The 139,109-nt window shown below is 47.6% G+C and overlaps 5 protein-coding genes and 1 long non-coding RNA gene across 13 annotated transcripts in view; 3 read left to right on the forward strand and 3 right to left on the reverse strand.

Annotated features, from left to right (window-relative positions):
• Window positions 1–6,099, reverse strand: part of ppp1r21 (protein phosphatase 1, regulatory subunit 21) — a 21,789-nt gene extending 15,690 nt beyond the window's left edge. Inside the window, exons 1-7 of one of the 2 annotated variants that reach the window (XM_035401167.1) lie at window positions 5,146–6,099; window positions 3,223–3,291; window positions 2,280–2,426; window positions 1,059–1,160; window positions 807–971; window positions 378–436; window positions 9–103 (exon numbers count right to left, since the gene is read on the reverse strand). In XM_035401167.1, the coding sequence (XP_035257058.1) occupies window positions 9–103; window positions 378–436; window positions 807–971; window positions 1,059–1,160; window positions 2,280–2,426; window positions 3,223–3,291; window positions 5,146–5,199 (691 nt within the window). In that variant the 5' untranslated portion in view covers window positions 5,200–6,099. The remainder of the gene's footprint in view (window positions 1–8; window positions 104–377; window positions 437–806; window positions 972–1,058; window positions 1,161–2,279; window positions 2,427–3,222; window positions 3,292–5,145) is intronic. The other variant, XM_035401166.1, reaches the window with a different exon arrangement.
• A 2,500-nt stretch (window positions 6,100–8,599) lies between these two features.
• foxn2a (forkhead box N2a) lies at window positions 8,600–38,661 on the reverse strand. Of its 6 annotated transcripts, none has more exons than XM_035400313.1 (6): window positions 38,470–38,661; window positions 19,393–20,006; window positions 16,983–17,107; window positions 16,620–16,675; window positions 15,527–15,595; window positions 8,600–13,580 (listed from the first exon to the last, which is right to left on the reverse strand). In XM_035400313.1, the coding sequence occupies exons 2-6, from the start codon at window positions 19,990–19,992 to the stop codon at window positions 13,147–13,149; spliced, it is 1,284 nt and encodes a 427-aa protein (XP_035256204.1). In that variant the 5' UTR covers window positions 19,993–20,006; window positions 38,470–38,661; the 3' UTR covers window positions 8,600–13,146. The 6 variants fall into 6 exon arrangements, with proteins under 6 accessions (XP_035256204.1, XP_035256205.1, XP_035256202.1 ...); XM_035400314.1 differs by lacking the exon at window positions 38,470–38,661 and adding an exon at window positions 38,030–38,178; XM_035400311.1 differs by lacking the exon at window positions 38,470–38,661 and adding an exon at window positions 21,000–21,186.
• A 24,648-nt stretch (window positions 38,662–63,309) lies between these two features.
• LOC118217899 (F-box only protein 11-like) lies at window positions 63,310–90,330 on the forward strand. Of its 2 annotated transcripts, none has more exons than XM_035400082.1 (22): window positions 63,310–63,615; window positions 78,895–79,022; window positions 79,805–79,886; window positions 80,241–80,385; window positions 80,579–80,708; window positions 81,092–81,175; window positions 81,392–81,524; window positions 81,772–81,878; window positions 82,071–82,182; window positions 82,369–82,475; window positions 83,205–83,342; window positions 84,277–84,494; window positions 84,876–85,056; window positions 85,242–85,364; window positions 85,535–85,620; window positions 86,107–86,183; window positions 86,429–86,572; window positions 86,913–87,023; window positions 87,443–87,550; window positions 87,819–87,927; window positions 88,055–88,153; window positions 88,616–90,330. In XM_035400082.1, exons 1-22 carry the CDS (start codon window positions 63,528–63,530, stop codon window positions 88,743–88,745), a joined length of 2,640 nt encoding a protein of 879 aa, XP_035255973.1. In that variant the 5' UTR covers window positions 63,310–63,527; the 3' UTR covers window positions 88,746–90,330. The 2 variants fall into 2 exon arrangements, with proteins under 2 accessions (XP_035255973.1, XP_035255974.1); XM_035400083.1 differs by lacking the exon at window positions 63,310–63,615 and adding an exon at window positions 73,239–73,260.
• On the reverse strand, window positions 90,296–101,373 carry msh6 (mutS homolog 6 (E. coli)). Its single transcript, XM_035400081.1, has 10 exons — window positions 100,990–101,373; window positions 99,630–99,835; window positions 98,619–98,794; window positions 95,790–98,337; window positions 93,453–93,742; window positions 92,367–92,484; window positions 92,073–92,162; window positions 91,584–91,738; window positions 90,906–91,105; window positions 90,296–90,501 (listed from the first exon to the last, which is right to left on the reverse strand). Exons 1-10 carry the CDS (start codon window positions 101,241–101,243, stop codon window positions 90,420–90,422), a joined length of 4,119 nt encoding a protein of 1,372 aa, XP_035255972.1. The 5' UTR covers window positions 101,244–101,373; the 3' UTR covers window positions 90,296–90,419.
• A 159-nt stretch (window positions 101,374–101,532) lies between these two features.
• LOC118218473 lies at window positions 101,533–107,245 on the forward strand. Its single transcript, XR_004763417.1, has 3 exons — window positions 101,533–101,606; window positions 104,977–105,044; window positions 107,129–107,245. It is a non-coding gene; the product is annotated as an uncharacterized LOC118218473 (long non-coding RNA).
• Window positions 107,246–136,698: 29,453 nt separating this feature from the next.
• The window catches only part of kcnk12 (potassium channel, subfamily K, member 12), a 25,940-nt gene continuing 23,529 nt past the window's right edge, over window positions 136,699–139,109 (forward strand). The window contains exon 1 of the mRNA XM_035399672.1: window positions 136,699–137,712. Coding sequence (XP_035255563.1) covers window positions 137,373–137,712 — 340 coding nt within the window. The 5' untranslated portion in view covers window positions 136,699–137,372. The remainder of the gene's footprint in view (window positions 137,713–139,109) is intronic.

Here is a 139,109-nt window from a genome sequence, read left to right on the forward strand (position 1 = left end):
CCACTCACTGGTGTCGTTGAAGGGCACTTTCTCCAGGATGACGCTGCTGCTCTTCTCCAGCTGTCTGCTCAGTTCCGTCTGATACTTCTTCAGCTGCTGCTGACTGCAAAGAGAGAAAACGCTTTCACACGGACTGACCAATCAGGGCCCAGCTCTCATAACCACTGACCATTCAGTGACCGTTTTAACAGGCAGGCCATTCAGGGCCCACCTCCCACATGCTGATCATTCAGGGACAGTTAAACTGGCGGACTGCTTGGCGCCCGCTTGACAAAGGGCGACTGTTTCAGGGGCCGCTGCACGCGCAGTGACCTTTCAGGGACCCTGTCGCGCAGCTGCCCGCTGAACCAGCAGGTCACACGCTGCCAGTGACTCACCATTCCTCGGTCCGAAGCCGACATTCTTTGGCCTCCCTCTCTAGGGTCTGTGATTTGACCTGCACGGGGAAGATCGCCAAGCCGCCGTCAAAAAGAATCAGCATCGGCCACAAAATGGCACTCAGCAATGAGTAACCAACACTTCCCCCTCCCTCCACCAAACTTCCTCTTTTACTCACAACTGGGCCACCCGTCTCACTCACCAACTCTGCCACCTCCACCAATCTCCTTTACTCACTCGCTTTCTCTCTAGTACACATTATGAGCTTCCTTTGCTCGTGTCTAGGCGGCTCTCATTGGTCCACAGCCACCACCCCTTTCCCTATCTTTTATCATCTATTATGACATAATCAGACTGTAGTCACCGCCCCTTTCCCTCACTTCAATTGTGACACATTCAGTTTGTAGTCTCCGCCCCTTCTCCCTCACCTCCAGACGGGCCTTGTCGCTCTGCAGCTTCTCGATGGTCTCCATGTACTTCTGCGTGAGGCCGTCCACCACGGCCTGGTGCTGCTCCGAGTCTCGCTCCAGCTCCTCCAGACGGGCCCGGAGCTGGGCCTCCTGCCGCCGGTGCTGCTCGTCCGCCTCGAAGAACTGCGGGAGGGGGGAAAGGAGAGCGTTCACTGCGCTGTCGCACGCGGTCACACGCGCCGGCGCTTACGCGCACACGCCTGCACGCACCTGTATGTGCAGCCTCTCGTTCTCCTGGATCTTCTTCTGCAGGTCTTCGTCAAACACTATCTGGGCCTGCAGGCCCTGCTGGGAGGGCGAGTCTCCTCTGTGCTGTGGGAACACGCCACAGCAGGCGGTTAGGAAAGACACCCCGAGGCTGAGCATGTGAGCAGGCACGCCTGATAAAGGCCTGCTGGTTCCTGGGCTCCTGAGTAATGGACCTGGCTAATGCGATTACGGGAAGTGCACAGGAGCGTCCTGCGGCCTGGATCAAATCAGGAGCGTCCTGTGGCCTGGATCAAATTAGGAGCGTAGCAGCACAGACTGTGGCCAGCAGAGCCGCGTGGTAATGCACTACTGGCCATCGCGTCACCAACGGAGGGAGGGAATCAGTTGGCGAGGCAACTCCCGGCAACACCGCTCACTAGCGACCTCTCTGGCTGATTGGGAGGTTGCGACCACCCACGCCAGTCGCTTCAGCTGCGCAGGCTGCAGTAGGACCATCTACAGCAGCGTGCTGCAGTCCTGCGCAGTGGATTGCAGCAAGAGAAATGAGCGGTAAAACTGCAGAGTTTCAGATGCTGCACGTCCTGTTCTGCATGAATTACCGGAGGACGTTGCAGCCGGGGGGAGGGGCCCACAAGCGTGCACGAGTACAGTCGCATAGCGAAATCACACCTGTCACTCAGAGCATATGCCAGCTGTCAGAGTTATTACAGGCAATTAAAACACAAAATGTGGTTACAATGTGTTGAAGAGGAAAAATCCTCAGTCAGCCTGTTGCATAAAAGCTTCTTATTCCTATGGTTATATTTCAGTAAAGCAGGAACGTGAAACAGGAAGATCATCAAGATGGATCCAGTCATGAAATGTCAGGGGTTGGCAATTCCTGCAGCGCTGTTGTTTATGCAGGTTTTTTGTTGTCACCAATTACACTGACCAAATTAGCCAATTAGCTGAATATACTTATACTGGCCAAATTAGCTAAACAGTTGAATAGACTCCTCTGTCCTCCATTCCAGTCCAGTCCACTATCCTCTCCTCTCCTCCTCTCCTCCTCTCCATCCCCTCCCTTCCCCTCTCCTTTCCTCTCCTCCACTCCTCGCCTCTCTGTCCCCTCCCTTTCCTTTGTATCCCTTCCCTTCCCCTCCTCCCCTCTCCTCTCCTGTCCTGTCCTCTCCTCCTCTCCTCTCCCCTCCACTCCTCCTCTCACACTCCCTTCCTCTCTACCTTGCTCTTCTTGCCCTTGGCCTCGCTGGCTGCCAGCTCCTCCTGCAGAAGCTCCACCCTCTTGGCCAGCTGCTGGTTGCGGAAGCTCAGACTGTCCATCTCCTGCTCCACCTTGCGCAGGCTCTGATCCCTCTGCTTCAGCTGGTCCTGCGGGACGGACACACGGACAGACATACAGACAGACGCACAGGGTCAGGCTCAAACTGAACACCACCACCCTGCAGGCTGGCATGGTGTTCAGGGGGTTCTGCTGTAGAACCCACAGCAAAATGGACAATGGAACAGTTCCAACTTTTCAGCACACATTCCACATTTCATAGACTACACATTTAATTTCAGACATAACTTACTTCATCTAAATCCCCTTGGTAATATTTTGATCATTCAAATTTACAACATTTACGTTGTACTAGCAAAGTTCCTAATATATGACGGCCCACTTAGATGTGCTTTATTGTGCTAATGTCCACATAGCCTTTACTCTGCTGCCTGTACAGCGTGCTGGACAAAGGGCCCCAATGTCCTCCACAGGCAGAGGGTGGCCATTTTAGAGGGGGCTTGTGGTATTGGGAATCCATTTTCTAGGGAACAGGGATGGATGAAAAAAAACACTCCAATTGATAAGGATAATGTAATGAATAAGGATGAGCCTTGCTCATCCCAGCTCGGGAAAGCTATTACAACTCTGCCAAAGAATGAAATATGTATGCTGTGCATATGGGCTGCGGTAGGAAATGCAGATGATGTCAGAGCCTTCCCACCAGTTACCATGACCACGCCTTTTTACTCAACTCCTTTTTAAACAGAGCTGAGCTTATGAGAGTGCTTCCTGCATCTGAGCTTCAATTTTCATTGGACAAAAAAAAAAAACTGCCAACACAAGGCAATGAAGACACATGTGAGCCATTCGAGGATCGTGGGAAGTTTGGCAGTGATGTCATACCTTCAGAGAAGTGGAGCTGCCCTGCTCGTCAACCACGGCCTTCTTCAGAACCTGGTTTTGGGCCCGCAGCTGAGGGCAAGAGTGCACAGAAAACATTACTCTACATAGTCATACGCACGCACAAGCACACACACTTAGCATCCATGCATCAAAGCTGTTGAGAGAGGTAGGTGACAAGCAGAACTTTATAATTCCCGAAATAGGAATTTCTATATCTGCACATGAGCAGGCTCAGTCCTCTGCCACAAAACCTTCTGAAAAAAGAAAAAAAAAAGCAGACAGGAAATGAGCTGGATCACCATCCTGAACAAACAGGAAACCCAAAGATCTGCAGTCAGCTGACCCATCAGCTTTCTGCACACTAAGCATCTCCCGCAGCTAACAGAAGCTCATCTGTTCACGTGCCACTCAGTAACTGAACAGAAGAAGGATGGTGTGCCTTAGATTGCTTTGCCATCGTAAATGAATGACTTGCTGGCAGTTAACCTTGACAGGTGTGTGGGAGGTTTAACTTTCTTTGTATAGCGCCTTTAATTCATACAAAAGCAGCTCAAACTACGTTACAGGAGATCGAGATACATGCAACAATTTACGCAAGTCTGAACTGGATAAGAACAGCAGCATGAACTGGCCTTCGCAAATGACAGAACTTCAGAAGACACAATGTTTACTCTCCCAAGGGCAGCTTCAAAGACCTGATCCTGTCAGGACAGATGCATTTTTTATTTATTTTACTTGGAATATTTATTTTATATGGAAATACCTTAATGGGTAATGACAAATTGGCCACATCTGGGGCAAACAATCAATCGCTCAAGCAATCACTCAATGTATGGAATTATTGATTCATGAGCTACTTCTGGTAGTTCCTGTGCATAGATAGATAGTGATAGCATGAGAGTAAAAGGTGTAAAAGATCACCAGGAGATCTTTTACACCTTTATTAAGTCCAAAAATTACTGCATCTTATGTGTCCTTACATGTGCAAGATGTTTATGGGTGTCGTTGCATTGGCCAGATGTCTATTAATCTCTTTGGAATTCCTAGCATGTCCTGACTGTTCTCCCTCGTTTGCTCTTCTTGATGATTGTCCTAGACACCGCCATTCGATTAACCAGTTCATATTAGGTAATTACACAAAATCCTAAAAATGTATTGATCATTTGCCAAAAAATGTATTTAAAATACGAAAGGCAGTTCAGAACAATATCACACAGGGATTCACACACATAATGTGGTCAACTTGATATAGCTATGTAAATTTAATTAAACACATTAGGTAAAATGGCTTATTACTGCTTATAGTGGTGCATAATGGAGTATGGTTCCTAGATAGATTGTTGCATAATTCTGCATGCACCACATGGGCAAAAATTAAAATAAAAAATGTGCAAACAGACTAACTGTGAAGCTACGACAATAACAATTACGAGTGACAGGAAACCAATAGAATACCCATGTATTTTTACATTAAATGCTAAGTCACGTTGACGTATCTACTGCATCTAACTAAGTTACAAAGTCTTTTCTGAAAAGTACCGACATCTAAAAAGTACAATTCGATTAAAACGCACAGGCCACAGTACAAAACCATATTCGATGTAGCTAGCCAGTTAGCTCACCATTAGTAAGTAGTGAATCTTCATGAGGGTGACTTCATGTACCCCCACTATAATCTTGAACCCATCTTACAGTATTTTGTAAGGCAAGAACTACATTATCAAATACTTAGGCTTTTATTTAAATCAGCACCATTCAGACACTGTACTAACATGATTAATGAGCAGCCATCATCTCCAATACAGTAAATAGCTATAGCTGGTTAACAGGCTTCAAACGTACAAGTGCGATTAGTTCATTTGAACTAGGCATTGAGAAAAGTTTGCTAGTACGCAATCAAAAATAAAACGTATTGACGCTTACCTTCGAGTATTCCTGGGCCAGCTTGCTGTACTTCGATTGCAAATCTGCAGCCATTGCTTCGACTTGGTATAAATTAATTAATGTTGATGCTCTTTATTTTGCTGGTGCTAGCTAGCTATGAAAACAGCAAAAAAATTGCGGAGGACAACAACCAACTGCCTAGTAAACACTGTCCCTTGCACAACGGACGACTATTACCAACGACTAGCTAGATAGCCAAGAACAGCCGTGTCTGTTGTTTGGAGAGGCAGGATGTCAGCTCATTCATGCACAATTCATTTTGCGAAAACACGCAACGTTAAAGAATTAATTTTAGCTAACATTACTCTGCCGGAAACCGTTTATATTTTCTATAAACAGCTAACTATTTTTCTAGCATTACAGCTAACACTATTTAGATATACTATGATGAATATTCTGCCAGAGTTGTAATAACATTAGCTATCACAGTGGGCTAAATCGGGTGGCACCTTTTAGCTAACCAAGTTAGCTAACTTAATTAGAAATGCGTCAAACCGGCTAGGGTTAATTTAGTATATCCGTAACTTTATCCTTTACAACACTTAACGCATAACGTTAGCTAGCTATCTAGGATGCGTTATCTCGTAGCAGATATCGCAAAACACAGTAAATTAATTTTATTCAACAGTTGTTCATTGTAACTAATTGTGTCTATATAATACACTTCGACGGCGTATGCCAACATTTAATTTATATCCCACTGACAAATACACCTTTTCAAAAACAAAGAGAATAATTTCCATTTTTAAGAACAAGAGTGAAGCGGCATTCTCTAAAAAAAAATCATCCGATCAAACAATCCAAGGCCGCAGCTTCCGGCTTTGGGGTCAAAGTTCATAAAACAGATAGGGTTGGTAGCAAAGATCGTAAATACAACAAAGATGCTGCAAATGTTCAGATTCATAATGTTGTCCCTGATTCAGAACGTTTAATTGTATCACAGAACTCTATAATAATTAAACAATTACTTGCAACAAACGTAGTCTGGACTTCTTAATTAAAATAAAAAAGCGGACTTTCTTGTCTCCATGGAGAGTAACGACTTCGTTCTGTGATTAACAACACGCTCTAATGTGGAATAAATTAGTTTGCCTTTACGGGACAACAATGACCTCTAGTGTTTGGATGAGTAAATTGTATTACAATTACATTGTTTTTGTTTTTGCGTCTCTGGTCAGCACCTCTCATTAAAACTTGCTGAACTCGGTTTAGATCCAGAGTACAAGACCTGCTGCAACCTTGAATTTCCCTACGTAAACGAAATGTAGCTTGCGTGTCTGCTCAAAGGGCAATTACTCTGGGTGATCTGGGTTATGTCAAATAATAGACATTGAATTTTCCAGGTAGACTGAGGACCAGTACTGCATTTTAAACTGTTGTTCCTTCGTGGACTTTATATTAGAAATGCTCTGTGGTTGCAAACCATTGTGAACCAAGGAAAGTATTCAATCTGAAAAAAGTAGATTTCAGCTATAGAAGTGATGTTCAATTCAAGACCAGATATTTAAACCAGAGTACAGTCCTTATTTTCCCCTGAAGTTGACTCAATTGCTTGACTCCAACGTAAAAAGCATATCATTTTACCACAGGATCCCAGTGAAACATCCCCAGGGAAAAGATTATCAGAATGGTATTTGGGCACTGAAAGGTATATCTCAAAGTGAAACTGTCCATACTGCAAAACCAAAAATAAGTTTGAAAAAAAAATTTAAGTCTCAGTACATGTCTAAGACCCTGGAGACACATTTTTGCAGTGTGGAATAGTGCTAGCTACCTTGCTACTCAGGCACGAAACTTCAAAGGCAGTGTATCTGTAGAACTGTAGATCTTCTGTCATTTCAGCATTGGTCTCAGCCGTCTTGGTGATGTCACACTATAACATTGTTCTTGCATGAAACAAACTCTTTGGACTAGCTCAGGCATCTCTCAATCAAACAAACATACTTATCTTGTTCTTTCCCAGTCAAAACAAACACACACTTCCCTTGTTCTCATTTACACCCAAATTCAAGAAAAAAAAATCTCACGTGCTTCTTTTCCTCACACACACGCTGCTTGGCGTAGTGTCCTCACACAGACACACTGTGTCATTTCTCCCCCCCCCCCCCCCCCCCCCCCCCCCCCCCCCCCATACACATCAGCACACTGCTAGAGGCTTCAGCTCTGTCTGGTTGCCTGGTAACTGTTGATGTGGTGCAGTTGCTAGGGTGGCAGGGGCTGGTGGGTTGGGAGGGGGGGCATTCTGATTTTCTGCAGAATTGAGGAATGAAGGAGGGGGGAGGGGGCAGGAGGGGCAGGCTACGACAGGAATGAGAGGAGACCCCTGGTATTGAGCTAACAATCAGGGTGAGGCGGATAGCTTCAGGGGCGTGTCCAAGCAACCCATGATCCGGTCCCGCTTTGTGCGAGCACCATCCCCATGATAGATGAACTAATGAGGAGGCGTTGTCAGAAGGGTGTTCAATGGAGCTGCCACTAGAGACACACTGAAACACTGTGTAAACAGGAAATGCACGTTTGAGATTTGTTCAAATGTGACTGCTGTATCACTTATCAGCTTCTGTATACGTGTTCAATGGCTAAATTCCAGCTCAATGTTGGGGAAGCCAATACTTCAGTTCTAGATTAAAGCCTGATTAAAAGCAACATCCCACCATTTCTGATGAGAAGGTCCAGCATTCAACACAGCAAGCTAGTGTACCACTATCCCTTCTCATCACAGTAACAATGTTTACTGTATCATTCATTAAAATGATTACATTTTGAAAAGCCTTCCCATCAAATGTCCCAAAGTACCTCAAAGAACATTGCTTTATACTTCTCAGATAAGTAGTATTTACCTGGGTGATATTTCAGGCAGATTGTACTACAGTGTAAAAATATACTGTATGAAATATGGAGATGACAGTTAAAAATGGCTTGTGGCAAGCAAAGAATGGAAAGGAATATGTGTGTGTGTTCTGTTGCAGTAGGTGAATAAACAGGTACGGACAGGTACCATCTGCCTGTGCCTTCAAGCAAACCAACGTTCACCGCTTTAAAAAATACACACACGTACACGCACACACACACACACACGTGCGCGCGCACAGTCACAATACAGGTTCAACAGTCTGAGGTGTCATCAAGGTGCTGGGATAACAAATGAAAAACACAAGTTTTGCCAAACACATTCCTGACAGCAGGTGGCGGCGTTGCTCAACAACATAACCAGAGAAAAAGTAGGACAGAGGGTTAAATTCCGTGGCTCACCCTTTTCCTCGGCTTGGTCGTTGCTATTATTGGACAGCTTTTGACAAGATTTTGCCTGGCTACTAATAACCAAACACATGCACAACAATTTAATAGAACTGTATCAAATAATGTGCCATGCAAAGTATACATTTTAAGGACAATAGCACACAGTTAAAAACAATAGCACAAGAAGAAGAGGTAAAACAAGAGCATCTTTAATTCAGTAATACCATATATAATGCAATTGCATATCTTTGGCGAAAATAAACTTTATAAACATTTTATTAACAGAGGTTAGCATACAAAAAAACCAAAAGGTGTGTCTGTCTAACAGACATGGCAGACAACTCACGCAAACTGATACTGGATTGGCAGCTTTTAGTTAAATTGTTGACAAAAATAGTCATAATAATAATCATCATCATAATAATAATAATAATGGCATTTAAAAAAATCTGTCTGCAATGTTTAATCACTCATATAATAAACCAACTGTATTATCACTAAACCAGCCCGGACATGTTTCCGTGTGAATACTGTCTCTGACACAGGATCTCTGGTTAGTCGAACACTCGCGAGAGATTCCTTGTTGTGGACATCCCATTAATACCCCTCTCACACACTTACGAAAAATCTGCTTTCCAAATTTTCTCACCGGATTCTCACATAATTTTATTTAATAAAAAAAAAAACCTATAATACAAAAAAAAAAAAAAATTCTACAGAACACCCTTCTACCACCTAAAATTTTGCTACATCTTAGCTTAAACAGGTAGAGTGTTGGCATTCTGAATTTTCGCCCAGGCCTTCTGCGGCCCAGCGTGTAATAAATACCGAAATTGGGGAGAAGCAGACGCGATGAACTGCTCGCGGTCTATGGCGGGAGCCGCGGAAACTGTGCATCACGGCGCATCCGTTGTGGTGGCGGGTGGGGGGTGGGGGGGGGATTACTGCACTAATGCACTATTATTAAGCTCTCTGCGCTTCACAGCCCCAGAAAAACGCACACGTTACCCAGCCGCAGTCTTAAGCCGCAGACGCGGGCTGCGATGGGATGTCCGTGCTGAAGACATGCGCCGTGCATGCTCCAGTGCCCGCAGCAGCAGCACCACGCACAGCTGGGTTACTAAAACGGGGTCGAGACGGTTTGTGGCACGTCCGCTGATTGGTGGCAAACTGGAGGAAGCGATGGAAAAACAGCTGAACACCGAGTAAAGTTATATCACAGTCTATCCTGGCTCTATTGTAATCACCCAGAGTAACGCGGGGGTATCTATGATAGGTGCGTTATTGTAGGGGGCGGGGGCGCTCTGTGGGAGACTTGGCGCATTGTAAAGGGCAGAATCTCCAGACGCAGCCTAGCCCCGCGCTATCAGCGCCCCCGTGACGGGCGCGGTGGGCTAATCGGTCTTCAGCAGCCAACGGCCCTCGCTGCCGAGAGCGCCGCCTCCAGGCCACGCCTCCGGGCTCTGAGGGGAGGCGCTCAGACGGCCTGTTCCCTGCGCTCGCCTCTCCCGACGGGCCGCCACCGCTTCGCGGATCCAGCGCCGTTTTCCAGAATGCGCCCGCTCCCGTCCGCAGGCGTGACAACCAAGGCAGTGATCGGTGGCTGCTTCATATAAATAGACCTAATATAAATAACCAAAAAAACAAACCGCTGTCTAATGCATAAATTAATCACTGATGCAATCCAGACAATTTCATGTTCTAATTTTTTTGACCTTTCACTAGAATGGGAAACGGCAGTCCATCAACATAAATCGTTCGGAAAGTATACTCTGGTCAACTGTCCTTACAGCATGCTTGGGACCAGGGTGACTAAAAGACAAGACTATGGTGCATCCACACACTGGAGCCAAACAGGAAGTGGCTCTGTGTAAATAAATGAAGATCTTTTTTTCAGTTTGGCACTGATTTGTGGATGAGTCACATGCTGCCTAAACCTTAAAATAACGCTGCTGGGAACTCGCTCCTCATGAACCACTTAAAAAGGCAGGGACGGGCCCTATGACCGTAAATAACCCGCAAAGCATTATGACATCATCACTGACATCATCACCGACACACATCAGAGGAAATGCCGGTCTCTGGCAGTGAACGGATCTGTGGTCGAAGGGAAACGTCTCACACACACACACTTCCTGCTTCAGTGCTCTGTTCAGTGGGCCGGAGGAAGGAGGGACTGAGAATGAAAGAGAGAGAAATAAAGGAGACAGAGGCATAGAGGCAGAGGCCAGCCCACGCTGGGCACACCGTGGCCCTGACCAAACTGCGCCGTGACCCAAAACCGGCGGTCCTCTCGCAGGTGGACTCTCTCAGACACGGACACGTCAATAAATCAACAGCACAGGCTGTGCGCCAGTTTCTGCATTTTGATTGGCAGGTGGGTGTACGGTTTTGATTGGTTCAAGGCTCGAACGTAAACTGCACAGGTCTTACTAAATTTTAGACCTGATCTTCAGTGAAGCGTGGAATCGAACAGGCTCCGACTGGCACGTCACCCCAGGTCCTACCCAAACAGCGAAGAGACGACTGAGGAAGACCGACTTTTCCCCCCTCACCAAATAAATACTGATAACACGGGGTCACTAAGGGCCTGCATACGCACCAGGCCGATGTGTTTCAGTGGCACTGGATATTCACAGTCATGGCACGTGTATGAAATGTTATTTCAGCAGTATGGTTTGTGGCACGCAAGCGGATACTGTTTGAATCACGTTTCACACCTGTGAGAAGCTTGTATGGTTTGCCTTCGCTAGCTTTCAGTTCGTCTTGTGCAAGTGCTGACAGGTCACACCACCAAGAGGGGTGTAAACCGCCACGCACAGGTCTGCGGGCACGGCTGGGGGCCCCCGGCAGATATATACACAATACACAGACACAGGTGTCTCAGAATAAGGCGGAGGAAGAAGGGAGGAAGAGACAGAGACAGGGGAGGCCTCCACTCACAGATTCCTCCCCATTCTCCCACTTGCTGTTATTCACTCCACACTTTTCACGCACGGTCGGCTGTCGCAGGCCCGTCTGGCCAATCAGCACGCAGCTCGTCAAGACCTTTCTGTTCGACTTCGGTTTCCTGCCAAATTTGGGAATCCTCCAGGGGACGCACAACCCCACCCCTCGCTTAGACTGGAGAGGCACCTCCATGCATCCCTCCTCTCTCTCCTTACAAACGTTTCTGCGTTTGAATATTAGCGGAGAACGCGCATGTGAAAGAAGACGGTAAGCCTAGGGCGCTGAAAGGCAGCGGTAAAACAGGCCCGTCAGTAATGTGCCGAGGCCTGCCCTCCTCCTGGTCTCATTTCCCTGGGTAAAGAGCGCCAGCCCAGGAGCCGTTTAGATCATTTGCATACTGCTTCCCTCGGCTAACGTACGCTCCAGTTGTCAGCGCAGACCGCGTTTCTCTCGCCGTGTCTGAGGGTTCGCAGGTCCCCCTCGGCGCTGCTGACGTAACCAGCCCGCCTCGTCACTGACAGCGATGAAGATGACGGTGAAGGTGCGTGAGCTGGGTTACCGCCTGCCTGCCGCTGCAAAAGTCTTTCCTTTCCCACAGCAACGCTTCCTATTGGACCGGTTCCCTCTGCCTTCGATTAGCCAGACTGGCAGTGCCCCCACCTCACCCCCACGAACACTGGCACAGTCCTCGCTCGGGGGGCGTTCAGGCTAAATACTGCCACCCCCCCCCCACACACAACCTACCCCCTCCCCACCACCGCACTGAGCCTTGCATAGGATCTGAACCCAAACCCAAAAAAAACCCCAAACAAAAGTCTGCCGCAAATTCCGGTCTCAGTTTGCACACGGATACAGAAAAACGCAAGATGGAAATAACGCTGACGGTGAAAGACAGGAAGAGAGGGATGAAGCGCATGGAGGGGAGGGGGGGGGGGGATGACAGCCCTGGACTGGAGGGGTCAGTTCTGCAGTCCCGGTTCTGTTCGGATACCCTCAGGTCATCTTAAAACACTCCAAGTAATCGGACATGCAAGGGAGGGGGCTGTTCACCTCTCTACTCCCCTGGCCCCCACCACTCTGTCCAATCCTGCTTCCCAGATCCTTGTGGGGCAATCACAAAAGTCCAAACATCATCACATCCGCACCCCATGGTTCCATCAGGAAAAAAACTGAATTGTACAAAAAAAGGTTTTGGAATAATTATTGCATTTCTCTTTGTATGGTATTTTAAGACCAGGGTCTTCTATTCAAAAACAGTGTTAACTTCTTTTTTTCTTTTTTAAATTTTTTCCCATCATGGTGGAGGAAGGTCAAGTAAGCCTACAGGAGGTTAGGTTTGTACGTTACAGACATGCACTCATTCTCGGTAGAAATATTTCACCTGGAAGTGGACACACGTGTATGAGTAGGAAGCATGCAACTGTTCTATTAATGAAATTCCTACAGGTTTTTTTTGTCTTTTCATCTGACAATAAAAAAATTCTGAATTGCACCAAGATGTATAACCAATTGAAGTTGGCAGTTATTTCTGTGAAGGTGTGGTTATTTCTTGCTTTTCTGTTTCCCCCGGTAGCAAAAGTCTCAATATGGCTTTGTTCTCCTGTGTGAATAATATTGCCATGTGTGAAGGGGAGGGACATTCCCATGTTTGGAGAAGAACTTTTTTTTTTAATCTGAAGAAATCCCAGGAAAAGAAAAAAACAATGATTCACTAAACCGGAGAGCAGGAGGAGGCACCAGGTCACAGGGTCAGGGGTCAGGGGTCAGGGGTCACGGGGCTGTGAGGGTCACTCATTTCCTGCTGAGTTTTCTGCTCTTGGCGCCGTGTTTGGAGAGCTCCAGGCAGGTGCGGATCCCGGCCAGGTGCAGGAGGGAGCCGGCCGCCTCCTTCAGCTCCTCGTCCACCTCCTGCTTGGCCTCGCGCCGCGCCTTCTTCCCCGGGGGACCGCTGGCGGGGGCGGGGTGGCGGGGGGCCGGCGGCCGGCCCCGGCGGGTGCGCTCCTCGCCCGGGTCCGAGTCCTCGTCGCTGTGGAAGCCCTCGCTGCCGGCCCGGCGGGCCTGGGGGGCCGACCGCCCCCCCTCCTCCAGGGAGGACAGGGAGGAGGAGCTGCAGTGGGAGGAGCAGCGCTGCAGGGGGGCGCTGCTGTAGTTGTGGTCCTGTTTCGGGTCGCTGCTCACCAGGACCGAGTCCGGGCGGGACAGGTCCATCGGACTGTCGGGATCACCTGAGAGAGAGAGAGAGAGAGAGAGAGAGAGGGAGAGAGAGATGAGGGAGAGAGTGTGTCAGAAGAGAGTAAATGAGGGGAGTGTGAGAGAAAGAAAGTGAGGAAGAAAAGACAGGGTGGTAGGGAAGAAGGAAAGCAGAAAGAGGTGGAGAGGGGGAGAGACAGTATGGGAGTGAGGGAGGTAAAGAGAGAGGTGAAGGGAGAGAGACATTGAAGGAAAGATGTGTAAAACGAGAAAAAGACCTGTCAGCGCAAAGGACCAATCAGAGTTGCTCACATGATGCAGAAGAACGCAAACAATCGGCGATTAATACATTCTCATAATCCAATCAGCCAAAGGTTATGGGTTTGTTTATGCAAATAATTAAGGATCCATTACAATTAGGACGCGGTTCCAGTGCTGTAATGACAGCAGCTACAACAGAACTAATGTCTACACATCAGATGCTCAAAGTATGTAATTTAATTAGGGTAATTAGAGGGTGCTGAGGGGGGTGAGAGGGGCTCAGTCTCAGCATCGGAGCGGCGGAGGCGGGGGCGGGGGCGCTATCACACGCGGTTAGCGCAGTGAGCGCGCTCAGAAAGGGGAAGCTCAACGCAGGGGAAGGTACGCATGGATACCCGCCTGATATTACCCTCAGCTAAGTTCAGAAAACAGACATTAACCCACCCGCCAGAAGAACTCTGGATCTGTGACTGACTACAGCGTTACCAGGCTAATGAGGACCGGCGACAGGTGACCAAAACCGTCGCTCTCTTGGTCCTGTTGCGGTCATGACCCCCCACCCCACCGTAAGCTTCAATACTAACAACTCTGACCAAACTGCCTGTGCTTCAACTAGGCATGGGATTGCGACTCCCGGTGCAAATCCATTCCAGGTTTTACCATCAGCGCGCGCCTGTACTGAGGGGAACATGTGGCTTCCTATCAGCACAACTAACAGTGCTTCCAGTAAGACCTGGAGCGGCTCACATCTTTACACACTGGCAGTGATTTCAATCCTTTTGTGAAGAACGAGGAAGACCCAGAAGGGCTCAAGCCATTCGTATGTGTGTGTGCATTTTCTGCGATCCATGCCTGCTTGGCAAGAACGTCCAGGCAAGCCGCATCTCTTGGGAGATGCATAACTGTGCTATGAAGGAGTGATGAAGGTACTGGGCTCGCAAGCTGAAGGTTGCAGGTTCCAATCCGTGGCTGTGCTGCTGTTCTGCCCATGCGGTGAGCCGTGTAAATGGACAGTATATGAGCGTTTGGCTGCTAAGCAAATAAACAAATGGGCAGGCCTGGAAGGACGTGGAATGTATCTGATGTGCTAATGTACATGATTAACATACATGTTGGAAAAAAATGTACATGATCAAATTATAGCTGTGGTCATGTGGAAAATTATGGTCACCCCCCGCCCCCCCCTCCCCGCCCCAACCTCACCCACACCACCCTCCCAATTCAATTAAGTGAAAAATGCAGCTATCAGGTAAACGAATTTGAACCGCGGCATTTCTGACAGAGACACACAAGACCAAAGACCAAAAGACCAAGGGGGGGGTGGGGGGGTGGGGGCTGGGGGTGGGGATTAGACGTGCAGGGTGCACCAGGCACTCCTGCCTCTCAGAATCAGGTCAATGTGAGCAGATTGGTTTGGGAAAGAGGGAGGGCGGGACGAGAGAGATGGGCAAGACACAGGAAAGGGGGCAGGACAGGCGATTGGAGGATTGAGGGAGAGAGAGACAGAGAGACAGACAGGCAATTGGAGGAATGAGAGAGAGGGACAGACAGGCGATTGGAGGATTGAGAGAGAGAGACAGACAGACAGAGAGACAGACAGGCAATTGGAGGACTGAGAGAGAGGGACAGACAGGCGATTGGAGGATTGAGAGAGAGAGGGACAGAGGTCCGGAGGGGAGAGCTCAGGGGAACGGAGGAGGGTGAGAATGCGTTCTCTTACATGGGTCCGCCCGCTGCCCGGGGGCGGAGTTTAAGAGCATCATGGCAGCGGCCGCGTCAATGTCAGACTCTGGAAGAGGAGAGAACATGCATGTGCAGTCAGTTAGGACGGGGCGCGGGGGGGCCGGGGACCTCAATTATTCATCCCCAAACGAGGCCGGGACCAGGCGGAGAGCAAGCTCCGCGCGCGACTACCTCTGCGCCACCCACTCCGTAGTCAAGGTTACGGAAGATAGCCAAGCCAAGACGGCGAGAGAGAGAGAGGGGGGGGGGGGGGGGGGGAGATGTAGAGAGAGATACAGATGGAGGGGGAGGGAGGGAGGGAGGCAGGGAGGATAAAGAGGAGAAGGCAGAGTGAAGGTACAAAGAGAATGAGAGAAAACCTTAGACCCTGAATCTTAGCAACTCAATTCTCAAATTTCCTCCTTTTTATTTTCCTTAGAGAAGGAAAGAGAGAACAAAAGAGAAAGAGTATTATACACCGGTATAGAATCACCCCTGCAGAACAAACCCTGAGTAGATGGAACACGGGGCTGATTTTCAGATGGAGATGGCAGTATGGGTGTGTTGAACTCGTAAAAAAAAAGCAATGAAGCAGATGAGGCACTTGGAACCTTTCCCAAACGCAGTAACATGCTGACTGAGGGCGCTGTGCAGGAAATGGAAGCATTAAGCATGGCTTCTGCCTCTTTAGAGACCCAGACCCTTTAAAACCAAAATCGCACCCATTACGCGAAGCGCTCCGGACGCGTTTCCAATAAGAACGCGTCAGTGCTCAGTGAATCAGTGCTCAGAGCGAGTCAGTGCTCAGAGAGCGTCAGTGCTCAGAGAGCGTCTGTGCTCAGAGCGAGTCAGTGCTCAGAGCGAGTCAGTGCTCAGAGCGAGTCTGTGCTCAGAGCGCGTCAGTGCTCAGAGTGAGTCAGTGCTCAGGACGCTCGTTTCTCCCACAGCCGGCGTGTGCTTCACCCGGGTCCCGCTGGCCGACGCGCTCTCCCAACGCCTCCTCAGACGGACTGCTCCTCGGCACCTGAGGAGCGCTGGTCCGATGGAGGGAGGAGGCGCAAAAGGAGGAGAAAGTGCGAAGGTCCACTCACCTTTGAGGGAGCAGCTCTGATCCTGCAGGAAGAGGTGGCGCGGAGGGGAGGAGGCACTGCCAGACAGGAGAGAAAGAAAAAGGAGGGGAGGAGGGAGGGAGAGAGAGAAGAGAGAGAGACACCACAGTGAAAGAGGAAGAGGTCAGACTCAGCCATGGTGCCTTTATTAAGTTACACTGTGTTTTGTTGTTCAGTAAGACAAGTTGCGCAGGTCAACCGTGGGAACCTGAGCAACCCTGCTGGGCGTGAGTGTCCCCACCTCCCAACACGCCTCAACAAACATTCCCCAACACTCTCCTTCACCACGCGCCGCCGTGTTCCGGAGTACGGCCCTGAGTGGGCGGGGAGGGGGCGGGGCCTCACCTGGGCGGGGAGGCGGGCGGTGTGCAGAAGACGTGTGCGGTGGGGAAGTGCTGTTTCTTCAGGGCCTGGATCAGGTTGGGCCGGTACTCGGGGTCCACGCACCACAGGGAGCCTTTCCCGTTGGCCTGGGGAGGGGGAAGGGGGTGGGGGGGACACGGTCAAAAACTCACAGGCTGCTGCTCAATGCTGTCCGCCCGCCCACCCGCGCCATCCTGCTAAGGGCTCCCACTCAACGAACAAACACCCGCGTCAGGGGCCAGCTACCGGCACGTTCTTCACTTTAAGGCTGGGGGGGGAGAAACCACATTTTCAGCTGAGGACAAGGCCCACCAGGCACTGACAGGCCACCAGCTGTTGCTGTTGAGAAATAGACAGCTCTCCTGCGGCTGGCGCTAGCTCTCCTGTGGTACTGCGTGGCCTGCACTGGCGTCAGCAGCAGGGCGAGCGTGGGCGGGACAGGGCCGACTCAGGGGACACGAGCGCTCTTACTAAATCGGGGGAGAAAAGTTTCAGCTGCGCAATTGAGAAACGCAATTTGGGGTGACACGCTGGCGCTAACTCCAACATGGCAGCTATTAATAAAGAGCTGGCGTTCGCCTGAAATTAGTCATCGCCTTGACGCCTGGCCTGTCATTTTCAATTAAAAAGCTCGGGGAATAAGCGCAAGTTTGTTTAAAAAACAAAAAAAGTCTGTTTGAAGAGCTTTCTAGAGAAGGGTCGCAGGTCCTCGGGGAGTCTGGTCACAAGGTCGACGTCTCGTCTCCGATAGGCTGGCCGGTAAAAATAACCGCCGATTTGTCAGCGCGGCGGAGAGAGGGGCATCGTGGGACGCAGCTGTGGAAGGTGCGAGCCGTCGCTCTTCCTAAATTTGGCGCAGTGTGCTGCAGGTAGGACCGCGCGGGACGCCGCGGCGCGTCTCCAGGCGGCTTTTACGCTCAAACAGCACGCCGTCACTTCCTGGGGTCCGCTCCCCACGCGCCTGCAAACACAGACCCGCTAACAGCTGACGCCGTTTGCAAAACTGTAAAGAGAGTGTGACACAGTTCTGCAGTCAGGCAGCGCAGTGAGAAACCAGGGCGCTCGTACGTATGCGCAGTGTGAGCTGTGCGCATGTGTGTACCGGGTGTGTTTGTGTGTCTGTCTGTGTGTGTGTGTGTGTGTGTGTGTGTGTCTGTCTGTCTGTCTGTCTGTGTGTCTGTCTGTCTGTCTGTCTGTCTGTCTGTCTGTCTGTCTGTCTGTCTGTCTGTCTGTCTGTCTGTCTGTCTGTCTGTCTGTCTGTCTGTCTGTCTGTCTGTCTGTCTGTCTGTCTGTGTGTGTGTGTGTGTGTGTGTGTGGACATGTGCATGCACAACTGCATATGTGTGCATGTCCGTATGTGTTTGCGTGTGAGTGCAGTGGGTAATTGGTATGTGTCCATAGGTGGGTGCAGTGTGTATAGGTTATGTGCGTGTGTGTGTGTGCACATGTGCATGTGAGTATGTGTGTGCATATGTACGAGTGCGCGCGTGTGTATGTGTGTCTGAGTGCAAGTGTGTGTACGTGTGAAGGGTGTGTGCACACATGCATGCTTTAGTATGTGAGCGTGTGAGCGTTATGCTAGTGTGTTTGTGTGTGAGTGTGAGTGCAAGTGTGTGCGTGTGCGTGTGCGTGTGACTGAGTGTGTTAGTGTGCAGTAAATATTCTTCTGTTTTCACTCTCAGGGTTCCTCTCTAGCCTCTGTCTAGGAGGAATATAACCTTGACTCAGATTACCAGCCCCACTCATAAACAGGAAGGAGGAAATGTCACCATGGCAACAGAAACCAGGCTGTGTCATTGGAAACCAGTGCTGGTCTCTCTCTCTCTCTCTGACCGAGCGCCTGTGTGGCGCGGTTCTGCACTCATCGGACATGGGCTCGGACATGAAGCCGCCACCCCCTCCGTGATCACGTGACCTCCGCCATGTGACCCCATGTTCTGCTGAGCCTTTATAATGTGCCTGCAGCCCTCCATCCAGCAGCACACCTGCCCCAAATCCAGCTCACGCCTCCAAACAGACAGGATAGACAGGACAGACAGACAGACATCCAGCTGCCCAGAGTGCCAAACTAGACCCCCTCCCCTGACCTGCTAGTGCTGCCATCCCAAAGTGTCCTTGTGTACACGGTGTGTGTGTGTGTGTGTGTGCGTGTGTTTTGCTGTGACCTTGAGTAAGGTCCAGCACTATGCAGAAGGGTCCAGGGGAGATAGAGGTCTGTGTTCATTACCAGCCTGGGGCAGAAACACATGTCAGTGAGAAACTGCACTGCTATCAAAACACACAGAACACACAAGACTACACCCCAACTGCACCTACAAACAGGATCTACTGGCTTTCCGCCAGTTACAACGGCAATAAGACAGATGTGTCCCTCAGGTTTGCGATCACTCACCTTGCCAAGACTCCTCTCCACCTTGCGGAAGCATTTGTTCAGGGACAGGTTGTGGCGCACCGAGTTCTTCCAGCCAGTGGGGGCGCTAGAGAAGTAAGGGAAGTGCTCCAAGATCCAGCCGTAGATGTCCTTGACCGGGAGGGACTTGCTGGGCGACTGCTCGATGGCCATGTAGATGAGCAGGGAGAAGGAGAACGGGGGCTTGGCCTTGAGAGAGTCCTTCTCCCCGCCCCGCCCGCCCAGCAGGGACGAGGAGGAGGGGGAGGTGGAGGAGGAAGAGCCGGAGGACAGGGAGGAGAAGGCGTGGGGGGTGCCGCCGTCGCCCTCGATGTCGAAGAAGGGGCTGCCGCTGGGCTGGGCCTCCGGGCCCCCCAGGGTGAAGTTCTGCAGCAGGTTCTCGTGGAGCCAGTTGAGGTTGGTGAGCTCCTCGTCCTCGGCGGCCCCGCCCGTGCGGTCCAGGCTGGTGGCCCGGGGGCTGGCGGCGCTCTCCGCCTCGGGCAGGGTCCCCGCCCCGCACGCGCCCCTCAGCCCCGCCCGCTCGTCCTGCACACCCGGGGATTCCGCTTTCTTATCCGGCGACATCCCGATTATCGGACCCATCAAACCAGGGGGGTCTGCGGGGGGGGGGGGGGGATAGAAGGGAATAGAATAAATAAATAAATAAATAAATAAATAAGTAAATAAAGACTGAAACCTGTACCATAAAGTATATGGCTAATACGTTTTTTTTTTTTTTTTTAAATACGATAAGTATATTTCACAGCAGAAAAACAACCACTGCAGAACATCACTTCACGTTCTCTTCTGAAAGGACTAGAAAACAGCATAATGACCCCAATTTAATAAGAGAGGAGGAAGAGAGAGCTCCACTCACAGTGGACTCCTCAGCAACGGAAACCCCCCCCCCCCACCCCTCCACCCCCCGCCTCCTCTACTCAGAGTGATTAACGAGACTCTCCTCCCCCCCTCTCCAGATCCACAGACGAGTGGCACTCAGCTGCCCCCGATACGGCTCCCGTCTCCCGTCCCTCCGCGCCCACCGGCCTCGAGACGCGACCGGGCCGCTCGTTAGCCGAGAGCGCCATCGCGGAACCGCTCCGATTCGACACCCCCCCCCCCCCACAGTGCCGCTCTCCCCGCTCTGAATCACGCCGCACTTTTGGAAAGGCCTGTTAGACCTGAGTTATGACTCACCGGCTGACTCACCACTCCAGCTACAGCTTGCTTCACTCAATTATTAATGTGCCCTTAATACACACAAACAGCCATCAACAGAACTGGATAAATACAATTAGGGCTCCTCAGTCTCTCTCCGGCAGCGCGTCTGGTGGCGGAGCTCCATCAGAGAGACAGAAAGCCTCTTCAGACGGACAGACAGACAAACACTTAACACCCTGCCGGCTCCAAAAAACACCACACACCGCCGTTCACTGACTCACCGAGAAGCCCTTCACACCACACAGCACCAGTACAGTCTACCCAACAAACTCAAACCATGTTATTAATGTCTCAGGGACGCTGCAGCGGCCTGTTGTTAGCGTGCCGTAGTGATACTGGCAGGTTGTTACGCGGCGCCTCAGCAGCGGACAGCGCGCCGAGCGACTCACCGAAACGCACCGCTCCCTCCCTGCTCGGAACAGGCTTTACCGCATGTTCCCATGTCACCATGACAACCCCGCTGTCATTTTCATTAAATAAAAAAATCCTCAAAACAAAGAGGAGCGAGGGGAAATTCCTGCCACCGGCCGCCCCCGCGCCGCGGCGAGCGATGGGTGCCCGCGCGCACCAGGCTGCGGTGGGTGGGGGGAGGGGCCCGGGGCGGGGGCAGCTCGTCATCTGTCAACGTCGCTCCGCTGCTGTCGTTCCAGAGAAAAATGGGTCAAACTCGGGCTACAGTGGAGGCGGACTGAGATAAGAGAAGAACATGGAGGAACAGAGAGCATGCAGACTATAGCTGGGGGGGGGGGGGGGGGGGAGGGTGAGGGACAGGAACCCACAACACACATACACACACACACACACACACACACACACACACACACATATAGACACGCACACACAAACACACACGCACACACACACACAAACACACAGGAGGCGATGATGATGATTAGACTTCCAGTGCAATTCCCATCATTCCTGGCTTCCTCAACCAACAGCAGCACTGAGGAGCTCCTATGGAATGCTCGGAGGGAAGAGGAAGTTCTGCAGAGCGGGGGAGGGGGCGAGGAGAGTTCACAGGGGTCTCACCCGAGATAACAGGGGACCCCTAACGGCATCTCTCTTTAATTTACACCCTACAGGCCCCCAGATTAGACGGGGGCTCCCCAGGAGCGAGGAGCCGCAGAATCGCACAGGAAGTCAATTCATAAACAAGCCATCTTCAGCCTGCGATGGTCGCTCTGAGGAAAGTGGACCAATCGGAGATGTCAGCCGGGGAGAGAGCTGCCCTGCTGCGTTAAAGCAGAGCTACCGCTAAAGCCCCAACGCTAATACAAACCCGGCTTCCTGCTCGGGAGAACCCGGGGCCAGAACGGACCGGGGCCTGAACGGACCGGGGCCTGAACGGACCGGGGCCAGAACGGACCGGGGCCAGAACGGACCGGGGCCAGAACAGGGACTTAAAACCACTCTTACCTGTCCCACGGAGACTAATACCTCTCCCAAAACAACACCCAGACTAAGCGTTTGGCCTCAAGTACAATGGCAGTCACAATCCTCCTCAGGATTATGCATGCTTGTATATATTCGCACTGGAGGACATTTCACATAGCCTAGCTGCAAAGCTATGTTTGCTGATATCTGCTGTACCGATTGACTAAAATGTATCAGTCTTTTAAAATGTAGTTTTAGTATTTTAAATAGGTCAAGTAGATGCTGTTATCCGGGACAAAGGATAAAGTCAAAAATGATCAAAACCGAAGTCGTTAAATGTACAAGCATCTGAAAATGTATGGATATCCCATCCCTCAAAGGGAACCTGTACGGACATTTTGGCTTCATGTTGAATGCGGACAGAAACGTGACCATAAAACACAAGGCACACTGCCTGCACTGTGAACAGCTTTATCGTGACTCCTTCACAGTACCACCTGCAAGCAAAGCATCCGCTCACAGCAAGCTTCCAACAGCCAATCTGAGTCAGCCACACCGGTGACACATACCGTTCAGAAAATGACTCAGGGGTTCAAGTCACTGCGTGAACCGAACGGTGTGCTTGGCTATAAATAACTGTAGGAAATGAGTATTGTACCTTATCGAACCTGTGTTTTGCAGTCGTTCCAATGACCACGATATGCACTTTGGATAAAAGCGTCTGCTAAATAAGTGTAATGTAATGCAAAGTAATGCAAGTCAGCAGCACAGAGTGCACTGAAAAGAACACCACTTAACAACTTCACTGCAGTCTGGTTTGCATTAAATGGCCGGACAATAAACATGGTGAAGGACAGGGGGCTAGAAGCAGTACCTCAGCAAGCATTCGATTCCAAGGAAGGAAGGTTATGGGATCCATATACCATCTACTGATTAGGTTCCATATACCATCTGCCCATCAAACCTTCTACTGATAAATTCAACTAATGGGAGTTGAATTAACCAACTACCTACTGTACACACACCTAGCAGCGAGTGGTCACAGCGGTGGAGACGCCTGGGCACATGTACACTGAAAGCTGGTGCATCTGCACAGGTATGACGGTGTGGCTAGGACTAGCTGCCTGTAATTACGGTTAGCGTGGCTAGAAGACCAGACCGCAGTTAATCTGAAAGAAGGGCGATGGTTTGGGCCCGTCCAGCAGGAGCTTCAGCGGTGGAGACGCTCGACCAGCCGAGGCTCCACGCGGAACAGCCACCAAGGTGACGTCAACACGGAACTCATAACCCGAAAAAGGCGAATGAGGCCAGGAGCAGGTACTCCTGGACCGTGACGAGCGTGCGTTAGCGCGAGGTGCAGGGATAAACAGGCGAGCTGCCTAATTAAAACAAATGTCTCCACACGTGCCTCCTGAATGGAAGCCTTATTAGTCCTCATGGGGTGAATGTGCCTTTCAGCAGCACACACAACAAGTGTATAATATATAAACAATGGTGCAAGGCCCTAAACACATTATGTATCCATAAAGCAGAGTACACAAGCATTATGTCTGAGTGCAGTATGATGCTATTCTGGGGTTAAATGTGGCCAATGCATGTGGCCAGTACAGGCATGGCTAATCATGCACATGTATGCTGGTGTGAACATGAGATCTCCTTTAAATGTCAACAGCACTAACATCCCCACAGTCTTGTAGTTCCATTTGTTCTCCAGTGTTCCTGGTCTCGTCCCCCGTCTATGCGGGACACACCCTGACCATTATCGCCGTAAATACCGTTACCATTATCGCCGCCACCATCAAAGGCGTCGCAGCCGGGAGCTGGAGCGGGAGACGGGCCTGAATGGGGCGCGCTCAGGAGGGACCGGAGAGCGGGGGAAAGGGCTGGGGGATGGGGGGGGGGAGGGCGCTGTGGGGGGCAGGGGGGTAATGCTCACGCTGCCTGAGCAGTGCTGCTGCGGCCCCCCCCCCCCCACGCACGGCGGCCCCTCCTCCCCTCCACAGGAGACACAGCGCAGCAGGCTCAGACAGGTGCCAGGATGCCCCCCCCCAGCTGTACAGGTGCACCGCTGAGGAATGTGGGACCGGTACACAGGCAGTGTTTTTAGCGACTTAAGTGTACAGTGTGACTCAACATCAAAGGGCTTCATAGGGTGAGGCTGGAGAGGGAGCCACACCCCTCCCACCCGGAACGAAGCCTCACATGAGCAGAGCTCCGTCCTCAGCGCCCGGTTCCGGCCGCGGCGTTTGGGAAGAGGCGACGCCTCCGCCAGATAAAACCGCGTGACGCCCCTCCGCTCCGCGCGCCGTTGCCACGGCATCCAGCGCCGTGAAGGACGAGACTCCTCCCCTGATCATGAGGAGTGCCTCTAATGCAGGGGATCGATACACACAAACTGCTGAGGCCAGCACTAAGCGCTAAAACCAGACTCTCATTACCACACACACACACACACACCTGCACCCACAGACACACACACACATGCACACACAAACACACACACCTGCACCCACCCACCCACACACACACACACACACACACACACACCTGCACCCACAGACACTCACACGCATGCACGTGCACACACACACACACACCTGCACCCGCACACACACACAAGCACGCATGCGCAAACCCACGCACACAGCCACTCACACACGCACGCACGTGCACACACACACACACACTGACCGACTAAGACACAGACACACACACGTACACACACGCAGACGCTGGACGTTCAAAGGGAAGAGCACAGAGAACGTCTTCTTCAGTAAGACAAGGCTGCACGGGGCTCTGAGCAGATTGGGAAAGCAGGTTTGTGTGTGTCAGGTGTCCATTAAGCGTGTGCATGCACAAGCGCACACAGCTAAACTGACTCTCCCCCTCAGGCCAGCCCGCACCCGTCCCTAATCACACACAGGTGTGTCGCACGCCTCGGTCCTGGTGACTCACCCTGCCGAACAGCGGCAGGTGAACTCCACACCCCCGGCTTCCCGCACTCGCCCCGCCCTCTGCTCTGAAGGGGGCAGCCAGAGCGGGGGAGGCAGGTTTATTTCGGACGCTGTTCTCATTCTCCCACAGAGCAGAGCCAATCGAAAGGCCGTGACGTCGCGGACATGGCCCAGTAACTCAGGAAACCCCCCTCCCCCCCAGCTCGGAGCAGTCTTACACAAGGCGTGTGTTTCCTGTAAACAGCGTCCCGCACACCTGCAGCAGGTGGGCACGGCGGGGGAGCGGGGAGTGAGGACGGCTCTCAGCCCTCCGCTGCACTGACGCCTCTGGCTCGCCCCGCTGTTTTTAACGTACACAAAACAGCACAGACAACAGCGCTGCTTCAGTCAGTGCACCATTACTTCAGCACGGCCATCAGAAAGCCATTCCGCCCTGTGTACACGCCAACTCCGTCCATTTTCCAAGGTTCAATACGCGGCTCCTGCAAAAGATTAATCTTTACAAGACACAAGTGATTGTGCGCAATAAAGTTCAGTCACCGGTCTCCACACACAGCCTGTGTCTGAGGTGAACTGTCCCACAATCCTTTGCAGGACGCCCCCGCTTCTGCTCTTTTCCCAACCTACAGCCCCACGCAGGAAAAGGCAGACGCTGGCGTAGAGGGTGAGGTGGGGGGTAAATTATCCTGAGTTCCAGCAAATGCCGGTGATCAATAATTCAGGACGCAGAAGGAGAGTGGTTCAATATGCAGGGGAAAGCAATGGCAGGAGATGGAGAAGAGCGAGTGAGTGGATTTGGGGGGGGGGGGGGGGGGGTCGGGGCAATGGACTGGGGGGGGGGGGGTTCACAGTTCAAATCCCATGGTCACCAGTTTACAGCTCACCGTGAGAGCCCCCCAGTGCAAGCCAAACCGTACTACATGAAGTACGAGAAGCCAATGTGCCAGGTCCCCAGGTCCACGTGGGGAAGGACCAGAACTACAGGTGAGAGACTGTGACCCTCCAGTGTCTGTCAGTCTGAATGTATGTTCAAATCAACATATTACAATAACCATGACAACAATGCATTTCTGTGCTCTGGGATAATCAGTGGTGTCTGATTAAAAAACAGACTAGCTTCCTGAACCCAAAAATAATTCCTCTTGTGCACCCATTGGGGTTATTATTGTCTCATAAATCATTAAATAAATAATACTGAAGGTCACACAAATGAGATTCACAAACATTTTTTGTACACACTACTAATAATGCACAAAATAATCTGTTTCGAAAAAAGACAAAAATTGTCAATGCAATTACAGATCCACTAGTACACCTTCAACAATACTGCTACAATTAACTATCGGACGGAAGGCTGTTACAGTGCAGAAAAGGACCAATAACGGCATAAACTTCATGTCTGTTATTGCTTATGAGACTGCGCTCTGGCTGTGCGGGTGACTGTGTCAGTGTGTGTGGGGTGCGGAGCGCCAGTCCGGGGGCACCTGCGCTGAGGGGCCCCGGGAGAACGGAGTTCGGCCCTGGCCCTGACCCTGATGCGAGGGGAAGGCCCCGTTCCCCGTCGGCCGCCGTTCACCAGGCAGCAGAGGGCCTGAAGAGATTTCGAGGAGCTCTTATGGAAAGTGGCAGGCCCTGGAGTAATAACAGGGTGCCAACGTGAACTGAAAAAGACCAGGCCACCATGCGCATTACATTCATAAACCCTGTATTTATATATTAAGTCACAAAATAGTACCCTTTTATATCGAAGGGTACTATGACAGAATGATGTACAATTCACTCACCAGGTGTAACACTGAACAGGAGAATTTGTCATTCCTTGTTGCATCACACCAGCACGTGCAAGTAAAAGAGCACAAACAAGCTAAATGAATCAAGCCAATCAAACTACAAACCTGAACTCGAATTCTACCAGGATGTGGTAGAATAAGCTGTACATCACCCACTCCCATATAAGACCGTGCATCACCCACTCCATATAAGGCTATGTTCACACCGCCTGGTAGATGGCCATATGGCTGTGGTAGCATGGTTGTTTACTTTCGTATCGGTAACCAAACCAAACGCATGCGGGTTGTTTCAAGTGTAAACCGAGTTAACACTGGTATCGGATACGGATCACTTTAAAAAGTAGATGTAAACAGGCGGTCAAAAATATATAACCAGAAAATTGAAGCTGGTCATGTAAGACTGGCGATGTGAAGACCGCACATCACCCACTCCATATAGGACAGTACATCACCCACTCCGTATAGGACAGTACATCACCCACTCCATATAGGACAGTACATCACCCACTCCATATAGGACAGTACATCACCCACTCCATATAGGACAGTACATCACCCACTTCGTATAGGACAGAACATCACCCACTCCGTATAGGACAGTACATCACCCACTCCGTATAGGACAGAACATCACCCACTCCAGGCTAAGCTTCAGCTAGGTCGACTACATGCCCAGCTCTAAAGAAACCCATTTTCCTTCCTTCTGATAATCTTGACGAGGTTCGAGTGCAACAGTGACATATAAAATGCGCATGCGCGACGGCGCATGGCTCCGGGTGGCTGCGGCAGGGGCTGCGGCCGCAGCCTGCAGCCAGAAGCGCGGGGCTCTCGGCCCCTGACCGCTGCAGCGGTGACACTGCGGCATCAACCCACTTGTGATTAAAGCGGCCCATTATTTCATTAGGCGATAACGGCGCCATCAGCAAACAAATGACAGAGCGATGGACTTGAGCCGCGCGGCAGAGTCAACGCTAACAGAATCCCAGCCTGGCCAATGCGCTGGACGGGGCTGCATGGAGTACTCTGCCACGTTCTCCCTCCCCAACCCCCACCCGCCATCCGCCACCCGCCACCGTCGGTGCTTTTTCGGTGTTAAGGTGCTCCCGGCTGAAATCCGCCTGGCACCGTACGGAAGACACCGCCGGATCTTATTTAGGTCAGACCGACGCTAACGTCACGGGGACTGTCACGTGCCACTGTTAGGGTGCACGGGGAGATTAACGGTCATCTCACTTACATTGAGGAAACATGAAATCCGTTCTGCAAAATCACGTGCCAAGTGTTCCCCACAGATCCAGTAACTCTGTGACCCAAAACATGGGCGTGACGCGTACGCGACTGATACTGATACACAGAACCGCGTCTGAAACAGGAAGTGGTACACCACGGATCCTGAAAGAAGAACGCAGCCAGGAGGGCCGTGTTAAATGAAGGCCCCGCTGTTGCCCAAACGGCTCCCGCTCAGACAAAGGAGCGGCTGTTCCTGCTCCAGGGGCCTTTCAGAGCCTCCTACCGGGGCCCGGCGGCCCGCGCTCACTTAGCATATCTGGAGGAAGTTTGTCGTACCAGAAAGAAAAAAAAAAGAATTGAGGAAAAGAAGGAAGTTGACACGCAGGCCCTAAGAACGAAGCAGTAGCACGGTGTCTTTGTCCCAAACGGGTGAGGCTGAAGTCTCAGACATGTCCCCATCATCACTGACTCACATTTTAAATTTCATAACACATTTTACATGGACAGATATATAATTAATAGAAATGTATTAAATGACTGTTATTAAAGTTCAGAACCATACACGTATTAGAACTGGAAAATGTAGGAACTGGGGACAGTTCAGTTGTGGCTGATCTGCTGTACCATGGAATTCTACGGGAGTAGAAGTACTACGCTTTAGAATAAGAGTATTTCACTAAGGGCTTGCTGCATGTCTCAAATCTTCCATATGAGCCTGCACTGAACAGGACCCAGAACAGTGTGTGTGTGTGTGTCTGTGTCTGTCTGTCTGTATTTGTGTGTGTGTTTGTTTGTGTCTGTGTTTGTGTGTGTGTGTGTGTGTGTGTGCATGCATGTGTAAGTTCAATATTAAGCGCATGGTCAGTTGCTGACATACTGAAACAGAAGAAACACTTATAACCCAAACTGATGAACGGGGCAGATTTTAGAAAGCAGAAGTGCCCGTGTGCACGTGGGCCCACTGTCTGACAGAGCTGCTCTTCTGTAACCCCTGTGCCATACACACAGGGCCCTGACAGAGCTGCTCTTCTGTAACCCCTGTGCCATACACACAGGGCCCTGACAGAGCTGCTCTTCTGTAACCCCTGTGCCTTACACACAGGGCCCTGACAGAGCTGCTCTTCAGTAACCCCTGTGCCATACACACAGGGTCCTGCACAGCCATTAAACACAGCTAAGACTTATCTGCCCACAGCAGGCTCAGCGGCCACGCTGCAGCCGTGTTTTAAGGTCAGCTGAGGCTTTTTAACGGCAAACCCGCCCCACACACAGGAGCCAGTAACTTCCTTTAACTGCCACGCGTTACCTCCACACCGCTTCTTAAGAACACCGCTTTTACATTTCCACAGAAAAGGGCTAAGGGTGAGGGGACGGCCCCATGAGGCGCGCTCATGATTAAAATGGCCCACTGCGAGCAGAAAAAGAGAAAAATAAAACCAGAAATAAAGCATTAAAACACCCTGCGGAGACTGAAGCCGTGACGGCTCCTGAAAGTGAGCGAGCTCTGCCGTGTGAAAGGGAGGTTTTGAGTGGGCGGAGGTTACGCCAGGACCGGTAAGTGGCAGAGCGGGCACGGCGGGGCTTCCCGCGTGGCCACCCCGCAGCTGACTGGTGCGCTGCTGCCACGGCAACGTGTCGACTTAGAGGGAGAAAAAAAAAAGGGGAAGTAGCGACGAACTGCATCGGAACGGGCTGCCCGCCCGAACACCCGCCCACCTGCCTGAACACCTTCACGCTGTCTGCTCCAGCGCCTCCTCAGGGGAGGGCAGGGAGCCAGCCCTCTGGGAGGAGCCAGCAGCAAACAAAGGCTTCTCCCGCCGTCGCCCCGCCCCTAGCCCCGCCCACAATCACCTGCCAGGTGTGTCTTTCAGCTGGGAGTGCAAGTGACATTGGACACCCGGGCTGGCTGTCACTGAACCAGTAATTTACCCGTGTAAACTGTGCCAGTGTCCTTTCAGCGCATTTCACAAGGGTTACAAACCCTTTGTATCTCTTCTGAGCTTCCCCTGACATCACCATTCAGGGGCTGAGGATCTGCACCTGGGGCGAATGGTTCGGCTCACAGGTCACACCTTTAATCAGCACGCAGAGCAGCCCAGGAGTAAATGCAGCGGCTATTTAACACACTGATACGTGGAGGCATGCCTAAAACAGGAAGTCACATACTGTGGATCCGCAGATGCACGCGTTTGTGTTTTGTGTGTGTGTGTGTGTGTGTGTGTGTGTGTGTGTGTTATATCCAACTAAGCCCCTTCTCCAAGTTTACTTTTCAAAAGTGTAATCCCTTTTTCCAGCTAAATTTTAAAAAGGCAGATGACATATAGCCTACAACTCAAATGTGAACTCTGCGGTGCAGAAATGAGCGTTTAATAAGGAACGTGCCGTTCGAAAGCCGCGTTTCCTTTTCCTTTACGCTCCTCAGAGGGGCGCGTCTGAGAGAGGGGCTGCAGAATGAACGGTCGCTAGCGCTGGACAGCTAGCTCTTAACCTCAAACGCAGCCCAGCTCCGCTTCAGCAGGGCAGTCTCTGATTCTCCCCCCTCCTCTACAGAAAAGTCGTCTTTGGTAATCTCATAAGTTTTAAAAATGATTACAGTGCTTAATTAAGCAGGCGTGCGCCACCAACACCAAAGCAAACTCAACGGACCCAAACGGTGACATAAGTGAGCTCTTTACTGAAGTTAATCCTTAACCTCGAACCTGAGGCCCAAGCCCGTTTGTGATTTCTTGGTCTACAACTACGGACTTCTCGAAGCAAGAAGGGAAAGAACGCGATGCGCATATGGAACCGTTTCATCTGCAGCGGATGCAAACAGCCACGCAAAGCGCAGTTTAAAGGGCTGTAAGACACAAATGACAGTGTTGGTCCAGACGGCTTATTCCCTAATGAGATGTCTGACACTGAACGCGGCCCACCTCCCCCAGCGCTGCTCCGCCAGGGCGAATCAGGTGAAAGCAGGCGCTAACGCGTAGCCTACGCTAAGCCAGCGGTGAGTTACGAATGGGGATCTGATTCTAATCTCTTTTGGCCTGTGTAGGATCCTTACAGACTAACGGCCCCCCTGCCCCCCCCCCCCACCCCACCCCACCCCACCCCAACCCCAAAAAAAACAGGAGGAAAACAAATCCCAGGCCAGAGCGCTTGTGAATAACTCATGAATATTCATGAGCAGGGCGGCGGACGCCCACGCTCTCGGGGGTGAGGGGGGGAAAGGGGAGAGCCGGGGGTCTTGTTGGGGGGGGGGGGGGGGGGGTGAACGCTCTGATTGGGCCAGGGGGGTATGAGGCTGGGCGGGAGAGAGCTCAGTTCCACAGCGCCCCCTGCGGAACCTTCACCGCCCCAGCGGGGGAGAATGGGGTCTTCTGTCCCACACGCTGCACCCCCCCCCGCCCACTCGCCCCCGGCTCCCTCCACCCGCACGATCCGGGTCAGCCCAGCGCAGTCTGCGGCCTGCGTGTCTGTCACACCGCCATCTCAATTAAACAAACCGCGTTTATTCAGGAGGGCCGGCGCGCACAAGGGGCCATTGTTGAGCGTGACACGGGGCGCGGGGCGGCCCTGCTCCCACACCAGCGCTGCACCGCCATCACCGCGGCTTTCACTGGGGAGAGGCTCCAACGGCAGAGCGCCCGCCCAAAACACGGCTCAGACACCCCCCCGCACCCCACACACAGGCCAGGGAGAGGAGCGGGGAGCGAGGAGCGGGGGGGGGGGGGGGTTCAAACTCGCTGCGCAGCGGCCGAGACTGTGACCAATTCTGAGATATGGAGCTCCACACTGAGCCGACTGACAGGCGCCACAATGGGACAACGCGCTCACACTCACAGACACACACACACACACACCCTCTATTACACACACACACACACACACTACGCGCACACACACACACACTGTTACCCCCACACACACACACACACACACCCTCTATTACCCACACACACAAACACACATACACTCACTCACACACACACACACACACACACACCCTCTATTACCCACACACACACACACACCCTCTATTACCCATACACACACACACACATTACGCACACACACCCTCTATTACCCACACACACACTACGCACACACACCCTCTATTACCCATACACACACACAAACACACACCCTCTATTACCTATACACACACACTACGCACACACACCCTATATTACCCACACACACACACGCTACATACACACACACACCCTCGATTACCCATACACACACACACACACACTACACACACACACCCTCTATTACCCATACACACACACACACTGAACACACACACCAACTACACACACGCACACACGCGCACACATGCGCACACACGCAAACACATGCACCAACACACTCACCAGTCACACAGTCTCTCACACACTCAAAACACACACAAACATTAGTCCCAACAGCAGACCCACACGTGTATACATCACCATACAGAAACGGCATGCTTGAATACACATGGGCTTACAGTCAAAATAAAAAACTCAGTCACTCACGCGCACAAAACAAAAACAGTAGTAAAGCATGCATGCACACACGTGCACGCGTACACACACACACGCACACACACACACACACAGGTCACGGTGGTAATATGGGTAACAGTGTGAGCAGGGAGGGGAGAGTTGTGAGCCGTAAAGTTGTGACAGTAAGAGGGGGGGATGCTCCCCAGACGGAGAAGAGAGCACATTTGCAACCCAAATTCAGAGCAGCCTCCTATATTTGATTACCACGCTCTGATGTCACGTAACCAAGACAACTAAAGCATTATGGTCTCCTGGGGACGTCCCGCCTCCTGGTCTATTGCTCAGGGCCAGAGAGGGGAGGGCGGGAGATGAAAAATGAGCGCGGCTGGAATCGTTATGAAGAGAAGTCGACGCGAAGCAAGCTAAACAAAGCCCCGATAATTACACTGGGCGACAACAGGGGCCGGGCCGGGGACCGAGGGAGAGGCCCCAGCGCTGCCCGTTTGGGTCTGGAGCCAAACCGCCGGGCACGTGGTGCGATGCGCCACGCCGGTCCCCCCCCCCCCGGGGTAACCCCCGCAGGGACGCGCAGCCAGATGAATGGATAAGGCGCGGCGTGCTGCTTCTTCTAAACAGCAGGCGAATATGCGCCCCGAATGGCCAATTCTCACAGCCGCGTCCCTCCTGGAAACGCCGCGAGCCCACCTTTCCCACAAAGAGCGCGAAGCCAGTCTTCCCTCAGAGCCCAGCGTGCTCGGACAGCTGCGCCAAAACTCCTCTTTCTTACGAGGCGCGCGCCCGACGGGGCAGGTGGACCCAGAGCGAGCGCCCTTCGGCGCATCGCTCCTCCTCTTCCTCCGCCCGCTAGCACACGCGCGCAGGAAAAACAATCAACCGTCCCGCCGACCGGCAGATGGGCTCAGGCCTGCTCCCGAGGCCATTTTACCGCGAAACCTGTCTTTGGGCAGCAGGAGAGCGAAAGCCTGTTCCAACACAACAGGCTTTGAACTAAAGCGTCCATCGCGAACTTCTAAATTTGAAAGGCAAAATTAGGCCCCTCTTCACACTCATACACTAACAAGAATTCTTGCCTTAGCACTTGCAAATAAAACTTGCAAAACATACACACCCACAAGCACCAAAAAAAAAACTCTTAGAAGAGGGTGATATGCTCTTATCTGCTGTAGAATCAGGCCTGGCTATTGTGAAAATATTTCTACACGACTGAATAAAAGACACTTTCTCAAGTACGGTCGGCTACTAGCAAACCAAACTGAGACCTCACTAACAAACCCTCTATAAATCGATTTTTATCTTGCACTCAACTTCCAGCTCAAACACAAAAAACTGGTTTTCTATCAGGACACCGGGTAAACTTTGACTGGAGGATCGAACTATGATCAGGGCCCATGCTCCGGCTCCAAGCACCATGGCGCACACAGAACGGAAACGAGGCCGTGGCTTTCCGCTCTCCTTAGATCCATACCGTAGTCGACTCTCGTTTCTGCGCCAGTTGTGTTTTTTTTCTGGAAGACTACTTAACTTCCCTTTGCCAAGCGGTGCCTTTCTTAAGGATCTAAAATCAGAGAGATGCCGTGTGTGAGCAGAGGGCCAGCGGATGCTTTCAACCCCAAGCGCTGACTGAACCGGAGAGACGTGCAGCCAGCGCATTAGCACACTGAAGCTGGCTGAAGCTGAGAGACGTGCAGCCAGCGCATTAGCACACTGAAGCTGGCTGAAGCTGAGAGACGTGCAGCCAGCGCATTAGCACACTGAAGCTGACTGAACCGGAGAGACGTGCAGCCAGCGCATTAGCACACTGAAGCTGGCTGAAGCTGAGAGACGTGCAGCCAGCGCATTAGCACACTGAAGCCGGCTGAAGCTGAGAGACGTGCAGCCAGCGCATTAGCACACTGAAGCCGGCTGAAGCTGAGAGACGTGCAGCCAGCGCATTAGCACACTGAAGCCGGCTGAAGCTGAGAGACGTGCAGCCAGCGCATTAGCACACTGAAGCTGAGAGACGTGCAGCCAGCGCATTAGCACACTGAAGCTGGCTGAAGCTGAGAGACGTGCAGCCAGCGCATTAGCACACTGAAGCCGGCTGAAGCTGAGAGACGTGCAGCCAGCGCATTAGCACACTGAAGCTGGCTGAAGAGGCCTCTCCACCGGTACACTATTTCAGATCTGAGCTCTGCAATCAACTCATTCTCTCTCTCTCTTCCATGGAGGAGTACCCCAAGAATGCACTCAAGAGGGGGGAATCCTTCCCACAGTGCAATGGGGCTCTGTGTTCACACGAGTTAGGGGAAGGGAGGGGGGGGGGTGATTCATTACTCAAACAGCCCCCAGCATGGTCTGCACAGGGCTGCTTTGGGGGAACGCTGTAGCATTTTGCTGTGGCACTGCTACCTCGACATGACCCTTAGCTTTAATTGTTCTGCGGAGACTGTGGAAAGACGCGTTCCTTCAGCGGGTCACCCAGGCTTTCCGGCCTCCGCCGCAGCAGCATGGGGAGGGAGGAGATCATGTGTCCCACCACACAACCCCCCCCGCCCCCCTCCCCGAAGCTGACCGGAAAAGCACCCTTCCGCACACGCTCGACGCCTCCCATGCAACCAGGGGACGTCATCCCAGCAGGGTTCCCAGGGCGACGCTAGGTAAGTTTAACGTCAAAGAACAGGAACAGCTGGCTTGGTTTTTTTATTTATTTATTTATTTTTGCTCCTAATGGGCTGCTGCGGATGTTTCCGGATCCGACGAGGGTCGCGGAACGCAAAACAAGGTACGGCGCAATTAGGAGCGATTACCGCCGCGTGTTCCGCCGGCGGGCTAATTAACCTTGTAATGCGCGGCGCGCGTGAAGTGGAACCCCCCCCCCGCCACCCCCCCCGTGCCCACGCAGCGCGCCCCCCGCGCACCAGTGCAGCGGGCGCTGCGGCACAGCGTCTCACGCCAGCACGGGCAGTCAAAAGTGCATAATTTATACGGCCAGTCTTATTTTTAGGGACGATCGCCTGGCAACCTGGTGCACAGAACACATCTGACTTCCTATTTATGGCCACAATTGAAATATTTAGCTTACTCTTTCACCCATGTCCGTGCAAGCACACACACACGCGCACACACCCGTGCACATGCACATACACACACCTGTAAGAGGCCCTCACATGTGCATGTAGTCCGTGTATCCCTTTTGCCCCATGGCATACTTTTCCCAACACGCAAGGCAACCAGCTCACCAGATGGCTTCACTGTACAGCAGCACACACACACGCTCATCCACATCCACACACACACAAACACAAACACACACACACACACACACACACACACACGCACACACACACACACACGCACACACACACAATGCCCAGGCCCAAATGCCTGGCAGTAGAACAGCAGGTTGATCTTTTATGCTTTTTTCTTCAACCTCTTTTGTTTGCTGTTTTATCTCTGTCACAGTTGTCAGCAAACATCTGCTAAACCAAACAGGATAACGATGCCCCCCCCCCCCCCCCCCCGATGTCAGCCTGACGACACCACGGCAGGGCCACAGAGAAAAGGACAAGCAACTCTTTCTGGATCGTGCAAGTCATTTCAAGGGTATTCCACCAAAGGTGACACACCGTGCCTCACGCTTCTGCACAGTAAACACAAACAGCGAGGGAGAGGACGGCTGCAGGCATGTACACACACACGCACGCCTGCAGACAGCGTGTTCATTTACCTGCCGAACGTCACACACACGCCACGGTGGCATAGCGAGCCCCAAACGTGCTCGGCCCCAAACCGGGAGTGAGAGAGAGAGAGATCTGGAGGGGTCACAGACACTGTGTTTGAAATGCACCTTGAATCCGGGGCAAACGTGTGGCAATCTATTACGTCATGTACGTGAAGTGGCTTCCCTGCCGATTGTCAACATCAACCTTTGTACTGCAAAGGCAATGTCCTATCACCAGGGCTAAATTCTGAGAAATGTGTGGAGAATGAATGCAGAATGAATGTTGTTTAACATGACATTCTATCACTCTCACATTTATATTTAGTAATTGCACCAAATAATGCGCTGCTTTAGTGTTTTTGGTCACTCGGTTTTAATTATATCAATTCCGCCGATCATGCCAGCAGTTGGGGGACGCAATAACTGTTTATCCAAATTAGTAACCGGTGCCAAGGGGGTTGATATGGAGATACTGTAATTATCTCAACGAGCTGATTGGTCCCGTTTCATTGTGCACGACAATGTAACAGATTGTGAAACGTCAAAGGCCGTGCTCCTGAATTTCAAAAACCAAACTGGATTAGCGGGGGGGGGGGGGGGGGGGGGTCGTAAAACTAACTGCTACTATTAGAACTAGGCTTTTCACGGTAATCAATTAATTCTGACTCTGTAGAGACAATTAAAAGGCACCCGGCGGTGAGGTGTCTATAAACAGACTTTACACAAAGACATTTCTGTCTTTGTGGATACAGCCATTGACAAACGAATGAATAAGCGTACAGTAGCGATCCATCCACAGCCCAGCTACGCGCCCCATTGTTCGGCTGCGCAGTGTCCCTAGACTGGATCGCGCAGAGTTCTGCCCGCTGCCAGGTTCTAAATTTAACACACACGACACAGAAAATTGCTTCCTGATAGCAAGCTCGGCTGCTTACTTCCAGATCACCGTGCGGAATAGAACTTGACTGTTGTATTTCACATGCGGGTATGGGGCGGCTGTGTGTGTGCGTGCGTGTGTGTTCAGACAGAGTACTGGAGCGAAAACACACATAATCAACCAGAAATATTTGTAGCCGTGACTACTCTCCACTGGCTGCAGTTATCAATGTACCCCAAAAGCCGCTCGCTCGTTCAGCTCTCTGCCGCCTTTACCACGTGTCTGTCAGTCGACGCAATAATCCACAGCAAGAATCACCGGAAACAACTCGCAAAACTGCCATGTAACAACATTTCATAAAGAGTTACTGTTTTTCCTTAAAGACCGTGTCCTGTTCAAAAACAACGCGCCGATCCAAATTAACCAACACAGGCAAATCACATATCCCCCTCCACGACCACAACCAAAACTCGTGTTACAAAGTTGCCCTACATTCTCGTCGCAAACGGACAGCTAGTGAGAGAACTCAGGCCAGCTACCCTTGAAATACACAATGGAATACATTGTTTAGTAAGCGTTTAAATTCAGGACCCATTCACTGAACCAACCCGCCAGTGTTTAAGACGACAAAACGCGGCGATGAGAAAAGTTCACTAACAAAAACAGCTCTCAAAATGTCACACCCTGTATACAACACACATTTCAAATCATTTCAAAGTAAGCGTAGCCTACACACGATATCATTTCCCGTTTCATCGATGTAGCTATAAAACACGAACTAGCTGAATGCAGCTAACGTTATACTCCAACCAAAAAGCCTAAAGCTAAAGACTGTAAACATTATTAATATCAAAGCAATCCAGTCAGTTAGCTAGATAACGTTCTTGAATCGCATACCCCCAATGTACACACGCGATGTTAAAAAGGTAGCTCGGAGAAATCGCGTGTGCTTGAATGTTAATAACTAATGAGCAAAGAATTAGCAAGCAACATACCGTTCGTTCAGACAATACTGGCAAAATGTTTAACTTAATGTCCAGAGAGAAGTTTAGCAAAAACAACGTACTGTTCGCCAGCGTCGACCACAAAAGAAGTTAGCACACAGCTTGCTAGATAGCTGCCTAGCTAAACCACATGGACGAAAAGAAGGGAAACCATGGCTCGTACACAGAAAATGCAATACGCCAAATGACTATTTAAGAAGAGAAGCGAATGCTTAACGAAGCTGCGTAAAAGATTCCGAATGCTAATGTTAATAAAATAGAGTATAAATGCTGCCGCGTCACGTTCCAGCTTCAGATAACTAGTTGACTTGCTCAAATATATAGCTTATTATTTGTTCTTTTCATTGTAAACAGTGGTGTATTCAATGATGTGGCCAAATAAAGCTCAATATATTAATAAAAAGTAGTATACACCCAATTATGATACTTACATTCATGCACGTTGTGCCTGTTAAGCAATATGGCAGAGATTCTGTATACAGTATGTTCATATAGATGCCTGTCTCTCTCGCACTGTGTCAGAGATCAGCAGCTGCTTCCTCCATCCAGGCAGCGCAGAGATCACGCCGCACGGCAACGCTACCAAACCCCCTGCCGTCGCCAAGGCAACAAGGCCAGTTCAGCCAATCATACCCCCTCCCCTCACATATCCCCTGGCAACTGCCGCAGCAGTAGCTCTCTTTTTCATATTAGTTCTGGGTACGCCATTTTGGCTCGAATGTACGTTGTTTCCGAAAGAGTGGTGCAGTTTCTAATTTGGAAACAGTATGGCGTTGACTTGGCCTCAACGACGGAAAAGTATGGCACCGTCTATTTCTTAATTAGACTACTATGATTTTTGACTCGGTGAATAAGTTATGGGTCTAGATTACTGAAAAAATGGACATAACATTGCTGTTATACAGTGCATTTGCATATAGCATACTGTGGCATCTTTTCTTTATATGGAATAAAATAACGAATATTATTAGTCATCAAAACAAAAATTAAATCATTATTACATATAAAATATGCATTTTAATCATACCCATATATGTATATATTTTTAAAGTATATTGTTTTGCTTAATTTTTTATCGATACTACTATAAAGTGAGAGTTCGACAATTGAAACTTCCTCCACGCGTAGTAACCACAGTCTGCAGTTCCGTTACAGAATATCAACCAATCAGGATTGTCTCTGTCCCAATCGTGATTAAAAAACTTGTGCGTCATTTTCGCGGGGGAGTCCTGACTATGGTGCCCATGATGCCCTGTCGGATTTTACGTGCTATGATAGAAGCCTGTTTATCTGACCTTCACTAAAAGCCGTCGCCACTGACTTATATAAACATATCTAACACAGTTGCATAAACTAAGGGAACCTATTTTGAAGTCGGTGGCCTTGAATTTCTAAACAAATTATGTATATCATGTTGTTAATAAGGATGGAAGCATTTTTATTAACATTTCTCAAATCCAACAAATTAAAACTGGCAAGTAACATGTATTCCCTATTTGGTCAAAGAAATTGCCAGAAATAGATATTTTTGGCCAAAATGCATCGGAGAGAAAAAAAAAAAGCATTTTTCTCCCTCATGAATGAATGTTGACTTGACCCTTATCTGTTCAGTGTCCATGTGCTCACACCCATGTGCTGGCTCACACAGAATGCTTTCACAGCATTGTGATATCTGATCTGATTGCCTCACAGTGACACTTCTCTGATTTCTTGTGGGATGCCCTGTCCTGGCTTTGGGAGGGCAATGGGGGTGGGATGAGGCAGAGGGGTTCCCGCCACAACCTTGCCAAACCCCCCTCAAAGGCAGAACCAACTGTTCCATGCTCACAATCCATTTTCAATATGACCCGACCCAAATTCACCCTGCCCTTTATAACCGTTCTACATCACTGAGTATGTTAAAGGCTTGCTCCTCAACTGTTGTTTTTTCCCATGGTGCAGTTGGCCGCCTCAGAACTCTGTCCATATTTCACGCATGGTGCTTGTGATTTTGGTCCCCTGAAATTGTCACCATGTAGTTTAGATTGTCATTTACATCATATTATTCTTTGATATGCGAATGCATGCCTTGCCTCATTTGCCCTATGTAGATTATTTCAGATGATTGAATGTGATTTCCAGTGAGGTGAAAACAATTGCCTGGAAAACACTGTCAGCTAATGCACATGGAACCATCGTGACACATTTATACTGCTTTCCCAAAATAATTTCTGATATGCCGCCGATAGTTCCTCTTAGTCTCGCACACAATTTACATTTGGGCCATTTTCAAAGTGTCTACTTTTAATGGTGGGGTCCAGAACAAAAAGTACAACCTTGTTCTGAAGTGGAAAACATTGTTGTGACATTTGTATGTCATATGAGATTCGTGAAGGCCAGTGTCATCCTGTGTCATCCTGTGTCACGCGGCCTGTTTAAGGTCTAAAGTATGCATTTGTCACGGGGAGTCTGCAAGGATTGTGAACTACAGCGGTCAAAGGCATTTCTGGAATCGACTGTCAAAGGGAACATCCTTTTGTTCAGGCTGTAAGTTCGTACTCTAATATGAAAACCCAGTTGCTGCTTCCTCTTCTTTACAGACCTTTGCATCAACGAGCATCAGCTTCTCTGCAGATGGCACATTTGTTTGGTATCGGCTGACCGAGCAAGAATAGTGCAGTCTGCTTGGTGATGGTCACGGTCACCTCTGGAGACGGTTTTGCATAAGGGGGGCAGTGGAGACGTCCCGACACGGTTGGCCTGCGACCACACCCACTCGCTAGGCCCGATCCCCCCGCTCATTCAGTTTTTTATGAGCTCCATTTGTCGCTGCCCCGCTACCCCTCATCACATGATTGTCTTGTGATTGGTGGAGGGTAGACAGAGAGCTGGCAGCTGTCTGTTTGAGGTTCTCGTGGAACACAGACAGTCTGTGCGGCTGCGAAGCCACAATGGCAACATTACGCAGCAGCAAGTCCCTGAGCTTGTGGGACTGCTCGAATATTCATTACTGCCACATTGCATTTTCCCTTCCCTTAACGCCTTCCTTTGAAATGTTTTGGTTAAACATTTGAGAATTAATCTGCACAGAAACAATATACAAAAAGTTTAAAAGTAGACTGCCGCGCTCATAGGTATCTGATCTACACATTATGTTTTATAAGAATCGTATCCATTAACTCGGTGCATTGCTTCTCAAGTGACAAACTCACAGGTACACATGTTCAAATAGTTCAATTTGCTGTTTAAATGTTGGCCTCTCCCCCTTTACTCTGTCAGCTTGTATATAAATACACACAAAACATTGTCTCTGTCTTCTTCTTTCCGCTTGTATATAAATACACACCAAACACGGTGTCTGTCTTTCTCTCTCAGCTCATAAAGCGATACACACACGAATCACAGCCAGAACCACAAAGGCTGCTCGTGCACACGTGGGCTCCCAGGCCCACGTGCCCGTGCTCCTCACAGCTTGAGGAAGAAGCTGCTTCGGAACAGCTGATAATACAGCCGCGTGGGGGGTCTTCAGAGCCTTCACACTTTATTTTGAGCAATAAAAGTCACGTCAAGAAAATAAATAACAACATTACCAATAATAACTCAAGGACACTGTGCCGCCTCTCGCTGGCGCTAGTCATAGCTACGCACCTATATACCCCGCACCCTGCGCGAGGACTGCTGAATTCTTATTGCCCTAGACCTGTGCGTGGGAGTGCATTATGATTTATGACCGACGTCACAGCATCCTTGAATCGCTCGCAATCACTGGGCTCTGTCGGCTCCTGTTCAGGGTGGGGCAGCGTCATTTCCACACACTCCCAGGCTATTCATAGGGCCAGAACGGCATGAATGGCACTTTATTTTTTTTTTCCCCCTCAGTATCCTCCGCTGGCGCGGCGAAGTTGCTGAGCAGGCAGGGCGCTGTGACTGGAAGATGAGAGATAGCGATCCTGGAAACAGATCTGATTGAGGGCCCTCTTCCCCAGGTGGAGTCATCTGTTCCGTATTCCCGTGACAACATTAATAAGGTCTTTTTAGGAGCGAGTGAGGATTGGAGGGGAGGAATACGTGAAGACCTCGGCACCATGGTGACCATTAACTTGAGAGAGGCAGAGTGTGATGGTCTGAAGAGGGTCATTTCGCTCTGGGGAAACTGAAAGGACCTGGTGATATGTGTCTCTGAGTGCATTAATGTGTGTGTGTGTGTGTGTGTGTGTGAATGTGTGTGTGTGCAGGAACAGAGTTGGGAGGGTGCCAGAGGGTGTGCACTACAGGAAAAACTTGTGGCTTAAAAGGGAAGGTGAGAAAAAAAGAAGAGGGATTTGCGAAGCAAGAGGGACTGGATTGGGAGACAGCGCATGGTGTGTTAGAAAGAGTGTGAGTGTGCAAAAGAAAAGATCAGAGTGTGAGATAGATTAGAGATCTGAGAGGGGTGAGTGGTACAGTAAGTATATGAAAGATAAGTTGAGAGAGGGAGAGAGAGACAGAAAGAGAGAAGAGAGTAAGGGAGAGAAGAGAGTGAGGGAGGGAGAGAAAGAGCTAGAGATAAGGAGATTAATGGAGAGAGAGGAGAATGGGGGAGGGAAATAGAAGGCAAGTGAGGGAGGGAGAGAGCATGGAGGGAGACAGAGGAGAGAAGTGGGAGGGAGAGAGCAGAGAGTGAGGGAGGGAGAGAGAGGACAGTGAGGGAGGGAGTGGAGAGTGAGGGAGGGAAAGAGAAAGAGAGTGAGGAAGGGAGAGAAAGATTAGTGAGGGAGGGAGAGAGCCAGGAGGGAGAGAGCAGAGAGTGAGGGAGGAAGAGAGAGGAGACAGAGGGAGAGAAAGAAAAGGAAAGTGAGGGAGGGAGAGAGGAGAGTGAGGGAGGGAGAGAGCGCAGAGTAAGCGTGGGAGAGAGGAGCGTGAGGGAGGGAGAGAGCGGGGGGGGGGGGGGACTGAGAGCGAGCAGGCGGCCAGCAGTAGTGGTGTGGTTGGGAGCCCTGCTGTTTTAATGGCCCATAAATCTGAGCAGCCCGGCTGGGCTGACGCCGCCCCACTGAGGGCTCCTCGAGCGGAAAATGAATCAGGTCGCTTTTACAGAGCGTGAGTGCCGACACTCGCACCCTCCCTCCCTGCCCACTGACCGATAAGAGCCATGGCACACGCACGGCACTCCATCTCCACCGGCCCCCGGCTAATAAACCACTCCATTAATGACAACCTCTGTTTGTTCATGGGATACTCCGCTTGCCAGCTCTTCCTCCTTTTCCCCCCGCAGCTCGCTCTTCGCCTTTCTCCTTCTCTCCTTTCAGGTCCATTGCCCGCTGCTACGTCACGTTCATTTGAAACGTCTACACGCGTGTGTGCACACGCTCGGCCCCGCGATTGTGACTCCCACCTCTGGCTGTTCTGGAATTATTGAATTAAATCAGCCCTTAATGTAGTCTTGCCTGCAAATGCATCTCTACAGGCCTCCAGATTGCATTATCTTTGATACCACCCTGGTAATTTAATATGCTTGCACACACACACACATACACACACACACACGCATTCTCTTCCTCTTTCTCTCACATCTGTCTATCGCTCTCTTTCTCTCTCATTCTTTTCTCAATCACCATCTATTTTTACTAGCTTGTTGTAATTTTTTTGAGGAATGGTATGATGAAATTGTTAGTGTGGACAGTATTGTTAGGGCCTACAGGGTGGGAGGACAAAGGGGAACTGCTGTCTATGATGTTCTTGGACATATTGTTGGAATCCTACACAGATGATCTGGAGAGTTTGAACCAGAACAGTGGGGAGCAGGCCTACACCTGTGTGTATATTTAAGAGCATAAGCATATATGATGACTAGGAAAGTAGTCATCATATGTGCTTATGTTCTTAAAGTTTTAAATGACTAAAAACCACATTGTCACATGATTTTTTTGTCTAAATGTGTGTGTGTGTGTGTGTGTGAAGGAAAGAGAGAGAGAGAGAAAGATGGTGGGGATGGGGTGGGGATCTGTGCACCTCCTGTTCTCAGATGCGCCTCACCAACAAACAACTTCAGGGCACAACTTCAGGTAATTACGTAGATAAGACCAGGGACCAGGCACCAGAACCCTGACACCTTCCACAGACACACCGTCTCTTAACACATCAGTCTTAGGGACAGGGGAAAGCCACAACCCCCTGTCTGTTTCACATATCAACTCTGGCATCTTCACTGTCACAGTCAGGCAGCCAGGCGGGCACCTCGGGGTCTCTGCAGACCACTCCATTGGTATCGCTGCCCACTAATTACACTCCAGACGCCTCGCGTTCGCGGTTTACAGCGGTCTGAGGGACACGGCTGGCCCTGAGGCTCAGACTCATGCTCGCGAAAGGCGCAGCGTCTGGGAGAAAGAGAAACAAGGAGTGTCACAGTTTATTTCAGTCTGTTTGAACAGTGATCCTATAAAAGCGGTCGTACCTGTTCACGTGCCAGGAATCTCTGTTGCAACTCTAACTGTGAAGGCGTGGATCAGGAAACCCTGCCGGATCCGCTGGTCTCTGATGCTACGTTCGTTGGCTCTCCAGTACCAAAGTTTGGAACCCCAGTCCTTTGAAGAAGCTCTGCCAGGGAGGCCCAGCGTGAACTTTTGGCATGCGGATTACAAATCTGTAAGTATGTGCCAAGCCTCCAGGATTGCTCCCCCCCACTCTCGCATTTAGTCACATTTCCATAGATAAGCCGCTCAAGGCTGAATGATTGTGTAAACAAGGCATATTTGCATTTATCCAAGGGCAAGTGCTGTGTGTTTGTTGAAAAGTCACAAGCCACGGGATCTGATAAAACGTGCTTTCTGGAGTTACCAGGGAGAGCACTCGCAGTATTATAGCCCGTCACCGTGGCTCACTTAAGCCAGGTTTATAACCAGCCAGCACTTTGATACAAGATATGAGAGCAAAGTTTACAAAATACCAAGAGGAGAGAGCGGAACAAAGATCAGTACTAAGAAAGTGAAGCTGCCTGCCCCGAACACTTTCATGGCCACTCTGTCTGCATGCTCAAAAAAAAAACAAACATTTTGGCATTTTGTAACTGTTGTTTAATTAATCTAATTCCAGAAATAAATTGATTTTATGTTCTTCGGGCAGGGGGAAAAAAGTCCTTATTAAAAAGTCATGCCATGGGACAATGTGTGGATACATCAAGCTGCTCCATTTATAGTGTTTCTGCCAACACTGATCCAGGATCTACTAAATCGTAACACTCAAATGAACAAAACATTTTATATGACATTGGATCAGAACTTGTGGGTAGTTACAATTTCATCAAGCGCATACCCAGTAGATGGCACATTTTTGGTAAATATCAATAAAATCATTAATTCTTTTTATATTTTTATTCCATTGTGCAATCTGAAAACATCAATTCTGGGCAACATAAAGTTTATGGCTCATATAAACAAAGGGCAAAACCCTGCCTGTAAAGGAGAGACTTTTCCCCCCACACTCAGCATCATCACCACAGCGCGAGTAAGGCCCTATTAGATGGGGCCACATAGCAACAGTCATGTCCTCTCTGCCAGCTCCTGCGGTTGAGATGGCTAACACCGCCCTGTCCTGCGAGTTGTCATTAAGCGCCTTCGTTCAACAGCCGTTTGGGCACAGGAGCCCAGTGTTTACCCAGCCTTTGTGTGGAACGGGGGCCTTATGAATTGTGTCAACACTCTCTGGTTGTCTCTTATCTGTGAGTTGATAAAGGCCCATTTCAAATGAAGAGGCAATAAAAAAAAAAAAGAATATGCAACAAGGAACTGAGCGGGAGAAGAGCTGGGCAGCGGCCAAATGATTAGCAGGGTCATTCCACACCGGTTCTCCCTCTATTTATTCAGGGTAAGTATACAAACACTCACATGGGACTTGATGAGCTGTTGATTTGTTCCTGGAGTAGGAGAAGCATGACTTATAGGAATGTTAATCAGAGCGATTTTGCAGGCTTTGATAAACCCTGTTTAACAGGCTCTTGAAGCCAGACTGTAAAATTGGAGGCTTGACGTCTTGAGTAAAAAGGTTTTGAAACTGTGGCGGCTTACTAGAGCACTCTGACTCCCTGGAGCCAGAAAAATACAGTTCTTTTTTTCTTTCTCATTTTTTTTTATCAATGAATCTTGAAAAATACCAGCTTCTTAAATCCTATTTATCCTATCTGGCCCCCTCCCCCCAGCATCCCCTTATCCCAAGAGCTATAAAGAGCTTGCAAATGCTTGCTTGCTTTCTCCTGGTTTCTGTGAAACAGGAGTGGAGAGAGGGAAGGGAGAGGGGTGAAAAAGAGGGAGGTTGGGGGGCTAGATTTATGCAGTCCCCCAAATTCACACCCCAAGAAGCAGCTACGCTCCCTAAAGTGGCGGCGGATGACTGATCCAGCAATGGCCCCACCGGCTTGGGTGATGTGGAGTGAGAGGTGGCAAGGGGTGGAGAGGGGGCAGGGAGGGCATGGGGTGGAGGTTACAGGGGGAGGCTCCAGTGACTGGAGTAGCCCTCCTTTGGCTCCTGTGTGGTGCGTGTGGAAATCACGTGGGGCAGCGGGGCGTGACAGCCCGATCAATAGCCCTCTTCAGCAAAAGGGTGGTGATGGCCGGGTGGGGGGGGGGAAGGGGAGCAGGAGAATGCGTCAATAACAATGGCAGACGGACCACCACCTTTGAGAGAGAGAGGCTTCTCTCCCCGCTCCACTTGCAGGAGATGACAGTTCAAGCCCTCCGTGATTGTTCAGGGAGCACTCGAACCCCTCGCCCGCACACTCCACCCTCCCTTCCCCACTCCTCTGTTTCCTGCCAGGATTGGGGGATACCCCTCTGGCCCCTGAAACCTCCACCCCATTCAGTGTGCCTGTTGTGCTCGGGCGATGACAACAAAGAGGCAGCGCTTGCTTTTGTCCTGGGGCCGGGGCCCGAAGTGTCTGCAGTAGGGCCCGGGAGGCCGTGATTTACAGACATATTGGTCACACTTCGGTTCCGGGGTACAGAGCGGGGTGTAGTAACCAAGGGATGGGAGCAGGGGCTACAGCAGCACAACCAAATTATCACCAACCAACCCCCCAACGATGTCAAGGAACTTTCAAAATAAAGACAATCCACTTTCAGAGGCCATATGAGATTTTAAAAATCCTTTACTGAAATGGGGAATCCATACAGAAAGAGAGAGAAAAATTGGACAACCAAAAACATGGTGCCCTAGTGTTTGGCACTGTCATGTCGAGTCACTACCCTCACATGGGGACCTTCTTCAGGCCGCCGATGTTCAGGAACTGCCTCCATTCCATTCCAATGGCTGCTTCTTTCTTCTCCCACCCGGAGGAGCGGGGATGAGAGAGAGCAGAAGCATGTGATGGAGTCTGTCACAATGGGCCCCAGCTCCGGTTTATAACGTTGTTTTACACAGGCGCTGTTCCTGACCCCGCTTTTACAACGAGTGTGCTGGTGAACTTTGGAGCGCTTTATGATGCCGCAGCCCAAGAAGTGCATAATCTCTGCAAATTAGCCCGCCGTCATTAGCTTTTTAGTGAGTGTGAAGGGGATAAGCTTATTGTGCTAGCGCTGTAACACAATACATTTCACGCAGAGTAATTTACTAGGCCACTGGGCCGTGCTATTATTCCAGTAAAGAATGTTTTTATCTCATAATTATTGCCCTAAAAAGGGAAATGAACACCTCTGAAAGAAAAAGGCACAAGCGTAAAATGCACAGATTAAGTTCTTGTAATAGCTATTGCAACTTTGCAACAATTATGGCTGAAACTCAACGCATGCTGGCTGAACCAGTACATTACATTAGCAGTGCAGATCTTGTTGTGTGCCATGTTCAGTTACTCTTTGGACTCCTCTGTGATCTAATATCAGTTTCTGGGAAATCAGAAAAAATTTATCCTTTACCAAATTTGGTGGCAGGCCTCAAAATTGAGTGGTTTTCTAGAAGAAAAAAAAATAATTTTGAATGATGCACAGTAAAGGCTATGTGGTCCACACCAAACCAACAGTTTAAAAATTCAATGACTGTTTCCATAACAACGTGTGATGAGTTACTGGAGGGAACTGTCTTGACTCTACACTCCAGGCTCGAAATTTGACATGTTGAATTTTGGAGACTATAGCAGCTGTCAGCAGATGTTCTAAATAGAACAATTTGTTTTCTAAAATTGCTATAAAACTGTTTTGTCAGCTGATGATTTTTGGTCTAAGCCAGCCTTTCAGAGAGTCTCAGTGGAGATGCAAGGCTTCAGTAATCGAGGTTCACCCACAAGTTCCAGTCTCAACGGCACGTGGAAGAATGTTGCCACCCTTCCCAGAAGGCAACAGTGGACACGTTATTAGTGCTTAGTGCCAGCCTCCTTCCAATCAGTTCCCCTCCCTCCTAAGGCACAAGTGCACTTTTGTTTTGCGGGACAATCGGGGTGTTGTGTCCGCCAGTGTTCTCTGTCACCGCAAGCTCCGCTGTGGGTTTCGCCGCTTGTCCTCAGAGGCTGTTGTTCCATCTCCAAGCAGCGACAAACCCCGCAGGCTGGGACCGGGTCAAAGGCCGAGGGGTTCTTTTTGACTGCTATGAGGGTGTTGTGATTTCGGGGGTGGGGGGTGTTGGGGGGGAGGGGTGTAAATGCAGGGCTGCAGTGTGTAAATGCAGGGCTGCAGTGTGTATATGCAGGGCTGCAGTAGTGTGTAAATGCAGGGCTGCAGTGTGTACATGCAGGGCTGCAGTAGTGTGTAAATGCAGGGCTGCAGTGTGTATATACAGGGCTGCAGTGTGTATATGCAGGGCTGCAGTGTGTATATACAGGGCTGCAGTGTGTATATGCAGGGCTGCAGTGTGTAAATACAGGGCTGCAGTGTGTAAATGCAGGGCTGCAGTGTGTATATACAGGGCTGCAGTGTGTAAATGCAGGGCTGCAGTGTGTATATTCAGGGCTGCAGTGTGTAAATGCAGGGCTGCAGTGTGTATATTCAGGGCTGCAGTGTGTAAATGCAGGGCTGCAGTGTGTATATGCAGGGCTGCAGTGTGTATATACAGGGCTGCAGTGTGTAAATGCAAGGCTGCAGTGTGTAAATGCAGGGCTGCAGTGTGTATATGCAGGGCTGCAGTGTGTATATACAGGGCTGCAGTGTGTATTTGCAGGGCTGCAGTGTGTATATGCAGGGCTGTAGTGTGTATATGCAGGGCTGCAGTGTGTATATACAGGGCTGCAGTGTGTATATACAGGGCTGCAGTAGTGTATATACAGGGCTGCAGTAGTGTGTAAATGCAGGGCTGCAGTGTGTATATACAGGGCTGCAGTAGTGTGTAAATGCAGGGCTGCAGTGTGTAAATACAGGGCTGCAGTGTGTAAATGCAGGGCTGCAGTGTGTAAATGCAGGGCTGCAGTGTGTAAATGCAGGGCTGCAGTGTGTATATACAGGGCTGCAGTGTGTAAATGCAGGGCTGCCGTGTGTATATACAGGGCTGCAGTGTGTAAATGCAGGGCTGCAGTGTGTATTTGCAGGGCTGCAGTGTGTAAATGCAGGGCTGCAGTGTGTATATACAGGGCTGCAGTGTGTAAATGCAGGGCTGCATTAGTGTGTAAATGCAGGGCTGCAGTGAGTATATACAGGGCTGCAGTGTATAAATGCAGGGCTACAGTGTGTATATTCAGGGCTGCAGTGTGTAAATGCAGGGCTGCAGTGTGTATATTCAGGGCTGCAGTGTGTAAATGCAGGGCTGCAGTGTGTATATGCAGGGCTGCAGTGTGTATATTCAGGGCTGCAGTGTGTAAATGCAGGGCTGCAGTGTGTAAATGCAGGGCTGCAGTGTGTATATACAAGGCTGCAGTGTGTAAATGCAGGGCTGCATTAGTGTGTAAATGCAGGGCTGCAGTGAGTATATACAGGGCTGCAGTGTGTAAATGCAGGGCTGCAGTGTGTATATGCAGGGCTGCAGTGTGTATATACAGGGCTGCAGTGTGTATTTGCAGGGCTGCAGTGTGTATATGCAGGGCTGTAGTAGTGTGTAAATGCAGGGCTGCAGTGTGTATATGCAGGGCTGTAGTGTGTATATGCAGGGCTGCAGTGTGTATATACAGGGCTGCAGTGTGTATATACAGGGCTGCAGTAGTGTATATACAGGGCTGCAGTAGTGTGTAAATGCAGGGCTGCAGTGTGTATATACAGGGCTGCAGTGTGTAAATGCAGGGCTGCAGTATGTAAATGCAGGGCTGCAGTGTGTAAATGCAGGGCTGCAGGGTGTATATACAGGGCTGCAGGGTGTATATACAGGGCTACAGTGTGTATATACAGGGCTGCAGTGTGTAAATGCAGGGCTGCAGTGTGTATTTGCAGGGCTGCAGTGTGTATATGCAGGGCTGCAGTGTGTATTTGCAGGGCTGCAGTGTGTAAATGCAGGGCTGCATTAGTGTGTAAATGCAGGGCTGCAGTGAGTATATACAGGGCTGCAGTGTGTAAATGCAGGGCTGCAGTGAGTATATACAGGGCTGCAGTGTGTAAATGCAGGGCTGCAGATTGTATGTGCAGGGCTGCAGTGTGTATATACAGGGCTGCAGTGTGTAAATGCAGGGCTGCAGTGTGTATTTGCAGGGCTGCAGTGTGCGGACAGGCCGCTCTCCTCTCCCCGCTGCTGGCCTGACTGTGCTGTGAGTAATGAAGCATGCAGGAGAGGAGCCTGTCCGCAGGGCATGCTGGGCCCGCGTTTCCACGCAACCGAGGCAGCAGAGAGGTGGTACAGCACGGGGGCTGCTGCTTCCCGCTCCCCCTGCCCCCTTTCTGCCCCACTCTCTCCATTCTCTCCTCTAATCTCTCTCTCCTCCACTGGCTTCCCCCTCTTAACACCCATTCTTTCTTGCAAAAGCCCTACTTTCCTTTTCCTTTTGTTGTATCTCTTGCACTGTCTCTCCATCTCTTCCTCTCTCTCCCTCTCTCTGTAGTGTGTTCTCCAGCTTTGCCCTATCTATTCTGTCCCTTGCATTCAGATCTTTATTCACCTGCTTCTGTATGTTTTCTATCTGCAGCAAAGGCACTGACAAGAAGCACAGCATCCCCAAATGCAGAACACAGCAGGACAAACCTGCACAGACACACTATGCATTCACATCACCGCAACAAGAGGACAAAAGAGTGAAGCCTGTCATTCCAAGGGAATATCTGTCACAGCAGTAGCAAGACATTCGTTGAATTTAAAGTTCTGTCCTCCTCAGGAAACATTCTTGTGACAGAACTCTGAGCTCTGGAATGCTCATTTTCCTCAGGAACTTCAACCAAGCACCAAGCTCTGTGGTACTGATTCAGTAAGTCTGTAGCCAAGACCAGAATTACAGCATACAGCACATAATCCTAAAGACCACTTTTTCCTGGGAATATGCTTGCCATGCTTTTGTATGATAACTCTGAGATTAGGAGATGATATTTCATACCACTTGGCTACTTTTCATCCAGAAGAGGTGGTCATGCGAAAAGGCTTCTAACATGTCAAACGCCATTTTTCGTCTCCCTCCCCTCCCCCACCCGTCCTCCCTCCTATTCTCTCCTCATCTTTTTCCTGATGTATATCTTTCCGTCTCACCTCACCCACATTCATTTCTCTGTCCCATCTTCCTGTCACTGTCCCCGTTTAGTTCCTCCTCTTCTCCTCTGCCGCTTGACCTCTAGCCTGGGCAGATGTGCTATTGTTCCCCCACTGGCTGGAAACAATCGACTCCTCCCCCCTCGGCCCGTCTCCCGGCGACCCTGCAGCTGTGTAACCAGAGAGCATCTGTCCAAGGCCAGTGCTCTGCATTCTAACCGCAGACATGGGCACTAGCTTAAAATGAATATACGGTGAGCTCATTTGCGTTTAATGCATGGTGGAGCTTGTCCGATCACACTGGAATCATATGAATATATTTATATGTATTTATCCATAAAATACTTTTTTGTTATAACAAGATGTCTTCTGGCCATTTAATGTTTGTACACATCAATCATACATTTAACAATGGGGGTAGTTCTATATCACAATATGCAAAGTAATAATTCTGCTTGGTGTGCATATATTATTTACATTCTTTATTTATTACTGGCCACAATAGAAGCAGCGATACCCCACAGATGATACCCCCCCCCCCCCCCCCCCCACCTTGTCCCTCAGACGATGGTGAAACCATCTGGTGCATGTATTGTCTGGGAGGTCGGCTTTTGTCAACCTATCACATAATGTCAACAGAATCACATGATGCAAAAATCGAACACACGCAACCAACAAGTGAAGTGAAACTGATTTTTTTTTCAGCGGTGTCAGTTTTCTGCAAACGGAGCGTTTCCCCTGGGTCCTTCAGAGAGATTTTTAGAGGACTCTGAATGGTTGTGTGAAACAGAAACCACACAGACAGCCCTCACCTGCTGTGGGTGGCAACGCTTCTGAAGGAATTAATGTTGCGTGTCTATTCAATGTTTTAAACATTTTTTTGAAAAAAAAGCTTTGTAATTCTCCATTCTATTTCAAGCATTAATTTGTAATACATTCTTTTTTTGTGAAACTGACATTAAAATACAAGGACTTTAATTTCCTCCTTGTGACAAACTTGCCCACTGCATTCTATGCTATTTTTTGTTCACCCTTTCTGTGGGGTGATAATGTCGCAAAGAACACTTTGTCGCAAATGCCCACTGGAAAAGGGCAATTCTTGGCAATATAATAGGATTTTAAGTTAGTTTATGGGATAGTTTTTTAATGGCATGCACTGTTGAGAACGTCTGGCAGAAATGAACTGCAAGGAGGGAAAAGAACATTGGTTCATTTTTAATGAGCACTGGCTTGTTCTGCTTTTGCAGAGGCACCGTTTGCGTATTTTAATAGCCATGACTAACTTGTCTGTCCTGAAATGTTGCATCACCAGTCTTGTGAAAATTACTGGTTTCATCAGACTTCCTGATACTTTAAATCACACTCCTCTACTTTACAAACTCAGACACACTCACAAACACACACACAAACATACACGCACACATGCACATATACACACACACCACACACACACACACGCACACACACACACACACATGCAAACGCACAAGCTCATGCATATGCCCCCGCACACATCAATATGTAAATATGTACAGAATATCCAGAATCTCACCATACAGCACACACCACTTAATTCTGCTTGAGCATACCCAACGGTTTTCAACACTATTGATGACAGATGAATTTATTGCAGCAGCTGAAGATGACGTGTTTCACAAGAAACCAAAAACGAAGTCAGCAGATTTGCTGATGACAAGGAAAATAAACGAGGCAGGCTAGTGTGTGTGTCTGTGTGCGTGTGTGTGTGTCTGTGTCTGTGTGTGTGTGTGTGTATGCTAGCTTTACTTTGACTGATAGGTAAGTAGGGGTGTGCCATTGGTGATGTAAGGGTGTAGGGGCGTGTTTTGGGCTGGATTTTGGAACTTTGAAGATAATCAGGCAACAAGTGGGGGTCTATTCTTAGCTGGGACAGTGAAGGAGGTGTGAAATGACCCAGCCAGGTCCCACTGTGCTGCCTGCGCCGTGTCCAGCTGCAGGGCCTATGGGGCCCACTGGCCATCTGTCTGAGAGCGGGGAGTCTGACTGCAGTCTGCCCAAGCGGGGGGCCAATGGGGGTGGGGCAGGGAGGTCTGTGCTGCCTGCTAGCGCCAGTGCCTCACTTCCTTGGTAACGGCGGCAGAGTCCTCTGGTTTGGTTCTGCATGACTCCCTGTGTCCTGTTTATGGTAATTAGCCATCTGGCGTGAGCCTGCCACCCGCCCGGGCGAGGAGGGAGCTGGGGGGAGGCAGGCCCCGCAGGCCAGGGAGGCAAGAGCGGAGGCGCAGCCTGGCGCTTCTCATTTCTCCTCCGACTCGTTACCACGAGAAAATTAGCATCGCCGGTCTGAGCTCGAGGATGACGGGGAGGACAGATTGGGGATTCCCAGGCGCCCAACCCCCCCAGCTCGGCCATCCCGTGCCTCAAATCGGCCTCTCTGCATGGGGACAGAGCAGGCGAGACTGGGCTGCCGAGCGGGTAATGATTCAGCATCAGCTTGGGCACAAATGGTGTGAAGAGGGAAGGCAGGGGTAGGGGAGGGAAGGGTCACTAGAGGGAATGAGAGGGAAAGTGATGTCACAGAAGGGCCCAGTTTGAATGTTGCCAGGCTGCTCACTTCATCACAGAAGGGCAGAAGAGGAGAGCGCCTAAAGGAAGTAAATAAGCTTGGGAGAAGGGAGAGAGCATGCCCACTTTTTAGATAATGCCGCAACATAATAGTTTGGGAACTTGGCTTGTAACTGAGGTTGTAGGTTTGATTTCCAGGTGGGGAACTTTCATGGTGCCCTTGAGCAAGGTACTTAAGCTGAATTGCTATAGTAAATATCCAGCTGTATACAAAAAGAATGTAATCTCTGTAAGTCACACAGGACTGGAGTGTCTGCTAAATTAGGAAAGTGAATAAGACAGGCTGAGCACCAGCATTCTGCTGCATGTTGCCAAACAGGAAGTACACTGTCATAAAGGAGGCCAGAGAAGACAGCGCCATGCTAATCAAAACAAGGAAATAACCAAAACTTGGACAGGAAGTTGTGTAGAATACATTGCTAGTAAGAGACGCATTCTATGAACAATAGAGCTGATGAATCTGACTTGAAGCACATTGAGAATATATGATAAAAAAATATCTCATTCTTTGCTGGTTATAAAGGGTTTATATGGTATATGTGGTTTTTGTGCGTATTGTGTGTGTATTTATCGTGTTGTGTGTGTCTGAGTGTGTAACCAGCTCTCTACTCATCTATCTCTCTGATTCACATGTTGTATCTGGTATATTATGTGAAACTAAAACCATAATATGGAGGGACAGATCATGAAGTGCCTAGCCAAATTGGCCTGGCCTAAACTGGTTTGTGCAAATGAGTACTGTCACAGGAAGTGTTCCCGCCCTGGTTGCTGGGTGTGTGAAGAATAGTTTCCTCATCCCTTTGAGCAATGGGAGATTTGTTTTGTGGCCTCAGGAGGAGGGGATGGGTGATTAAAAATGGAACAAACTGGTAAAAGGAGTGGAAGACTGGCATGGCGTAAAAATCAAATTGGAGGCCTTTCAACTATTTGGTGACATGACCAAATGCACAATGGTACATTTGGTCAAAATGCACACAAACAACTCTTTTTTCTGAAGGTTGATGAAATACGCAGACGAGTGGTTTGTGTCAAACCCACCATGTGATGCTGCACTTGGTCTGTCCTGAATCCTGCTACTGCTGCATCTCCTGCTCTAAAAGCTGCGATAGAGTGGCACCTGCTAAGTGAATGGATGTGCTGCTCCATGCCAGAAAAACAGATTGTGATGTGAAAGCGCCCTTTGACGGGGAAAGCGATGAATTCAGCAACAGCTCCCTGCGGACCCCTGGTTGCCCTGGGAGACCAGACTGTCATGAAGTGCCATCTTTGGGGTGGGGCAAGAGCGCACAAAGGACCGTGAGAGGCCAGACCCGGCTTGGGAGGCGGGGCCTCTGCTAAATCAGTAGATTGGTTTATAGTTTAATCTGTCGGTTTATCACCATATTCATATTTTGGCCTGAACTTTGAAATTTTAAATAATGATGTCATGCAGTAAAATGATTCCAGATATGTGACACAAATATAGTCCACTTTTAGATGATGGAGGCAATATCTAATAGCATTAAATATGAAAAATGAACACCCAGATGAAAATAATACACCGTATCCTTATCTGTGAAATATCAGCACTTATAGACAGGTGCTAAACTTTTTTTTCAGAGGAATAACATAAACTGCAATGACCCCCTCCTCTTCCATTAGGTCAAAGACCACCAACCCTAAAGCACACAGATGTTACAGACAAGATATAACCTCCCTAATAGCACTCAGTGAATTGGTCTTGGTGGGGAGGAGTAGAGGATTGCCATGAGATTCTTTTCTTTCCTTGTGTGTGGATTTGTGTGTATGTATGTGTGTTTACATTCATGAATGTGTAGAGTGTGTCTATACGTGTCAGCGTCCTTTTCCTGGAGCGTGTGTCTCTCGCTGCACGGCACAGGCGTGTGCTCGCCCTCCGCCCTGAAAGGACACGCAGTCTGCCACATGATGCCGTTGTCATGGCACCAGCATCAGTCACGGGTCAGTGGCTGTGGTGTGAGGGAGGGGTCAGGGTCTGAGCGAGGCAGATCATTTCTCTGTCTGTGCGGGGAGGAAGAGGGAGGTCACAGTCTGGATCACACCTCTTAGCCTCTGAATGAGGACAGCTGAAGGGTCAGGGGTCTGAAAGGGAGGGGGGAAAGAGAGAGAGACGCTCAGATGGACACATTTAACCGCACTGACATAAGAGAGACCCGCAGAGGCTCAATAAATACAAAGACGCGTTTCCCAGTTATACTAAACTAAACTGGATAAATACATTTTTTTTAAATCACAGAAGAGCAATGTTACACAAGCTTGAAAGAAGGCTGGCTTGATGCCCAATGAGCATTAATAATAATGCTCCTGATTCACCAAGCTAATGTGTTAAAATGAAGTACCACTTCATGCAGTAGGAAATACCCTATGTTTATTTTATTCAAAAATACAATGTGGTGCGTCTGCGTGTTTGCTAGACCATGATGGTTACATTTTTTTTGTCGGAAAAAAAACATGTAAATGGCTGAACAGAGCAATGCTTTGCCACATCCTGCCCCCACAGCCAGACGTACACACGCCCATCTCTCCCCTCACTTCCTGCTTCTGTACACCCAGCTGTTGAACTCTGATAGTGCCCTGTCTCTCCACACTCCAACGCTCCCATCCTCTCCACTGTCTGCTTCCATTCTCCTTAGTCTGGTTTACTCCAGAACAGCAAGAACTGAGAGCTCACTCAGTTTAAAGCCATTTTGGTGTGATCTGATTGTGAACCAAAGTAGTGGTAACCAAACCATTTCCTGGAGATCTGCCATTCAGTAATTTTCATTTCAACTCTAATTCGGCACATCTGACTCCGATAATTAGCAGCTCAATGCAGATCTTTATCTGGTGAATGAGGTATGCAACCTACAGGATGTTAGATCTCCAGGAAGAGGGCTGATTACCAGTGAACTGAAGTACAAAATAACAAGTGAGTGCAATAACTACCACTACCACTTCTCTTTCAGCCATTTGTACTACTGTTTTCTTTCTATGAGAAATGTAGTTTAAAAGTTAACTGATGAATTGGTCTTGTCCAGAATCCATCATGTTGACTACATGTCTGCCAGTTCAAAGTTCAAATTTCCCTTTCAGCTGTCAACTCAACCTATGTCTGCAATGTTACCAAACTCTTGCACCACCTGGTGAGCAGTTTTAGAATTGCAGGCATTAACATGACGGACCAGAGATGTTTCTGGTTTTTGCTCAATTTCAAATTCTGAGCTGCATAACTGAATTATACATTATGTTTAATGAACACAGGTGACCATGTGCTGGTGGCATGTAATGTAACCACTATTCAAATGTTCATGAGACTATAGATAAAACTCAGATGTACCAAAGAATAAAAACCATTTCTGCCAGAGCAGGACAAGTGTTATCAAATACTGTCCTATAAAATTTTACAAATACATCCATAAACTTTTTTTTGGACAAAAAACACAATAAACAAAATCTTTCAAGCAAATTAATTGGAATTAAATTCAAAATACACTCAGTTTGAACAAGATTATATAGCCATAGAAGCACAATGAATATGCAATAGCAAAAAATATAATTGCATATACCATACAGGATTTGTGACAATTCCATTTCAATTCAGCTAATTCAGGAAATTTAAGTAAAAATTGAAACGCAATACAAAATGGTCTGTGGGGATTTTTTGATTAATTGAATAGAATTTCCATTCATTTCCTGAATCAAAAGGGAAGTGACCAATACCAAATGTATTCAAGTTGGTCTGCACATGAAATGCACATAGTAACACATATATGTATATAAATGATCTATTTAACCTACCATAATACACTTTAAAACTTTAAAACAGGAAGACATATTGTGACAAAATGCTTGCATACCATCCATCCATACAGCTGGATCTATGAACTGAACACATTCACATCAGTAGCCTTTCATTTAGCAGCTCAAGTTCGAATCCAGCTCCATGCCATATTTTCATGCGAGCAGATGTGTGCAAGCAAAAACACCACCGCCAGCACTTGCAGCATCCAAGTACGCATGCACATAGAACATCCACAGAGTGAGTGGAATGCATTATGCACTTATCTGCTGATCTGCATTGTAAAACTGAAGTGGTGACCAAGGGCTATAATTCATTTTGTGAAATTATGCATTTACAAGGTACATGTATTGAAAGCATGACAAAAGCAACAATGCATTTTGAAACAGGACTTGCAACATGATATGTAATGAAATTAAACATTTATCTCTTCACTGCTTATATAATAATAATAATAATAATAATAATAATAATAATAATAATAATTGTGTATTTGGTGGGATGAACAGATTATCACAACTGAAAAGGAAATTGTCACAATGAGAAACTCTACTCCTTGAATAATTGCAACAAGCCACAGCGACTCAAGTGTTGGTGTCCTTGCTGCTCCACTGGAACGTTGGTTATTCTGATTGCATCAAAGGAAATACTGCCCCCTATTGGGCCACCAACACTGCCCCCAGCAGCAGTTTTTCAGTAGGCGTCCCGTCCAAGTAAAGACCAAGCCCAACCATGCTTAAGATCAAACTTCAGGCTGGAGAGAATAGATTTTATATGGTTTACATATGTAGCCTATTTTATTCAGGCGGTCCTAAGGTTTGTGTACAATGTTTGGAATAAACAAAAGCATGGCTTGCCACAAAATTGTATCTAAGCTGAAGGCTTTCAAATAATTTCTGTTGTAGCTTTGTCTTTGGAACAACAGTTGTCCAGGCCAGTTCTATGGAAACATTTTACTTCACATGTAGAGAGTGGCTAACAGTGTGCTCATCTAAGACAAAGCTGAACTAACAAAAAAAATCTGTGTGTACAATGAGCACATTAAGACTATTAATAAAGAAGTATTTGTAGCTTAAATGCTATATGAAAGTACTAGCTTTCCAGCACTACCTCATTCACACTCACCCTTACATAGCACAGACACTCAGCTCCCACTCAAAATGTACACATATGGAACATACACACATGCATGCACACACACACACACACACACACACATGCACACATAAATGCATGCACACACACACACACACTAGCAAAAATACATATCTTCTTTCATAGTAACATTATTATTCAGTGGACCACATAGGTGCCAAATATGTCTGTCAGTATACCTCAAATGATGAGCATTCAATTGCTTTTGTTTATTGCCATAGATAGATATGGAACGAATGTTTCACTGCCAGTTACGAGCATAATGTATTAATTCCCCTGAAAGCTCTTTCAAACTAGTTAATTTTTCATTCTATTTTTATTGTTTTTCCTTTGAATTGCATTAATTGTAGAAGCAAGTTCCTGTAAATGAAGAATTCTTAGACGTGGGAAGTTAGAAAGGAGTAGGCCTAAAGCATCTTTTTATTTTTTAATCTGAACTTTATTTCACAGAAATGCTGCCATTTCTCAACAGGTTAGGCAGTTACTTGACAACAGAATGGCACGACTACAAATTACACTTCCTGTGTGATGAAAAACAACAGTCAGCGCACAGCAGGTAGAAAATTCATGATATGGTTCCGCACAATCGCTTCTTTTATCACATTCATCGCGCATACAGTAATGTAGAGGAAAAGTCTGCCTACTGGGCTGCAATACGCACTTATCAGCATGTCGGTGCTAAATTTCATGGAGAGCGTAATGAAAGAATGTCCATAACTGGTGCAGTTCCCATATCAGCCAGACGATTGTGCTATTGTGAAGAACAGCAGTGAATCGACAAAGAAACTTGACAAGTAGCCAAGAAGACAACGGGGAACAGAATACCTCGTCACGACTGATGTGTTGGGTCATTCGAGGTAACGGCTGATGTATTCTACAGAAAAATCCAGTTCGTCGTATTTATAGGAAAGATTAATTAGCCTACTACTGTGACTTTAGCTCCTAAATGGCAAATACAGTACTGCATGTAGACTACTTATAGGCCTAGGAGAAGAGGTATACAGGAAGATATGCAGTCATGTAATTATAGATGCATGGTCATCAGCCCTCGAATAGGTTGTCTGAGGGTGTGATGACGGGCCAAAAGACAAAGAAAAGGAGTAGGTGCATGTGTGTGTATAAAATGCACATGCTTGCTTAACTATGTGAGACAGATGGATCACACTGCTGGAGAGCTGGCGCTGGCCAGTGGGTACCTGGCTTGACACAATGCACCATGTAATCACATTTCTCTGGTCACACGGGTCTAAGAAACCAACCCTGCTGTACACGTCACATAATTCCCAAAGATATGTCAGCTATATGGGGCCATATAAATAAATTGCATTTGCAATGCTAAACAAAGAAATGGTTTACAAAGACTATAGCCAGGGTCACATTTTAACATGTGATACAAAAAGTAATATCAAGGGAATCCATCTTTGCTGATCACAAGGCTGCATTTTAATGCATCTTCCTTATGAAGAAGCAGACCATTGAAATCACAAGTCAATTTAAGCTTTGAGTAGCTTGACCACAGAAATTGAACATGGCAAGGACAATTTTACCTGATTGGGGTTTTATTGGAGTTTGGAATTCTGTCAGTTCAGAAACTGAGGCCAACTTTACAAGACATTGTTATCCTGATGAACAGCAGTCATTAAGGAGCCATGGTTGGGTGTGACAGCTATTGTCAAACAGAACTTTTCAGATGACCAGGACACCTAGATCAGGGAAAAGTAGCTGAATCAGTTGGAGTCATTTTGTGATGTGAGTGCGTGTTCTGTTTGTGTGGTTAAAAAAAAAATTGCATACTTTTCAGTCAATTTAAGAACATCTGATATGCGTGGTCATCATTATTCCAATCTACAGTACAAGCTTCGAGTTGAGTCACAGCAGTATTTCCTGACACATATACATTCTTTACATTACATTCATTCATTTGGCAGACGCTTTTATCCAAAGCGACGTACAAAAAAGTGCATTTCATGGTCGTAGACAACTGCTGAACACGGGTTCAGTAAGGTACAATTACTTATTTTGTACAGCTATTTCTAGCCGAGAACAATAAACACTATTCTGGTCTAACATCTGCAAAGCCAACTAGGCAGAAGAATAAGCTACATATACATTACCTAGTCTGAAGCTCATCTTTTTTATTACTAGATATACCTGATCTATATATGCCATAAAAAATGTATACAGCTGGATAAGCACCTTGCCCTGGCTTCATGCCAAATTTAATTGCTACTTACAAACAACAGTTCCCTACCTGGGATGCAAACTTAAATCTTATTGGTTATAAGTCCAATGCATTATGCTGCCATCTGCAGTCAAGTGCCCATGATTGGTTCCAAACAGTTAGAGTTTGCAGAGAAAGCCAGAAATGGTCCTACTTTTTTGCGACTATATTTTTGCCAGGGTCAGTTCTGTCTATCTCTGACATGGATAGACACAAACCGTGTACACGAAAATGTGATATGTCAGCAGAGATAACTGCTGTGCAGCAAAGTTCTCATAAATGAAGATGACATTTATAAGTTTGTCTCTCTCTGTAGAGCCTCAGGGGGCCTTATTTAATTGGTTGTGCCGTATGAGTGGGAGAGAATCTGAAAGTAAAAAGTGCAACCAGAAACACATTTCTTGTGTCATTTACACAGCTTACACATACCTCACATACTCAATGTATCTTATGGTTCATGTTCTTCTTCAGAATACTGCTGAATGTGACCTACTTGCACATCTAGGTTACTGAAAGAGCGACTCAGGTGAGGAAATACCTTGTTCAGGTGTGCAATAGCAACGCAAATCCCGTTTTCACACACACAGGCAGCCGAAAGGCCAGGGGGCACCCCGGGCATGGACACAGAAAGCCAGCCACTTGATGCCACTTCCATGGCTCTGAAATACAGCACTCGCAGTTGCACTTGGAGTGTGGCACTTGGCATTGGTGCGGACACAACCCTGCAGTATTGCTGTCTCTGCTAGCTCCCCCTCCTTTTGATGTTCATATGCAGGGTCATCCCACTGAAGTAACAGTCAATCAGGGGCTCATTTGGACATGTCCTGCAAGGTGAAGTGCCACAGATCAAGGGCCCTGGCACCCGATGGTGTCTCTGACAATACTCCAGGAGCACTTATTAACATCAGCTTCTGCTCAATGCTCGGCCCTGGCCCGGGATTTCCGCTGCTCGGAGGAGCACTTTACCATCTGTGGAAACATAATGGAGATTCTTAGTGAACAATGGAGATAAAATATACCACTAAGAACCAACCATCCTCAAGTCTGATGACCGCTATTATCATGATTATTGTGTTTTTTTTTTCTGTGCTGGAAGTTATCAGAACAGTAGCTGCCCAGTCAGTCTGAGAGATTATTACCTGGTGTTGAACGCATTAGTGGAAATAGTAAGAAAAGGAAAACCTTAAGACTGAAACCATGGCCGATGGGCCAACCTTGTTTTATAAGAGGATGTCAAACACTGTCCTGATTGGTTTGTCTTGCAAGTGTTGGTGATACATTTTTCAGTGACTGTACACCAAAATTGTTTTGGGTTGTTACCTGTGAATTCAGGTTCTGTCAGTGAGGCATCATGACTCAGCTGTGAATACGAGAATAAAAGCGAATATATTTAATTACATTACTGTTAGCGTTTTTAATCTGGGGGATGTTTCTCGAAGTATGGAAATCAGAGGAGCTTTTGTCTACTTATTTACCACTTTTATTAACTGAAGGAAAAGAAACTACATTTAAACAGTTCAGAACAAATGCATACGCTTGTTTAATAACGTGACTTCTTACACAATTATTTGCAGAGCACTAATTCAAAAAAAGGTTGTAGCCTATGTATATTGTTTGCCAGTAGTTCCCTGTGCTTCCATGCTGTGTGTCACAGATCTAACTAGACGAGTCCCCATTTCATTTCATTGTGGGCCAGTGACAACTAGATTGGCTTTCTTGTTACACATAGCTAACGATACCAGCATGTGTCGAACTGAACGAATTATTTTCGCTCATGATCTTTTGTGTGTGTTGCATTTAGTATTTCCACTCTCCGGCATCTACGCCGAAACCTTGTAAACGGTGTGAATCAAGCGTTCCGGTTGGTGGCAACGAATGAAAAAGATGAACCGGAGTAGATGATTGGTGGAGAGATCTTCCCGTGTGACTTTTTTCTCCCTGTGTGTCCCTGTGAGTAAATGGCTCCTCCTGCTAGAGAGAAACGGAGCAGAGAGAGAGAGGAGTACGGGGGGAACAGTGAGAAAACAGAAACAACACCTAAAAATACCATTCGCAGTCGTCATAGACAGGGTGTTCGCATTTGAATACTGATGGAATTTTAAATTTAGTTTTTTGCATGTTAAACACTCGGTCTTAACCGGAGGGAAGGGTTCGAATTTTTCTTTTTTAGAAAATAAACTCCCCAAATGAACTCCGTCAGAGCCACCAACAGAAGACCCAGGCGAGTGTCGAGGCCGCGCCCGGTGCAGCCGGAAAGGAACAACCAGGAAAGAGGTAGCTAAGAAATGTCATTTTAAAGCATGCCGGATGATAGTTTGTGATGTTAAATGCCGATTGTGTAACAACGCGTAGGGATCTATCTTTACAACGTCAGCCCTTGTTTAGAAGAGCGTGTAAACTGAAGGGCCCTACAATCAGTTTTTAGCTAACGTGTTAGGAAACGTCGAGGCTTCTTCTATAGTAGCCAGTTGCCCAGGCCGCGCTTTGTTTGGCTTGACTTGCCCCTAATCCCTGCTGATATGCACGGTCTTTGGGTCGTTGTTTGGGGGTTAGCTTATGGTGCGTTGCGCTGGGTGTAATCTTTCCGTGGGTCTTTATAACTTACTCCTTTGGCAATTTGCCGATGTGTTACTTTTACACGCAAGGCAAAAGCATGTATGTCCTGCTGCCTTGTTTGCTAGCTAGCTGCGTTATGTTTTTTTCCTTCCCCCACTTGGGCTGCCATTTTCGGGCAGTAGTGGTAAATGTTAGCTTGTTAAATGGCTAATTTAGTTGGCAACCACTGACAATCGTATTTTCTCCTAGATGCCGGCCAACTAACCCGAGCCGACTAGTTTATGAAGTAGGCTGACTACCTAGATAATTTTTTGAAGTATATCGCTCTAGGTATGTAGCAAGTACAGCTAGTTTCGTTTTATAGCTAACTGGCTTACGTAGAGAGTGGGTTTGCTACGCAGTTGCGCTTTTGCGTTAGCCACAGGGGACCTATTTAGCTTACTGTCTTGTTAAAACTTAGATACACCAGGCTTCTTACTTAGTGGTGCGTGGATGCTGTTGACTTACTGCTTGCGACGTAGTTAGCCAACCTAACCACATAAACTGTTATCTCTTGTGTATGTTGTTTTTTCGTGCGCATAAAACAAAGCATGACACGATATCCGTGTGATCGTAAATCACCGAGGCCTTCGTCTGGAAGCCGATCGGCATCTGCGAAGATCAATCCTGGTCTATTGTCTTAGTGCACGGCATTTTAAAGACGAACAGCCTGCTAACCAGTTGTTAGTTAGAGCTAGCTAGCTCCACTCGCCTGTCTAAAAGACACAACGTAACGCGGCTAACTGTGTTACTCTAGACTAGCTAAGTGTGGATTGCTGTTGTAACCAACTAGCCTAGCTGATAAAGACTGGTATTACCCAGTTGGCATTGTGTGTGTTAGCAAGCATTTTCTTTCTGGAAAAAAGATATTAACTGTCATGTGCTACTGTCCAAAAGACCTATTCATATTTTGAGAGAAGCATGACTGGATCTGCAGTTTGCTAGTCTATTTATTTAGTTTATTGGCCAACCAGCTGGTAACCTGGTGATGTTATCTTGGTATGTATATCCGTGCATATAGGTGGTTGGTGGGCTATATCAGAATTAGATGGTATTCTCAAATGTGGGTCGTGGCTTGAATCATGAAATGACCTACCAAAACAATAATGCACCAGTGGCAGGCAAACAGGCGTTTTTGGACTGGTTCGATAATTGGCTTGTACCCATTGTTTTTTTGTTTTTTTTTAAGCCACCAGTCCCACTAACATAAATAGTTTATTTAGAAACACATGCTTGAAATATATTTCCCTCATTTACTGATAAGCAAGCAGCACATTTTTGGCTTGCAGACCAAAATACAATTTTTAAATTTACTTAAACCAATTTTTATGTTGTTTAAATAACCATTTTTTAATCATTGTTTATAACTGTGTCTATGAAACTATTCAAATATCTAATGTAGTCATGAAGTGTTCACTTTTTAAATAATTATCTTAATCAGCCAATGCTAATGATTCCATTAGTCACTTTCTCGATCTTGCTTGAACTGTTAGGGGTATTGTTTTCAGGAGGTTAAAGGGCCAAAGACATTTACTTTGGTGGAAAAAAATGTTGGGGGGAAAGAAAACTTAGATGATGTGAAATGACTTTCTTTCACAATAATGGCCAAAGTCATTTACTTTAATAATGCCTTTCCTAACCACTGTTGATTCAGTGCAAATGAAAAGTCTTTCTGTCTTGCATGTTGTGGTACAACAAAAAAGTGCCTTGGCTCTTAGGCGTATTTTTCACTGGGGAACAAATACAACTGTGCATCAAATAAATAACTTCCTCTATTTCTGGCAAAACCAACAAAAAGCATTCAATGGTTAATCCAGTAGGCTATATCCCTTCAGAGTGTCCTTCAAAGTGGTGTGGTAGAGTGGTTGGTAGGTTGCTTCTATTTCCTAGAAAGTCTGCAACACTAATGTTCATGATGACCTAGCATACTGTCATTGATAGTTTGGTCATCTGTGGCCTGCAGGTTGGTAGGAGGCTTCAAAACCCCAAGCCTTATGGTCTTCCAGAGTGTGACTGTTCCCTGGTGTTTCACTTTTCACATTCTCAAGTTAAAACATAAGGCACAAAGTATAGCTTTCTGCGTACAATTTCTGATAGACAACTATTTTTCTCACAGTTCTACTCCAGGTGATATTGGATTCATTGTAACCATATTTAGGTCAAAGCATCAACCCTTCCAGACCCTTCACATTCTGTGTACACTGGGCAGCCAGCTAGCTGTGACCAGGTGGTCATGGGTTTCATGGGAAATCTGCTTCTCCAGTAGAGGTTAGATCTTAACCTGAATCGCTGCAGAGGAAAGCTGCCTGCAGTGTTAAAGTCGCTCATGATGTCTTGGCCCATGGAAAATTAACATTGGTGCCCATGCTGTAGTCACCAGGTGTGGACATGCTTGGCTGCCCAGACAGAGGGATGGGTGAGGGGGTAACTAACATGCAGGGAAGTCTTCGGTAGGCCAGCGAAGATATTTTGGGCACGTCATACTTTTTTCCCCCAAAATGCATCGGTGCAAGCCTTCCCGTGCACTTGTGATTGAAGGGTGAAGAATGCAGACATGTTTGTTGTGGAAGTAATGGGTCCTGTGAAGAAATGTGTTGCGCAGTCCACAGGACGACTCTCTGCAGCCATATCCCAATCCCTTTGTGTGTTTGTGTGTTTGATCTCCCGCTGTGGTACTTTTCACATAGTTTTCCCTTCACTATCTGATAACCTGTCAGCTTTCTGCCTGTCTGAAAAATGTTTGAAGGATAAATAAATAATGGGCCTATTAGGTCTGTTCGTGGAGGGGTAGGGGGTGGGCTCTTTTCGTGGGGGGGTAGGGAGTGGGCTCTAAAGGCTATGGTGCTGTGACAGGTGTTGGCCGAAAGGCATTTTGCATCTCTAAAGAAGAGAAACCAGATGTTTCAGGTTTCTCTGTGGCTGGTCACTGTTAACGGGGTGAAACTAGCAAGTTCCACAGTTAGAGGGGACGTACTTGCTGTGATAACTCCAGCGCATGGGCTGCAGTATTATTTGAGACTCCTGTAGCCGAAGGCCTGGAGCAGACCTGGGCCCTGTTTCAGGAAGCAGGATCACTGTGTTAGCTGGATAACTGCACTGAGTAAAACCCGGAACCCTCCCAAATCTGGAACATGGACTGAAGTGTAAAGAGCTGCTCCGGGTTTTTACTCTCCTGACTCAGTAACCCTGCTTTGTGAAATACCCACCAGGTGTGTCTGGAGCTTAGGCTCGGAGTCTGACTCCAGCAATAACAGAAAAACACTGAGAGAGCCCCTTGTTTGTACCGGCCACAGATTCCTCCAGAATGGCGCTTCACTTTGCAGATCACGTCCTTGCACACGCACAGATGGAATACCTGAAAACGGGATGTTCCGTTTTTCCGTCGCCTCCGTGTCCTTGATGTGAGGGTTTGTGTTGTCGCTGCCGTTCTGAGAAACTTGTGAGCTCACACCAGAACGCTTGCGATTCAGAGAACAGAGTGTCTGCAGCCCTTGAATTCAAAGTCTGAACGATTGCGCGTACTGGCGAGGAAAGCAAATAAACAATGGCGCTTGGCTGGAAGGGCCTCTCTGTGTTTGGAGTTTCGCGATTGGCTAATACTAGTGCTCTGTCCAATGCATTGTCGTCATGTGCCAGGGCATGGTGTGCACTTAGGGTTTTTAACTCCAGTCACACTCCACTGAAATGGAAGTGTGAAACTTTCATGGCTGGCTAAGAATGAAAAAACCCTCTTGGTGAAATGGCAGCAGTCACGACAGTTGTTGGCAGCAGTTGTCTCTGCTATATCTTCTGTCAAGTTTTGGAAGGTGTAAAGTGGTACAAGAATCGATACAGATTGTGGGCCCTGTTACTGCACTGAAAGCCAGTGCTTTAACTGGCTGGGCTGATCAGGAGCTGGGAATCAAGCCTACTATACCATTCCCATCAAACTGGACAGTGAATGAAAGGTTTATCTGTATTTCTCTGGAACTAGGTCAGATGTTGTCCCCCTGCTGGTTGGTGTGATTGGGCTAAACTACTGGGTTCTCTGAGTTGCTGAAGTACATAACTGGAGGACATGGTGTGTCTGTGAATTTATTTCCTCTTTTTATGTAGTGAGTAGCCTGGTTTCTGTATTCAGCAGAAACTTCTGATGAGAGAAAGATGGCTGGTCTTAAACATATGTGGAACCACAGGGCTGGCTGTTGGTGCAGCTGGTTGTGTAATCGTGGAATCACTGGAAACTGATTCCGTGTGTCAGGGTTTGCCAAAAAGGATATATTCTTAGTGAAATGTTTATGGTTATTTAGGTTTGCTTTTTTCTTCTGGAGATCAAAAAAATATATATCTTTTTTGCCATGCTGTGTATTTGATTTTCCACGTCTCACCCTGGCAAAATCACATTGCGGTTTGAATAGGGACAACGTTGATGTTGAGGAGACGCACCAGAGAGGACCCACTGACTAATTGGACTGCTGATGACTGAATTATGGGAGGATCTTTACTGTAAAGGTCAATCGTTTGTGCCAAATGAGCAATGAGGGGTACAGACGCCTTTAGTTTTTTGCTGGGGCAGAGTTGTGGTTCACCACTGCCTGCGACACACACACACACGTGCACACGCGTGCGCGACACACTATACACTTGCTTCTGTTTGCATAGTTTATTCTTATTCAGTTGCCATGCAAACTACTATGGCACTACTAGCAAATGGCACTCCTTTTATGAGTCAAGTGTAGGTCTGATATGCAGCTCTGTGTATGTCTCCCCATAAGGAAGTGGTGGGATATTAGAGAAGTGCTATGGCGCCTTTTTGAGATTTTGCCTTATTCATGTTTACAAGCCCCCTGTGTGCCAGTCACTTATTAATTTTTCGGTGAGCGTGCTCAGCTGAGCCCTGGTTACTGCTAGGAGTGCACAATATGCACACACTGGGACCCATATCCACAACTAACTTTCTGTTCATGTGGGACCATGCCAACGTTGATACTGCCCAGTTTTGCACTACAGCTCAAAATGCAACTGCGTTTCTGCATTCATGGAAGAAGTGAGTACAGAGACATCAACTCGCAAGGAAAAAAATGAACAAACTGTATTCAGATTCTGCATAACGGTTAATTACTTAATACTAAAACTTGCTTACTTTATTAGCTTGTGAGCCTCAGTCTGTACAGCTGCTCAGTTTCCATATGGCTTTGCTTGTGAGTTTGCCTGATAAAATGGTACATAAATTGTAAGTGTTTCAGATGACTGACTGGCTACATTTTTTAAAAGAGAGTGGCAGTCTGCCCTCCTTTTGTAGTTGCGCTTTATTCAGACGGGGGAAAGTAAACCGGGTTCGAACAGGGATGGGATTACAACGCAGAAGGTTCTACGTCAGGGGATCGAACCCGCAGCCACACAGGGGGATTGAGGCTGTTTTGGCTGCTATACTGACTCTGCCACACGTCTTGCCATTAGGCTACTTTTAGAGCCTGACATTTTCGCTTGCTTGTGATGGAGAGCCACGCATGCTCTCTGTGTGTGTGTGAGAGAACCACAGAGTGTGTTAGATGGTCCCTTGTGCAGTTCAGCTGATCAATCTGCGCTGTTGTTTTGGGGCACTGAGTAGGGAAGGCAGTGTTGATGTCGGTACAGGTCTCTGTGCAGGTGGGTAAATGGGTAGTTCAGGCGAAATGGTGGGAGTGGCCCTGGGTCTGGACCTGCCTGTCACATGTTTCCAGGGGCATGTGTGTCAGGCCTTTAGTGCTCAGGCTCAGAGATACTTAGCACCCTTTGTCTTGGGATGCAAATGAGATTTTCTCTCACATTTATTTGAGTGTTTACGAGTGCAGTTGCCATAGGCTTTCCAGAGGCGTCAGTTCAGTAAACTCTCCAGTACACCATGCGGCTCTGTAATGTATGGAAAGCTGTTCTGGCAACTAGGTCAAATGCCACCAACATCATATTAAGGAACTAGGACAAGGAAGAAGAAACACTGGTTGGGTGCGTTGGGGATATATAAAGGACTGCAGCACTACTGAAGAGAGGTGAATTAGCTGCATTCTGGGAATTTGGATCTTGGGGGGAGGGGGTGGTGAGCGAGCTGCTGAATAAGCGTATATTGTATAAATGGTTTCATTCTTGTGTAGATTCTGATGGAGGATTAGTGACCTATATTGTAATTGAACATGTAGGCTTTATTGCAAGCTGTAACGCGCTTCCTCGGGTAATTAATTTCTCAGTCGGTGATATGGGCGTGGTTTAGGTGTCCAGGTGGGGTTTATATTTTAAAGCAGACTGGGGTACAGCGTGCTGTCTGGCTCAGTTTGCTGTGCGTCGCGCTCCCACACGCATTCCGATGGCGCTGATCTACTCCGTGCTGGACGCGTGTCGCCTCTCCTCCTCCTCCTCCTCCGTCCGGGGGCCAGCTCTCGGGTTCCGATCGTCTGCCTCTCCCGTCTGAGAGAAACCCGCGGTATCAAACGGCCCGTTTTCAGGAACGTCCCCATGGCGGGGTTGGATTGATCTGTGCCGGCTTTAAAGCGTTGCCGCCGGCAACACGCGTACCGCCCGCCCGCCCGACCCAGACGGGGGCACACCGAGGCAGACGTCTCCGACGCGCGCCTCCGATCGCTTCAGACCCAAACGTAGGCGGTGTGGCGAGTCTGGGACGGATAGGGCCCCTCTGAAGGGGAAGCAGACCGGCAGCTCTTTAGAGTCTGCACGGGGGCGAGGGAGAGGGAGCGCGCTCCTACCTGCAGCGCTGTCAGAGAGAGAAAACGAAGCCCTCCCCAGAGTCTCCATCGCGGGGCGGGGGGAGGGGGTTCGATTACGCAAGGTGAGGTGGCGGGAGAGCGGGGTTTGGGGAGGCGGGGCGGGGGCCTTCTCTGCTTCACGGCCACAGAGCTCCAGAGTTTGGCCCTGCAGCGGCAGCCCACTCGCAGAAAGCCTGAGAGAGGGGCGCAGCCTCGGCGCTGATTTAAAAGGTCATCCTGCACCTCTCCGCCGGGCTGCTCCCGTTAATTAAGCAGGAAGCAGGAAAGCAGGAGCCGCAGGAAGATTGAGAGGAGTGCTGGTGGTGGAGGCACCTTGCGTTGTGACATTACTGAAGGTCACCTGACTCCAGGCTCGGTCTCTCACTCTCACCCTCTCCCTCCCTCCATATCTCACTCTCACCCTCCCACCGTCTCCCTCCATCTTTCCCTCAACCTCTCACCCTCTCCCTCCCTCCGTCTCCCTCTCTCCTCTCTCATCCTCTCACCCTCTCTCTGGTGACTGGTCCTGTCTCCTTGTGCTCTTGAGTAGTCTTTGGCTACTCTCATGCTTTCCTTGGGGGGGCTGGGTTGGTAGGGGGGACTGGTTTATATCCTCCTTGTATCCCTGGGACTGCATTATCTGTGGGTTCAAAGCCTTGTCTGTATGAAGTGAGTTTTGCTGTGAGCCAGACCCCTTGTGTTTTTGCATTTATTGTTGGAGGGCTGATCTCTGTTGGTCTTGGTCTCTCCTGTGGCCATTTTGGAATAAGGTGCAGATAGCTTGCTCGGCGTGTCACCAGCACGTGAACACAGGAAACTGTGGCTAAAGACGCAGGCCGTGTGTGCTGCCGCTGCCATTCCGTTTGTGGGCATGGCTGTCTTGCTGTTTGATTATGTTGGTCACTCTAGTCCCCCTCTAACCCCTCCCTCTGCATGGTAACAGTGTGCCCGTTAGCCTGAATGCTGTCAACAGCATTGATCCACTCAATTATTAACCCCCTACTGTAGAAGAACAATGAAGACCAGGCTGCTTGGCTTAATTAAACACTAGCTCTACCTGTCCAGGAAACACATGCGCAGGCATGCACACACACACACACACACACATGCAGACACACACACACACACACACACACAGTTCTGTTTTTTTGCTTATGTACTGGCTGTTTTTCAGTGCTCCTGAGCTTGGTCCCCTGTTGGCGCAGCAGGTTGGCGCAGCATGTTGGAGTGCTGGCCGGTGAGGGGGGCTGTGTGTGCATTAGGGTTTAAGGCCTGCTCAGCAAAGTGCTCCATGTTTAGATCAGTATCCCTGGAGATGGGGACCATAAGGGACAATAGTCGGGGACAGATGCAGCATTAATTAAAAATGGTCTGTGCCGTGGGTGTCCATTACAGACCGGAGCGCGTACGGCAGCTCTGAGAGTGTAACTGGAGAGTCCGGTTATCCCAAAGCAAATCCCGTTTTCGGAGATGAGCGTAACGAGCGAAGGGTCGCGCGCCCCTCGTGCCCGCCCTCGTGCGGCGGGCCACGTGTTCGAGCTCAGGAGGAGGAGGAGGAACGCTTCCTAGCGCATCTGCAACGCCTCGGTCGTTTGCGTTTGCGAGTCTGAGCACTCCACTATGGGCAAACGTGAATGATGTGGCCCTGCTGTGATCCTTTCTGGGCACGGGTGTGTGTGTGTGCGTGCGTGCAGACGCTTCGTGTGTCTGTGCGCAGGTCTGCATGGGCAGACGCTGATGATGGGTGTCACGGTGATGCCGTGTGTGCGTGTGAAATGAGCTGCAGTGATTGGGTGATGCGTGTGTGCGTGTGAAATGAGCTGCAGTGATTGGGTGATGCGTGTGTGCGTGTGAAATGAGCTGCAGTGATTGGGTGATGTGTGTGTGCGTGTGATGGTGAGCTGCAGTGACTGGGTGATGCGTGTGAATTGAGCTGCAGTGATTGGGTGATGCGTGTGAAGTGAGCTGCAGTGATTGGGTGATGCGTGTGAAATGAGCTGCAGTGATTGGGTGATGCGTGTGTGCGTGTGAAGTGAGCTGCAGTGATTGGGTGATGCGTGTGTGCGTGTGAAGTGAGCTGCAGTGATTGGGTGATGCCGTGTGTGCGTGTGAAATGAGCTGCAGTGACTGGGTGATGCGTGTGTGCGTGTGAAGTGAGCTGCAGTGATTGGGTGATGCGTGTGTGCGTGTGAAGTGAGCTGCAGTGATTGGGTGATGCCGTGTGTGCGTGTGAAATGAGCTGCAGTGACTGGGTGATGCGTGTGTGCGTGTGAAGTGAGCTGCAGTGACTGGGTGATGCGTGTGTGCGTGTGAAGTGAGCTGCAGTGACTGGGTGATGCGTGTGTGCGTGTGAAGTGAGCTGCAGTGACTGGGTGATGCGTGTGTGCGTGTGAAGTGAGCTGCAGTGACTGGGTGTCGCGGTGATGCTGTGTTTGTGCGTTACCGCGTGCTGCAGCAGTTGGCCGGGTGCTCAGTGTTTGTAGTGGTTACAGGCCCAGTAGCCTGGGAGAGCCTCCCGCTGCCAGAGTAACGGGCTGAGGCTCTGAGTCTCTCTCACTCCCTCTCACTCCTCCAGACTCGGCCACAATGAGCTGCCATCCACACGGAGGTAAAGCCCTACACTTACCCTACAAAACCGCTCATAATACGCTTTATGTAGTACACACACGCGTGTGTATCAGATAGTACTGTATGTAGACGTAGTAGTGTTTGCATGATTTATGAATTCTTTTTAAGTATAATAATGTGGGAATGGGTTTCATCGAGGACGGAAAAGTTGATGTCACCAGTTTTAGTGAGACTTGCCAGCTGATTTCAGTCAGAATGGATGAATCTCAGTGGTATGTATGGTCGCGTGCTAACAAGAGTTCAGGGTAATTAGGTGAGCATACCTCAGCTTGTGTGTTAGTGCTAATGTAAAGTTTGTTTATTACTGCTGCATTTTTGCGAAGAACATTTTGGTCCTGCTGCACCATTTCCTCATATGGGGTTTTCTTTTCTCTGTGACACACAAGTACATTAAATTGCGGGAGAAATGTTTTTGGCGACAGCTTGGAAGTTTATTATTGTAAGGACTCTGGACGCAGCTAGTTTTTTTCTTTGTTTGAATTATCCAGCATCTGCCTCAGGGCTGCACTCTTGTATTCGCCTACTAATAAAACCAAATGAGAGGAATGAAGTAATTGTACTCCTTGTCCCTTATTAAGTGTTACAGGCTTTTAACTGGAAGTGTGCTGAAAGGCATTCTGGGAAGTGATGTTTTTATGGATGTTGCTTCAGGGGCAGGTTGGATCTCGTGTGTCAGTGAAAGGCTGTGTGATAGAAATCGTGTTAAACGCTTACATGGACATCTCTGTGAATCAGCACTCTTTGTGAGCCAGCCTGGCGCTGTGTGCTTCTCTTCCACCTCCTTCATCGGCTCTGCTTCCTTCCTCTTCATCTGCTCTCTGTCCCTCGCGGCCTTGAAGCACCAAGCACCTGCCAGTTTTTTTTTTATCCAAACCACCCAGGGAATGCTGGGAGATGAAAAACGTATCTTTTTTTTGAGGGGTGGAAAAAAAATGCGAAACAAAGCGAAAACCGTATCGTAACCCTTAGAGATGGTCAGAAGTTGTTGCTTTTCAAGAAAGCGTTGTTAATGTCGCCATGTTGTTCATTAACTGTGGCCACACGGAACTTAATGCTACTGGCACAAATATAACGATTTTAAAAATCAATGGGGTTGCGTCGATGTGTCCCCCGTGCTCTGTGCACAGTAATTAGGGGACCGCGCTTATGTAACCATCTTGATGGCTTTTTGTGTGTTGTGTGTGTGTGTGTTTGTGTGTGAGAGAGCGAGCGCACGTGTGTGTTTGTATGTTTCAGAACACCTAGGTGTGTGTGTACCCATGCTGTGGGTTCACTTCCCGGCTGGGGTGCTGCGGTTTGCGCCTGGAGCAACGAACCTTAACCTGCACTGCTTCAGTAAAATATCCAAGTGTGTAAATGTGTCCGCGTGGGAAAGAGCATCTGCCCTAATGTAGAATAAATATTAGCCTGCATGGTGACATGCCACCATTTTGTAAATTTCATGTCCAGTTCTTAACCATAGGCTTATCTTTCAACATTAATATTTTATTTGAGTTGGGGAGTAAGTTCACAGGAGTATGGGGGGAGGGGGATTTGTGTACTCCTTTCATGCTGATTGATGAACCCAAACCAGAGGACATCCCTGGGTTCTGTTGAATGTTGCTATGTTTTTAAAGTTGGTCAGATGGGGGTGGGATTTCTATGGAAATACAGCACACAGTGGGATCGCCCAGGAGATTGGAGAACGCGGGACCAGGAAGGGAAAGAAGCAGTTTAAATACCCTTTGTCTCTTAGTCTGTCAGATAGGGGCACATCAGATGTTCCCTTTGATGATCGTCCTGAATCTTTAGTTTTTCTCTTTATAATTATCTTCTTTTTTTGGCCTGCGGAACAAAAGAAATGTGACTAAGCAGTCAGGGCATGACCAAATTTTCAAAAAACCCACCAAGTTAGAGTATTTGATACGGTATCAAAGGCCCTTTCACTGGGAATGCTCATTTGTGGTAGTTTAGATCGCAGTGGACTAGCTGCCTGTGGGCTTGTGTTTAACTGCACTCAGTATTAATCTGTATCTGGCTCTGTTATATTCAGCAAAAGGTCTGTTCTGGTAAATAATTATATGGCTGGATCTTCTTATGCAGTTGGATGAAAATGGCTCAGTGCTCTTAAAGTATTTAGGGGTAAAGGAAGGCTTATACAACATAATAAATGCCCGTCTTCCCACGTATAATGGCTAAAAGCATTTAAATATCTTTTAGATCAGTCTTGATAGTCTTGCAGAAACACTATACTGGAACTGAATACCAAAATATTTGACATCGAGTTGGACTTTTTCAACCCAATGATCCAAGTTAAGTCCTGTAATTAGATAACCTGTCACTTTCCCTCTGGTTTATTTTGCCTCTGCTTCTCCTGGTCCTAATCCCAGTTAATCACGGTTTCTTACCTGATGTAGATTATCAATGTTATGGGTCAGTGTTGACGGTGGGGAAGATTGTGTGCGTGCGTGCGTGTGTGTGTGTGTATGTTTTGATGGAGCAGATGCTGCTTGCTGTGAGGTACATTGAAGCGAAGTTGCCGCCCTACAGTCGTGGCTCTTCCCTGTTCAGGGTTTTTTGGTGACTGCGCCGTCCCTAAGTACAGGGGTGCCTAACTGGAACTAAGCGTGTGTGATGCGTAAATGACGGTAGGCATTAACAGTATTACACAGCAGGGTGGTTTCTTTGCCCCCCCCACAGGGGTTTGTGTATTTGTTTTCGGTTATGTTCGTCCAGTTCATTTTGCGGCTGCAGTGTCTGAGGGGCGGGGCTGGCCCGCTCTGGCTGCGTGAGCGGCGGTCGCCCCCGTCCGTCTCGGGCGTCTGGTTTTTCCCACGCCGCGCACCGAGCCGCCGGCAGACACGTGGGCGTGACCCGCGCCAGGATTGGCCGGCCAGTTCCGCTTACCCGGGCAGGGCGGAGAGTTCGCTTTCAAAAGCAGAACGCGGGCGTCTGTCTTCCTCTCAGGAAGCGGACTGGAGGCTCGGCGATGTGGGTCCCTCCGCTGCTTCTCAGGGGTGAAGGATGAGCCCGTTCTGACATTCACAGGCTAAATGGAGAAGTGGTCTGAGCTGACTGCTCACTGCAGGTTCTGCGCTGTTCTGACTGCGGGGCCTGGGAGGCCGAGCGCTTCACCAGGGCTCTAATTATTTTACAATAACAGAGAGGTTAGCGTGCTTCCGCTCCTGCTCAGAAAACGAAATGAAGGAGAACGCGGAGGTGGAGAGTGAGGAGACTGCGGAGGAGGCGGAGAGCGGGGGGGGGGGCCGCCGGGGGCCGGGAGCCAATCGCGCAGCTCTGGGGGGAGAGAGCGGAGACCGGAGCCCGTGTGCGCCGTCGCCACGGGGATATCCCGGGACAGCCGCGGAGCGCGTGTAAGATCGTTATGCAAACGACGTGATTCAAATGATGCCGTGGCGCCATTTGCATTCCGTGCGTCCGCACGGGCCGGCAGAACGTTTTCTGTTTGGGTACCGGCATGAGCGGCGGGGGAACGCAGCAGTAACGGGCTCGGGCTCGAGCGAGCTTGTTGGCCAATCCCGTTGACCGCTCAGGGTGCGCGGACTCGAAACGGCGAGTCCAGCCAGCCACCGCCGCACAGCTTGGAGGCCAGACGAGCGTCCCCAGGGGCATCTCCTCCGCCTCGTCTCCAGTAAAGGAGTCTTCAGGCTTTGTCCCCCGTCGTCTTCACCACAGCAGCCTGATGTTTAGGCCCTGTGGGATTTAAGGATCTCTAAACTCTCCAGATTAAGATGGTTCTGCTGTCTGTGTCCGTCATGTCCATCAGTGAATATGAAATCCTTTGTTCTGACATTTCTGCCATCCATGAAGTGTGTTTACAGTGCTGAATAAAACACTTGTATTGCTAATATTAGCAATTGCTATTTTGTTAATGTTTAAAAATATTTTTGTTTTATTTTTCAGTTTTTCTTCTTTTCCTTCTCGTGGGCCTGTGTAGAGAATTGATTTCTGAGAAATAAATTATGCACCAGTTTATTTGCATCTTTGGGTTTCTCTCTGTTTCGACTAAAAGGAAAACGCATGTGTCTGAGACTTTGACCTTAACACAGGGAGACAAGTCTTTTAGCAGCGTATGAGAATCGGACACGCGTTCAGCCACAGCCATTCAAGCACACACATGCATACATTTACACTAAAATGTTCAAGCACACACACACACACGTTGAAGCAGACACAAAACAGCGTTGGTGACGACAGCTGGTAATTGGCTCCAGTGACGCAGAAACACAGACACAGTAAAGGTTGTTCCTGCTTCATATCTTCTAGGAATCGGCAGATCTTGGTCATAGTGAGAGTGTGTGTGCGCGCTTGTGTGCGCCTGTTAACTTGTGCGTGCTTGCTAACGTGTAATTTGCATACAAGCGCCTGTCTGGTGACTGTGTATTTAGTGTTTACAGGAGAGTGCATGTGAGAGGAAATGTGTGTTTTTGGTGTAGGAGTGTATGCTTGCACTTGTGTGTATAATTGTGTGCAAGTGCGTAGTAAGGACATGTAGGCCTACTTGTCTTTGTGTGGCGGTGTGTGAGAGGTCGAGATAGTGACTGTGTACGAGACGCACTGCGTGTGTGTGTGTGTGTGTGTGTGTGTGTGTGTGTGTGTGAGTCCATGTTTTTGTTAGCCTTGTTTTTCCGACATTCCTAGAGAGGCTGTGGGTCGGGTGTAGGAATGTGTTTTTACCTGTCAGGCCGAGCTGTCGTTCCCATCCGGAGGATTGGCTTTCACCTGCGAATTCCTCTCTGCACCTGCATGTGTACGATGCGCACAGCTCTGTGTCCCTTTCGCTGCACAACCCTCTCGAACCCCGCAACCTTCGTCTGCAAACCCCGCGACCCTCGTCTGCAAACCCCGCGACCCTCGTCTGCAAACCCCGCGACCCTCATCTGCAAACCCTGGAATCGCGGACCTGGGCCAAAGCTCTCCTGCAGAACAGTGTGCAGGACTCGGCTGCCTAGAGACCCCTCTGTACTGCAGGCCAGGGTCCTGAGTTAAAACGCAGTTTGACTCTGTGGTGTACGGCAGGACCGGTGTGGTGTGAATGGTAGGACCGGTGTGGTCTGTCAGGACCGGTGCGGTGTGTTTGGTAGGACCGGTGTGGTCTGTCAGGATTAGTGCGGTGTGTTTGGTAGGACCGGAGTGGTGTTTGGCAGGACTGGTGCAGTGTTTGGCAGGACCGGTGCGGTGTGTATTGTAGGACCGGTGTGGTCTGTCAGGATTAGTGCGGTGTGTTTGGTAGGACCGGTGTGGTGTTTGGCAGGACCGGTGTGGTGTTTGGCAGGACTGGTGTGGTGTGTTTGGTAGGACCGGTGTGGTCTGTCAGGATTAGTGCGGTGTGTTTGGTAGGACCGGAGTGGTGTTTGGCAGGACTGGTGCGGTGTTTGGCAGGACCGGAGTGGTGTTTGGCAGGACCGGTGTGGTGGGTGCTAGCGTGTGCGCTCACAGCACATCTGGGTCACCGTGGCCCCTCTGTTCGGCCCCTGGCCTCGCCTGCTCGGGGCAGAAGGAGGGGGGCTGTGGAGGTGTTCAAGTTTAAATGAGATCCGTTGAGTAAACGCGCTGTGGTGATGTAAGCGTTTGTGGCAGGGATGTAGTCTGACGCTCCCTCCTCCCTCTCCAGATGAGGACGTCCCTGCAGACATGGTTGCAGAAGAGTCCGGCCCGGGAGCGCAGAACAGCCCCTACCAGCTCCGCAGGAAGTCCCTGCTGCCCAAGAGGACCGCCTGTCCCGCCAAGACCAGCATGGAGGTGAGACACGGCGCCTGTGGGAGAGAGTGTGTGTGTGTGTGTGTACGAGTGTATGAGAGTGTGTAGGCACTCTGTGTGTGGGTGTGTCTGTGTGTGTGTGCGTATGCGCGCGCGGGTGTGTGTATGACGGTGAGAGTGGCAGCGTACCTGTGTTAGCGAGTGTGGCGTGTAGGGTTGGTTCGCACACCTCCTCGACTGTACCGAGCCCAGTGCTGGTCCGGCCCGCCTGATGTTCCTTTGCTTTCCTCTGCCTGATCCTTTCTGTGCTGCTCTACCCTCTAGGAACCCACAGGCCAGGATTGATCTACTTTTTATATCTCGCTCACTGCATAAGTTATCTCCCCATTTATTAAACATAGGGTTCAATTATTTAACACAGATTTAGTTTTTTTTAAATGTGCTGAAATATTCATATTGGGTGATTTGATTTGATGGATTAATTTTGCCCCGGGGTGTTATTAAAATAAAAAAGCAGCATTGGGTGATTTTAGGGTGACACACTTCAGTGAAATCAGTGGGTATCTGCAGTGGTGTTACTTCATATCTATGTGACAGCCTCTGTACTGGACCACTCTGGTTTGTGTGCATGTGGTTCAGGAGGCATGTCTAATGCATGCATGCATGTTTGCCTGTGGCACAACCGGAGCCCGGCCCCGTGGCGCTCTGCAGAAGCGCTCTGAGAACGCTGTGTGGGACGGAGGCGGTTCTGAAACGGCGGGATTGGCGGGGCAGGCGTGTTGGAGGCGCTGTGCGCGTCCCTGACATCCGTGTTCCTTTTTCAGGGCGCTTCCACCTCCACCACGGAAAACTTTGGCCACCGCGCGAAACGTCCCAGAGTATCGGGAAAGTCACAAGACCTCCCAGGTGAGCCGAGACTCCGCCCACACTCCTGTAAGGGGCCAATGGGAAGCCGAGAAGATTTACACTGAAGTGGTTCAGAGCGCAGACCAATGAGGAACAGTGTGACATACCCCACTCATGAAACTATTAGCATAATATTGAGACAATAATATTAATAATCATTATGGGCATTATAATCATAATTATAGTGATGAAAGTATTGTTAATATTAATCAAATTGTATTCATTTTGCAATGAGCAGTTCCTTAATGGTGCACCTCAAATCAGTGTAAGAGAGCTGGACATTTTGATGATTAAATCCAGTAATGAAATGTGGTGGTGATGATGATTGTAACGAGCACTGCCCTCTTCCCCCAGCTGCCCCAGCCGAGCAGTACCTGCAGGAGAAGCTTCCGGACGAGGTGGTGCTGAAGATCTTCTCCTACCTGCTGGAGCAGGACCTGTGTCGGGCCGCCTGCGTGTGCAAGCGCTTCAGCGAGCTCGCCAACGACCCCATCCTCTGGTGCGCTTTCCCTCCCGCGCTCACTTAGCCTAATCTGCCAGCACTGCTATATTCACCTTATTCCTAATCCCTCCAGATTAGGGTGGTGAGATTAAACGCCCCCATCAGGACTCGAAGGAATAGAGCGGCCCCCGGCCCCGCCCTTTTCCTCTGTGTGTGACCTGCGGCTGACCCCGAGCGTCTGGTTTTACAGGAAGAGGCTGTACATGGAGGTGTTCGAGTACACGCGTCCCATGATGCACCCTGAGCCCGGAAAGTTCTACCAGATCAACCCTGAGGAGTACGAGCAGCCCAATCCCTGGAAGGAGAGCTTTCAGCAGCTGGTACGCTCCTCCTCCCTAACCCAACCACAGCCCAGCCACAGCCCAAGCAATACCCAGCCTGCTGAGAGGACAGCTGTCTGTATTATTCCTGACACCCCCATAATCCCACTGCGTTCCCTCCAAACACAGCCCAAGAGGGGCATCTCCTAACTCCTGTAACCCTGCTAGTACCGGGCCAGTGCCTGAGCTTAGCCTAACCCATGGAAGACTCATTTCAGGCACTGCATTGTCACCGCCTCGTTGGCCCAGGCTTGCGGTGCTGCTGGAGTTGTGGCTGTGGTGCTGGAGGTGCAGTGAGATTACAGATGGACGCAGTGGGCGCCTGTGTTTTACGCTGGTAACACGCTGGCGCGCTGGTTGATCGTGCGCTGTTTTATTTGCAGTACAAAGGCGCGCACGTGAAGCCTGGCTTTGCGGAGCACTTCTACAGCAACCCGGCCCGGTACAAAGGGAGAGAGAACATGCTGGTAAGAGACCTCTATACGCAGTCCTCCAAGGTCTCTGCTCGGAGATTCTTATGCATGCTTATTAAATGGTAGTGGATGAGTAGGAAGTTGGCGGTTCTGCAGTTGGTGCATGCGTGAGCGTGCGGTCTGATTCAGATTGGATCCAAACGGCTCATTTAAACCCTGATTAGCGTGGGCTTCACTCATCCCGGCCTGGGGTTTTGGCTCCTCCCCCAGTACTATGACACCATCGAGGATGCCTTGGGCGGGGTCCAAGAGGCTCACTTCGATGGCCTGATCTTCGTCCACTCCGGGATCTACACGGACGAGTGGATCTACATCGAGTCCCCCATCACAATGATCGGTGCAGGTGTGTGGAACCCTGGGACTTGCAGTTCAGTACCATTTAATTTATGCTAGTTTAGGAAATAACTTATGGAATTCATAAATTTAAATTTGATTTGATTTCACTGAATTAAATTGGGGGTGTGCACAGAGCAGGCACAAGCTATCGAGTGGAGAGGGAAAAGAAAAGGGTGGCAGGGGAAAATTTGAATTAATTTTTTGTCACAAAAACATTTGTAATCCGCTTTTCCTCATACTGCTTTGTATTTCAGCCCCTGGAAAAGTGGCCGACAAGGTGATCATCGAGAACACCAGAGATTCCACATTCGTGTTCATGGAAGGGTCAGAGGATGCCTATGTGGGCTACATGACCATAAGGGTGAGGCCTCCACTTTCACCCCTTAAAACCTGCCCCTGTCACCCTCAGAGCCAAAGCCCTTCACAGCATGCTGTTCAGGGTGTGGTTGCATACTTTTATTCAAACCCTTTACCTGCTGTTGAGTTCATTGGCTGGGGCTTGGTCACATGGGCAGGGATGATGTCATAATGGCTCCTGTTTCCCCTTCTGTAGTTCAACCCTGACGACAAGTCGGCCCAGCACCACAATGCCCACCACTGCCTGGAGATCACCGTCAACTGCAGCCCCATCATCGACCACTGCATCATCCGCAGCACCTGCACAGGTGAGCACGTGCTCAGTCCAGCCAAGTCCAGGTTGCTCTGCACTGTAGCCTGTTTTTTTTTTTTTTTTAAGAGAAAAGTAGTGGAGGATTCTGGGTAATGTGGTTTTTGTCGTATATTGTTTTCTGGTGTAAAGAATGCTGGGTACTGCAGTGTTTAACCCACCCTGTTTCCTCCTGTCATTGCAGTGGGCTCGGCTGTCTGCGTGAGTGGCCAGGGGGCGTGTCCCACTATCAAACACTGCAACATCAGTGACTGTGAGAACGTGGGGCTGTACATCACTGACCATGCGCAGGTAAGACGCGCCACTGTGCTCAGATAAACAGGACTGACTCAGAAGATTCACAGATCAAAGTTATCCAGCGTGCTCCAGCTTATGACCAAAGTGTTGGGTTCAGGCACCGGTGAGGTTAAGGACAAAACAGACAACCTATGAACATAATATTACATCATGCAGAACACAAAGCTAGGTACTCAAGTGGTCAGCCTACAGCATGTAACTATGTGGCAGACCAAATACTGCTGAAAATGGTGCTGTGCACTCAACACATTATCAGTAAAGATGTTTAAATAACTAGTAGGTGTCCAGTGAATTGCAGTATTTAATTAGATGAATAAAATTTTAGTAAGTCTTGTTTTTATTGAGCACAATGGTGGTTTCATGTTGTGAAATAAAATGTTAATAATTCTTTCTAATGTATAATTTATATATTGTTGTATTGGTTACAGCGCAGTAAAAAAAAATAGTTTGTCATAACTCCAAGGGCGAACCAGTATGTCAGGATTACATTTCTGGCATGGTTTAATAGTGTAATAATATTAATAGTGTGGCCCTTGAATGGCTTGTTAAACAGCATCCTATTGTGTCAGTGCTGTAAAGCAAACAAGGTGGTTTAATGAGCAGTCCCTGGCTCACTGCTTCTGCTGCAGAGTACAGTGCTGAACCGGCGGTGTTTGTCCTTCTTCTCTGTGAAGCACACCCGGTTACTCTGCTGTGGTTTGATGGCACTGTCCTTCCCTCCAGGGTATATACGAAGACAACGAGATCTCCAACAACGCGCTGGCGGGGATCTGGGTGAAAAACCACGGCAACCCCATCATCAGACGGAACCACATCCATCACGGGAGGGACGTGGGCGTGTTCACCTTCGACCACGGCATGGTAATCCCCCAGAGCTCCTTACAGCCCACTGCTGGTGAATATGGCCGCAACAGTGACACTGTACATCAGAGACTGTGAAGGGAGAGACTGTGGAGGGGAGAGACTGTGGAGGGGAGAGACTGCGCAGGGAAAAACTGTACAGGGAGAGACTGTGAAGGGAGAGACTGTGGAGGGGAGAGACTGTGAAGGGAGAGACTGTACAGACAGACTGTGAAGGGAGAAACTGTACAGACAGACTGCGCAGGGAGAAACTGTACAGGGAGAGACTGCGCAGGGAGAAACTGTACAGACAGAGACTGCGCAGGGAGAAACTGTACAGGGAGAGACTGTGAAGGGAGAGACTGTACAGACAGAGACTGTGGAGGGGAGAGACTGTGCAGGGAGAAACTGTACAGACAGAGACTGTGAAGGGAGAGACTGTACAGACAGAGACTGTGGAGGGGAGAGACTGTACTGGCAGAGACTGTAGAGGGAGAGAGACTACAGACAAGAACTGCAGAGAGAGAGACTGTGTACAGGCAAAGACTGTAGAGGGAGAGTGCTGGCAGAGACTGCAGAAGGAGAGGCAGTGCAGGGAGAGGGGGCAGGGAGCCCGTTCTGAGCAGGGAAAGTGTAAACTGAGTCTGCATCTCCTCTCCAATCTGGGTGTGGGCAGCAGGCAGCGTCTTAATCCCCAGCTGGTGCTCTGTGTCGGCTACCGCCTCTCAAAAAAATAAATATTTATTCATCCGTGAGTCATCCAGTCGAGTCACTGGATCTGCAAGGTCCTCCTCTCCTCCCTTCACAGAAGTTCAGCTTAAATCTGTAGCGCTTTCTTCATTATGTAATATGCAAATTTATGCACATGGGCTTGCTGTTGGCTTCCGTGCGATGAAGCGGAGGCCTTTTTAAAAAAAAAAGTTTTTAACACACGGCTCTCTGTCTCCCCCCGCAGGGCTACTTCGAGAGCTGCAACATCCACAGGAACCGGATAGCGGGCTTCGAGGTGAAGGCGTACGCCAACCCCACGGTGGTGCGCTGCGAGATCCACCACGGCCAGACCGGCGGCATCTACGTGCACGAGAAGGGGCGGGGCCAGTTCATCGAGAACAAGATCTATGCAAACAACTTCGCCGGCGTGTGGATCACCTCCAACAGCGACCCCACCATCAGGTGGGTGCGGGTTCCCGTGCCTCGGCAGGGGGGTGGTGAGGCTGGAGGCGCACCGGGTTTGTAGGGCTAAAGGGAAGAAGCATTCAAGGCTTTCTTCACTCGTGTACCGTTCATGTTTCACTGATGCTGACCAAGTCGTGACAATCTTGCCAGTGAACTTTTTTTGCCTGTGAAATCAATTGTCTTTCATTTTAAGTCATGAAAGATCTGTACACTAGAGGAAGATCAATGCTTCACATTTATAAACAGGAAAATTGTAACATTTTCTTTTGATGTGAAGTTACTTCATTTCTAAGCCCAAGAGCTGGTGGTCTGAAATTGGGTGTCTGTTCTATGTAGATATTCATCTAAAATTCACTTCACTTTTTTTTTTAAATCCAGGAGCAATGCCATCTACAATGGCAACCAAGGGGGAGTTTACATATTCGGGGACGGACGTGGCCTTATAGAAGAAAACGATATCTACGGCAACGCCTTGGCGGGGATCCAAATCCGGACAAACAGCTGCCCCATCGTCCGACACAACAAGATCCACGACGGCCAGCACGGAGGCATCTACGTGGTGAGTGGGCTGCAGGCTCAGCGCACGCTTTCCACAATACCGACGCTCACGCGTGTGCACGCTCACACGCACGTGCACACTCACATGCTCGCCCATACTCACGGGTTCAGTGAGAAATGCAGTCTCAGGATGAGAGGGTCTGACCTCCGTCTGTCTGTCTGTCTGTCCCGCGTTTCCCCCCTCAGCACGAGAAGGGGCAGGGCGTGATCGAGGAGAACGAGGTGTACAGCAACACCCTGGCGGGCGTGTGGGTGACGACGGGGAGCACGCCCGTGTTACGGAAAAACCGGATACACAGCGGGAAGCAGGTAACGGAGACCGGGGGGGAAAAGATGCCGTATGCACCTCACCTGTACAGTACGTGTGACGCCATCTTGTTTCGGCTGCATGCACCTGTGACTCTTCTTACTGAGTGCAGCAGTGTAACTTTTAAGTCATGTAAAGGGGAGGATCGCTCAGTCTGTTCTTCTCTGCACAGGTGGGCGTGTACTTCTATGACAACGGTCACGGCGTGCTGGAGGACAACGACATCTATAACCACATGTACTCCGGGGTCCAGATCAGGTGAGCTTCCGCCGCCGCTGCTGGCCGCGGTGGGGCCGTTTGGTGTGATGGTGAAAGGGCTGGGCTGGTAACCCAGAGGGTTGCAGGCTCGAGTCCCAGACAGGGCACTGCTGCAGTTCCCTAGGTACAGCAGTATAAATGGGTGAACATGGGTAAAAGAGTAAGCAGTGTTGATCCCATGTATATGGGTGTGTTCTAAGCAAATAAGTAGTTCAATAAAGCCTTTGTTCCACATTTAAGTCACATTTAATTTGGTCAGCCAAAGGAACTGACTTTGTGGGGCTGATGTTGGCAGGTACAGTGGGAGCTCTTTCTGGATTGTTGTGATTTAATTGAAGCTTGGGGCAGAGAGCAGACTGCATATCTCACCCACGTGTTAAGGCGTGTTGATTAACACGCTGTTCTTTTGGCTGTCCACCTGTTTGTTTCTGCACAGTGGACACTTTGCATCCATGCCTCTAACTGTTAATGTTCTCCCTGGTTCAGGACTGGCAGCAACCCCAAAATCAGGAGGAACAAGATCTGGGGAGGACAGAATGGCGGAATCCTAGTTTACAACTCCGGTAAGAATACTGCACGTCAAGAATACTGAATACTGCAATTCAGCCTTTGTTTTGCTGCGTCTCGGCTGTCAGAGAGCTGTTGTTTTTTGGCTGATCCGTGGGGCTGCTCTGTGATGATCAGCGGCGTGATGGTCTGCTCTGTGTTGCACTTCTGTGGTATCTCTGTGCTGCGTGGCTCTATGGTGCCGCTCTTTGCATTTGATTGCTTTTGGCTGATTCATTGGCGTGTCTGTGCTCCGTCCCAGGTCTGGGCTTCATTGAGGACAACGAGATCTTTGATAACGCCATGGCGGGGGTGTGGATAAAAACGGACAGCAACCCCACGCTGCGAAGGAATAAAATCCACGACGGAAGAGACGGCGGGATCTGCATCTTTAACGGGGGGAGAGGTGAGGAGCGTGTCACAGTGACGAAAACTCACCTTCATTTCACGCCTGCGTCTTCATCCCTGCAGGAGCACACTCTGCTTCGGTTCTTTCAGCTGTTTAATTTCTAGGGATTATTTCTCATGACATTTTGAGCTTAGCCTGTGAAAGCCCATAGGTTCTGTCAACAAGCCCCCTTAACTGTCTGTCCAGAAATGTATTCTTTAAAAAATTAATATAATAAAAAAATAAACATTTTCCCTACCTAAGCAAAAAGTGTAAAAGCTGAGGGGGCTGGCTTTATTGGTGTACCAGTGTGCCCTCTTCTGGTGGGAAGAAATTTTGACGGTCTGTTCGTGCGCAGGGCTGCTGGAGGAGAACGACATCTTCAGAAACGCCCAGGCGGGCGTGCTCATCAGCACCAACAGCCACCCCATCCTGCGCAAGAACAGGATATTCGACGGCTTCGCCGCAGGTGAGCATCGCCGTGCCGGACGTCTGTGTTTGAGTACGGTTTACAGGACGCCGATGGGAGAAGAACGCCGATGGGGCAAACGGCACGTCCTCATCGCCGTGTGAATTTTGGGTCTGGAAATGGGCAGAAATGTCACGCCAGTCACTCCCTGATGGGAACCAATCGGTGTCTTCCTGGGAAAAGCCCTTTCGCCAGCCTTTTGGTCCCGTTGTCATTTACATTTCAGCTTTATTGGAATTTAATGGAGTCATATACCACTTCAAATTCACATGCATTCTTGTTTATGAATCCGAACCTATAGTGCTGCTTGGTTTATCCTCATTTCTGAATGACTGTGTGATATATTTTCTGCGAAGTCATGCTGAAACGAGCGGGTTTTTATGGTGTGCTAACATGGTGTTCGATTCGCCCCCCCCCAGGCATCGAGATCACGAATCACGCCACAGCGACACTAGAAGGCAATCAGATTTTCAACAACCGCTTCGGGGGGCTGTTCCTGGCGTCAGGAGTCAACGTCACCATGAAAGGTAAAGCGAGCGAGGCCTTAGCCTCGCGCGAGTCGGGCGCTGTACACTTGACTCCTCCCACCGGAGCTGTTCCGGTGTACAGCCAGCCAATACAAGCACTGTGACGGGTGATGCGGTTAAAGTTTCTTTGTTTACCAGACTCTCACATACCCGACAAGTTTCAAAACTTGGGACAAAGGATGACGAGATCACGCTAGCACGAGAGTGTAACTGAGTGTTCTGTTAAAGCGGGCCACCGTGACCAACCGCACTTCCCCTCTTCTCTCAGATAACAAAATTATGAACAATCAGGACGCCATCGAAAAGGCGGTGAACAGGGGCCAGTGCCTGTACAAGATTTCAAGTTACACCAGCTACCCCATGCACGATTTTTACAGGTAAGCTCGCGCCCTCCCTCCAGCCCGAGAGTCCTCGTGCAGTTTTACACACTGTTGTATTCGTATGGGGAGGGGCATGGTGCGTGCATCAGGCTGACGTTCCCGTTCTGCTCGTCTTCCTCCGCAGGTGTCACACGTGCAACACGACGGACCGCAACGCCATCTGTGTCAACTGCATCAAGAAGTGCCATCAAGGGCACGACGTAGAGTTTATTAGGCACGACAGGTCAGTCGCCGCCCCTTCTGGGACACGCCCTGTAATAAACCTGCCGGCTGGCCGAGCACCGGCGCATCGAGCGCGGCTGCCCTGCCAGCGCTGTTCCCGCTCGCTATCGCTGCCGGGGCCAGTGGATTGCACCGTTCCCTCCTCCACTGGCTAAAACGTGTCATTAATGCTTACTGTGGCCTTGTGAGGATGCTGTGTTGACTGGGTGTTTGCTGTTGAAATGGAACTCCCAAACGCACAGTAGTTTGAGCCATTCGTGGTTTTGCAGAATACAGTTACGCATCTTGAGTGACCGCCCCCTGCTGGTGGGATGGACTCAGTTCGCTAGCCTGCCTGCGGTGGAAATCAGAATGGCTCAAACTGTTCTTCCCGCACTGGATTTTTTGTCTCTTGGATTAGTTTAGGAGGGCCCCTTGTTATGTATGCGTTTAACCGCTCTTCCCTCTTCCTCTCCTGCTCCAGGTTCTTCTGTGACTGTGGAGCCGGGACCCTGTCGAACCCCTGCACACTCGCCGGAGAGCCCACGCATGACACGGACACTCTGTACGACTCCGCCCCCCCTATAGAGTCCAACACCTTGCAGCACAACTGAGCCGCAGTCCGCCCTTCTCTCACCCCCCACCACCCCCCCCCCCCGGCCCCCCCGGCCCCCACGAGCCCATTAACTGAACCCTGCGGAGAAATGGAGCTCCTGCCGCTCCACAGAGGGACTCCGTGTGTTAACCAAGTGTGCAGGAGAAAAAGACAAACTAGACGTGTAATGAAAACACAAACTTAACAAAATTAAAAGAATAAACTTGGACAACGCAAAGCTGCCCCAGCTTTGAACTGAGAAGTTTATATATTTAAGAGGAAAAAAAAAAAACAAGAAAAAACAGGATATTCTGCTGTCTGTGGATGTGGCGCTATATTTTTTTTTCCTTGTACCCTTTTTCCTTCTCGCGATGTGTTCACAAAGAAGCCGGAATGAACGGAAGGTCGCACGACTGGGAGGAGCAGAAGAATGCGCGACTCGAACGCAGGGGAACGCAAACGGGCGGGGCGGGGCGCGTCCGAAAGGCAAGCAAAGGGACTGCCTTGCTCCCCCTCCCTCACGCCCCCCGACCTGCAGGGGGCGCTGTCACAGGGTACCTCAGACTGCAGTTTTGTAAAGACGAGTGGTGAGCCATAGCCCATCCCTCCCGTAAAGGTGTGCTTGACCACGCCGCTACTTTCCCTGGGAACCGTTGCGCTGGTATGTGTATGGTTTAATAAAAATGTGACCTAGCACTTCAGCTTTTTTTTTTTTTTTTTTAACGTTGAGAAATTTGATTTTAATGCTTTCTCATGTAGTTTTGTATTTTCAAGCAAAAATCTTACTGTACTTGAATGTCTTATTTTATTATAATTTTTTTTTTTTGTTAGGACACCCTAGACTTGCTGTAATCGTACTCATGTCCCAGTATCTAAGTTCTTTCTGTGAAAGAGAATTAAACAAAAAAAAGTTTGGAAAAGAAAAACACTAAAAAAAATTATTCCTCCAGCAATGTTTTCAATTTTAAACGTGTTGAAAAAAGTAAAAATGCAAAAAAAAAAAAAAAATTGGGTTTATAAATGTAAAGTTTGAGTGTTTTCATGAGACTGGTTGTGTGAAAGTTTGAGGCTGCGTTTTGACTTTTTGTAGTGCTATTTATATGTGGGCTAAGGAATGTGGTTCATAAGCCCCTCCCCCTTCATAATCCAGACAGTGAAAATTTGATAATGGCTTTAAATTTTTTTTTTTTGCCTCTTGGGACAAATTGAGAAGGGAACGAGAAGGCCAGAATCGGTCTCGTGAAAGCACTGCGATTGGTGGGCCGCACTGCTCCGAATATTCCGAGCCGTGTGGCCTCGTTTCATTGGCTGTACCATACATTGCTGGAGCGCATATTAAGTAAGCTTCTTGCTATATTGAAGCTGAGACTAATATCTACACAGCTGTATACAGTTTCTTAGCTTTTTCATTCATGTGTATTGGTGACTGTGGGTTCTCATACGGCCTGAATTGTATGCATGTACCATAACATCTAGACTTAATATATTGTGGAGTATTCAATAACCATTATGTAGATGCTAGTATGAATTAAAAAGGGTTTAATTTCCTAGAAAAGAAAGGAAAACTGGTCATTTTTAAAAATAAACTTTATTAGATCATTTCAGTTGTGAGAATTTAATGAGTGACAAACGTGAACGTGAAGACGGGGGGCGGGACCGGGGACGATGAACGTGACAGAGCCGCGGGCTTCCTTTACAGCTCGCTGATCATCCGGACCAGAGAGGCGAAACGTTCGCCGGTCGGTTTGGGGTCTTCGGCGAGTGAGCACAGCTGCCTGTCGGGGGGAGGGGGGGATTTTACACTTCAGTTTTGAGAATGCACCACGTCGGGCGTTATAGTTAACATTACTGCACAGTGCATGATTCCAATCCTCAACCAACAACAGCAACCGTAGACTGGCCTTCCTCTGGCCTCCTCTCGGTTATGGTAGAAGTAAATCCCTCTTGGAGTGGCAAACTACAGCTTCAAATGGCAGGACACTAGAATTAACCTGCCTGGCCTGTTCATCCTAAGCTTCAAGGCCTGAAATATCCACTCTGCCACCTGTATTAATAACGGAGGTGTCTGACTGACCAATTCTGTCACTAGTGCAGTTTTGGGCCCAAAATTCTAAATGAAAGCACTAAGCTGTGGAATTGTTTTCCAAAGTCTGAGAAAAGGACTCGACTTGGCACATACCTGAAGACCCGGAGGGTGACCGTGCTCCTCTCAAACTCCCTGGCCTTCCGGTGTCCTGATTGGATGACCTCCTCGGGGAGGCTGGCCAGCCGGGCGGCGTTGAACCCGTAGCTCTTCGGGCACGCCCCCCTGATGAACTTGTACAGGAAGGTGATGGTCTCCTGGCTGGGGTCCTCACACTCGTTCTCCACCATACAGGCCTGAAAGAACAACAGTTATCGGTTTGTCACTTGGTGCTTTTGGGTACACCACTGCATCGAAGACACACCCATCAGACAGGAGCAAATGTGTTCCAAAGACTTTCGTAAAACACTGCAAATTGATTGTAGTGTCAACCTAATGCTCAAGGTGAACACTTTCGCATTTTAAATTCACTCCAGATTTAATGCAGGTGTTAAGTTCTGGGTGTACGAGGCAAGTGATTTGTGAATTTCATTATTTATTAAGCGCCTCAAGACTTGAAAGTAAATTTTCAAGCTGCTGTGTGTAAAATTTTGACATTTAGCTGTAAAAAAAAGTTACCCAAGATTGGAAAAAGTTTCTTTGATTCAATAAAGATCCCTTATAATAAAGATGTTTGAGGGCCCTGGAAACCCTGACGTAGACGGTCCTGTCCCACAATCCCATGCGGTCGGTCGGCCGTTCGCTCAGATTCCGACGGGAGCCGCAGACGCTCACCATGTGTCCTAGCCGGACGGCGGGGTCCCGGGCGTGGTCCTCCACCAGCGAGTGGTAGTGGGTGGAGAAGAGCGTGCGGCAGCGGATCCTCTCGGCCAGCTCCTTCACCACCGCGCTGGCGATGGCCGTGCCGTCGTAGGTGGCCGTGCCCCTGCCTGCGCCGAGAGGGAGGGTCAGACAGGGCGTCCGAAAGCAGGGCGCTGCCCTGTATCAACGCCCAAGCATCACTTCGCAATTCTGAGGCGAATGGTTCCAATTCAGTGCCTCCGATGCCCATTAAGGAGCGTGGCCAAGGAAAACGACGTCAACAGAGGCTCTGCGCCTTGGGATGTTTGTTCATAAATACTCAAAGAAATGGCAGTAGAGACCATCGCCTCCTCTAGCTAGGAAGTAGAGAGGGCAGTAAGAATGAAGCACCGTCCTGCTGGTCTGTATGATGTGTGGCTGTGCCCCCAAGGGGCCCAGGCTGGAGCAGGGGAACACCCTTACCCAGTTCATCCAGGAGCACGAGGGAGTGGTTGGTCCCGTGGTGGAGGATGCTCGCAGTCTCGCTCAGCTCCACGTAGAAGGTGCTCTCCCCTGTGCAGGCAGACACAGAGCGTGAGGAGCCAAAATCTAACTAATTCTACCCCACTCCCCTAATGGTGCTGTGAGATTCCTGACATGGGGCTTTCTACCCACCCCCACCCGCTGTGCCAGGTGGCGTGTGAGATCTGGGGCCCCACCCCTACCCGCTGTGCCAGGTGGCGTGTGAGATCTGGGGCCCCGCCCCTGCGGACTCACCGGACATGATGCGGTCCGAAGCGCCGAGCCTGGTGAAGACCCGGTCCACCGGGGTGAGACGCAGGCTTTCTGCCGGAACGTAGCAGCCCAGCTGGGCCAGGATCACCACCAGCCCGCACTGGAGAAAGAGATGCACAATTTCTCCTTACACAGCTCCACAGAGGACTAAAAAACCTGAACTTAAAGGGCTAGTTCATTTTATAGGGTATGCAGTTTTTTGTAAACATAACATTGCTGTACAAGCTACAGTTGCAGTAACAGTTAACTGCAGTTTACAGTTATTTGAAGTGTATTCATTGGTTGTAAACCGCAAATGTCAGCAGTTATAAAGCCTGCAGGTTGTCAAAAACATCTGCGTGCATCTAAAATTATCCTTCACCACATACAAAAACCCACACAAAACTGAAATATGAAAAACTCTATAAAATAAACTATCCCTTTAAGACATACCCTGACATGCACTTGCTCTGTGTCTCAGCAGAGCTGAAAGTTTTATGTCAAATTCAGGTGAAGCGTGTTTGACTTGTGGCTTTTGTGGTGTTCCGTTCAGTGTGGGTGCTGCTACTTTAAGATGTCAAACGGTACTTCATCCTTCCTGACAGATGCACACTGCAAACAGCTGCTGATTCTGAGACCGGGGTGAGAAGATGGGGGTAGACAGAGTTCTGACGGCCACCTACGCCACAGACTCAAGGACATAAAGTCCTGTCAATGAGTCATTTCCTGCATTTCCCCCAATTTATAAACTCACATTTTTAAAATGTTTTTTTAAACAAAATATATAATAGTCTCGTTTTGCACATCGTTATGAAAGCAATATAAAAATGGCTTTAAATTTAATTGCTGATCCAGGATCAGCTTTCATCAACAAAGCATTCTGAATACCATATGGACTCTGATCAGCCACACAGGGCTCAATTTATATACAACCTGAACATTAATCTGTTGTAGATCTTCAAAATCTTTCAAACAAAAAGTGAAGCCATTTTAAAAATGTTAAAAGCTGTTCTTGATCATGTCTGATGGGAGTAAGGACCTTTAAAGCGCTCGGTACGCTGGCACGGCGGGCACGGCGGGCACACACACCTGCCTCATCAGGGTGGACTTGCCGCCCATGTTGGGCCCCGTGACGAGCACGCAGGAGGCCCGCTCTTCGTCCTCGCTGCACTCCTCGTCTCCCTCGCCGCGGCAGCCGATGAAGATGTCGTTGGGGATGAAGTCGTCCCCGAAGAAGGTGGTGGTGACGCAGGGGTGGCGGGACCCCCGCAGGTCCAGGAAGGGCCGGGATTCGGGGGCGTCCCCTGGGAGGAGCACCTCGGGCCGGGCCATGGGGCCGTCCCCACCCTGGCTGTACCGGGCCAGGCACAGCAGCACATCTGCATGGGGGAAGAGTCAGGAAGTGACAGAATGATGTAACTTCCTCTCGAGTACGCTGGACAGAAGCATGAGGTGAAACAGTGGCTGCTGTAGAGCAGGGACTTATACTGTAATATTGTACAAAAACAATTAAATTATTAAATTATAAAATGTATACATGTATATTCTTCTGCTTTCACATTTATATCTGTTTTTACAAATACAAAGAATTCCAAAAATCTAATGTCATTATTAATGTGTAATCTAAACAGTATTAATGTGTAAACCTGACAAGGTTTATTTTATCTGAAAAAGTCAAATCTCAAATGTTAAACATTTCAGCCAGAGAGGAGTGGGCCTTGAAAAAGTTTGCAAACCCTGTGATCATCCCTTCTGGAGAACACTGTCTAATGGGTTAATACTGCTCAATTGTTCTCAATAAATAATGTGTTGCTATGGAGAACTAGCCATTTTCAATTTCTGCCAGCTGATCCCGATTTGGGTTGAGTACGGGTTAGCCAATCAAATTCATTTCTTGTGTAAACTTGTCCAGCTTGTCATTGGCCCTCTCCACCTGCCATTCTAATCAATCCCCAGAGTGTAATAATTCTGTCCCTATTGCCCTCTTCAGACGCGAGCATTCTGCCTCAAAATGGCTGCTGTAGCCCACCGTGGATGCTGGCCCCGCCCCCTCGCTCAAACGCGTCTCCAGATCGTGAGATGAGATGTTACATAAATGCATTCTCCTCGTCCAAAGAGGATTAAAAACGGCTGCGGGGGGGGGGGGGGGGGGGGGGGGGGGCTCACCGCCGTTTCTATTCCCCCCACCCCCCCCCTTCCTCAGAGTCATCAATTATTAACAGCATAACGCTCCCCCTGCCCGTCTCTCGCTGCAGAGACTGCATCGCGGCGTGGCTGCCTGTCGGCCGGGGGCTAATCCTCGCTGAGGAGTCCGTACTGCAGCGGGCCAGAGGCACAACTGCAGGCCCTGAGAGAGACACTGCTGTACGCCTGCCCCGCCCACTCTCCCCTAAAGGGCTCTCAATTCCACAGGCCCAGCATCAGCGCAGATTATCATCTTCATATGGGCTTCTTCAGCTTTACTGCAAGGTCGATAGACGTACAGGAAGTAGCCAAAAACCCAGCAATTCAGCAAAGAAAAAAATGCCCAATCCCTTCGATTTTATTTTGGGAAGATGAATGAAAAACAGAATGATCATAGTACCCTTGTATATTCTCTCTCCAGCAGTATTCTCTCCTCACAGGCAAGGCCTGCCTTCTTTATTAAACCGGCATCAGCTAATGTTGCACCTGGCAGACTACTGGGTGCAAGGAACGTATCCAGAGCGACAAAACAACCACCTGAAACCAAGCCTACATCCTCTGTTGCAGTTTAGCTATTCTAGCTTCATTTCTTTGGTGCAGCTGATTTTTTTTAGGACATGTTAGAAAGTGTACATGATGCTGTGCAGACCAGATGTGCTGCAGCAGTGCTACACACTCTCACTCTCACTCTGCTTCTACTCTGATCACTCTGAAGGCGTGCAGATGTACACGGTCCCGTGATCACCTCTGTGCACCAGGACCGGAGTAAAGCCCATTTCAACCAAATCGATTCACGAGCGAAACTGAAATGCAGTTCATTTGCCAAAAAAATAAATAGAACACTGAGACTTTTACCAAGTTTGAATTTCAGTTCCTCTTCTGAAGTGACAGAAGAGGTAACAGAACTGATCCCCATTGCTGGTGTGTACATTTCTCCCTGTAATTGGGCCATCGTTCCCTCAGTGTGAGTGTGTGTCCATGCAGTGGAGTGTGTGTACACCTGTGTGTCCATGCAGTGGGGTGTGTGTACATCTGTGTGTCCATGCAGTGGAGTGTGTGTACACCTGTGTGTCCATGCAGTGGGGTGTGTGTACATCTGTGTGTCCATGCAGTGGGGTGTGTGTACATCTGTGTGTCCATGCAGTGGGGTATGTGTACACCTGTGTGTCCATGCAGTGGAGTATGTGTATATCTGTGTCACTGTGCAATGGGGCGTGCCTGCATGCATGCGTGCGCTCTTACCCAGCACGGCCATGCACTCCACGGCGGTCTGCCAGGCCCTGTAGTTCTTGTCGAAGTTGTAGAAGAGGCGCCTCATGCAGTCCTTGAGCGCGGCGTCCCTCTTCTCCTCCCAGCCCTGCAGCTCGGCGAACAGCCTCTCGATGTCCCGCGTCCAGTACCGCTTCCAGCCCTTCTTGGTGGACTTCACCTCGTACTCCCGCGGGATGTTCCGGTCCGAGACGCTGTCCGGCACCTCCATCTGGTAGCGGTTCCGGCCCGTGCCCCAGTAGGCCAGGCTCTTGCAGGCCAGCCGCTTCTTCTGCCGGTCCAGGTACTCCTGCAGGCCCCTCTCCGTGTCCTTGATCCCCGCCAGGGCCTGGTCGTACTCCGGGTCGAAGCCGGTCTTGGGCGTGATCACGCCGGTGGTGCGGGCCTTCTGGTGGTCGAAGGCCGTCTCCCAGCGCTGGAGCTCGGCGGAGAGGTCCGGAAACAGGCCCTCCCCGCCGTCCGCCTGGCACACCGCCACCTGCCGCAGCAGCCGGGACCGGAAGCCCTCGGTGGCGGCCGGCTCCAGGGCGGAGACGATCAGCCGCATGGTCTTGAAGCCCTCGAGCGCGGACAGGAAGTCGGCGATCTTGCGCTTGCTGTAGGTGATCTCCTCGTAGAGCACGGCGCGGCTGTCGGGGTGGCCCTGGCTCTTCAGCGGGGTCCCCATGCTGTGGATCTTGCTCAGGAGCCTCTCCAGGTCCGGGAGCTTCTTCAGCAGCTCGGCGGCCTCGCTGGCGGGGCCCGGGGCCCCCATCAGGTCCTCCAGGGCGTCGAGGCGGTCCAGGATGGAGGCGGGGCTGCAGAGCGGGGCGCACAGCCACTGCTTGAGCAGGCGGCGGCCGAAGGGCGTGCAGCAGGAGTCCAGCCGCTCCAGCAGGGTGCCCTCGCCGCCGCCCGTCGACCCGTTCTGCAGCACCTCCAGGTTGGCCAGCGTCACCCCGTCCAGCACCATGCGCTGCCGGGCCTGGCCGAAGAACCCGGCCTCCCCGTCGGCGCGCTCCATCTCCACGTCCACGGGGACGTACTCCTCGAAGTTGGCCATGGAGACCAGCTCCTGGTCCACCAGGCACTTCTTCAGGTAGAAGAGGCAGCCGCCCAGGGCGGACAGGGCCAGCTCGTGGCCCTCGCCCGGGGTCAGGCCCAGGGAGTCGCTCTCGGCGGTCATGGCCTTGAGCGCTGCCGGGAGCCCGTCGCCCTCTTGGAAGTAGTCCTCCTCCGCCAGCGTCTTCAGGGTCCGGGCGGCGTCCCAGAACTGGGCCCCGGGCGCCAGCGCCTCCTGCAGGGCGGAGGCCAGCGAGGCCTTCAGGAGCTTCTGGGTCTCGGGCGACAGGCCGCCCCGCTCGAACAGCACCTGGGCGGGGGGGTGGTGGGCCGTCAGCGTGCGCAGGCGCGAGCAGTGCCGGTCGTCCCGGAACTGGCCCAGGTGGAAGCGGCCCACGGAGGCGTCGATGAAGGCCACGCCGTAGGACCTGGGCCCGGCCGCGCCCTCGCCCTCCGGCCTCTCCTTCAGGCTCAGCAGGTAGCGGCTCTGCGTCTCGGCCGGCGCCCCGTCCAGCACGCTGTAGGTCTGCGTGCCCCTGGTGATCACCCGGCACACCTCCCGCCGCACCACCCGGTCGAACTTGGTGGGCCGGGCGATGGTGCGGCAGCGCGCCTCCATCATCTCGGGCGTCTCCGTCTGCTCCACCCGCGCCACCTTGTGGCCCCTCTGCACCAGGCCGTCGGAGAAGCGGGCGAAGCCGATCTCGGGGAAGCCCGAGTGCGCCCAGGTGCCGCGCATGAAGGCCAGGCCCAGCTCGCTCACGCCCACCACCGCGTCCATGTGGTAGAGCTCGTAGAACTTGCCCACCTTGTAGAAGAGCACGGTGTCGGCCATCTCCGCCTTCAGCTGCCACCAGCGCCGCATGCCCGGCGTGCACTTGTTCAGGAAGTCGTCGGGCACGTACAGGCTGCCGGGGTCGTAGTCCGGGTCGCCCTGGCGCCGCCGCCTGCCGTCCTTCCTGCGGCCCTCCTGCAGCCAGTCCAGCTTCTCGTGGTCCCAGACGGTGGCCCCCTCGCCGGCGGCCCCGCCCCCCTGGCATTCGAAGCTCTCCGGGGCCGAGAAGGCCGACAGCTTGGACTTGGCGCCGGCGGAGGCCGCGGCGGGCGCCTTCTTGGCAGGCAGGGAGGGGGCGGAGGGCGAGGCCTTGGGTTTGGCCGGCTTCTCCGCCGGGCGCTTGCGTTTCACCGGCTTGACGGGGCTGTCGGGCTCCGACCCGCTCTCCTCTTCCTCCTCCTCCTCAGCCTCGTCCACCCCGCTGCTGGCGTCTTCCTCCTCGTCCTCTTCCTCGCTGCTGCCGCCGCCCGCCTTCTCGGGTTTGAACTCCTCGTCAGAGCCCTCGCTGTCGGACGCCTCCACGATGCGCCGTCTCTTGGGCTTCCGCTCTTCCTCGCCCCGGGCCCTGCCCGAGCGCCGACTGGGTTTCACCTTCACCTCCTCTTCCTCACCCAGCTCTTCATCCGACAGTGTCGATTTGTCAACCTGCAGGAAAAAGGCAGAGGTAAACTTGTTTAAAATACCTATAAATTAAATACTTTTGGGAAAGGAAATGACAAAAGTGCTAAACACTTTATAGTGGTTTAACCATAACACAGGTTAACTTGTTTCAATATTCTCACATTTACCAATCCTGATACCTCAAATGTGGGGAAATGTAACTATACAATATAAAAAGCGTCCTGAATTCAGTTAAAATTCAGCACCTCTGGCTCACCTTGCAGGAAACACACAACAGCATGATCCTAAAGGGCACTGACACTAACCTCCATGTCCTCTTCCTCCTCCTCCTCGTCCTCAGACGGGTCTGTGCAGAGGGGCATCTGCAGCCTCTTCTCGGGGCTGTCGGACAGGGCGCGGTCCGCCAGCTCCATCGCCCGGCGAATCACGGGCTTCCCGCTGAAGAACGTGCCCCCCACCTTAGCGTCGCTGCTGTCCGAGCCTGGGGGGGGGGGGGGGGGGGGGGAATAGCCGTCAGGCCAGCGGCGTAGGTGAGGTCACTGGCTCCCGCTCAGCGTAGCGTTAGCGCCATCTAAAGCAGGGGTCCCCAACCCCGGTCATGGAGAGCCGCAGGATCTGCTGGCTTTACGCAGCACTTAACCGCGCAGTTACATGACCCGGTGAGTTCACTCTTTTCCCCTGCTGTCCCACAGTCAATATTGGGCACTGATTTTAAGGTAAAACCAAAATCCCTGTGCATCTCCAGGACCAATGGTGGGGTCCACTGCTGGTCATCTATGGAACTCCATTTGAGAACACAGTTTGTTACCAGACACCACAACGGAGATGCACTGCCTTTCCAAACTTACACAGTATTAACCTCACAACAGTAAGTGAGGGAGGATCGTACAAACGAAGAAGGTACTCTTCAAAATCCCCACAGGAATAACAGCCATTTTGCAGTAAGCAAAGCTCAGTGGTGACAAGGACCCCACTGCATGGTGGCTATGGGTTAAACCTGCACTCAGCATGTTCTGGGTATGAATCATGTGCGACATGACTGTTCTCCAAATGATTAAGTTATAATTCAACTGCTTCGCTGAAAACCCGGCTTCACTGGGTGAATTGCATTATATGTAGTGTTGGGGATCACAGCCAGCTTGGATTTTCAGTGAGCACTATGCTAATCGTGACAGAACACAATACCATTAGTCACACAAGAAATACCCTAAAGGAAAGATTAAGGAACGTCAATGAATTAAAATCTGCTAATTGAATGTATGACTCAAAACAACGGTGTTAAAGCATTTGACACCCTGGCAATAAGCCCCCCTCACCTTTGAACTCGCGGACGTACTTAACGCTGACCCAGCCGCGGGTCGGCGGTTCGTCAAAGAAGTGCACGTGCAGGCGCTGTTCCCGCCCGCGGCCCCTCATCTGCTGGCCGCTCAGGGGCTGTGGCACCACCATGCACGGCCACCAGGGGTGTCCTTCCAGTTTGGCCCACACCAGGGCACCCGCACTGAAAGGGCATGGCTGTGGGCTGAGGGACAGTTAACAGTCGGTTAATACCCCATCTGGAAAAAGGGGGAAGGTGGTGGACAGGCACCACTAAGGATTACGTTGCACACATTTATGAGCACGTGTCTCTGAACTGAGCAGATCGATTCATTCCGTCACTAAATATGTAAAAGCAAAACCAAAGCATGACGGTTTTGTGCAAAACAAGTGTCTGTTCAAGCCTTGACTTTCGACTTGAAGAAATTTTGTTAAATTCTGACTTGGCACAAAGTCACAGCATTACTGGCCTAAGTGCATCATCGGTCAACAAAGCAAAAGCATGTCAATCCTGGAATAACAATATTTAACTCAATGTTATACAAAACATTTGAATGTATGAATGATGCAAGTTTCAAGCTTGCCAGGCTCCTAGGCTCTCATGAGATTAGATCCGCAGCAATGTAGTATAGCTCGCTCTGTCGCATATGCAAGTAAATGCCCCACACTAATCCCAGAAAATTTGACAAGGTAACAAGATGTTCAATACTAAGGGCCAAATTCGTTGTTTGCATAGTTTGAAAACAGTGCATATTCACAACAGGGTTGTTCAGCAACCAGTTGTATGGAACATAAAGACAAGCATGCATGTAGCCGCAGGCCACAACATTTTGGCAGGGGGTGTTGAATTACATATTTTCCCGCCACATCCAGGCCCTTCCCCCCAGTGGACACATACCTAGAAAGTGAACGGGTGCGCAATCTTGCACCTCTCTGTGCACCCTCGGGAGTAACATAACAGTGACAACCCATAGTTCAATTTGCAGTTTCCCTCAATTTTGCGTTAGAATGCACGAATGTATAGCGCTGGCAATCCAAGATGCTATAGCAAAGTGGCTCTTAAAACGAGCGAGGTAGCAATCGAGCAAGGTAAAGGAACTAATCCTTAACTAAGCGACCTTAACTAGCGAGCTAGCCACACAAAAGATAGCTAACGTTATAATGATGAGCTAGCCAACTAACAACATTCAGAACAATCACATCTCGGTGTTAAAATAGCAAGTGCACACTTCACTTTGTAATTAGCCAGCTAACGACAGCTATTGTCTAGTTAACGTTAGCTATCTTTGCTACTGCGAGTTACAAAGTCCGGCTGCGTGCTTTTTCTGACCAGCAAAGCTATATACTTCTGGTCCTTACCTCTCTTTTACTGAAGGTGTTTTACCTTCAAAGAGTTTTCCGAAACTTCCTTTGGCGAGGGGCTTGTTAGCTTTCGCCTGGATCTTTTTAGTGTTCTGGGATGCTTCCTGTTTCGCCGCCTCCTTTGGAGAGGTGTTCGACTTTTTCACCGAGGATGGTACATCTGCTTCGGTGGGAGAAGGGCTGGGTTTCGTTTTGGTGGTGAGAGGCGGCGACTTCGAAAAAAATTTAAAGATAGTGCTTTGCTTTGCCATTGTTGTTTAGCTTACTTTTACTGTTACTTTAAGTGAAATGCTTTTTGTCTTTAGCTAAGGATCTTTACATCCTACTCCTCACCCAGCTTGATTCACGTCCGACAGGCACACGTACTTGTCGCACTCGCGGGAAAGAATCACGAGGTAAAGGAAGGGAGGGGTTTAAAGACAAACGTAGCCAATGGTGAGGCGCGCTGTATGTTTTGCGTGTCTCTGTCTAACACACGTGGGCAGTGACAAAACAAGGATGGAAAAGTTCGCTCCTGTAATTCGCGCATGCACAGTAACTCATATTTATTGAGCGTTATTTTTGGTTACTAATAGTTGTGGATAGGATTTGTGTCTACTGGTTTGTCCTATTTGGTAAGGAAGCTTTTATTTTGTCGGATTATTCGAGCGCTGCACTATCCTAGTCGTTCACTTTCTTATGTGTGTAGACAATTATTTTTCTGTTAATTCTGCTGAAACGTTTCTGGTCATGCCTCGTGCAAACTCGAGGTGTATTTACACACAACTAATTCTCATGAAGAGAAATATAAGGTTAGGGTTTACTATGTTTTACACTTAAGCTGTCCTTCGAGTTGTCATTAAATTAATTGTATGCAGGGGCCCCTTCGTTCCTCGAGATGGCGCAAGTGAAACACTAACAGTCTAGATCCTTAGATTTCTTACGGACGGCTGAAAGTGTGAAGCTCTTTTACCTTTCAGTTTTGAGTTTTCCTGGTTTTTGCGACATGCACCTCTGTTAAGAGAACAACGCTTGCCGTTAGAACAATATGCCGGGCTGTGATCTAGTGTACAGAACACACGTGCCATACTTTGACATGCGCACGTTGAATGTTTTGTCCACTATGGTGCCGGCCAGAAATGAAGTGTGTCAGTGAGGATATGACATTCATCGCACGCATTCCCCACAGACACATCATCATGTTGGACACGTTATAACAGCTGGATCCCGAGTCCTCACTGATGTTCATTTGGGATAATTACAGGTCCAATTTAGTAATTGAAGGTTGCCATCAAACAAAAGGCCAAAGACGGTCCTGCTCAACAGGAGAGCATTTGTGCTGCATTTGTCCCCATATTTCCATGAACATGATATTTGGAGGAAAAAAAGGTGAGCTGAGTCCTTGCCTCTTCATGAAGGATGAATCACAGAATTTAATTCCTCTATTTATCAAAACATAATTACTCTTCTGTCTAGACCAAAGCTTAATGTTGGGAGCAAAACAGTAGCACGTGGAAGACAATGTGTCTCAGTCCCATGGCAACACTTTTAACACTTCGTGAGCGCTTGTTATGGTGTGAGTTGCGGCCAGAATCCAGGCACATATAAAGACCCTGAAAAGGGAGGGATATTGGATGTTTCTCCTCTAATACAGTTCTGCTCGATATCAGAAAATCTGACAGTAGCACGTATTTCTTTCTCAGCCCTTCGCTTTTCCCCCGTTAGACTCAGCCTACAATTAGGCCCCTGGTGCTTGTTTTATACTGGCAGTTTTCATGTCTTCCGTAACGTACTGCTGGTAATTCCGACAGATATCCCATCTGGAATGTGTACCCCACTCCCCGTAGGCTGCTGAGCTCACAAACGTTCATTCTGCTCCGTGACAAATCTCAACCTTTCTTTTAATTCTGTCTTGTGAGGTTCTGCATTTTCAAGAGTCAGCGCCAATAATGCTATACAGCTAAGAGCTTTAAGCAGTGAAGGAGGTTCCCTCAAACACCGATTGTTTAGCTCAATATTGTTTTTGTGGAGAAATAATAATAATAATAATAATAATACATTGTTTTCATATGCATTTGCAATTTCACAGTCTTAAAGCATTTACTGTAAAAGACCGAAGCTCATCTCAACTACAATGTACAGCACCGAACCTGAACGATAAACGGCAGCCATTTCAAATGAAGTGGAGAGCGAAACATTATACTGGCAAGTGAACTACTACCATGATACTATTTTATGATTAATGGCATTGGCCTGTTCATAGCCTGCATAGGCCTGTTCACAGCCTGCATAGGTCAGCACTCTGCTGACTAATAATTATGATATATACAATTGTTATCAGGTGGATCTTGAAAGAGAAATGGGAATCTTGCCTTATCCAAGAGCCCTCTGGCAACAGTGGCTCTATTGCAGCTAATAGAGAAGTTTTTGTTAGTTAGTGCTATGTGAATGTACCATATTTTCTCCCTTTGGCTGCTCTTGTGAAATGTAATTTAGGAGACCATTGACAACATTCTTGTGGATGTAAAAGGTAAAACAATAACTATGGTAATGCTTTGTGGAGGTGTCTAACCCAATCAGCATTTTCCCTACCTTCTAACCTATGTTCTCAAAATAAGAATAGCCTTACTTTTGCAGAGGTAAATAATACATGGAGTGTGTCATGTAAAGCATGAGTTATGACCTTAAGTCTCAACCACTGAAGAGCAACAAAAATCATATCTGGGATTCTGTCGTGCAGGAAGTTTTCATAATTAACAGTGTATTGCACATGCACATACTGAGTTAACCATGACATGAAGGATTTTATTGCCTGACTGGCCGGGAATCTTATAAGGTTCGATGACTGATACTAATTCTGTACACATTGTTGATTTACATGTTGAATTTTCCACTGAAGTCTTTTAGGATTGGTGCTTTGCTCAAGGGCTGCACAGCAATTTTCACAAGTGGGATTTGAACCCATGGCAGATCCGCTGGCAGTGGACAGCAGGCTGCTGTGGAGTGAGCACTGGGGGAAACTCAGGGGCCACTGCAGTTTTGAAGAAAAGGAAGTTCACAGAAAATCTATCCTGGGGAGCCGAGGGTGACACCCCGCCCCCCAAACGCTCTTGAGCCTATTGATCGGTGGGGTTCTCCCGGTTCTCTCGCTTCCTGTCAGACAGACAGCCAAATGGGCTTGAAACATGATTCAGGCTTCGATCGATCCTGCCCGGCATTACCTGGGGCTTGGTCCACAGCTGTGTCCGCCTTGCAGGGATCAATACCTTTCAAACGCTGCTCAGGTGGGACCGATGACCCAAAATGGACGCCATCTCTTCTTTCATCTGTTTATACTGTATGTCAGGCGTCGGTCAGCATCACGTTACAATGCAATACGCCTTCAGGTCGGACCTGTAGGAAGCAACCAAAACCCCGTCCTCAACAGAAACCAAAAAGGGCAAACAACAATCATTATCAACAAAAAATGTCAATCATTGCTAATGGTGTGTTCTACTGATATCCATTTGGCAAGGAAAGACAGTGTTTTCCTCAATATGCGCAATGTTATTGGCATGCACAGTTTGCATGGCGTGAAACAGCTGATGAATAGCATCCTATGATGATGCTGGTTGCCAAGTGGATACTCTGTGGGCAGCATTTGTAAGGTATTATGGCTTGATGATGTTCAAGGTTGAACCCCCCCCCCCCCACACACACACACACACACACACAGCACCCCATATATCTGGGTTGGTACTGACACTCTATCCACAAGACAGGGGAGCTGATATGTTAACTATGCTGTCACTGCCCAGACCACAGTACAGGGATGTTTTCAATTTGACTACTGGACATATTGGTGCCCGCCTGTTTGAAGTGCATTTGTTCAACACCATTCAAGGTGAAATTGTTTCTGTTTAATACCTATCAGCTGCCAGGAACACTGACCCTGTTGCAAAGCAAGGGGAAGAATTTGATTCACTTGAATAACAATCTCTCCTGTCCCTTCTCATTTGTCTGCAGAGGTCCTTTACCTCTCCTTTGTCAAAGAGAAGCATTGGGAACACACAATGGGCGACATAGCTCAGGAGGTAAGACCGATTGTCTGGTAGTCGGAGGGTTGCCGGTTCAAACCCCGCCCTGGGCGTGTCGAAGTGTCCTTGAGCAAGACACCTAATCCCTAACTGCTCTGGCGAATGAGAGGCATCAATTGTAAAGCGCTTTGGATAAAAGCGCTATATAAATGCAGTCCATTTACCATTTACAATGCCCTGTTCCTCCTTTACACTGAGAGCTGTGAGTGTGTGTGTGTGTGTGTGTGTGTAAGGAAGGGGTTGGACAACGTCTCTAAATTGCATTTGTATTCTATTTGTATACCTGCAGTCTGAATGTGCCAATGCCAATAAAAGCCAAACCACAAACCACACCCATCCCTCTCTCCCTCCCTCTCTGTCTTTGTCCCTCCCTCCCTGCCTTGCACCTTTTCAGTCTACCTTTTGAAATTTCTTTGGTAAGGTGCAGGTTAAAATCACGGCACACAAAATCATCGCCTTTACAGTGGTCTGCACCTTGTGCTCTTCCAGTGTATGCAGGCAGTCCCCTCTCCCCCCCCCTCTCTCTCTCTCTCTCTCTCTCTCTCTCTTCCTCCTCCTCTCTCTCTCCCTCTCTCTCTCATATTTATTTATTCTCTTCCATTGCTTTGTGTTTTTGTACATAATTTCCATTCACATAGTACAGCTGGATATTTAGAGGAGCAATTCAGGTTGTGTTTTGTTCAAGGATACCTGTATGTGTGTCTCTGTAAACACATACAGGTATGTATATACATACATACACGCATACTGTCTATCTATCTGAATCAAATCCCTCTCTGTCTGTCATTCTATCCTTGAGATGCAACATTGTTACAGCTTTCTGTTTCATTCAATTGATTCTGCATTCTGCACAATGTCATTTTTATCTTTAATTTTATTACCATACAACTAAGAGGATTAGTGTGATTGAGAGTCCCAACAAGACTGAGAGAGTGAGCCTCTGCTCTCTCTGTTTCTCCTCTAGCTCTCTCTCTCTCTTCATCTTTTTACTCTTTTGTGTCCTTTTCTCTTCAAGTAGAAGCATCGAGGGAGAAGGACACCGATAAGTGCAGCAGGGTTATTTGTTCATTCCGCTAATAGGAAGAGAGAGTGATTTAAACAGTACAGATAAAGAAAATAACTTCAACCCGCACTGAAGTTACAAAGAACAAGAGTTCAACAAGAACTCTTGTTCCCTTGTATTCCCATTCTCTTGTTGTCTGCGCTCCCAGTCTGAGTTTATTTTTTTAAAGATATTTCACAAAATTTGATTTACCTTGCAGTAAGGCCTTGAACTTTGTTCAGAAGCTGATAGCTACGCAGCACTGATATCCAATGCTCCGCTGGTGGAAGTCCATAGATCAAGCATGAAGTCTTTATTTGAGATACTTGGCCATCTTAAGCACCATCATGTCAGTACCTTGTCTAGTTACCATAGCTGTGTCTAGACTTACTTGATATTTCCCGTTTATATCAATTTAGGCAATTGTTCACGTAACATTGGAATCTGTCATCCCTTGACACATTATGAGAAACAAAATCTAAATTTGCATCATATGCTTGTGATGGCCATGGTTCATGCCTTTCAAAAAAACTGTTCTTTGGGTTCATAATGAAAGCCGTTTTTTGAGGTTCTGTAACAAGAAACAAACGTGAGCACGGATTAATTTAAGTGATGTGAAAACTGCGGATGTAGAATATCTCCCCATCTTAGATGCAGTCATGAATCAGGAAGTGTGGGTCTTAGGGAATAGCCTACTCACTGAGTCACTGAGTCATGTGACAGGCCAAATCGATCTTCATGACTGACAGGTTGTGATTGGTGTAGTGCGCCCTGTGGGTCTGACAGCTGAAATAATGTTGATACTTGTTCATTAAGCCCTGTCATTTATGTATTTAACTGTCTGTGGGCACAGATGATTAATAATCCATCAGGTGATTGATTATTCATTATAAAACATATTTTTTTTCCTGATAAAAGTTTGAAAGCCTGCCGACTGTGGTGCGTGCTGTGGTGCCTTATTGGTTGCGGCGTCACCCAAGGGGGGAGGGTGTCAGTCTACAGGATTTTGCCATAAAGCTTTAATGGCTCTTCTGTTCAGACAGACTCCCTGCAGCAGCTATAAAGATGTGCAAGCCTCCAGCGCGACACTTGCACAGCACAAGGAATCTGATTAAGTACTGACTGAGAGGAGGCACTGGCTGCCTGCATGTGCTTCGGAGGGTGAGTGTCAACCACGAGACAGGTGATTTTCTATTCAAAATTAGAAATAAGTTGGTTGAAAAAAACTGTTTTTAACTTTTCCCTCAGCGGTGTGGACTGGTTATCAGACCAGCAGTTTTGAATAGTAGCCATATCACTTGTGTTTAGCAATGTTTCGTGGTTTGTGTAGCAGCATGGAACAGTGATCAGAGCAGCAGGTGTGGACAAGGAAGCATTAAGGAGAAGGGGTCAGGTCACCAGTGTGCAGTAGCAGTTAGGGGAGCATTAATATTCAGCAAGCAGTGTGAAGCGGTCAGTGTTGTCCTATTGAATAGTGGAGTAGTACCCAGCAGCCTCTAACCTGTTAAGTGGCAGTAAAAATCCAACTGTAATGATGTGTTCCAGGATTTGTGTAAAATCTGGACAGGAAAGCCCTGTGGATAATGGTGTCTGTCAAGTAAATCACTGGCTGTATGCTTGCTGAATGTCATGCCTAAAGCTTAAGGTAATCTCTCTGCATTAATGGCCCTGTTTCCTGTCTAGAGGCATTTGGCTGTTTATGCACCACCCAGCACAGCACAGCACAGCCGTCGTAGTCCAAAGGTAGCCAAACATGGTTGCAAATAATGAGGATATATACAGCTTATTATGTATTATGTTTTATTGTCGGTATATACTGTATGTACCTTTTTGCCTCTGAATTATAACCTACGGTCCCAGTCTCCCAAATCAGTTCCTGTATGTGGACCGAATTATCCCTTTTAATAAAATGTGATTTTGCGGACAAGCTGTGCCATTTAAATAATCCTGTTCAGTCACACCATTGACTCTACCCCAGCAAAGTTCATTTATGCTTTGTGAAGGAATGCTGGGGTTCCAAAACTGGGGTCCAGGGATCCCCAGTGGCCCATGAAGGAATGCTGGGGAAGGAGGGTGGTAATCCTCAGAAAAAAACGTTTTTTTTAACTTGTTTACATTTACATGCCCAATACATTGCTTTTATAAATATGGGGCAAGCTCCAGTAGAATGGTTAAAATGAGTTCCTGTGTTACCTGCTTGCTGCAATTAACCTCAATTTCATTTGTCCTCTCTAAAAGTTTTACTGTCAGTTTCTGGGCGGGTGCTAAAAATAATCACTTGAAGGATAGCTTCTCTTGCTGCTTATGGCAGGGATCCAAATGCGAATCAATTTGCGGCAATCTGTAGCCATCTAATTTGTTTGTGTGTCTATTTTAGAGAGTGTCGAGGTTGTATCAACCTTGACCCTGCCAAATGAGGGTACGATCTTTCTGTTATGCATGGAGGGGGGTGCAGCTGGTAAACTGGGCAGTGCATTTCCCTCATTATGATCGTAGAGAGTAAAGAGTATTTTGGTAATTTAGGGGGATGATAAAGTTGCAGGTGCTCACATCTCTCATTGAAGCGGTGTTTTTATTCCTGGTGGGGCATTGTAGTTTTTATCTTTGAGTCAGGCACTTAAACTGAATTACTTTCCTGAATATCAAGCTGCTTAAATGGACAACATACTGGCGAGAATTTTTTTCTGGCAAAGAAATTTGCACACAAGCGTGCACGCATGCGCACACACATAGGCACACAAACATACAGCACACAAAGAGAGAAAGAATCAGATACAAAAAAGGCTCAGTAAATCTGGCCCTTTATACCTAAAGAAGTGCCTCCTCAGCCTGTCACATCATCTGTCCCTGTTTCTTAACTAATGGAAGCAAAGTAAGCTGGATAAACACTGTTTGTCTTTCTTACATGTGTAGGCAACATTGCAACATCCTTTCGGAAACTGCTAATTGCTGCTGCTAACTACGTTCACATAAGACTGCCCGTTGCTGTCAGCGTCACTGTATGTACATGCTGTGTGTGTTATTTTCCCAGAGCCTGATAAGAGTCCCTTTCAAACCCCTGCTCTTGCAGTCAGTGTGAAGGCAAGCTGCTAGAGCCCTGAGCTGGACAGATAGGCATTTCTCTTTGTCTTCTTGAGCTGAGACAAATTAAATAGCGGAATTTGGGTCAAAGTGGCCAGAGTGTGAGTTAATGTGTGAGATTAAAAAATAGTATTTAAGTATTTAAGGCCATGTATTCTAGTTATTTATATGCTTATTTATGTAGTTATCATAAAAGCTGTAATGGGTGTTTGTGAACCGCTCAATGTATCTTAAACGATAATCACGTTTTTATGTCAAATGTTAAAAGTTAATTCAAGCATAAATTTTAAAAAGTAATTAAGATTGTGTGAATGATTGCGCTGACTGAGGAGAAGGTGTTTTTAACACAGGGCAGCGCAGGGCTTTTTCCTGTGTGCTTGTGAGATATGGCCTTTCAATCGCTAATCTCTCTCGCTCACTTTGGGAAGTGTCCTTAGTTCTCAGGTGAAGGGTGTTTTGCACAGGGTGTCCCTTAGGGGAAATTAACTGCGCTTCAATGGATTACTTCTCATGTCCAGAAGAGCAATTCAACTTCAGGGAAGCAGGCACTTAGCAGTGTTCCCCAATACACTACCAAAGATTTATAAATCCTCACTTTCAAGTTTGTTTACCTTGGGTGTTCACTCAGTACACATTACATCACTGGCATTTAGCAGTCTCTCTCTCTGGAGCAACTTCCACCAATTTTTGCATTCTTACATACAGTAGTGTCAATTTTGACAGCTGGACATATACTGAAGCAATTCAACCTTTTGGAGACGCAAGGTCTCCACACGACACAGACAATGTATGAGGTACAGTGGACACTGAAACTACAGTGTTACCCCATTACAACACAGCTCCTATGTGACCACAAGTTTGCCAAGATTCAAATATGGACAGCAGAATGTACATGCTAACTGCCACCAGTTCTGCAGTGCGAGGAGGTCACCTTGTAAAAGGAGGAAATACTGCAGCCCCGAAGGCCAGTTTTGGTGGTGGTCACGTATGAGGGAGGAGAGTGGATTGTGAATCTGTCATCGCAACTATCTTTCCATTCCAAAAACGATCAATGCCGTATTTCAGGGGGTCAGGCGGTGGAGTCCCGTGCCAGGACTGTTCTGAGCGTCCCCACTGAGGCTGGATCTGAGAGAGTGCTGAAGTAGGTCCCCCTGTCAAGTGAAGCCAGCTACAGACTCCATGCGGCCGTTATCTTACAGAGCAGATATCAGTGTTGTCACCCATGAATAAGTGGTGGGGGGGATGTTAACTCTTCTGCTTTACTTACAGTAACTGCCTTCCTCAGCCTCTTCTTCTTGCAGACATCCCCACTCCCTCATTCTGTGTGCTTTAAACAAACGACCAGCTCAATAACTGTATTTATAAAAGGCTCCAGTGCTTTCAGTTCTGACATCATGGACAACAACATCATTTCAGACTGGCATGTGTACAATGATAACAATCAATATCAATATCAGTCATGTATATTAAGGAAATTAACTGGCAATCGTGTATTTGTATTTATAAACTTGGATTCTGCTTTACCCGTGGTTTCACCTGTAAGTGTGCCTGCCATCTTTTCCCCAGAAAATTCACTCATCATATAATTTTCCCTGGTGTCAATAATTAGATATTTACTTTTCTCCAAATACATTAAATTAATGTCAAGCTCCAACAAGGATTATAAGCAGGATGCACTATAGCTGAACATTAAACTTGATTACTTTTTTTATAAAAAATGTTCAGGGTCCCCTTGAGCTATTTGTTTAACCTCACCTCCCATGTAATCACTTTAGGTTTCACCGGGTGTGATACAGTTTCATCTTTGCTTCCATTTATAACAAGGCACAAGAACAGGGGTGTATGATTTGCAGCTATTGATTGGGCTTCCTTTAAATTTTCAAGTGTAAATAAAAAGAAAATGTCAGTTCTGGGAGTTACTCAAAGGAAAACAAGATGTGCAGATTTTACTGTCCACATATAACCATTTTCACCCTCATTTCCATAATCCCCATCTGCGTTTGACCCCTGACCTTTCTCTCAGCTCAATATTCCCTCCCATTTCCCGCTCACCTTTAATCACATTTTAGGTCTTCTCTTGAGACTATCAAAAACAGCCAATTTTTTTCAGACTGCATTTATATCCACAGATTCTGCCATTTTCTGCCAGTTTTATAGCTGTTTCATACGCATTAATGCACTATATCTGACAGTAAAGCCCCAGGAAAGTTATTTAATCATTCTTGCTGTTATTTTTAAATTTTTTGATTTAGTATTGAATTCTGGGATTTAAAAAAAAAATGAAGCTTGGACTCTTATAAAAGGCATGGTTTTAAATGTCAGGCTTGCTGTTTAGCTGTTATTCATCGTGCCATTTTTTAATTACTTATTTTTTTAATCAAACGTGCATTATTCTGGAAGTCTAAATGAGTTAGAGTTCAGAGTGCACGGTTAACACTGTCCAGTGCGCTGCTGTATTTTGTAGCTGGAGCTGTACTCCACTCATTTTCCTGGGGCTGTTGCGGGTGCATTGAATTCTGCACACGTTTGCTCAGTAAATCAATAGGTGAAGACAAAGCAGCCAACTGAGCAAACATAGGAAACATCTCCCTTTCCTCACAACAGATGTGATGCTCATGCTCAAACAGGGTTTTTTTTTTTTAAAGAACCACTTTTGATCTCTTCCTCTGGAGCAGAGGCCAAGTGTATGAATCGTTTAAGTCACCATGGACTGAGTTCGGTAGAACAATGGGTGTCCAATGGTGGTGTTCTTCTGCCTTTCTGGCCGAAAGACCCTCAATGTCTCAGTGTGCCCATTGGCCATGGAGGAGTAAGGGTCTAAGTCCTGGGTCAGATGCTGCTGTGCAGCTCTTGAGAGTGATTTGTCTCTATGGTACTGTAAATACCAAGTAGTATACTTGGAATGCTGAGTATGTAAGATATGAGAATTTAAAATAATGATTGACCTAGGAAAGGGAAGACTGCAAAGAGAATAAATAATCTGATACATAACTAATGGTTCATTCAGACATACCTTTGATGTGGAATTCGAGGACACGTGATACTCGTGATACTGATGCAAAAATCTTTGTGTTAAGGCCAATACCAGGGCTCTTGCTATCGTCCATCTCTCATACAGTTTCTCATCCTGAGCCTACCAAATATCATATCCTACAGTCAGTAAGAGAGGTGTCCCCACATGAACCGCTCAGGAAAGTGCGGTGGTGAAAGCAGAATAATTCCATATTTCAATTTAAAAGCTTCTCTTGCCTGATCAGGATTTTTTTTCTCTTTCCGTGCAAATTGCTCGATGATACAGCATGAGTTTTATTAAGTCTGAGATAAATGCAACATCACCACATTTTTATAACAGCAGATTGTCCTGAAATCATATTGTGACTGTTTTGCCTTGAAATTTGGAAATTGTTTTTATTCCAAATTGTATATTTCAATGCATATTAATCATATATCTTAAATAAAATAAAATTAAAATTATTATTATTATTATTATTGTTAATAATAATAATAATACTTCTACTACTACTACTACTACTACTACTACTAATAATAATAATAATAATAAGAATAATAAATGTGGCACTAGAAGGGGGAGGAGCAGAAGGCTGCTCCTAAGTTCTGGGCTGCATTCTCCATTCAGACACTCCAGTGTCTTGAATACCTGGTAGGGCTACAGGACCATGGACAGCACCACTTCCACTCCCAGGCAGGGTAGCAGTCGTGGTGCATTGTTGATCATGTGACACGTTGTCTATCCCAATACCCTGCTGTTGCTAATTCTACTATTAATAGTACTACCTGTATAATAATAATAATAATAATAATATTAATAATAATAATAATAATAATCATCATCATCATCTTCATCATCATCAACATCATCATCATCATCTTATATCAAATATTGGCGAATCATGTCTCTTTGGGGGGGGGGGGGGTGTTTGCTGACGTCTGACACATGTGCTTTGGACAACATAGTTCAACATAGTTCAGATGTTTCAAAGGTTTGCCTTGTCTAATGTGCACAATCCACTCAAGCGGGTGGGTGGGCAAGACCATTTTTAGCTAAAGAGGCGAGAACACTCTCCATAGTGGAGAACACATTACTGGGTGGCTTGATTGTTATCCTCTGATGTATTTGGACGCAGAATACTCTACCCCCTTGAGCAATCACTAATCCTTCTCTGACAATGGCTGCCCACCCCTGACACAACAAAATGCTAAAAAGGGGAGAAGATTGCTTCTTAATTGGTGTTGAAGAGTCACTCTTTGTTAGTTCAGGAGATTGTTTCTTGCCTTGGTGAACTGATTTGTCTTTGTGGGATTTCTGCATAAGTAACATAAAAAATGACTGTTGCTCAATGTGCTCTGGGATGGAATTATTTGTTTGGCAAACTTCCCAGGTCTGCCATTTAATTTCCTCAATGGAAAGCCTGAGAGGGTTCGGTGCTTCTGAACTTTCACAAACTTGTCACTGGCAGTCTGTAATGGAATGAAGAAATGTAATTTGCCACCATCTTCCTTTCCTGAATATCTTTATGTTTTTTCAATGGTTTGCTGAAAGGCTCTCAGGTCTTCATACACCAGTGCATCGCTCTGTCATCAATGCCAGACACCTAGAGTTATGTTGAACAGGAACCAAAGGGCAACATTTGCTTAAAATGTAGGTATGTGGAAACATGTACAATACATTCCAGAATAATACCATTGGAATGTGTCTTTTATTTCTCCCGTATACAGTGGGCTCTATAACATTTGGGACATATTTTTTCTTGATTTAACTTTGTGCTCCACAAATTAGATTTGCAATCAAACAATTTCCATGTGGTTAAAGTGTGAACACAAACAGCTCGCTCTGCACAACTGACCGCCTGTCCCTCTTTTAGTCCCCCCCTCTCTCTCTCGTTCTCTCTCTCCCTCCCGCCTTCCCCTTCTCTCTCCCCCTCTCTCTCCCCACCCTCTCCAGCAGCTCTGTGGTAATTATGCAACAGTGTTCATCATTTGGCAGATGAGATGGTGCTTGTCGCTGTAGGACTATGTACCTGTAATTAACTGTGCAATAAACTCTCTCTCCTTTGATCCCTGTATTCTGCTGTGAGGTGGCAACCACCTGCCAGAACCAAATAAAACAAGGGGAAAGCTTCATACCATAATGCATCCTATGGTACATTGTTCTCTCTCTCTCTCTCTCTCTCTCTCTCTCTCTCTCTGTGATATACACACGCACACACACACGTACATCCTGTGATTCGGGTGGAAGGGTTGCCCTATATTCACTGCTGCAGTGGACATCCTCTGATGTCTCCAAACCTTAAACCTTGGCGACAGTTGTCATACTTATTGAGAGTATCAGAACATCAATATATCAGCTAGCCTCGCACCAAAGCGCAGGCTCCTCAATTCCATCCCTGCCGATACTTCATTATGAGCAATGAGGAAACTCAGCCTCGGGCTAGCTCACTACTGTCCAGCTTGTGTTCACATTCAGCTGTACTGAGCTAGGATATATTGTGTGTGTGTGTGAGTGTGTGCACGTGTGTGTGCTTACATCAGAGAGAGAGAGAGAGAGAGAGAGAGAGAGGAAGAGAGGAGAATAGAGGAATCCAATGAAATAAAGCTGATGTGGTGATGTGGGCGGTATAATCCATCTTGTCACTCTCCCTGCAGTAATCTAGTTCAGTGAGTCCCCAGACCATGTTTAAGAATATACTGTCCACTGACATTTGTGTCAAACCCACAGTCTTACTCCAGGTGTGCTGCTGTTTGTCACTCTTGTCTTCTGCCCCGGCCAATTAAGCTTCTCTCATTTTCCCCAGAGAGGCTAGAATCTCTCGTTTGTAAAATGAGAAAGGGGGTACTCTTTTTCGGAATGATTTGTGTCTCTTATCAGTCCTGAACCAATGTTCATATGACATTTGCACACATATCCACACTTGGCTTGCGTTAAAGCATATGCCAAACAGTTGGTAAATAACACCTATTATCACATCAGCAGCTCAAGTAAATGCTGTGAAAACTGCTGCCATTTTCAACAATTTTACTAAAAAAATACATGGAAGTTGTTAGCATTGATTGAACTGATTTTGTTACTGCATGACAACATGAAATTCTTAGATAAAGTTCTCTTTAGATCAGAATGCAGGGTATAACCTGTGTATATCATCTGAGCCTAATGACTCACCAACATAACTAGTCCCCCCCCCCTCCCCCCCATTCACAGTATCAGGAAGTTGCCACCTGCAGTGCAAACAGGCCCTGGAGCCGGATGCTGACCCATGTTTGATGTATTCACTGGTGTGCTGGTCTGGCAAAGTTTAATGAGGAGGGAGAGGATCCAAGGACACCGGCCTGCAAACAGAAATCTTCTTTCAAAGTCCTCTCTGGAGGCTTTGAGTACTGTGGTACTGAAGGTTCTCTCTCTCAGCTGAGATAAATGACTAATTAAAAACAATTTTTTTCAACATAACATGAAAGGTTCTTCCAAAAGTTCCGTCCCTACGGAACAACAGACATTTTCTTGGAGACAGAAATATATATATATATATATATATATATATATATATATATATTGTCCTCTGTACATTCAGGCACCTTTTCAGGTGAAATATCGCACCTTTGTTGTGTAGAATATGAGAATGTAATTTTACACATGGGAAAGCTATGTACTGAAACATATAAAAAAAACATTCGGAATTTGTCATATTTATCCTTACTATCCTTGAAGTTCATGTGATCTGTACAACACCATTTTAGCTGAATGCACTATTTTTATGATTGATTGTTTTTACCAAAATCCCACTGGTTTTTAGCAAACCCTAGGTCTTGGAATTCCCCCCTCCCAGTCTGTGTGTGTGTGTGTGTGCGCGCGCATGTACGTGTGCGCAAGTGTGCATGAGTGCGTGTGCACCCATGTGTGGCATTCACTAATTTTGCTCCAATAAAACAGGTGTGATGCTTCATCGCTGTCTCACCAACTACATATTCCGCTGAATCGATTAATTAAAAAGTGATAACATGAAAAGTAGGAAAACGAGAGAGAGAGAGAATAAATACAAGGATTCTGCTGGTGCAAAATGGCTGTGGTGCGGTTATGCATGTGCCATGTGCCCCTCCATTAGTGACTTATGGGCTCTTTACTTTGAGTGTCCCCAGTCTAAATAATGGGCCTTCTGTTTTCTCAATGATATTCATTGCTTTCTCTGTACAGCGTGGTATTGATGGTGGCTAATGACTGAGTGCCGACAGTACGGTACCTGCGGACCGAGTCAATGATGCTGAAAATCTGAAGATTATTTTACTTCAGCTTGTGGACACAGGCTACTGATCGTTTCCCCCCACCCCAACCCTCCCCTCAGCCCACCAAAACACACGTACACATACACACAGTAAACCTCATTGCTGAGTATGGACACAGAAAGACATTCATGTAATTCAAAGCCATAGGTTTCACTTATACACTCTTTATGAGTGTACATGCACAGTGCACTCACACACAGTGCATGAATGAAACCTCTGTAATAGTCTTGGAACTCTAGGCGGTCAGATCTTGAGAGTTCTGAAGACACTCTAATCTCTCCATCTGGGAACAGCACTTACTATAGCAGCAATCTGCATGCACATTCATAATGCACTCATTTTGATTTGAATGAATTCCATATAGTTTAACTTGTCTCTGTAATATAGACAAGTTTCCATTCATCAGTATGATTTGTACTTAATTAAAATGCCACCTGGTTTAATGAAACTGTACTTACATTAATTAAATTTGTTCAGGATAGACACCTCACGCAAGGCTGCACCCAGCAACGCATACACACACAGCCCACACACTCTCACACACAAACAGACACACAAGAGTACTAGTTGCTTAGTCTCTGAATGGGAAGAGCCTTTCCAAAATCTTTCAGATTGGTTTTATGGTTTGAACCCACAGTTTGACCTCTTTTCTGCGAAGGCAGCTCCAGCTGGACCTGTGTGTGTTTTCATCCCTCTCCACTGTGGAACACAAAGCTTTAGTTGCTGCAAAGCATTATGGGAAACCGTATGGGAAACCTTGTACTTTCAATCTCTGTGGGGTTGACATTATGGACCCCGACATTCCTTTTCTCTGCCTTGTCTCAGGAGGTCTAGGCAGGCCATGCTTTGTGTGCCACACACCCCCCCCCCCCCCCCCCAACCCACCTCATCTGCTCACAGGTGGATTGTCACTGGATTTTGGGGTCTCATGCAGTGCAATCCCCCTGCCTTCCCTCTCACACATGCCCATGGGGTGCGGACATAGCCACAAAAGCTATTCACTGCTGATGAGGACAGGTAAATAAAAGGACAGGGTAAGAGAGGTGTGAAAAGGGAAGAATGGAAAGTCCCTGCGGAAGTTAACCAGCTGGCCCAGAGGTCTACATGGAGTCCAAGCTTTTAGTTCATACTTTTTAATCCCAGGTTTCCTGATAAGGGCGACTTTAACCTCGTTTAATGCATTTATAAATCTAAAATGGAACATGAAGGGTGGAGTGTGTATGTGGACACGAAACATAAAATGAAACAAAAAGACCACAGACAGATACAGGTCTCTGAACCCAGATTTGGAGATTTTTGTTCTAGAGCCTCCTCCTTGCATGAGGGCATGGCAGGTCTTCTGGCTCCCCAGTTAGTCTTCACTTCTGTTATTGTAATTTTTTAAATGTGCAGATTCCCAGTGAGATGCCTTTGTGAGAATATTCAAGTGACTCTTCCCCACACTCTATAGGCTACACCGAATTACAGCAAAGGAATGCCCTATTAGAGACAATCCATATCTCCCACTTATAACAACTAGCTGCGTCCTTTGGGGAAAGTGAGGGGACTCTTGACATCTACTAGCATGCTGCTGTCAGAGCCTGGGGTGACACTGCCTGCAAAATGTTCACATAACACTCCGCTTAGGCTTCCGTCTCCCTGACGGCGAAAGCCCTAAGTCACCGATGCGGCGTCTTCATCGCGGTACTAAAGCTGCCAGCGCTTAAACTGTGCACTGTACCGTCCTCGCCCGGCCCATGTGATTGATATGTCGAGCTGTTTACTTTATAGCAATTAGAGCCCCACCGCAGAGCGGCGAGCCGCAGTGGGGTGGGCGAGAGCTCAAAAATACTACAGCACCGTAAGTTTGGCTCTTTTTTTGTGGTTGTTTTTCAGGCGCAGTTTGCAGCAGAAGCCCATTAAAACGTGGAAAAAAATCCATCCGGGACGCAACCTTTCTCGCCGCCTCCTCCTGCTGCGTGTGACAGCTGGGATCGGGAGATGCCTAGGCTGGGATGTTTATGAGGCGGGGTGGGTGGAGGGAGGGAGGGAGGGAGGAAAACAGACGGGTGGTAATGTAAGAGAGCACAGTCTTCATGTGATAACAATAAGTGAGGAGAGTATACAAAATGTGCAAGGACACAGAGGAACACCCCCCATCAGGGTATTAACGGAGAGAAGTTTATCACCCTAGTGGTCCTCCTGGAGGAGGAGGAGGAGGAGGAGGAGGAGGGGGACACAAGGAGAGGGGGGAAATGGTCAAACACACCATCCGGCCTGAGTGTATTTATCCTGTAAATGACTGTCCTAATTAACTTCTACAACCATGGTTAATATTTCAGCCTATAAGGTTTGCCAACAGAATAAAATCACTTCACCGATAAAGGCAATATGCCAATATGTTTTAATTAGCTTCATATTTATCATGCTTGTAGATCACTGATTAATGGCGAGAGGAAATGAAGGCCTCCTAATGCTTGGTTAGCACAGTCTTGGTGTTCATATCATATTATCATCCCATCCCCACACCTACTGTGGAAATGGCTGTCATATACAGTGGTGAAGATTTAGGTGGAGCGGCTGGTGCTACAGAACCGGGGGTGACGGCGTTGGGGGTCTCTGAGCGAGCCCTTCGAAGTTTTCAGTAAATAAACCTAGACACTGGGGGGGGGGGGGGGGGGGGGGGGGGGGGACTTCCAATTATATATTGCAATTCCCCTATTTATTTCGTGTAACGTCCTCTTTCACTGTGGTTGATATAGCGTACATAGAATGCTAAGAAAATGCCTGTATCTGCCCAATGTCTATGTTTATTATGTGACTGCAGCCAGATATTTTGCGGTAATATTAGAAAAAGAAAGTCCCAAACTCGCGAGGAAGATTTTTAACTTCCAGGAAAGCCACTAGTTGGAAACTGAGTCCACACTTTCCCTCGACAAATTAGACACACCTGTTCCTCTATAACTGCAAGTTGGGTCTCTAAAATCTGCGCTCCGCGTATCATTTCATGTTCAGTTGCTTTCGGTGTTTTCGTAGGCTACAATATTTATGACGTTATATCTTAGTTTGCAATGTTTTCATTTTCGCAAATGCAGGACGGGTGGCATTTTTTTCTAGCAGTTGCCATAAAGCGAAATTGCATATCGTGCTGCATCTTATTTCGACAACAAATAAATGACCTACATAAAAAATTAGAAGGGTGCGTAGCTGGGTACACCGTAGAAATACCAACAAATAATGGGAGAAGGTTCTCACTGGTGTTGAGCTTATAATATGAGTAAACTCGAACGAACAAGCCAATCTTTCTGGAAAATGCATAGAATACCTTTATTTCGCGAGTTCCATTGAACAATTTAAAAAAATAACCAAATCCCTGGCGAAGGCCGTCCACAGAAGCTCCTTGTGGTGGATTCGGAGAAGGCAAGGCTAATCCGATGCCCTTCATATGAGTGAGTATATTGCTTTAAGGGGGCTGGTGGGGAATTGGAGGTATGGGACCAGGTATTTTATGCAATAGAATTTTTAGAATTTACAGGACAGATCACGAGTGAACAATAAAAATATAATATAACTCCTGCGATATGTACCAATCCACTAGGTAAATACATAATGATAATTAAAGATAATAATAGAACCATGGGCCCAGTGGCAAAAGTGGGCTGCACAGGTTAATGGATGCCAGTTCAGAGAATTAAAACCAATGCTCATCAGTCTGACCCACTCAACCAATCAGTTAAATTTCAATATATTTTCATTCCCGAAGTGTAGGCTAAATCAGTGAGAACCAATGTCCTCTGTCAGATCAGCTGTAACTTTAGGCCTGTGAAAACTCTCCTGCTTCTCTCCTTGTTCGTAGCAAGTGTCCCTTTCTTGCTTGCAGTGACAATAGCCGTAGGAAGTATACATGATTAAGAGTTCTCGTTTTCATTGCGCCTGACTGTACCTGGCAATTTCCGTGCGAGAAACCAACAGAATCCAGTGGAGTAGGCTAGACGAGGCTCTACGGCGGCGCTATTACAAAACTGTTTTATGGTAATTTATTAGCTGCCAGCTCCGGGTTTTCGAATGGCATGCTGGAATGTGGTTGCTCTGTGGGTTGATAAGAATTCATCACCTGGAGGGGGAGTGCTGGGCGAATAAAACTTTCCCGAACGACAAGGTCGTTTTTCTAGTTCGCTTTCATTATTGGAAATCTGTAAGAGGACGTCTCTATGGCGCTTCCAGCGACTGGATTTCCATCCGTCTCCACGCGCGCGGTGTTTATTTCTGCATGCTGTATTATCACTGTTACTTTGCTTTTTTAATATAACAAGCTTGACTAGCTTTCACGTGTTTTATGTACAGCTACTAATTAATTTAAGATACAGTGCCGGCAAAGACCTATAGCAAGGACAGAGTAACTGCATTCTGGGAGGGAATTTAAATGATCACTTCTTTTAGTTGACATGGGATGTTGGTGTTTTCAGGATTGAAGTAAGTGAACTAGTATGAAGATTTCATAATTTTAAATGTCAAGACTTGATAAAAATGAGTTAACATATATAAAACAAATAGCATATTACTGGATGCATCAGTTATTGTTATCACTTGTTTACCACTTTCATGTTATTGTTATCACTTGTTTACCACTTTCATGTTACGTTGTGCATCATGTGTGAACTGTAGTATATAAATACTTTTACTACATATCCTAGAATATGCATACAATTATGAAATTGTAATTTGAAATGTTCGTGTTTTCCCATGCATGTTGCTCTGTGTGTGTTTTATCACACACGTACACATGCACACACACACACACACACACACTTTTGAAGCACTTAACTACTGGAACAGCCTTTAAATGCTCTTCAAATAGACCTGTTTTAAGGCTTGGTGTTTCACTTGCAATCATTATCGATAGTATTGACATAACTGACTATGCTGGTAGGGAGTGGCCATTTTGGCACAATGCTTCAACTCTAAAGCTCACTTGCAGGGCACAAAATGCCAACCGGAGGTGCAAAATGTTATTAGTGCAAGTTTTTAGAGTGTATTGGTGCCTGGGTTGGCCTGGAAGGTGCCTGTCAGTAAACCCATTGCATTGATGATGGTAGTTAAAAGGGCTTTTCTCACTCGGGCGTGGAGGGGATCAGAGATTACACTGATCTACGGAAAGTCTGATGGGAAAACACATTAGGGAAGAAAGGGCTGATAATCAGATAACATCCCATACAGCTGTCCTGAACATTATTCACCAGCAGTGTGTTCACATGGGAGACAAAGAACAAGAGGTGTGTGTGTGTGTGTGTGTGTGTGTGATGAAGGAGGTGGTAGGGGGTGTTGTAATGGTTTGGATCATTCATTGAGCTTCTCTTCTGGAATTGTTGACCTCATTCAAATTTTTCACTCACTAATTCTCACAAGACTGTATCTCTCTCTCTCTCTCTCTCTCTCTCTCACACACACACACACATGCCTGTTAACTCCCCCAGAGGAGCATGCTGGCTTGCTCCTCATTAATAATAATTTATGAGTAGACACAAGTGAGTGCGCGATGCACGTGTTTTAAATCAAAGGCAGATTATTCGTCTTTAATTAAGTCTCTTGCTTTGCCTATAAGTGATTGAAATGGTAACTTGCGGTGGAAATGAAATCTGACCTTTGTAGCCAATGTCGCTTTGCTTTGTTTGTCTGAAACCGGGGTCTTTTATGAAGTAGCTTGTTTAATTTACGGCTTATTTGTCCTTGAGAACGTTGGCCTTTCGGGCCTTACATAGCTTCAATAAATCATCAGATTAACTCTAGAGAAGGTCTTACACTGTTTGTGTGTGTGTGTGTGTGTGTGTATTTTGTGTATGCCATTGTTATTGTTATGTAATGTTATTTTTCATCACATTTAGGCGTTTAGCAGACGCTTGTATCCAGAGCAACTACCGCATTGCATACGTGTTTCCACAGTGCGCAGAGGCCAGAGTAGTAACTGATCGCAGTAGCTGGTATTTGAGTTGACAGCATACAAGTAAATGCAAATTTAATTGCAGGTAGATGTCTGTGCCAACCTGCAAGTGCTGGCAGCTTGTCAGATGGCTTTTGTAGATATCTATAATATTGTTCATCACACAAAAACTGTCTGGGCCAGTCAAAACCAGACTGTATAACTGAAATCATATAAAACGAACAATGAACTATCCTTTTAAGCTAGGTTCATAGCATACATGCAGGCTTTGGGGGGTACAGTGAGACATGTCACCCACAATATTTTCATGTGAATTGGTCCATAGACCAATGTCTGTGGACCAATTGATGTTTGACTACCTATGGCTATGGTTCATAGTGTTTGGATGGTCAGAGTGCAGCCAGGTCAGACTGCAGTAATTTGCCAAGCCCGCAGGTTTCCAGGATATTACAAGCGTTTGATGAATTTACTTCATTTACTCTCAATTATTTCTCCTGTGGTGTGATAACTGCAGTCAGCAGGGTACTTGCATCACAGCACCTTGTCTTGTTTTTAAATGAAAGAAGCTCAGAACCCTTTATATAGTGTTTGAAACGCTGCAGAAGTTTGTTGTGGAGCTTGTCTAATTTGCGTTTCTCCATAGGACACTGTCATTACGTTTCTGGAGAGCGTCTCTAAAAACTTTGAGCAGCTGTGGGAGACTGGGTCTGGTGTAATGTGTAGCTTTGAGGAGGGTGAGCTACATGTGCTGTTGTTTAGATAAGAGTAATAGTGGTTGCTGAAGAAGCAGATGGGTGGGATGAGAGAGCGACAGAAAGGAAGGAGAGAGCTGGATAAATATCTAATTCAATGATTTCTTATAGTAAATTATCAGCTGCAATTATGACATTCTTGCAATATTAAATTAGTGTTATTTGTTCTGCCTTAGGTTTATGTGCTTTGGTAACATCCCCCCCAATGAACACAAACAGAAATGGAGGATTGAGAGGCAAAGTGAAAGCGAGGCTGAGAGAGAGAGCCTCCTCCTGTGAGCCTCCTCAGTACATTACTGTACCCTGAGCAGGTCTGTCTGTTAAGGAGATCTCACGCTCCCCATCGCCGCGGCGACATGCTGAAATCGCAGCGTGCGGCACTCGGGCCGGGTCCTGACAGCGGTGGTGACAAGGTGTAAATGTTAAAGCCAGAGGCAGCGTCTGCTGTGCCGGTTAGCCTGATTACAGGGTGATCACATGCTCGTGTGTCCGGTGTGGTACACAAGCAAACCCTGGAAATGGGATTTTGTAAGGTGTAGACAGCCGACAGGACTGTATTTAGAACGTGATCAGAAGAGCTCTGTTTCAGGTGTTGGTGTATACAAGCCTGCAAGGTGTGGATTGATAAATGACTAAATGAACAGAAGTACAATAATCCACTCTTCCCTTAGTCTGAACATGGGGAATTCCCTTCTCTGAAGCTGGGATTGTTCCGTGTGTGTGTGTGTGTGTTCGTGCGTGCGTGCACGCACTGACATATACTGCATATATTGCATTATATTACATAGCATTCATTAGATGCACTTGTGCATACACTATAATTATAGCACCAGTTTGCACATATATGGCAGGTGAGCTTGTGCGTGCAGGTGTGAGTGAGTGTGCACATCTGTGAGTGGGTAGACCTGATTCTGCACTGCAGTGACAGACTTGTTAATGTGTCGCAGTGATCTGAGCTGCCCCACACTGCGGATGGCAGCGCACTCCTGATATTGCCCTCATATATTCTACCCCTCTCTCTCTCTATCTCTCACTCTCTCACCACCTCTGTCTCTGCTGCCAGATTTCTCTGTCCTCTCTCCCTCCGAGACCCTTTTCTCTCTTTCTCTACCTTCCTCTCCTGTAAGGAATTCCTCTGCCTTTATCGTTCTCTTCCCTCCTTTCTTTCTCTGTTTTCTATGGCTGTGAAAATTCACTGTCCACAAACTCTTAAAAAATAAAAAATAAAAATAAATACACTGCCTCTACTCAGAAAAATTAAGGAAACTATTGAGTCCAATACTGACCAATTAAAAATAAAAAACGGCAATCTTCTAAATGATTACTTTTTTCTTGATTTCTTGGAGAGTAATTGATCGAAGAATAGCAACAATTTGGGTAGAAGTTGGTTGGAAATGAAGAAAGATTACTAGTCAAATCAAATTCATTTTTATGATTAGTTGACTTATCTCACTTAATATGACCATGCATATTTAAATAATTACCACATAATTAGGCATTTAAATATGGAGGGAAAACCACATTGGTTGTGCTTAAACTTGGCTGTTTCAGACAGATATTTCCCAAGTAAAAATGACTCAAAAACCTCAATGCAAATTGTTGCCTTCATTTTTATTTGTGAATTATTTTTTCAGAGTGCATGATCAGAAATCCGTGGTGTATTTTTAGAGCAATGATCAGTAACACCATATGCAACCAAGTCTGTATAATATACAATGCAACATATAAACAGTATATACTGTATGATTGATTCCTCCTTCTTCCTGAACCTTCCTCCCCATCTCTCTCATCTTATCTCCTACTCTTCTTCCTTCTCCCTCTCCCATCCCCCCCCCCCGCCCCGGCAGCAGTCAGGTGAACACCCACGGCACCGTTTCCCTGGCGCTGCCGGTGCCTCCGCAGCTGGCGTGTCAGTCAGCCCGGTGTGTTCTGGAAGCCGCTGGAATTGCTACAGGCGCGGATTACGGCTCGGGTTCTCGAGGAACCGTTCGCCCCGTCGGAGCGCGGAAACTTTTATTTATGGGCCTGCCGTCCTGCCTCGCCTCTCTCTCTGTTCATTTACATGGTCTGTTCCGCACTGGGCTCAGGCCTCAGGAATACCTGCCAAAGCCCATGCTTTGGTAGAGTGATATTTTTCATTTCACTCGAGAAAAATGACTTTGCATCGTGTCACAAGATTTTTTATTTTTATTTTAAGGTGACAAAAGTGACTTATATTTTTTCTCTCTCTGAAAGTTATGAACTGGGGACTGTAAACAAGGCTCTCAGGAAAGTCCATTGCAGGACTTTGGTCCACCGCATGATGGTCTTAAATCCATTGCTTTTGACCGTATCTCGACCGCATTTCCCCTCACACAGCTAGCGACCTGCAGGCATCTTCTCACACACACAAAGTTCCTGGCCAGTAATTGCACTAAAATCTGGAGCTGTGTGTGTAGTCTCCGCAGAACAGCACAACCCTGTGAACAGGTGGCCATGTCTCTGACACCCATCTAAATAGATGTCTTCAGGGTTGCTGAGGAAGGGAGGCCAAAAATGAGAAGAGGGGTGGGATGAGCAGCAGGAGGGGTGGAACAAGGGCAGATGGGAAAGGTGAAGTGAGAGCAGGGCAGTTGAGACTGGGGACGGGAGGGGGTGAAAGGCATGGAGGAACGACATCTGCATGGCGTGGACAGAGAAGTTAAATGAACCCCTCTGAGGGCATTTGAGCTGTTTGTTTTTGAAAATGATCTCAGCCTTTCTGCGTGCAGACTTGCAGAGATCAACACTAGCCTGTCACAGCGCATCCAATGAAACCCTAGTCATAATGATTTTTCCCCCAAAAAATGAGACCCCTGGACAGTATGCTGCAGCAATATGGAGGGTATGAGTAAAAGGTACGTTTTAGAGGAGGTGGTGAGGCAGTTTTATGGGCCAGTGTCAGGATATGATGTATGTTCACATCGGATGGACCTCCGACAGATTATAAAACTCCTTCCAGAATCTGTGCTGTAAGATGTCACTGGTGAACCATGAAATTTGGTGCCTTAAGGACTGCATAAACGTGCTGGGTTTTTATTTATTTATTTTTTTTCCCCCAACAGGCGGAAGTAAAACTGCTCAGCCAGGCGCTACCCTGTAATTACCTTAACCCTTTTGCACTGTACGCCAGGTCATTATTCACCTTTTCCCATTTCTACTGTTGCTGTTAACTTTCATTCCCCCAAATCTGTTAATCCTGCTCTGAGGGGCAAATGTGTTTGAAATGATTGTGCATTTTCTGAGTTTGAGGGAAACAGTTGCTTTTTTTATCATATTTTTTTTGAAGGGAAGCTTATTATTCTTTTGCTGATGCTGCTTTCCATTTATCATGAAGGCCACTGGATGATAAAATAAAATCTCCCGTATCTTAATCCTTTCTTTCCAGAGTACTGGAATGTTTCAGCGGATGAAGAAAAGTTGTATACGCACACCAAAATGTACTCATGTATTTATTTATTTATTTATTTTATTTTTTATTAGCTTTCTCTCAGCTCCTGTACGCTCTCTTTCATGTCTATACATGCACATGGTGTGAGACAGTGGCGGGGGGACAGTGGCGGGGGGTGGTGGTGGGGGTTTCTCCTGTAACTCTGAGGTTGTGGGTTAGCCACTGCTTAGTGGTCCTTAGCAGCGTGCTCAGTATTAAATGCTCCATAATAATCAACATGGAGCCATTCACTCTTTAGTAGCATGTAAGAATGCAAAAGGTGAAACTCTCAACAAGGGTATCTGCTAGGCAGAGTATAAATAATGGAAATGAAATGCAGGCGGTGCAGGACATGATTTGTATGCCCTGGCTGGTCTTTACTGGCAGCATTTTGGCTCTCGTCTGCATTGTTGAATACCACTTGGCTTCATCTCCAGGCCTCTGGCCTTTCCGGCTTCAGTTCTCTCCTGGGCAGACGCACAAGTTCAGCTGGCTTGTGGTCTCCGGTGGTCATGCAGCTGTGGTCTGTGCTGCCTGCTCAGGGCTAATCGAAACTCCATGGCTAGACTGTTTCTCTCTCCCTGCAGGCAGTCGGAATAAACAATAAGGAACTACATGCATAACACCATTGTAGCACATTGACAGTACGGGTCAAGGGAATGGTAGTGGAGGAATGGTAGTGGAGCGGAGTCAGTGCTTGAAGTGGAAAAAATAAGTGCCAGTACTCATATGAGCAAAATGTATTAGTCCTGGTTACGGTGTCACGGTCCGTCCCAGAACTTCCCATTTTTGAGCCAAGCTAATGTGTTGAGAAGAAATGTTGCGGCTACCAACATTTACAGAACCTACATCTGGAACTACGTAAGATAACAAGGATGCAATCTGGGTAATGAAGTCCATTTGTATGACGTGGTGGACAATGGGTGGGCTCCCTTGAATTAATCACTATGGACTGCTATAAAGTGTGGGAATGAGAGAAAAATAATTGGCACACAAATACTACGTCTCTCTGTGTGTCATTCGGTAATATTCACCACAATTTCAGACCATTGCCCCCCTCCCCCCCCTCCTCTAGGGCCCAGGCAACGTACCCAGTCCCCCCCGACGGTGGCCCTGCTCAGTGGTATAGAGTAGCAGTCTCGGGTGGTGATCAGGGAAGCTCTTTGGACTGGCAGCCAGCATAAGGGTAGAACTGCACAGGAGTACCAGCATGCAGCAGCTTCCACAGTAGCTATGTGGCGCTCTATTAGAGGACAATGGCTGTATCAGCAGTGCAGAGCAGTGATTGGGGTTGTGGCACGGAGCAAGGTTCAAGTTTAGCATTCAATACTGCCACTCCCAGAGATCCAGACAGAAGAGATGTGCGGTACTGGCCAGATGGCTATGCATCAGAATCTCTGTAACCTTGACAGGAAAATTGATTTAGTGAACTGTTTGCTGCAATAAATTAATAACACAAACGCATAACGGTGAGCACTCTAGGTTACCCTGAAGCAAGAATTCTGCCAAGCAAATAAACAGTGCAATGTGCTGTAATTGGTACTTGCTGAGTAGAAACGCCCCCTGGGAGCTCCTATCACAAATCAGAGTGAATGAAAGCAATGTGTTTATGATGTAAATACTGGCGTGAGGCATGTCATCCATTTCCTCTTGAATTTCGCCATTACCCACCTAATGCTTTTTCGGCTCAGGAACGTATTTCCTGTGAACAGACTCAATTATTTAATTGCAGATGCGGTCAGCCATTAGTACGAAGATAAATATATATAAATATTTAAGAATTTAACAAGCATGCCATTCATTACTTTGATGTTTAATTTCTTAAACATTTCATATGTTTACTAAAGGTCTCAAACCCCAAAGTCCATGGCTGTGTGGGAGGTATTATTCATATTACTGAGGGGAAAGGGATGGGGGCTGATGTGTCTTACCGATTGAAATGGTGGCATCTTTTTAAGTGTGCAAAAATGTAATTAGGAGGTGGGAAATCATTTATAAGAGTGCGAGAATGAGATGTTTTAGGGGTGGGAAAACTTGCCATTACGTTTGTGGTGGTCAGCCTGGTCGATGGTATGTGCCTTGTAATTTTTTTATGGTAGTCTAATGAAAGTTAATGTATGGTCTTGCTTTGATCTTTCTGAGTTTAAACTCTAAAGAGAAGGTTGACAAGGAGGTATTTCTTTCAGGCAAGCCTGCTTTCAAGAAAGTAGCGCAACTTATTACCCCTGGCCATGCATTTGGTTTTAAACAGGCAATGATTCCACTACACCCACAGGCAATGCAATAAATAAAAAGTACAATTTCCATTGTAAACACAGAACAGAACATACCATTCTGACTCAAACAGCAGCTTTTGCTCAAAGACATTCTATGCTGCATATTTAACTTGAAAATATAAAATAACCATGTTCAGTCATATTTATAATTCTCTGGTTGTCTCTGTCTTGCACACATTTACCAAATCCATGGTCCTCTCCCTATACGTACAATACAAACTGATACAACAAACAGAGAGAAAAGGCGTGGGGAAATATTTTTAAAATTGAACTATGTGCCTCAACCACCATTGTTTTGTGACTTATGCCATTAAAAAATTATGCTTTGATAATAATTGCAATGGATGAATACAAAGAAAGGATTTAGAAACTTTGTTTTTTTTCTACTCCCTAATGTTATTTTTTGCTGAAGGTGGTAGTTGGGAAATTTTCTCATCAAGAATAACTAGTTATTCTTGCACTTAAAATAGCACGCTTAAAAGGTCAAATTAATAAATAAACTGTAGAATAATATTTGCCGTAACAGAATTTATGTGAAATGTCCACAGGTGATAAACAGGAGGCAGTGGTTCCCCAATGTGGGAACTGGTGTATTAACAGATAAGAGAGAGTTTCTCTGGGAAGCACTAGCAGACCCAGTCTTTCACAGCTCTTACTATCAATCTGCCTGTGTTTCATCAACATAAATCAAGAGGACTTGTTTTATCTGGCAAATTTGTTCTGTCGCGCTGTCACCCTGAAGGCACAGGCTTTAGGCAAGATCCAAGTGTCTAAAACAAAACAACGTACTGAATAACCAAATAACAAACCAGCTGTCAAAATGGTCGCTCACTCACACATAATTCACCAGACTCTGGATAAAGTTCAGCCAGTATCCCCATTTAATGGTGTGGGTGAAATTAATGTGGATTTAATTAGATCTTGGGAGAGCAAATCTCTTCTCGGAGGATGAAGGCAAGTGGCCAGCAAGAAGTAATCAGTTTCTGCAAATGTGAGATTTCATTATGAGGGCAGTCATGTGGGATCCATCTTGGTGAGGCTGTAAATGCGGTAAGCTGTGTCTACGCTGGAGAGGTGATATAGGGCCTGACCCTCTCCTGATTTCTGTGCCGTGAAACGGGGAGATACACAACTGCCCCGATCCTCCCATACCCCTGTGTACCCTTCGCAAAGATACCCTAATCCACCAAAGTCATGACATCATATCTGTCACACAAAACTCTAAACTCAGAGGCACTGGTTAGCATTAATAAAGTCCTTCGAATGACTGTTCTTTCATTTTGCCCAAGATGGACACTGAAAAAAGGGAAAATGTAATTGCAGTTTTTATTAAATGCTATAGTTTTGTGTGTATTACTGTAAGGGCTCTTTCAGTTTATCATCTCGCTGGCCAGTGTATTGTCTTTTTTGCGTTCAGGCATTGCTGCAGTTCCTCATGCTGAGATTGGCTGTCAGATTCAGTTAGCTTTAAAAACCCATCAGAGATGAAACATTGCAAACATCTCTATTTGCTCCTATCAAGAATTTCTCTGAAATCACAACTGGCATCAGAGGAACAAGGATCAAATTTAGTGGCAAAACCCCCATGATTAAGTGTGTATGTGTATGTGTATGTGTGTGTGTATATTATCTAGGATAACTTGAATGAAAATGGTTAAACTTCCATCCAGGATTTCAGGATGTTAAATAAGGATTCATCGTAGTTTCATGGAGAACATATAGCCATTTAGTAATACTGCCTGCACCATTCCCATCTTTAAAAAGTACCTTGGACAGCGTCTGCTGTGCTGGACATAATGACTGTCAGTGGCAGTTTATGCACATCAATGCAACGAGCCAAAAGTCGAATAAAGAAGTTCTGAAGGAAATTCGTTTTTAATCAGGAGAGGAGTGTGTGAATTGGCATTCTGATTGTGTCCGTGAGAGTGATTCCCTGGATTATTGATGAGAATGAGTTAAAAACAGATTCTTGTTTGATAAAAAAAAAGACAGGATAAAGAAGAGGCGGCTTCCTCTACGTGCTCCGTGTGTAGATCAGGGTCTCAGGGTCCTGAAATATAGGAACAGTCACTGGAGAGTAATGATCTGTTCAACTCCAGCAGGAACCAGAGATGGTGTGTGTGTGTGTGTGTGTGGTGTGTGTGTGCGCGTGTGTGCGTGCGTGCGTGCGTGCGTGTTTGAGACAGAGAGCAACCGAAAGAGAGAGAAAAATTCATGTGTGTTTGTGTGTGGCAGGTGTTTACAGTGATTTTAAACAATTTATATTGGTGGTTTTCACGGTGAGTTGGCAAACCTGATTTATAGCGCATTGACTGTGTCCTGAACTGTGACCTTTGGCTTGATGTTTTTTCTCCTGGTCTGTTGACTCCATGACAGAATGACCAATAATGGTCCTGAGGATACTAACGCCTAATATTCAGGAATTGAAGGTTGTTGCCACCTCTTTGGCCTCTTTTAAGCCCATCTCAATCGATATCCACATCACTCCCACACGTCCGCTCTGTGGCATTTGAGAGCAAGGGCAGCTGTTCCCCTCTCAGACAGCTATGCTTGTTCGAGATGCTGTCAGGCACAATAAAAAAAGCAGAGAGTTTTACTTTGAGAACATTAGAGTACACTATAAATTATCATAAAATCTAAATCATTAATCATCTGTGCATTCTCTTAATATGTAATATATATTTTATTTGCATTTTGACACAGCACAAATAAGTAAGAATGACAAAATGCACAGCACCCAACCATTTACCACTGTTTACCACAAGCAGTACCACTGACCTTATGTAATCTCATTTTGCGCCTCTGCTAAATTAGACCATCAAGACCAAACTATGAGTACCAAATTTATACCAAATGAACAGAAAACCATAACCAGCCCCTTCCGAAGTCAAGTCAAAACCCCGGAAATCCTTCACATACTCAGGTGTGGATTCGACTGTATTCTGGCTGGGACAGGCCACATCAGGAAGAGGATACTTGTAGCTTGGATTTGCATGCTGTACCAAAAGGGAAAGCTCCAATGTGTTTTGGAAAATCAGCGGGGAAAAATAATGCATTGTGAAACTGTGCAATAACATTTAATGACCACTAAAGTTATTTCTGCCAACAGCTAAAAATGCCACCAGCCTTTTTTAAATGCTCACCTCATAGCCTCTGCAAAACACTCTGGGGACAAGACTGCTAGACTGTATCGCAGTCTACATTCGGAATGACATCTCTGGGGGAATGGGCACATCATAGGCTGGTTTGTGCCTCTAATTAATACGTTGCTTGGTTCACAGGGCTGTGGGCTCAGCCAGCTCTCTGATATGCTGTGCAATGTCTTTATCCCGGAACATAAACGCCCGGGCTTTGATAGCCGATGAACCAATTATGTGCTGTGAAATTAGACACTGATGTTTTCAAAAGGTCCCCGGCCTCTGGGGGGGGGGGAAGTATTTTAAGCGTTGGGGAGTGAGGGGTGTGGGGATGCAAAGGGCCCCTTCGGTGGGCCTGGGGTGGGGGGCAAGCGGCTAAATAAATGCAGGGAGGGAGCTAATCGCTCGGGAACAGCCCTCTGTCGTGCCCCAGGTTCGTTATCGCCGGGCGTGTAATTGGATATTTGGGCTTTAGGCGCAGAAAGGAGGCGACCTTTAGGGAAGCGGGGGGACTCGGGCCGCCGGGTTCCCTTTGAAACGGAGACCACCGCTGCGAGGTTCCAGCGCGGTGTTCACACGCTGACCGCTGCGAGGTTCCAGCGCGGCGTTCACACGCTGACCGCTGCGAGGTTCCAGCGCGGTGTTCACACGCTGACCGCTGCGAGGTTCCAGCGCGGTGTTCACACGCTGACCGCTGCGAGGTTCCAGTGCGGTGTTCACACGCTGACCGCTGCGAGGTTCCAGCGCGGTGTTCACACGCTGACCGCTGTGAGGTTCCAGCGCGGTGTTCACGCGCTGACTGCTGTCTCATTCTCAGCCCTTTCCCTCGCAGCCGCTGCTGCAGGTGCATCCAGGTCTGCCAGCCGGGCATGAGACTTAACACTGTTAGAAGAGAAGAAACGAAACACAAATCAGTGGTTTTATAATGAGCTTCCCATTGCGGTCAGGATGGCGGAGTGGATTTATATGCGAGGACAACGCTTGTTAAATTCAAATGCCATTTCTCTATGTTTTGTCGTCTCTGGCTCTGCTCATAAATACATTAATGTCATTCTTAAACTTGCAACTTGTTTTTCCACATATTGAATATGACCCTTGTGTTTTCTGTCTAAAAGAAACAGAATAGCACACTGAACAATATGAATTATTGACTATGCTGAAGATTAGTGTATTGTCTTTTTTTTCCCCCTGTAAATGTGTTTCTTCTCTCTCCCTCTCTCTGGATAAAAATGGTAGTAAATTGAAGACTAGGTTTCCATGTTATGAGTAAGGCCAATTGTTGCATTGATGGGGCCTGTTCTGACATCACGGGTGATATTAAAGTACTGTGCAATCTGCAGCTATTAAATGCAAGGGGGGAAAAGATGACAGACAATAGACATGTATCGCAGGGTTTCTTTTTTAGGAACCTGAATTTATATTGGTTCATCTCTCTGTGTATGTGGACTGACTGCTTATGTGTAATAAATCTATAACAGACAGACCATGCTCATGAATGAGGGGGAGTGCTGTCATTTACCAGGTCAGTTTAACTGAGCAATCGTTATCAATCATCATCATGACTGTCATTATCTATTTTCTCTGTATTTCTTACACAAAGGTTTAATTTGTTCTATCTTGGCATTTCTGAATAACAGACCTTAAGAATTTGCCTTTCTCTAGTACATTCATGGCTATATCCTTTTCATTCTGCCTAAATGTTCTGAAGTTAGTGATGACCACCTGCTTGTCAAGTCTTCTCAGGCAACTTTAGCATCTAGATGATGTCACAGCTGTTGTGATGTCATCAAACAGTTACAATTGTGCTGGCAGAGAGAGTGCTTTTTGACCAGCCAGTGCATTCAATACAGAAAAATTCCCATCACCAAAATATTATTTGTGGTGGTGTGGTATAGAACAGGACCTCATTGAAATCACATTTGCCTGAATTCAGAGCAATTCAACTGTGACATTGTATGGATCTAAATGATTTGAACCTATAACGTTCTAGTCACAAGTCTAGTGGTCTAACTACAGTCAAACTGAAGCCCAGTGTCTTGGCTTACTCCTGATGTTCTCTCGCAGAGTATTCTCCCTTTAGTACTAGGCAAAGCCATTGTCATCACATGACCTACCATTGGGCAAGTGAAGGCGTTATTACCACGCTTTCTCATCTATCAAAAAAAATAATTCTCTCTTATCATGCTGCCATTTCCAGTGTGTAGACCAACTCCAGAAATACCAGACCAAATTAAACATTGAGAAGAATCTATAAAGGGATCTCGTCTGTTTTATTTTCACTGTATTATTTTAATTGTGAGGATTTCCATTGCATCAAAATATGTATAGTGCTTGGAAAAGACATGATGATAACCTTCGCTGTTCTGCCAGTAATGATTAAGGTGGAGAAACATCCAAATGAGTGTGAAGCAAAGAAAGTGAATGCAGCAACCAAAATAATGAGAACTCTGAAGGCAGTCATTAATTCTTAATTAATTTATTGGAGGCAGTGGATTGGAATACTTTTCTTAATGACTTGAGTCAGAGGACAGATTTGTATTGAACTAGCTCCAAACCATTTAAACACAATTTAAATGTGATGTGAGGTCATTCTAATCTAATATAAATTGATATCTTATTTTTACATAGTTAATTGGGGGGGGGGGGGGGGGGGGGGTCTCGTCTCTGAGAACCGTTCCCGTCCTGTCTTTATGATGAAAGAATGTTAAGGGACCTGTGTGCTTTATGAATAATTCCCTGGTATAGCTAACTGCACTGTAAATGCCGTGTGTAGGCTACTTTAAATTCAGAACTCGCGGTGCTTAATACTTCAAATACTTTGGCCTGTTTTCATTTTAACTAGAGATCTACCGTACGCAAGTTACTAAACCAACGTTATCAGCATCACGATTTTCACTGTTTCTGTAAATATGACCTGTTTACTACCGTTTAAAAATAATACAGAAATATGCAAATGCTATTTTATAGTTTAAGCGGGATAAAATAGGCTATTATTTTAACAATCAAAGGAGTCGTTTAATCACATTTTTGCCTTTAAATGTGTATCAGTTCTGCCATTAACAAGTCAAAATCGCATATCGAGCAATGCATTGAAAATTTCTGCAGGTGATTCTTAAAGAGCCTGAGGCACTGATAAAGAAATCAATCGTCATGGCGCGGGAATCTGTCTGAATAACCCATTGATTTTAGAGAAAAGTGTGAAACATGTCCTACTTATATGCTGATTATCCAATTTAGAAAATGAGATTTGATGATCACCGAATGTGTCCTGGTGTCCTTCCCGAATGGTCTGAATATCCGCGTGGCAATCATGAACTAAATTGTATCAAGAAGCAGGTTAAAAAGCATGAAGCAAAATGTAATTACACAGTAAAAACACGCGTCAACTAATTTTGACAATATTGTCTCAGTTGAAATCTCCACACTGTATTAAAAAAACAGCAAATGCCTCAATTTCAGTTCTACGACTGCAGAAAATAAATAACAACAAAAGCTTGTAAGTGGTGTGTAGTTGGAACAGAAAATCACGACCTGCTCTATTGGCGACATGCTCTCTGATCCGACATTTGTAGAATGCGCACTGGGGTCGCTGGCTATGTAAATGATTGAGTGCAGCAGCTTACGCCGCATTCTTATTTTGCGGAAGCGAGAACGCCCGACACTGAGCTCGCGCCCTTCTCGCTTTAGCGTTAAGGCGTGCCTGAGAACTGCAGCTGAAGACATTGTTGCAGAACCCTCACGGGTATGAGGTTTAAGGTGGTAGGATTCACGAGTCATTTTAAGTAGGAGAGGTGGAAAGTGACAATCAGGCGTGCATTGACTTTTGTCAATGGGCTAGCTTTGCCATGGGTTGGCGTGTGGAATTTACAGGAAAAAAAGACAGCATGATATGGGCTTGACAAGAGAAGCAGTTTTAAAACGGCTTCTGTTCTGCTAAGAATATCCGTGGTGTGTGGTGCATGTTCTGTCATGGTTTTAGACAAAGAAAGAGAGCCCATTATACTCCATAAAATGCATCGCCTTTTCACTGGAAGCGCTTTAAACGAAGCTGTAGAAAGGATGAGCTGTGTCACGGGAACCTGTATGCGCCTGGCGTTCGCTCAAGCTGAATATTTTGAAGAAAAGGTCATACAAAAGCCGACTTTCAGTGTTCCCCGGAGCAGAGTCAGATTCGTTTACCGAATGTTTGATTTGATTCCTCACTAGGAAATATTTAAAATGTTCTGACCTTTCTTTCCTTTGGTGCAACCATCGTTGGACTAGTTAAGTACTTTAGGCGTCTGTATCCTGGGGAAGCTTAGTTATCACACATGCTGTTTATTTCAAAATGAATAATTCGCAGTTCGTTATTTTCTTGCCTGTTATCACTCACCTGCCTGCCCGTTGAAAGAGAAGCCTGACCAGTCTTGAGATCAGGTTTAGCCGCGCGCCCGACTCTACTGTAGACTACAAATCTGAAGCGATGTGCTGTTTCCTGCCATCTACTATTACATCTTCATTCGGACTGCGGGCTCGGTACTTTCCTTTCATCAGTTCCACAATGGGAACATCTGGGAGTAAATGAAAGAGAATTCAGCGAAATACGCCCGGAGCATTTAAATGTCCCGCAATGATTTCTAGATATGTTGGTATTCGTGTGAGTAATGCGGTTGACAAAAGTTGATATGATCCTAAGGAAATGTGATTTGCTGCGGCGACCGAAAGGATGATACTGCTGTTTCTTCCTCACTATTTGCAGAATGGACATATAAGGAAGCGTACAGTCTAACACAATTCTAGGGAAATGGACAGCACTCTTTTCCACCAGTGCGGACCTAACCGTTAAATGCAGGTTACTGAGGTTTATAATATTGTGCGTTTCATTTTTGTTTGTTCAGGTTGTTTTTACACTAGAAAATAATTATTTATCTGATTTAATTGTTCTATCGGATTAATGAACTGTTTTTTTCAGTAGAATAGTTTTTAATGATAACATGCCCGTTTTCTGTTGTGGTAACCTCGAAATGTTAGTGTAGTAGAGCAAAATGCAAATTATACATCCAGTGTTATCTGGCCCGCTGCCCAGGAATAACAGTGATTTCAAGTGAAAATCTACAAGTGTGGCGAAACCGTCCATTGTTTTCGTTCTGTGCTGTTTGTCCCCTTTTCACATCTGCAGAAATAAATACATTGTTTAGTCTCAAATATCTGACTAAAAGTCAACCTGATTCGCGTGCCAGTGCCACGCACAGCGAGGGAAATCTCCGCGAGGTAGTGGAATACAAAGTGCGTTTGTGCCGGAGGCTGAATCTCTCCTCAAGTGAGCGCTGAGCGAATGCCGCTCCCTCCTCCGATGCGGAGTTGGTCGCTGTCCGTTGCCCTGGTGGTGCTGAAATTTGGATGATGCCTAGCCAGCGACTACAAGGCTGCCGCTCCCTACACATAAATGAAGACAACGGCCGCTTTCTGCTCCTTGCCATCCTGATCGTGTTGTACCTGCTGTGTGGCGCCGCAGTGTTCTCCGCCATCGAGAGACCCTCGGAGGTACAAGCCCACGGCCGCTGGAATCGGACACTGTACAACTTCAGCGAGACGTTCAACATTAGCCTGCAGGATCTGAACTCCTTTCTGCGCGATTATGAAGCTGCGATCGCCACCGGGATCAGAGCCGATTCTTTAAGACCGCGATGGGACTTTACTGGAGCATTCTACTTTGTCGGAACTGTTGTTTCAACTATTGGTGAGAGAAAAAACTTTTATTATGATTATTATTATTATTATTATTATTATTATTATTATTATTATTATTGGTAGAAGCTATCGACTTTGTCTTAGATGAGTTATCCATGGAAGCAGAGACACAGTGATTTAATCACTATAGATCAATCACCAATTTATCTACGATAATGTTTTACTTTGTCGCTTGAATTATGTCTTTTCTCTGTCTCTGAGTCATCCGTACATATCTTCGGAAAAAGGAACAGTGCTGTAGAAGACAATTGAGCTGGCGTCTAATACTTTGTGGGGCCTATTGAAATCAAAACTTTGCACTGTTTTCATAAAAACCTGTGCAATTCGATATTACGTTGTTACATTGAAGAAACAGGTTGTGACACAAGCGTTGATTGGATGTTGTACCGATGCCATTATAAATGGTAGGAAAGGTGAAATATGCAGTTTCTTGAGACAGGTTGGTCATAACTGCAATGTGTTGTACTGAAGATTGGTACTTGTATCTGTGCTTTTGCTTGGTATAGAGCAGAAGGTGTGAAAAGGTTTCAGCTGCAGCTATTGCAAAAAGAAGTGGGCAAAGGTCCTGCAATGAAACGTTTTTCTTTCGATGGACTCTACAGTGTCTTAAGTCTCCTTTATGCACCAGCAATTTGGATAGGGACTGAGTCTGACCCCGCAAACCATTCTGTGTTAGCCACTCATTCAGTCTATGCGCTTTTGTTTGTCTAATTTCCTGCCCAGGTGTAGTTGACCTCTACCTATCTTATATCTGAAAGGGTCTCTCTCTCTCTCTCTCTCTCACTGTGGTTGTTGGTAACTCTCTAGAGAGAATTCTGGTTAAGGGTATAATATCAGTGGCCCACTTGGGAATGGGACCTACAGCCTCTGAGGTAGAAGCACAGCTCCCTGACCATAATGCTAGGCTGCCACCCCTGAATACAACGATGGGTGTATTCAGATATGAACAGTTATTATAAACTGATGCATGCCATTTGCCGTACATTTTCATTCTAAAAATAATTTGTCTGGCGATCTCACAAAGTTAGAGGGTGCCTATCAATCAGGGCTGATCAAATCAAATCAAATTTTATTTGTATAGCGTATTTTACAGCAGTTGTCACAATACGCTTTACAGACGACCCTGGCCTAAACCCCCACAGGAGCAAGCCTAAGGCAACAGTGGCAAGGAAAAACTCCCTGTGGCAGATGGGAAGAAACCTTGGAAGGAACCGGGCTCAAGGGGGAAACCCATCCTCCTCTGGTCGGCTCAGGGTGCCGACTGGTGACCAACATGTCAGTCAGTTTTATAAGGTTTATGATGTGGCTCAGATGATGGGTGGGGCCGGGTGGCGGTGATGGGGAACAGCAGGTGGCGACAGATGTGGGCAGGGTGGAGGCAATGAC

This window comes from Anguilla anguilla, chromosome 18 (assembly GCF_013347855.1).
Source record: "Anguilla anguilla isolate fAngAng1 chromosome 18, fAngAng1.pri, whole genome shotgun sequence".
NCBI lineage: Eukaryota > Metazoa > Chordata > Actinopteri > Anguilliformes > Anguillidae > Anguilla > Anguilla anguilla.

Coding starts and splice junctions, on each gene's coding strand:
- foxn2a (XM_035400311.1), bottom strand. CDS start 21,060: ATGGTGACATGGGAACATGCGGTAAAGCCTGTTCCGAGCAGGGAGGGA. Junction 20,007..20,999: donor GGAGGGAGCGGTGCGTTTCG/GTGAGTCGCTCG, acceptor CCCCCCCCGCAG/ACCCCCCTGGTTTGATGGGT. Junction 13,581..15,526: donor CGGGCAGCGGGCGGACCCAT/GTAAGAGAACGC, acceptor TCTCTCTCTCAG/GTGATCCCGACAGTCCGATG.
- LOC118217899 (XM_035400082.1), top strand. CDS start 63,528: ATGAACTCCGTCAGAGCCACCAACAGAAGACCCAGGCGAGTGTCGAGG. Junction 83,343..84,276: donor TCACCTTCGACCACGGCATG/GTAATCCCCCAG, acceptor CTCCCCCCGCAG/GGCTACTTCGAGAGCTGCAA. Junction 87,928..88,054: donor CCCATGCACGATTTTTACAG/GTAAGCTCGCGC, acceptor CTTCCTCCGCAG/GTGTCACACGTGCAACACGA.
- msh6 (XM_035400081.1), bottom strand. CDS start 101,243: ATGGCAAAGCAAAGCACTATCTTTAAATTTTTTTCGAAGTCGCCGCCT. Junction 98,338..98,618: donor AGGAGGAAGAGGACATGGAG/GTTAGTGTCAGT, acceptor TTTTTCCTGCAG/GTTGACAAATCGACACTGTC. Junction 90,502..90,905: donor GTCACCCTCCGGGTCTTCAG/GTATGTGCCAAG, acceptor TCCCCCCGACAG/GCAGCTGTGCTCACTCGCCG.